This window comes from Hyperoodon ampullatus (assembly GCF_949752795.1).
Source record: "Hyperoodon ampullatus genome assembly, chromosome: 2".
NCBI lineage: Eukaryota > Metazoa > Chordata > Mammalia > Artiodactyla > Ziphiidae > Hyperoodon > Hyperoodon ampullatus.
Genome location: NC_136915.1, coordinates 26,021,431 through 26,140,737, shown reverse-complemented (window position 1 = coordinate 26,140,737; position 119,307 = coordinate 26,021,431). Strand labels below are relative to the sequence as shown.

At 53.9% G+C, this 119,307-nt stretch overlaps 3 protein-coding genes across 3 annotated transcripts; 2 read left to right on the top strand and 1 right to left on the bottom strand.

Annotated features, from left to right (window-relative positions):
- Window positions 1-23,583: 23,583 nt before the first annotated feature.
- COL16A1 (collagen type XVI alpha 1 chain) lies at window positions 23,584-72,431 on the top strand (the record flags this gene model as incomplete). The annotated part of the gene is made up of 70 exons (XM_079698549.1): window positions 23,584-23,656; window positions 25,607-25,681; window positions 25,789-25,906; window positions 26,778-26,901; window positions 27,212-27,478; window positions 28,097-28,177; window positions 28,357-28,482; window positions 29,269-29,322; window positions 29,623-29,649; window positions 30,197-30,232; window positions 31,257-31,283; window positions 32,379-32,441; window positions 32,711-32,752; window positions 32,878-32,922; window positions 33,019-33,054; window positions 33,430-33,492; window positions 33,872-33,916; window positions 34,002-34,097; window positions 34,247-34,285; window positions 34,907-34,951; window positions 35,093-35,128; window positions 35,594-35,704; window positions 36,375-36,410; window positions 36,486-36,596; window positions 36,948-36,992; window positions 38,885-38,920; window positions 39,043-39,087; window positions 39,387-39,518; window positions 40,290-40,325; window positions 40,551-40,658; window positions 40,976-41,098; window positions 41,186-41,239; window positions 41,452-41,493; window positions 41,801-41,836; window positions 41,922-41,975; window positions 42,162-42,230; window positions 44,095-44,148; window positions 44,240-44,266; window positions 44,968-45,027; window positions 45,206-45,253; window positions 45,386-45,439; window positions 49,064-49,117; window positions 49,341-49,373; window positions 51,457-51,573; window positions 51,659-51,700; window positions 51,782-51,868; window positions 52,598-52,642; window positions 53,517-53,561; window positions 55,296-55,349; window positions 55,924-55,977; window positions 56,542-56,595; window positions 58,116-58,160; window positions 58,271-58,324; window positions 58,754-58,789; window positions 59,144-59,206; window positions 61,805-61,876; window positions 62,096-62,149; window positions 62,811-62,855; window positions 63,062-63,106; window positions 63,424-63,477; window positions 63,875-63,928; window positions 65,969-66,019; window positions 66,377-66,466; window positions 67,964-67,999; window positions 68,592-68,636; window positions 69,517-69,705; window positions 70,069-70,135; window positions 70,879-71,055; window positions 71,236-71,313; window positions 72,045-72,431. 70 exons carry the CDS (start codon window positions 23,584-23,586, stop codon window positions 72,245-72,247), a joined length of 4,842 nt encoding a protein of 1,613 aa, XP_079554675.1. The 3' UTR covers window positions 72,248-72,431.
- A 7,122-nt stretch (window positions 72,432-79,553) lies between these two features.
- On the top strand, window positions 79,554-96,489 carry PEF1 (penta-EF-hand domain containing 1; the record flags this gene model as incomplete). The annotated part of the gene is made up of 5 exons (XM_079698222.1): window positions 79,554-79,577; window positions 88,231-88,549; window positions 92,985-93,140; window positions 93,623-93,766; window positions 95,479-96,489. 5 exons carry the CDS (start codon window positions 79,554-79,556, stop codon window positions 95,706-95,708), a joined length of 873 nt encoding a protein of 290 aa, XP_079554348.1. The 3' UTR covers window positions 95,709-96,489.
- Window positions 96,490-99,410: 2,921 nt separating this feature from the next.
- Window positions 99,411-107,322, bottom strand: HCRTR1 (hypocretin receptor 1; the record flags this gene model as incomplete). Its single annotated transcript, XM_079726901.1, has 7 exons — window positions 99,411-99,601; window positions 101,322-101,443; window positions 102,524-102,750; window positions 104,842-104,957; window positions 105,331-105,574; window positions 106,756-106,934; window positions 107,124-107,322. 7 exons carry the CDS (start codon window positions 107,320-107,322, stop codon window positions 99,411-99,413), a joined length of 1,278 nt encoding a protein of 425 aa, XP_079583027.1.
- Between the last annotated feature and the right edge of the window lie 11,985 nt (window positions 107,323-119,307).

The following is a 119,307-nucleotide window of genomic DNA, read 5'->3' as shown; positions in this document are numbered from 1 at the left end:
TGAGTGCCTGGCACAGAAGTAGCTCTTTTAGTATTAACTGTTGTCTAAGGCACCTGGTCTCCTGCTGTGCTCTGTGCTAGGAGTTCCACACCCTCGGCCTGGACCCGTCACAGCAACCTTGCAGGAAAGTTTTAGGTGGCCCATTTTGTGGATAAGAAAATGAGACCCGGGGCTTCCCTGGTGGCGCAGTGGTTGAGAGTCCGCCTGCCGATGCAGGGGATGCGGGTTCGTGCCCCGGTCCGGGAGGATCCCACACGCCGCCGAGCGGCTGGGCCCGTGAGCCATGGCCGCTGAGCCTGCGCGTCCGGAGCCTGTGCTCCGCAATGGGAGAGGCCAGAGCAGTGAGAGACCCGCGTACTGCAAAAAAAAAAAAAAAAAAAAAAATGAGACCCACCTTTATCAGTACCCTCCTAGTAGGACTGGAAGCTTGAGCTCAGCTTCCAGGGATCTGACCTTCATGGCTGCAGAGGAGCATCGGAGAGCTCAGGTTCCAGGGCTCAGGGTGGGTGTGGGGTAGAGGGACCAGGCTGGCTTGGTGCCAGAGGGCAGTTTCTAGGGCGTAGTCTTTATAAACCTGAGTGAGTGAACCCTTCTCAGTTCCCAGGAATCCAGGCAAAGAACGGGTAGAATCAGTGTGGAGACATGTTGCCATGGCTCTTCTGTGGTCAGGCAGCCACGGGAGCAGAGGCCACGGGTGCAGCTGCCGGCCTGGTCATTTAGCAGCATGGGCACCTCTGGGCCCCTCCCCAGAGACTCTGAGACACAGATGCAGGCCCTTGGAGAGCTGACTGACTCTGGAGGTGGACATGTCAGAGGGAGCCTGGATGGGGGAGAAGGAAGAAGGGACTGGCTGCTGGGGTGGGGGTGGCTGTCACAGCTAATGGCCTCCTGGAGGGGCTGGAGGAGTGGGTGTCGTGGTGGTACCGGCTCCCTAAGTCTCCTCTGAATCCTGCCAGCTGCGGGCCCGGTCAGTGGAGGGAGCAGACCCCCGCCCTCCCCTTGGGCAGCCCCAGCACTTATGGGTACAAAGCGATCACTCAGTCACCGTCTCACTTGAGTCTTCGAGGTAGGTATTGTGACTCCTCCATTTTACAGATGAGGAAATCAAGGCTCAGAGAGGGACCTGACTTTCCCAAACTCCCACGGCTTGTAAGTGGCTATATTGCAACTTGTGGCCGGAGGTGGCAGAATCCCCAGTACCAGCCAGCTTAGGCAAAAAGGGACTTCGTTCGCTTAGGAGTTGCAAGCTGCAGGAAGGGAGTGGTAGGTGGTGGGCGGGTGGCTAGCCTTGGGCGATGAAGGCCAGGGTCAGGGTGTGGCCAGATCTCTCATCCCTTCCAGCTGCTCTCTATGTCAGCTCCATTCTTTCAGGCAAGCTTCCTCATCCCCCTGGGCCCCCCAGGCTTCCTTCTCGCAGCCCCTATCACTCAACTCTGCCCCCAGAGGGAAAGAAACTTTCTCTTGAATTCCAATCAGAAAACCCCCCAAGGAAGGGCTCTGATTGGCGCCAGCCAGGGTGTGGGGCACTGTGATTGGCAGCCCCCTTGGGAACCTCAGGGGAGGGGGAGAGGGAGTAGGTCTCCAAAAGGGGAGGTCCTATTCCCAGAAGCGGGCAGTAGGCTCACACAAACAAAGCCCCGGTCCCTGACCTTTTGCCAGCAGATCCCACGCCAAATCCTGGGCCAGGCCTTTTTCTAAAAGAGGCATCACCTAAAGCCTTCTGGGTGCCTCTCCTGTGTTTCTGCCTCCCCGCTTCCCAGCCCTGGGCTCCACTGGCCACCACAAGGATCTCTTGGGATGAGCTGCAGTGTGCATTCCCCTCCTTGCTTGTAGTTTCTTGCTTTGCATCGGGTTTGAGGAGGAGGGTGAGTATTCACCCTGTTGATCCTGCTCGACAGCAACCACAGCTGCAGCAGAGGCTCCTGAGGGCTTTGAGATTCACCACTTCCATGGTCAGGGGCAGAGCTTTCCTGTGTCGAGGGCTGTGCTCCTCTCTACCCGTCAGTCCCCACTCCCTAGGCACTGACTTGCTGCGTCTCTTCAGACAGGTCACATGGCCCTGTCTGACTTGGGTTTCCTTATCTGTAGTCCTGATTGTCCTTTCGTTTGGGCTAATATCTAACAACCTGTCATGTCTTTCCTAGACTTGAATTTCTCATCTCATTGTCCTCCTTATTCTCTCTGCCTCCAGTCGCAACCTAGCTCTGGGGTGATCTTTCCAAAATGCACATCTGGCCAGGTCACTGCCCTCCCTGCTCAGAAGGCTTCCAAGGACCCTAGCATTAGCCTAGAATGCAAGGCCCTTAGTGATGTGGCCCTTGCCTACCTCTCCTGGCCCATCTCTCTCACCTCCATGCTTTTGCACGTGCCATTCCTTCTGCCTGGAACTTTCGCCTGCTCACACTGGCAACTTCCCCTTCAGCCTTCCAGATCTAGCCCCAGTGGCCCCCCTCTGTGAAGCTGCCCCTGAGCTCCCAGCCTCAGCAGTCAGCACTCGCTGGGCTTCCACAGCCCCGGCACACACTTTCACTCTCACACTGCTTGCGCAGAATGGCTGTCATCTATGTCGGTCAGCCTGGTTTGGGTTTGTGCACTCAGCCGAGGGCTCCATGTGGAGCAGGCTTCAGTGGCTCTCTACCGAGTGAACAGATGAAATGCACAAATCTCTCGGAACATTGGTTTTCTCATCTGCAAAATGGGGATACCGATAATCCTTACCCAGCCTTCCTCACTGGGTATCCAGAACATGACTTGAGATTATTCCTGGGGAGAGTTTTGCAGGTGGTATCCACCCCTCCCCCAGTTATTCCTTCCTGGGCCTCTGTGCTATATATATTAGGACCCCAGGTGGGAAGCCAGCCCTGGGTGCTGTCCAGGGTGCTGAATTTGACACTGTCCTCCCAAGCAATAAGGAGACAGCCTGAGAAGCTCACCCAAGCTCACCTGCAGCCTTTCCATGCCTTGCAGACTGTGGAAAGGTCATGGGTGAGCAGACCACCCCTACTTTCATAAGACCAGACCCTGGGGAATGTCCAACAAAAATGTAATGCAAACTACATATGTAATTTAAAACTTTCCAGTAGCTATTTTAAAAAATTATTTTATTTATTTATTTTTGGCTGCTTTGTCTTCGTTGCTGCACGCGGGCTTTCTCTAGTTGCAGAGAGCAGGGGCTACTCTTCGTTGAGGTGCGCAGGCTTCTCATTGTGGTGGCTTCTCTTGTTGCGGAGTCCAGGCTCTAGGTGCGTGGGCTTCAGTAGTTGTGGCATGTGGGCTCAGTAGTTGTGGCTCCCGGGCTCCAGAGCGCAGGCTCAGTAGTTGTGGCGCACAGGCTTAGTTGCTCCACGGCATGTGGGATCTTCCCAGACGAGGGACCGAACCTGCGTCCCCTGCATTGGTAGGTGGATTCCTAACCACTGTGCCACCAGGGAAGTCCAGTAGCTATTTTTAAAAAGAAAAGATGAAATTCATTTTGATAACATATTCAACCCACTATATCAAAAATACTATCATTTTAACACATAATCAATATAGACGATTATGGATGAGATACTTAACATTCTTGTTCCATACTAAGTCTCTGAAATCCAGTGTGTGCATTACATGTACAGCACATCTCAATTCAGAAGAGCCACATCCTGAGGACTCAGTAACCACATGTGGCTAGTAGCTGTCATATTGGACAGCACAGATCTAGACAGAACAAATGCAGTGACCTTGGGCAAGTCAATTCAGTGACCTCTCAAAAGGAGGTAAGAGTACTACCTGCTTCACTGGGTCATGGGAGCGTTCAGGAGGTGATGTAAGGCAGGTGCCCAGCACAGCACCGGCACCAAGTAGGCCCTAAGTTGGTGTTCCTGGCATCTAGGTATTCAGGGGACAGGAGTGGGTGGGGAGGGGGTGTTGGGGAAGTAGGAGGAAGTGCCGAGGAGACCTGTGCACTGGTGTCAGGTCGACCTCAGCAGGGCTGGGGGAAGGGCGCAACCCCCCCTCCCATCACCCCTACATCACCCCCACAGCCTGGCTTCCTTTTTCCCACCTGCAGCCCTGCCCCTGGGAAAAGGGAGACAGGTTAGGAATGGCACTTGGACAGACACATTAAACTCATTTGGGTTTAATTCACTTCCACTGTGCACCAATTAAAAGGAGATTAGGTGACCTAGGTGGCCTGAGGGAGAACCTGGGTGCAGGATGCTGCCAACTTCTGTCTCTCTGGATTTATTTGCCTTGAGGCTTCCTCTTGCCCACCCCCCGGGCAGCCCTGGGTCCAGTAGTTGGGGCTTTTTAGAGCCAGTCCCCAGTACCCCCCATTATTCCTCCCTGCACTCCTTCAAGAACACCCACCCTAGGAACACACCTACCCTCTCAGGCCCTCAAAACACATGCTAAGTGTCCAGGGCAGAGGAGACTCCAGTAAGGGTTTTGGCATTTCAGACTAGTGGGAAGTCAAGAAGGGTGTTGGGCAGCACGTGGTATGATCAGATTTAATAGGATTGCTCTGGGTGGATGGGCAGTGGATGGGGGCCAGTTACTGAAGAGTGAGATGGATGCGGAGAGACCAGTGAAGAGACCATCCATACAAAGGAAACTTTAACTTAGGGGGATGCTACGGAGGGAGCATGGAATCTCTATGTATGCAACACTGGAATTGTCAGCCCCCGGTATGGACGGTATCAGAAGGAGCCAGGGGTGACTTGTGGGCTTCTGTCTTACACACCTGGATGGTTGACCATGCCATTGAATTTGGAGGCCAGGAAGAGGACCAGCTTTGGTGGGGGACAATCATGACTTTCACCTAGAACATGTTAACCTTGCAAAATACCTCGGAGATAGTCATGGGAGAATTTCAAGTAGGAAGTAGATGGTTAGACATATAGGACTAGAATTCAGGAGAAGGGCGGGACTAGAGTTACTGGCATGGCAGGAAGCCGTATTGGAGCAGGCTGTAGAGTGAGTGGGAGGTGAAGAAATTAAGACAGGATAGACAATTTTTTTTTTTTTTTTTTTTTTTTTTGCGGTACGCGGGCCTCTCACTGCTGTGGTCTTTCCCGTTGCGGAGCACAGGCTCCGGACGCGCAGCCTCAGCGGCCATGTGGGCCCAGCTGCTCTGCGGCATGTGGGATCCTCCCGGACCGGGGCACAAACCCGCGTCCCCTGCATCGGCAGGCGGACTCTCAACCACTGCGCCACCAGGGAAGCCCAGGATAGACAATTCTTGAAGTGGAGCTATGAAAAGAGGGAGAGAAAGGTCAGGGGCCACTGTTGGCTCTGAAGGTGAATTAGCTGGAGAGGATAATGGAATGTTTCCAAGAATGGAGAGGCCATCCTTACCCCCTCCCCAAGATCCTACATAATGACAGACCAAAAATAACCAGCCCTACCATCCTGGGAGGCAGGGTCCTGAGACCTGGTAATGGATATCACCACAGAGATTGATTCTGCTCATTTGTTGGGCTGCAGGCCAGCCACAGTTCCTGAAGGAGGGTCGGGAGGATAGGGGTGGGCATTCAGCAAAACCGTGGCTCTAAGAGCTTCTGGGAGGAGGGAACTTTAGACTCCATAGGGAGCTCCCAGGCACAAGATGGAGGTATAGATCCGGTGCCCTGGGCTCTTTGCAGCCCTTGTCCCTGCTCCTTCTGACCAGGCAGGAGCAGGGGTGAGCCATCCCCACAGTCTCAGCTCCCCACGGGGCCTGCTTCAGGCTGGTATGTCCCCATCCCCTGCCGAGGCATGGCACAGCCCCAGCCATCGATCCGGTCATCCCCAGAGTCAACCAAGAAAGTCAATATTTAATTTGGGCACCATGTTAATGCCATCGATTGCCACCTCCCCTCCCCCACTTCCTCAGGCTCATTTGTCTCTTCCCACCCATGGAGGGGAGGGGGGCAGTACTGGAACCCAGTGGAGGCAGAGCTCAGCCTGGGTCGGATTGGGAAAACTGGCCTGCATGTGGGGATGCTGCCCTTAGCCACCCAGATTCCCATTCTCCCTGAGAATCACCGACCTGCTTTGTCTGAGTTTCCTGAGTCCTGTCTCCAGTGAGGAGGAGGCCGGGAGGTCCACATTCCTCCCAGGCGGGGACTGAGCCTAACTCCTTGCAGGGTCCATACACAGAGCAGGTGTGGTTGCGGGTTGAGCCATGGAGGGAAGGATAGAAACCATGAAGTATACCACCGTGGGAGAAAAGTGAGGGCAAATCCTAAGACCCAGAACCCGAGGGCTGTGCCGGCTCAGGCTTCTAGACCCCCTCCTGGGTGCCCACTGCTGTACCCGTGTGATGCTGTGGAACCCACACAAGGACCTTAGATGAGGGTCCATCTCTAGACTTCAGAGAAGGGCTTGGGGGAGAGTTGAGCTTAAAGGCCTAGAGCCCAGCTGGGCAGCGAAAGAGGCTGAGGGGAGGGCAGGTCTGGGCCCACCTTAAGGCTGGGCTGGGTCCAGCTCCACTGTTTGTTCTTGCCAGCTCTGTGGGTCCAGATATGGGCAGGTAGGCTGTGCCCTTTGGCGTTCTTTCCCAGCCCAGCCCACCCACCCCCAGGAAGGGAATGGAGTCTGCTTTGGGGGCCAGGCTTGTGCTCAGACCACAACTCCATCCCCAACTTGCTGAGAGGCCTTGGGAACGTTAAATAACCTCTCTGAGCCTTAGATTCCTCTTCTGAGAAGTTTCTTAGGGCTTGGATCACTTTTTACAGTTTCAGAGGGTCAGGGATGGGCAGGGGCAAGCCTTGGTGGCCCGAGGGGGTATTACCAGAGTTCTCACACTGAGCAGGTGCACACTGGTACAGCCTTGAGAAGCTGCCAGCAGCGCTGCTATGAGGCTGCTCGCTATCAGGCCTGGGCCACCGTGGCACCCTTGGTGCTCCTTGTTATCCTGAGCTCGAGCCAAGACCATGTCACCAAGGGGACAGTCAGTCCAGGCCTGCCATCTAGCACCTGGGTGACCCACCAGGCAGTCCAGCTTGGAGCACCAGCAAGGTGGCAGCAAAAAACACACACACACACACACACACACACACACACACACACACACACACACACACACACACACACACACACACACACACACACACACACACACACACACACACACACACACACACACACACACACACAGAAATACTGCTTCAATGAACTTATCTACAGTTTTGCGATTGAAAAATCCCAAAAGAAGTTGTTTTCATTTCAGCATACACGTAAGTATTATGCTTCATGGGTTACTATCATTTCTATTATGAATCATGTATGGAGAGTACTAGGACATCTAAATGTCTTAGTCTGGCCCAGGTGACTCCCATCCTGAGCTGCCCAGAGATTCCTCAGCAGCCCAGCTGACCCACTTGGAGCCACTCAGTCAAGCCTTGAGCCAGAAGAGGCTGGTTTGGTCATTCATTTATTCAGTAAACATTGTCCAATGCCAAATTGTGCCAGGCCCTGAGCTGGGCACTGACAATCTAAAGATGAGGAAGACATACTTTCTAAGAAGGATACCAAGGAGGAAGGAAGCAGGGGGAAGGGATGGATTTTGTTTTTTCTGCCCAAAACCTTGCAGGGACCTCTCGTTGCTCTTAGAATAAAGTTAAGTTTCCTCACAGTGGCCCAAGAGGCAGGGCCTGATGTCCCTGCCTATCACTCTGACAGAGCTCCAGCCACATGGCCTCCTTTGTGCTCCTCGAACACATTTCATGGTTTCTCCCACCCCAGGGCCTTTGCATATTCTATACCTACCACTTGAAAGACTCTTCCCTGGTTATCTGCTTTGCTGGCTCCTCATCTTTTGATTGAAGCTCTGATGCCACCTCCTGCATACCCCTTGCCCTTCTGGACCATTTTCTATCACATCACCCTAATCCTTCCATAGTACCACTTCTCCCAATCTGAAATTATAGCACCTATTTCCTATTTATTGTCTGTTTCCCCCACTAGACTGTAAGCCTCTGAGGGTGAAAAAGGGTGATAGTCACTGACATTCATACCATTGCCTGGCATATGATATGAACTTCATAGCTAATGTTGAATGGATGAATGAATGAATGTGGAATTTAAGGTTCCCAGGTATCCAGGAAGCAGGTAGAGCTAAAGCTCTGGCCCTTGGCACCCCACCACAGACTGACCATATCTGCGTCTAGACCTGGGGGTGGAGGGAGGGTGTTGCATATGCAGGCCTGGGAAGGGGAGAGCCCCAGTGGTGTCCAGCCTCAGGGCATGCATATTGCAGGAGGCTCCCTCCTTGCATATCAGCTTGCTGCTAGACTGGCAGCTCCAGCTGCTGCTGAGTTTTTCACTGTCAGGGCCAGTGGTTGATTGGAGATGAAGGCCACGTCTACTTGAGTGTGAGAGTGTCACGTACAGCTATTTAGGCAGGGGTTGGCTTCCATGTGGGCCCTGGGTGCTACCATGTGCAGCTGCATGTCTGAGCAGGCTCTGCCCTTAGCTGGCAGGCAGTGCACACAGGTGATTTATGTTTTACACACCATCACTTCCAAGCCCAACTGAGGGAAGGAAGGGCCATTAGAGACCATTGAGTTTCACTCCCCACGTTGTTCAGAGAGAAAAACTGAGGCCCGTAGAGGGGAGAGGTTGCAAAGTTACATCAGGAGACCATGCGGGGTCAGGTCTAACGCTCAGTGGACAGGGAGGATTTATGGAGAACCTATGGTGTACCTGGCACTGCTCTGGGCACTGGGGACTCATCACGCTAGAGCAGCCCACAGTCCAGGAAACGGGGCTTGGGGAAGAGGGAGCCAGACCTGGACATGAGCAATAGGCCCCAGAGCAGGAGGGGTCTCCTCTGTCTTTGTGGGGAGGGTGTCAGGGAAGGCCACTTAAAGAAGGCAACACTTGCACTGAGCTTTGAAGACTGAAAGCTCAGCAGGCAGAGAAAGGGGAAAGGGCACTCCCAGCAGAGGGTGCCATGTAAGCAAAGGCGCAGAGGCATGAAACAACCTGGCAAGTTTGGAAAATTGCAAATCATATGGTTTGGGTGGAGAGGGGAGTGCGAGGAGGATGGGCTGCAGAGATGAGGCGGCGAGGGAGGCAGGTTCTGATCACAGTGGGCCTTGTGGGCTGCGGTAGGGGTTTGGATTTTATCCTGAGAGCTGCCGGCAAATCACTGGAACAGACTTGGGTTTTAGAAAGATTTCTGTAGCAACCGAGGATAAATGATTCGACAAATACATTCTTTTTTTAAAGATTTCTTTTTAATGTGGACCCTTTTTGAAGTCTTTATTGAATTTGTTATAAGATCGCTCCTGTTTTATGTTTTGGTTTATTGGCCCTGAGGCATGTGGGATCTTAGCTCCCCGACCAGGGATCGAACCTGCACCCCCTGCATTGGAAGGCGAAGTCTTAACCACTGGACTGCCAGGGAAGTCCCGCAAATACACTTTGAATGCATACTTACTATGTGCCAGGCACCATGCTGGGTCCTAAGGATTCAATTCTGAATGAGGCACACCTAGTCTCAGTCCTGCAGTGAGATGCACAGACAGGTGGAGCAGGTGGGACTATTGGCACACAGACTCAAGAAACACACTATTTCTGTATTCTCATTAAATCAGCTCCAATCTGACTCTCATTCTAGCCCTTGCCTAGGAGTTGGCAGAAGATTCAATCTCAACCATCCCCGGGGCCGTCTGCCACTTTCTCGATAGGCTCGTGCAAGGACCTGCTGTCCCACCAGGGTCTAAGCATGGAGTCCTGATTCCGGGTACACTGGTTACAGAGAGATAGATGCCCATTGTACTAGTCCACGTGATCCCTTGAGGTTCGGCAACTCAGCTGTTCCTCTGCCACCCGGAAGCGTTGAGGCTAGTACCTCAGTGCTTGGGATCCAGCCTCCCAAGGTGCTCCACCTGCCCCCCAGCTCCCATCATCTGTCAGGGGAGGGGCTGCCGGCCACAGATCCCCACCATTCAGATGACCCCCACTTGTGGCTCCTCTGCAGCTAGCTGCGCTCTCTCCTTTCTCTGCCCACATTGGCTGCCCTCTTCTCCCCATCCCCTTGGGAACACCTAGCACAGTCACTTCCAGAAGGTTAGCTTTTTCAAAATCAGGATGCGCCGTCAGACTTCAAGCAGCTTTTGTGTTCAACCCCGCACAAGTTTCCAGAGGCTAGAAAAATCTGAGGGTTCAGATACCAGCTTGGAAGTGGGAAGGGAGCAAAATAATTAACATTTCAATAAATTATCCTGCCACAAAAAGTGGATAGGTGATGAGAGACCCGGGCACTGGGTCCTGTGGGAGCTCAGACAAGGGGCACCTAACTCATGCCAGAAGGGAAAAGCCTCTCAAGGAGGGAAGTTTTTGCCAGATGAGTCCTGAAGACAGCAAGGAAAAGTGTTCCAGGAAGAGGGAACAGCAGGTTTGAAGGCCTCAAGGTAAGAGCCAACAGGGGTGTGTGAGGAACTGACAGTTGCCCTGTGAGAATAGCAGGGACTGAAGGAGGTGGGGCTGGGTGATGAAGAGCCTCCTAAATCCCAAGCGAAGGTTTGGAGTTAATCTGACCATAAGAAGCCACTGAAAATTTTTAATCAAAGAAGAAACCCGAGCAGATTTCTGGTTTAGAAACATTTAATTGGCTATTAGTAGAAAATGAATAGAGAGAGGGTAAAATTTGAGGCACGGAAAGCAGTTGGCAGGAGCTGCAGGGATCCAGGCAAAGGATGGTGGCTGCCTGGACCCCTGGTGGTGGCAGTGATGGACAGAAGCATTATCCATAGATAATTATTAGGAAGAAGGGACAGGACTTGGGGGGAAGGGCGGAGGGCAGATCTTCCAATGACTATCTGGGGCAAATCCCTGAGATGGGGCAGAGCAGGATGGTGCTGTGAAGGTGTCAGCAGAACATCGAGGGAGAAGAAGGAAGGATTCGGGGTGCAATGGGCCCCTCCCCCACCCCAGCTCTGCATCCCGCGATTCCCAAACTCCCCACTAGATGGAGGGCTGGTGCTGGGAGACAGGCTCCGCCTCTCATCCTCTGCCCCTCACCCCCAGTGAGATGGGCCTCCACTTGGGCCTTTCCAAACCCCGAGTCCCTGAACTCGATAGGAGAGCGTCTGTATTTGGGGCCGTCAGCTGCCCCCACTCCCCAGGACTGTGGCCTCAGCCTCTAGGGCCCAGCAGTAGGGCCATCAGGCCAGAGACCTCTGCCCAGGTCCCTCCGCGCGCAGCTCTGTGCCCGCGTATACGGGGGTGTTTCCGTGCTCCGGGCTGCCTCCACCACTTCAGCCTCCAAAACCGCCTGGCTCCCACAGATAGATACGTCCCCAGCCTAGAGGCCTCCCCGTCAATGGCGCCATTGTTGCCCCCCGACGCTCTCCTTCTCCCCGACCCCACGCTGGGGGAGGGAGAGGCCCCCATTCCTTTCACTTCTAACCCGGCCCCCAAAGGCAGGCTCAACTCCAGTCCCAGGCTGTTAGACGCCCAGCATCTAGACCTCCCTGGACCTTTGGGACCGAATACAGGTTGGCTCCCGGCGGAGCCAGATAGGAGGCGGGGCCAAGGGTGGAGTCAGGGAAGCCACTGGGGCCGTGGGTACGGCCCAAGAAGGGATAGGAGCCTGGCCTATGGCGCGGTGGGGTCGGGATCTCCCGAACCTGGAAGCATCCTCCCCTCACCCCAGCACTCCCCACCCCCGCCGCGCCCCGCCCCGCCCCGCCCCATTCACTGCGGTAGCACGGGAGCCCATCCCGCTCTGGCCCTCAGTCCAATAGCCAGACAGACCAGCCGTCGGGAAGCTCCCGGCCTCACTTAACAGAGGTCGTTTCTTGGGAAGCCGCGCCCAGCTCCCTGGAACTGCCAGGCCTTGCGGAGCAGGCGGGGGAAAGGGGGATGCATTTCCTGGGCCTGCACCTTCCCCCACACCCCAAGTGTTTCCGTTCTTTTCTAGATAGAATAGCTGGAGGTCCTGGGGCTTAAATCCCGAGCTGGAGGAGTTGGTCAGGCGCCTGAATCCCACCAGCAACCCCTTCCCTGCCCTCAACGCTCAGGCCTGGAGCCGGCTCTAAAAATAGACTGAGGCGCGGGAACGTGCCTACGCGGGAGGGGGTCTGGGAGGCCTGAGTCACCCTGCCGGCAGGGCCTTCCCCCCATCTCCGGAGCCTAGGCCGCCTTGACGGCCTGGCATCGCTCTGATCCTGTTGGCCCGACTCTGCGCTCTTGGCTATGCCATGTCCCCCTCCCAGGCCCGGGAGCTGGCCAGGCGATGGCGGCCCAGGCTGGGTGAGCGGCAGCAGCCACAGCCGGGAAGGATTAGGAGTTCCCGGTCCTGATTTATTTAGTTGTTTTTGTGTGTCTGACGGCAGCCCCCCATCCCCCACCCGCCCATCTCTCCCGCCCAGGCCCACGGAGATGTTCTAGGCTTCTGGGTGGGGACCTGGGCTCAGAGCAACAAAAAGTCCCAACTTGGATCTTAGAGGTTCCAGAGTTAGCATCCCCATTCAACAGATGAGAAAGCTGAGCCCAGGGGAGAGGAAGGGGCCTATCACACAGCAGATGGCCCTGGATTCAAATCCCAGCTCTTAGCCAGCCACTTCTTAGGGCTCTTTTCCTTACTGTAAAGCGCTCAAGTTGAGGATGACACCCATTCACCTGTGAAATGGGAATAATGATAAATACTTAGGATCGTCCTGATGATTAAAATTATTTTTTTCCGGGAATTACCTGGCGGTCCAGTGGTTAGGACTCGGTGCTCTCACTGCCGGGCAGGGTTCCATTCCTGGTCGGGGAACTAAGATCCCTCAAGCTGGGTGGTGCGCCCTTGCCAAAAAATTAGTTTTTAACAAGCAGCAATGACATGTTGGGTGTTACACGTGGGTTCAGTCCCAGCTCAGGAAGTTAGTTATCATCTCTGGCACCTATTTTTCTCCCCTTCTGCATGTACAGAGGAGGGTTAATGGGTGTGGTGAACTCACCCTGCCCACCCTACCCCTGGGGCTCAGCTAAGGTGGTTGGGGCCTGGTCACATGGGCACTTAGGTGAATGTGGAACACATGGGCCAGGGCTGGGGGAGAGGAGGGGCAGCATCCTGGCTTTGCATGGGTCTGGCTCACCTCACCCTGTTCCCCTTTCTGAGGAGGAGGCATGTTTGGGTCATTACAGGTTTAAGAGCCTCAGACTTGGGGAATGGAAGGGACTCAAGAGTCCCTAAGATCAACTTTTCCTTGCTGGCAAAGGGCAGGGGCCCTCCTAAAGCCAAACGGTGCATCAAGGTTGACCCTGGCCCTGAAGCCAGCTCCCCAGTCCCAGGCTTTTTCTCCCCACCTTCCAACCACCTGTCCTCTGTCTTCCAAACACCAGTATCTAGCCTTTTCTGAATGGTCAAGTGCTGACAATACTCAAGTTGGTTTTATTTCTTTACATATTATTTGTTATTTAGGCCACTTAATGGGGGAAAAAAAAGTCTGATATCTGTTGGAAATGTCATTGACCTTTCAAAGCTACATGAAATCAGCTTTGTAAATAGGAAGGGGATGAGCATGGGTGTGAGGTGCAGGGCAAGAGTCGCTGGTGAATTATATCGCCCCCCCCAATAATAATAATGTTAATAATGCGCATTTTTGAGCATTTACTATGGACTTAGTTTCCTACATTATCGCATTTAATCCTCCAAACAATTCCATGTGGGTGGGTGTTATCATTATCATCCCATTTTACAGATATGGAAACTAAGGGTTCACAGAGATGAAGGAAGAGAACAAAACCAGGAAGCAGCAGAGCCAGGATCAAACCCTCTCTGAGCTTAGATTTTATTTTTTGCCTTGATGAAAAAGTTTGGTTTTCACTCTGAATTTTCCCTTGCCCTGCCCACTCCCTCAGCCACCCTTTCCAGCTAGATTGTCAGGCCTCCCAAGCTCAGCCCCGGGCACTACTGGGAGGAGGTGGGGCTGGGCAGCAGCCAGAGTTTCTCTCTACCAGAGATTCCAGGTTTCAAAGAATTTACGAGTCCAACTGTCTGAGGCTTTCGCATGGAGAGCATGCAAAAAGAGAATCCGGAAGTCCCCGAATGCTCCTCTCCCCACCACGCCTCACCCAGGAGACTCCTTGGCTTGCTCTCCACGGAAGGGAGTTTGTCCTGGGCCCTCTTTCATTCCTGCAGCCAGTATTTATAAAGTGCCTAGTCTCTGTCGTAGGCTCTGGGGATAAAATGGTAGCCAAAACAGCGCTTTCTATGGCTTACAGTCTAGCAGGCTGATAATTGATTACAGGGAGGGCTGTACCCTCCCTCTTCCAAGCTTCTGCTCAGATCTACCCCTCCTGGGAGACTGTTCCCAGCTGCCTTCCCCAGCCCCTATTGGGAAGGAAGGTGAAGATAGTCTCAAAGCTAAACATGTGCGGGACAGGTGGGAAGGGAAGGCAGCCAACAGATTGTGTTTGTAGTGGTGGTAAGGTTACACTCTCTCATCGCATGTGTGAAATACCTGGCGCACACACATACACATACGGGCGTGTGTGTATCTATTAAGCTCCAAGAACTGTGCTCAGCACTTGAAATTTGTCATCTCAGGTAACGCTCACAGCATCCCTGTGAGCCATGGACAATTCCATTTTACCAACAAGGAAACTGAAGCTCTCTCTAAGAGATGAAGAGATTTGCCAAAAGTCACACAGCTAGTAAGTGGCAGGAGTGGGGTTTGAACCCAGTTATTCTGGGGCTGGAGCCGCCACTGTTAGCCACTATGCTGAGTTCTTATTTGACTTTTAGGTAAAGAAACTAAGACCTAGAGAGGCCTAGCAATTGGCTAAAGGTCACACAGCACAACAGGACCGTGAGTTGAGTTGGTTGGTACCCAAAGGGTTGTTTGGGTAAGGGTATACAAACTATCCTACCAGGGCCTTGGGAGGCCAACTCTTGCCCCAAAAGGGATTATTGGGGATGGGGCAGGGCCTGGAGGAAGATTAGGGGCCAGGTCCATCTGGGGGTCTTCAGTGCTGCCTGTGCTCCACCCTCACCCCTCTCCACAGGCCTTGTGCCATGGGGCAAAGGACACTTGGGATGCCTTGGCAGATGTGGGCTACATCCTACTGTCCCTGCTGTGTTTGTTCTGAGATGTCATCTCTGTGTCCTGCTCTGTGCAGACCTGGGGAGGTGGCTGGTAGACAGGAGAAAAGGAAGTTTTAGGCCTTTGCTTAGTCCTTCACCCCTGGGAGCTTCCAGTCTGTCTGGGGAGGAGGGACTTGCCTGTGTTGGGGATTGTTACGCTGGCGAGCATTTATGAGCACATTTACTAGGTGCCAGCAGCATGAGTGCACTTTTCCCTTTGCCGTTCTCTCCCTTAATCCTTTCGGCAAACCCTAAGTGACAGATATTGCTGTATTTCTGATTTTCCGAGGAAGAGGTTAAGTGATACCACCAAGTTACAGAGCCAGGATTTGAACCCAGGTACAGGCGATCTAACACCATGCTCTATTGCAGGGGTTCTCAAATGTGATCCCTGGGCTGGCAGCACCAGCCTTGCTTGGGGACTTATTGGAAAAGCAAACTCTGCTGAATCAGAAATTCTGGGGGTGGGGCCCGACAGTCTGTGTTTAACAAGTCCTCTAAGCTCCAGAGCTTCTGCTCTCCTGCTTTATAGCACCTTGGTTGGGGGGGCAGGCGCAGGGGGCAGGTGTCCTGACTAAGATCATGGGGCCTGGAGTCAGGCAGAGCTGGGTTCAAATCTCTGTCCCACCACTTCCCAGCCCTATGAACGTGAGACTTAAATCATGAATCTTTGCCTTTCTAGCCTGTGAAGTGGTGGTAACAGTGCCTCACCTCCTAGAATTGTTGCCGGGTGAAATGAGAGAGTAGATCTCATTTGACAGATGAAAAAATGGCGGCCTAGAGAGGGAAAAGGACTTGCCCAGGCCCCTGCTGTGTGGACTCCTTTCCAGAGAGGACTCTGCCCTGTGGGTCTGTCCCAAAGTGATCAGCTCATATCTAGCTCCATCCTTGCCAGCTGTGTAACCTTGAGCTGATTCCTCATGTTCTCTCTGCCTGTCTCCTCAGGCTTAGAATGGGGATCGTAACAGTGCCTGGGCCTCCTGCCGTTGTTGTGAGACTAAAATGAGTTTCTCTGTGTATGGTGCCGGCCAGCACTTCAAAAGGGCTCAGTAAATGTTAGCTGCTGTTATTAAAGGCAGAGACAGGATCAATCCCTACTGTCTTCTAACAGCCCCCCACCCCTGGTCAGAGCATGATTAAGAGTTTAGTGCAGGTCAGAGAGCGTGGGAATTCTGAGGAGTGGAATCTTCCCCTCAGGGGAGAGCATTTTGGACCAGATAATTCTGTATTGTGTGAGACTGTTCTGTGTGTTGCAGGACGTTTAGCAGCATCCCTGGCCTCTACCCTCTAGATGCTAGGAGGTGTCCCCCCACCAAGTTGTGATGACCCAGAATGTCCCCAGACATTGCCAGATGTTTCCTGGGGAGCAAAATTGCCCTGGTTGAGAGTTACTGAGGTAATCAGGCAAAGTGGTTTGAGGTGCTTTAACACACCAGGTGGGTTAACACAGGATCCTACGGTTTACCTCTTCGTATGGTGGGGAGGCTGGGGCCCAGGGGCACACAGTGGGTAGAGGTAGGTCTGGAATCCAGGGCTCTTGTGCCTGTCACCTCTCCACAGGTCCCTCAGAACAGGTGGGCAGAGCCCAGGGGACAACCAAGCTGGGACCCAGGATGCCTGGAGCATTCCCCCTTCCTCCCCCAGTGTCTACCTGCCTGACCATTGCCACATCCACTGCAAAGCCCATCAGAGTCTGGGCTTACCTCTCCAGAAGCTCCAAACAGGTGCCTGGTGTCATGTGCTACTGAAGTAAGACACCCTTGTTAGGCATCTAAGAATGCTGTTGCCAGGGCCAAAGTTGCCAGGGCTGGGGGTGTCAGTGTGGAGCTCGCCATGGCCCTGCAGGGGAGGAGGGCATCAGCAGAGTGGAGCACCGCCCCACCTGCTGGGACCATAAAGCTGTCACCAGAGGTGAAAGATGGGTCCCCCTGCCCCGGGGATACAGAGAGCCGTGGAGACATGGTGGCAGGACTGATTTAGAGCAAAGAGAGGGAAGGAGGGAGAACAAGAGACACAGTCAGAGAGTCAGAAATACAGAGCCAGAAACAGAGACACAGCCAGAAACAGAGACACAACCAGAGAGAGACAGAGAGAAAGAGACAGGGTGAAGAGAAACAGAGAACACGGAAGCTCCAAGACAAAGAGAGATAGGAGATGAGGACGTAAAGATGCAGAATGTGCGAGAAACAGACCCAAGACACAGAGGGAGATTCAGAGTTAGAGACGCAGATCCAAAAACAGAGGGCAACAGAAGAGACAGAAACAGAGACAAAGATGAGAGAGAGCTGGAGAGGGGGCCGGAGTCACAGAGAGGAAGGAAAGAGAGCTAGAAAACCAGATGCAGAGAAAGCAGGCCAGATTCAGTGAGAGAGATGTCATGGTCTGAGCGCGGGTTGGAAAAGAATTTCCAGACACGAGGCAGAATGTAAGGAAGATAGAGTTTATTAAAGAGAAAGGTTGCTGCAAGAAGAGCGGGCCAACTTCCTGGTAGCCAGGGAAAGTCGACCCTGAGCATGGGTTGCTTGTCTGTTTTTATAGCCAGGGAAACTGCCTGGCATCTGCTGACTGGGCAGAGTATGTATACTTTCAATGTGCTGAGAATAGAAAAACGGGGCAAATGTCTTTCCTTATATGGGATGGGAAAGGGACAGGGCATGCTTCTTGGGAGGGCTCTGGGACATTGCAATGGTCGCACCATGACAGAGTGATAGGAGTGCTGTAACTCTTTGTTCCGGCAATATTTGCCCTTTGAGTTTATCTTGTTCTTTGTCCTTGGAGCACACCATAAGAGACAAGCCGGAGTCACAAAGAGACGGGACAGAGACACCCAGAGAAACCCAAGGAGGCAGAAGGAGACCTTGGTCCTCTGATCTCAGTCTCTCCTCTGGGACCCAGAAGCTGGGCATGTGTGTGTATCTCTGCCCACAGGAACATTCATGTCTGTGCTCCTGTGGGGGCCATCCATGTCTGAGTGCCCAGATAGTGCTTGTGTGCGTTCATCTGCTAATTCACCACTGGCTGCCTGTGGGGTGCCAGGCTCCTCTGCAGGGCAGTGGGTACCAGCGGACAAGGCCCCTCCTGGAGGTTCTTGCTTATTAGTAAAGAAGGACAGTACACAAACAAATGCTGGAGTTATGCAGAGATTTCAAACAGAGTCACGTGCTAGAGAGTGACTCGGGGCTCCTCTAGACCTGGTGGTCAGGGAAGGCCACTCTGAGGAGGTGACTTATGAGGTGAGACCTGGATGTCGAAAGCCAGCCTGGCAAAGATCAGGGACAAATCCTTCCAGAGGGATGACTTGGTACAAAAGCCCGGAGGAGAAAACCAACTTGGTGAATTCAGGACTGAGAAAGGAGGCCCGTGGGACCACAGCTTCTGGGGGTGAGGTGGCTGGACAGGAAGGCAGAGGCCAGATCATGAAGGACTTGGTAAGGCCAAGGGAAGGATTTGGGGGTTTCTTCTAGGTGAAATGAAAACTGGAAGATTGAAGCAGGAGAGTGAAGCCAGTGGATCCAGGTTTGGAAAGGTCTTGCTGGCTGCTGGGTGGGAAGTAGGGGGTTGGGAAGCTCCTGCAACAGTCCAGGCAAAAGAGGATGGTGGCTTGGGTGAGACCGGGGAGAAGTAGATGGATGCGGGCTGCGTTTTGGGTGTAGAATCAACAGGATAGCAGGGATGGCAGGGGAAAGGAAGGAGCCATGGATGACTCCTAGGTTATTTGCCTGAGCATCTGAATGAATTATGGTGGTGTTCCTCAGAATGAGGAAGACAGGGAGATGCTGCTCTGTGCGGAACAGTCAGGAGGTCTATTTCGGCTAAGTGTGATATGCCCTTGTGTGTATGTGTGTGCACCTATGTGCCCATATGCCGGGGCCCAGGTGTGCACGTGTGCACGTGTGCCTGTGGCGGTTCAGCTCACCTCTGCTTGGCTGGGCGGGAGCTCCTGGGCTTGACCTGGGACCAGGCCCTGTCTTGGCTCTTCACTCTAGCCAGCCCCAGGTGCTGCCCCTGCCAGCTGGGGATTCCCCAGTGGCCAGCAGGAACAATGGGGTGGGTGGACCCTTGGCACTGCCGACATCCGGGCACACAACCCCAGGCCCAGGAGGCCTGGGAGCCCCGCCCGGCAGCGGCAGGCAGTCTCCGGGGCAGCTGGTGACAATTAGCAGCGTTGATTACCTCGTGGCGATGCCATCTGGGGTGAGGGCACTGAGCCCAGCCTCACGGGATACCCTGCTTGCTGGCATGCAGGGCTTTCTGGGGCTGAATGCATGTAAGTGTGTCAGCATCGCTGCCTGCGTGTGTGTGGATGTGCATTGGTGTGTACGTGTCTGAGTCGGCGTTTCTGTGGGAGCTGAGTCTGTGTGGCCACCTGTGTCTGTGTGCACACATGTGTATGTGCTGTAGGTCTGCAGGTTTCTCTGTTTGCATATATGAAGAATTATGCCTGTGGGCACAGGTGTGTGTTTCTATGTGTATGTTTGTACACACACATCTGCATGCATGCATATGTCTCATGTGCGCATATCCAAGTAAAAGCAGTGCCAAGTACATGCATTCTGAAAATTATGCACCTGTGTTTGAGTACATCCAGGGATATATTTCTGTGGCTTCATCTGTGCTCACACATGTGTCTCTGTGTGTCTGTTTACGTGGAGGAGTATCAAGTGTTTGCATGTGTCTGTGTGAACCTAAGTGTCTACATATGCACGTGGAGTCTATACACGTGTCGTGAGAGAACATATCTAACTGCACGCTTCTGGATGGGTGCACATAGGTGTCAGGGGCAGGAAGGGACATAGGCCCATTTCTAGACTGCATCCAGCTGTCCCCTCCTGCCCGGGAGGGTCTGGGATATGAATGGAGGAAGGATATAGGAGTTGCCCAGGATGGCACAGTGGTTAAGAGCGTGTGCTCTGGGTCCAGCCTAGCTGGCATGGGCCCCTGCCCTACCATCCACTAACCATATGATCTTGGGCAAGTTGAGTTGTTCCTGGGCTCCAGGTTTCCCCATCTGTAAAATGGGGGTAAGCATAAAATTCTCCTTCTGGGTTTGTTGTGAGGATGAAAGGAGCTAGCCTATGTGAAGTTCTCAGCACAGAGCCTGACCTATGGGTGTTGTCTATTCATTCCCAAGTGCCCGCCACTGGTGCAGCACCGTATGGGCAGGCGAGCCGGTGCCTGCCCACTCCTCAGCCCAAAGCTCCCAGAAAGCCCCACCCCTCCACTTCCCGCCTGCTGAGCTCAGCGCTTCCCAGGCCCCACCACTGTCGTACCCACATCTTGGCCAGTTCTTCGCAGGGACCACAGTGGCGCGTCTCCGTGGCCGTGGTTGCGGGTTTCTGCTGACTCAGCGCCTCGGGCTCCAGAGGCGGGAAACCCCAGGCCTGCCGCCCCTCTGGTTAGATGGGGCCACAGGGCTAAGGTTCCACCATGTTGCTTCTCCAGGTGCCCCACCCCATCAGGGCACTCCAGGTGCTCCCACCACACCCATTCCTACCACTCAAGGGCCTCTTGAACCTACGTCTCCATAGTTCCTCATCCTTGGGGCCCAGAAATTTGTTTGCTGCCTCCAGGGGAGACCCTTGGGAAGGTCACCTTGATCATCCTCCTGCCTCTGGACAGAACTGGACACATCACCTGCTTCCTTCTCCTCAGAAGTCCAATCTCTCATCCAATCTCAATTCCTCTCGGTTCCTTGGATCCTGAGTATAAAGCAAACCCTCTCCATCGCTGGGCTGGTCCGGTCTCACCCCTCACCCCATCCTTGGCCCTCACTTCCTGCCAGCGTTCACAATAATAATGAGAATAACAGTGAATATTTATTGAGCTCCTCTTTTGTGCCCTTAGTAAGCACTTTTACAGACTAACTTGTCTCCTGCTCACAACCCTGTGAGGTATATGCAGTCATTGTCCCATCTTACAGATGAGAAAGTGGAGTCATAGTTAAATAGTAAGTTCAAAACCACAAAGCTAGAGCAGAGGACAGGGATTTGAGCCCTTCTAACTTCACGGAGTCAGTAGGAATAAGGGGACCCGCTGGGTTCCACTTGTCTGGAATTGAGTCCAGAGCAGAAGGGGTTAATTTAGCTCACGCACGCGCACCCATCCAGGCGCGCACACACACCCCAACTCCTGGAGGGGGCCCCCTCCCCCCAGTTCAGACGGTCAGAGAACAGACTAACTGCGAATGTTAGGCTCAGAAACTGGAAAAAACTGACCAAGGAGGCTTGGGCAGCAGCCACGTCACGGGTGCTGCGGAACTGGGGAGGAGGGTCTCCATCCTCCCCTCCCCCCAGCCCCGCCACCCTTCTGGAGGCCCAACGAGGGAAGGGGAAGGGGGTGGCACAGGGGAGGCCCTTCAAGCTCCAGGCCTGGCTCTTAAAGGGCCGGGCTCCCCGCCCACCCGCCTGCCGCCAGAGCCCCTTGCAGGGCAACTCCGGGCACGCAGGGTCCCGCCTTGCTGGCTCGCTCACCTGGCGGAGCAAGTGAGAGGGATGGGCTTGGGAGCGCAGCCAGGCCAGGAGTGGGCCTTGCATCCCGCCGCCTCTGCCACCGCTGGAGCCCCCTCCCGGTTCTCCCTCCCTCCTCCTGCCTGGCGGGCGGGTCCAGCTGTGTTCCATTAGCGGCCCTGGCAAGTCCCCAGCCCCCTGGAGCCTCCCCCTCTTCCCCCATCCGATGTGGCCGGCAGTCCCCGGCAGGCGAGCGGGCATGCGAGCGGGGCAGCATTCAGCCCCCAAAGCTCAGGACAGGGGAAACTGGGGACCCGAGGCCGGCCAGAAGTAATCGAGGACCCTCCAGCGGGTCTGAAGAACCCAGGCCCTGCTTCCCGCAGTTGGCTGCGTTGGGCTGCCTGGATTACACAGTGAGGTGGCGGGGATCCCCAGCCACGGTAAGTGGGGGTGGAGCGGGTTGCCTCGGGGCTCTGGACTGAAGGGCCCCTTCTGCCCCTGACTTGCTGTGTGACCTGGGGCAAGAGGCATCCCCTCTCTGGACCTCAGTCCCCTTCTTTAAAGCAGGATGAGCTCTACCTCCATTGCAGTTCTGACTCTCCCTGCCCCCAGATCTGTGCCTTCGTATATGGATGGGGTCATCTCCTTAGAAGCTTCTCTCTTATCCCTGGAGCCCCCTGCTCTGGATGGGGCTAGAGGAGTGAAGACGAGAGGTCAGGAGCAGGAAGGGGACAGGGAACACACTGAAGTTCACATGCATTCACATGCCTCTCACAGTTGGCAGTCCTTCCAACTGACTGGCAGGAGGGGGATGTCAGGATAGGGTTTGAGAGATAGGATGTGCGTGCCACCAGAATGGGGGATGAATAGGGTGGATAGGATGTGCGTGCCACCAGAATGGGGGATGATTAGGGTGGGGGACCAGTTCTGCCCCAGGAAGAAGGAGATTGGGGTCCTATCTCCAAATATATTGAGGCTAGGGGTCCTTCCTGCTCTCATTCTCTGTCCGGAACAGAGGGAGGGGAAACAGAATTCCTTTACAGCTGGAGGGAATGAGGTCAGACTTGCATAAGAACTTCCCGACAGGAGGGCCTATGGAGGGGTAGTCATAGGCTGGCTGCGTGCACGTGTATATGTATTAGCTGGTGTGTCTAGGTGTACTGTGAACATGTGTCCCCGTGACCATGCCTGTGTGCAGGTAGGACTGTATGCACACACGGGCACAAATATGTCTCTGTGTATATGTGCCTGTGTATCTGTGTGTGTCATGCTGACACATGCATGACTGTGCGCGTGAGCGAGCTGCCTGTCTCGGGGGAGGCTGGATGATGTATGGCTCTGCTGGCTGCTTGCTGAGCCCGCATGGATTTATCTGGGCCCATCCATCGGGGTTTAATAAAACTAAAAGACGAGCATCCATCAGCAGGGGAGGTTGGCAACAAGGTCCTGAGCCCGTTGACCTGTTCTCCCGCCCACTGCACCCATGGGGGAGGCTTCCGTGGCTCACACTCAACCCTGTGATGCCTTCCAGGAGACTCAGCCCAGCTGTCAGCCCCTGACCTTGTGGGTGCCAGACAGGGCCGCCTGGCTGAGCTGGATGCGGCTAGCCAGGTACCAGGCTAGCATATACCAATACAGTGCACAGGTTGATAAAATATTGAAATACTTCCAAGTGTCTTGGCAAATAGCCTCTGCCTCAAGCTTCCTCGCTATCCCGAGTGACCTGGCCTTCTAGGACCCTCTAGATCTCTCCTCAATCCAGCAACTGTCCACTGGCACAGCCAGGTGCTGCCTGGACCTGGTTTCAGTGCTCCAGCCAGCATTCTGCTCTGGCTGCTCGGTGTCCATGCCATACCGGTGGTTAAATATTTTGAATATCACCTCAGCCCAAATCCTAGCCCAAGGCCCGTGGTTGGGCCTCTGAGGGGGACTGACGCCTGGCTAGACCTCCTGCAACCCCAGTACCAGCGCCTGGGCCCCATGGGCTGGTTGCTGCTTGCCCACGTGTGGAATTGTGCTCTGTGAGCTCAGGAATCCACCTTCCTGCTCTCTATGGTTTTCAGGTGCTGTGGCTGCAGCCGACTTCTCTGGACCAGGATGTGGGCATCTTGGGCTCCTGGCTTGTGGCTGCTCAGTCTCTGTGTTATCTGCAGCCATGAGGCAGATACAGGTGAGATGACGTGAGGATCAGAGTGTCATAGGCCTGCCACTGGCTCTCTGAGGTGTGGGGTCCTGTGCACGTATGTGACCACGGGCCTGGGTCACGTGGGCATTTATAGGAGAGTCCAGAGGCTGGGCTCAGGGTGGCCTGAGGTGTTTGCACACACGAGCCAATGTGAGGTGAGCTAGAGAGGATGTGTGTTTCTGTCTACATATTTGTGTGTCTCTGGGCCTCTCTGTGTTTACATCTCAGAGTTGCTGTGTGCATCTGTACATACTCCTGTGTCTCTGTGTGTGAGAAGAACCACCCACCCTAATACATAAACCCAACCTGTGCCCCAAGTGCTGGTGGGGCCAGCGTGGTGGGCAGGAGCCGGCAGCAAGCTCTCCCTGCAGAGGCAAGCTGCATCCCCAAACAGGCCAGGCCTCTCCAGTCCTTGCCCTGGTGGAGAATCCATCTTTCAGCCCACGTGCTCCTCCTCCTCCACAGCGATCTTGGATAAAGGGCCCGCCTCAAGGCTCAGACGCTGGATGGGACAAAGCGTGTAGCTTTCCAGGGCCCAAAGCCAGAGGAAGTTGACCAGGCAACTTGCCCTGCCCTGCTAGGTGCCCTCTGGCTGTGTGGCTGAGCAGAAATAGAACTCCTAGAACCCCAAATCCAGCCAAAAGAGGCAGAAAAACCAAGATGCAGATGTGAATGGGGTACATGTGACTGTCTGTGGGGTGTGTGTGTACATATGTGTTTTTGCATGTTTGCATATATGCCTTACTCTCCTCCCTCACCGGGTCCCCTGGGGATTGGGGTAGATAATTTCAACATCTGTAAGGAATTTGGGCTTGTTGCCAAGGGGTGAGTCACCCATTGCTGCTACCGATGCTAAAGACAGTGATAGTTTTTCTGGACATACCTGGGGGAGGAAGATTCCAGGGGGGTCACTGGCCCTAGGAATCCAGGATTCCTTCTTCCCGCCAGGCATCCAGGGAGTCCAATGCCCAGCTTCTAGGAGCTGTATCCACCGGCTTGTCCCAGCTACCCCAGCTGCATTGATGAAAAGGTTTTTTTGTTTTTTGTTTTTGATTCTAGCCTCCATCTCTCCCGTTGTAGCACTCTCTCATTACTTCTGCTCAATCAGCCCTAGAGAAGAGGCAGGCCCATGGCTGCCTACCTGTCCCTTAAGGGTTTTGGAGACCTGACTAAGCTATCGCCTTCTGCATGAGCCTTTACCCCCTTAATATACCCTGTCTGGAGCCCCAAGGTTCTGGTGGGTCCCTTGAGCTTGTGGTCCACTCAGACCCTCAGTCTTTTCTCACAGTTTCATAAGGTAGTTATCCAGGTGAAAAGTCAATCTGTTGACTCAGACTTGTGTCTGGCCTGCTTGTCTGTTTTGGCTGTGGGAAGTGGAACCCCACCCATTGCTGAGAACATGTGTACCAGCAGCACATGGCATCCCTGGTGGCACAGGCATCTACAACTCACACACGTGCAGACATGCGCATGCACTGGTATATAACACAGTGTGCATGGACCTGACATTTCCTTGCCCCTGAAGTGCTCCTCTGTCTCCCACTTGGGTGTATGTTGTGGAGGGAGCACATGTATATACACAGCTCCCCACCTCATGTGAGCTGTAGGGCTGCCCAGAGTTTCTTTCATTCTCTTGCTGGCCTGGCCCCTGACTTGGGGGTCCTAGGGAGATTTGGGTTCTAGGAGTTCTGATCTTGCTCTGCTATGAACTTACTTCGTAGCCTTGGGCCAGGCCTCAGTCTTCCCATCTGTGCATTGGCTCCCAGGGCAGCCAGGGTCAGAAGGCAAAAGGTGAAAGCAGCCCCAAGGCAGAGCCTGGGTAAAGGTGCAGTGTGGGGAACATGAACTTGCTCCATCCCAGGTTCCCCAGGAGCCCGGCTGTGCAGTCACCTCAGCCTGAGCCCACCAGATGCCCCACTGCCAATTCTTTTCCAGGGGAGCGGTGCCCACCTTCACAGCAAGAAGGACTCAAGTTGGAACACAGAAGCGACTTATCGACCAACGTGACTGGTGAGTGCTCATCTCATCCTGTCGTCCCCCCTCCACCATCTTCCTGGAGTGGCCGGTACCCCACTCACCTGCCCAGCTGAGCTTGTCACCTGGTGTCTCCCCTAAAGGCTTCAATCTCATCCGCCGACTCAACCTCATGAAGGCATCTGCCATCAAGAAGATCCGAAACCCCAAGGGACCTCTCATCCTGCGACTGGGAGCGGTCTCAGTCACCCAGCCCATGCGGTAAAGGCCCCAGTGTGACCACTGGGAATCAGTACTGACCTCAGCCACACTCCCAGCAACTCTGCATGTGGGGCCTAAGCTCAGGGGCACCCGTGGGTCATTGTATCCTGCTTCCTGTCAGGAGTCAGCCTGGTCTCCACTCCTGGGCCTTGCAGGGCGTGCAGAGAGAAGGGGACGGGCAGGCCCACCCTGTGTCCTTTCCCCATCTCTGGCTAGCCGTGGGTGAGGACAAGTCTGCATCCTGTGGACACCATGAGGACTCCAGGATGGAGGCGGGAACCTTCAAGAATTGTGTGTGTGTGTGTGTGTGTGTGTGTGTGTGTGTGTGCCCACACATGTGAAGTCCAAACTCCCACAGTCCCTGGGTGGTCTGGCCCCTGTTTACCTCTCCAGCCTCATCTTCCAAAATGTTCCCTTTCTTTCTTGCTGTTCCAGTCGTGCTGAAACTGTTCATCTTTTTTCAGTATTTCTTCCCCTCCCCCAGGCCCAGTTATTCTCCCCGAGGCATCCTGGATTCCTTGGAAGTGCTTACCACAATCCTAATGGAATAATGCAACAGTCATTCTGAGGATCCTTTGTTTATGGCCTTACCTCCCGCATCACCCCGTCAGACTTGAAGGCTCCCTGAGGACAGGCCTCTTCTCTGTGTTTTCACCCCTGTTACCCCCAGCAGCCAGATCCACCACTGGCACATAGTAGGCCCTCAATAAACATCTGTAGAATGAATGGATGTGTATATGTATGTGTGTGGCAGTTTGGAGGTGTGTGCCTGTGCGTGTCTCGTGTAGGTTCAACAGTCCTGAGGGCCCAGGGTGGGCAGCAGGTGGTCTCTTACCTGAGCCTCAAGGCACCCTCCCTGCTCTACCCCCAGACGTGTATTCCCTCGGGGCCTCCCCAGTGAGTTTGCCCTGGTGCTGACACTACTGCTGAAGAAACACACCCACCAGAATACGTGGTATTTATTTCAAGTGACCGATGGAAGTGGGTACCCGCAGGTGAGCCCGACCCCCCGCTCCACCCCCATTGCTCTTGGCCATTGAGCAGTACCAGTCCATCCCAGCTTCTGTCCCAGCTTGTGATTTCTGGGGCCTCCCTGCTCCATCCCAGTGCCCACCCTCAAGGCCACCCCCACCCCACCTATCCCATTCTCTTAGGAGGTATTGCTCTGTGACCCCAGCCAGCTTTCATCCCTTTCTGGGCCTCAGTTTCCCCTCTTGTGAAATGAGCTTGAGAGCCCTTACCTTTGTCATGCTGTGGCTTGGGAGGCTCTGATTCTCTGTCCTTGCCTTTCCCAATTCCACACAGATTTCCCTGGAAGTCAACAGCCAAGAGCGGAGCCTGGAGTTCCGGGCCCGGGGCCAAGATGGCGACTTTGTGTCCTGCATCTTCTCAGTGCCCCAGCTCTTTGACCTGCGTTGGCACAAGCTGGTGCTGAGCGTGGCTGAACGCGTAGCCTCTGTGCATGTGGACTGCACATCAGTCTCCTCCCGGCCTCTGGGGCCCTGGCGACCCATGCGGCCTGTGGGCCATGTTTTTCTGGGCTTGGATGCTGAGCAGGGCAAACCTGTCTCGGTGAGTGCTAGGTCAGGCTTGGACTCTGCTCCTACTTTCTGGGAGCCTGAGTGAGCTCCCGGGAACCTATATCTGACCAGGGCTTTCCCTTGCTCAGAATCCTCTCATGGTTCCCCATTGACCTCCAGATGCAGCCTGAACATATTAACCTGGCATTCAAGGTCTTTCATGATCTGGTCCTTATAAATGACTGCAGCAGCATCTTCTGTTCCATCTTTCCATGCAGCTTTTGCTCTGGTTGATTCCATCCCAGACATCCATCTCACCTAATACTTTCACACCACCAGCCTTTGCCTATGCTGTCACCTCTGCCTGGGATGCTTTTCCCTGCATACCTACCTGCTGAATATCGACGGGTCCTCAAGGCCCAGCGTGAATGAAATCTCCTCTTCCCCTCTTCCTCTGGGCCACAGTAAACACTTCTGCCCCCTCTCCCTCGTTCTTTCATGTACAGTTTTGTTTTGCTTTTTGTGACAGCTGTATTCTTGATGGTCTCCTAGGCCAGACTGGAAACCTTCTGAGGGCAAACTCTGGGATGGAGCCATCTCTGTGCCTCATTAGGGGCCAGGACTCAGAGCTATTTGCTAAAATGAAGTGACACTTGTGTGTCCCCTGCAGTTTGACCTTCAGCAGGCACACATCTACTGTGACCCGGATCTTGTGCTGGAGGAGGGCTGCTGTGAGATTTTACCGGGAGGGGTGAGTGGCCTGGCCCCAGCACAGCTGGGAGGGGTTGGGGCACTGCCCAGGGACACAGTGTGCTGGAGACGGAGGACCAGGAAGGGGATGCCTAGAGATCTTAGGATGATGAGTGGGTGAAGTGGGGGGGCGGTGTCTGCCTTCTGTACTGACCCCAGCCTTTCCCCCACACTGGGCAGTGTCCCCCAGAGACCTCCAAGGCCCGCCGGGACACCCAGAGCAATGAGCTCATCGAGATCAATCCACAGACTGAGGGCAAGGTCTACACCCGCTGCTTCTGCCTGGAGGAGCCGCAAAACAGCCAGGTGGGTAGGCAGGGCAGGCAGACATGGGCATAGGCAGGCACGAGTGGGCCTGCCCCTCCCCTGACCTGACTGGGGCCTGCCCCCAGGGTCAGTTGACCATGTGCCCCGGGGCAGGGAGGGCACTGGAAGCCCTGCATCTTTGCTTCCCACCCCTATTGGATTCTGGTAGGCAGAGAGACAGCCCACTGTATGACCCTGTGCCCGCCTGCCTGCTGGCATTGACAGTTGTGCCCATCTAGCTCTGGTACTACCCAGACCCTCACTGGTACCGTCCCAGACCCTGGTGAGGGAAGGACCAGGCTGGCACCCAAAGGCAGTTTCTCCAGGACAGGGATATCTGGGGTCAGAGGCCAGGTGCTACACTGCTTGCCTTGGGGCTCACTCATTCTCCTGGTCTCAGCCCGGGCAAGTGCCAAGCTGGTTCCATGCCCAGCACCATGGCCAGCTGCCCTGCCCGCTTTAGGTTCTTTAGGGATGGCAGGGAAGCCCAGTTCCTCCCATAGCCCCACACCGTGGCAGGGCAGCCTCCCTGCCCACCAGGCATCTTGCCCAGCCTTTGGCTGCAGGAACACAGGATCCCATTGATTCATGGTCTTGTTTTCTCCGACATCACGTGGGTGGGGTGAAAAGGAAGGGGGGGCCTGTTGGGGTGCCAGGGGCCTGAGCAGGCTCTTGATGACCTGGGAGCTGCCAGATGTCAGACTGAGGCATCCCAGGGGTCCATGCCTAGTGTGGGCCCCAGAACTGCCCCCTCCTCAAGATTTCCCCCTTATTCTGTCTGCTCAGGTGGATGCCCAGCTGACGGGAAGAATCAGCCAGAAGGCAGAAAGGGGAACAAAGGTAGAGACAGTGCGTGCGCGGAGGAGCCCACAGTGTCCTGAGTCTGCCCTCCCTGTCCTCCGTAAACCCCTTGAGTAAGAGACTCTCCGCCCATGCTCTTCCCACCTGCCCCCACTCTCCTGGACAGAGCTTAGGATTTGTAGGTGCCAGCTCTGAGAAAGAAGGATGAACGGGAGCGAGACAGACAGTACCTGGCGCTATCTAGGGCACCCGCTCCTGGTGGTTCTTGGGTAGGGGTGTTGGAAGCAGTGCTTTGTCCCCTCCATTCCCCACCCATTCTCATGCCCTCCCTCTTCCCAGGGCCACCAGGAGACAGCAGTGGATGAGGTAAGCCTCCCATCTAGACTGGCAAAAAGAGCTTGGTTGGAAAGGTGCCAGCATGAGCCCTTCGGACAAGGCTTTGGCGCCCTGGATCCTGGGCATGGGGGTGTGGGATGACCACACAGCTCCCAGCATTCCTTGGGGACCTGATGCTGGACCCTGTCTGCATGCTGCTTCTCGTTAGGAGCGGGGTGTTCAGCCCTGGACACTCCTGCTGAGTTGGCAGCAAATGGCCACGGGTATCTTGGAGAGAGCCCAGGCCTTGGCCATGGGACCCTGGATTCTGGGCCTCACTCTGCTCCAGCATGCTGTGTGACCCAGGGCCCACTGCTATTCCTCTCTGGGCTTCAGTCTCCTCATCTGAGAAATGGCTTGGCTCTGGGTCGGTGGCAGTTGAGGGGCGAGGCCTATTTGGTAGGATTTCCATCTTTACGTTCCTCAGCTCCACCCAGACACCTGTGATGTTCTTGGTGTATGTATGGGGGCCAGTGGGGTGGAGAGGGCTGGTCCTGGGCTCTCAGACCTGACCTCCAGGCCCATTCTTCCCTTTCAGTGCCCACCCTGTGTCCATGGTGCCCGGGAGAGCAACGTGAGTGAAGAGAGAATGTGCTGGGTGGGGTGGACGGGGCCTGGGAGTGGGCGTTGCCTAGAGGTTGGCTTGGCGGCTTCCTGGTTCAGGACAAGGGGGTCTTTGTGCACTTTCACACTCTCTGCCTGCCCACCCCCCAGAGCTGGGTTTGTCCCACACTCGCAGTCCCACCAAGCCAGGGCCCCAGGGAAGGAAGTCTCATGCAATGTATTGGGCTCCCGGGTGGAATGGGGACGGGGTGGCTGCTGGCAGAATCAGAGCCTTGGTTGCTGATCCCAGCTTGGCTCGCCCCACAAGGACTCAGGCCTGCTCTGCTTGGAAGGCTTCCCACGTCATCTTAGAGGCAGAGAAGGAGAAGGGCTGGCTCAGGGTGATACAGCCCAGCATGGCCCCCCAAACCACGTGTTGGCTCAGGGCCTCCCCTCCTATCCCTCTCTAGCTGGTCCTGGCCCATCCTCCCTCTGGGGTCCAGAAGGACAAGGGAAAGGGGCTCAGTGCGAGCCCAGCTGGTACCCAACTGTGTCTCTTCCGTGGGCAGTATGAGTCACCACTTTCCCACAGCCTGACATTCTGAGTTGACATTCTGCATTGATCCACGAAGGGCACAACCCCCGCTCCCCTCGGCTCTAAGCCCCTGGCCTTGGGGGACATCAGGAAGTATCCCCTCTGCTGCCCTCCCCTGTTTCTGTCCAGTCCTCCACCAAATCCAGTAAGGCTGATGGTCCCCACTTATGCAGGGGTTACCATGGCAACCGAGCAGCCATGTTATCCTAGCAACTGTGGGGTGGAGCTAGCCAAAGCCAGGCAGGTTAGAGAAGGTAGGTCAAACCCCTCCGTAAGTTTGACAGCTTTGGGAAATAAAATCAGCATGCTGGTTGGCCTGGGAGACAGAGCAGGGGCTAGGGTTTGGGCTGTTGGTTCAGCCACCCCTGTGTGACCCTGGCTAAGTTGCTTGCCCTCTCTGGGCCTCTGTTTTCCTCTCCCTCCCTGAGATGATTGCATCCTCTCTCCTCTGTCCCCTCAGGTCACAATTGGTCCCTCTGGCCCCCAGGTGAGTCCCAGATGGAGAACAGGACACCCCTGACCTCTTCAGTGGTGCTAGTCCATCTCACGGCATGTGGCCCCTGGCTGTGTGTATATATCAGGGCTACCCAAGCCTGCATATATGTGGGGTGATTAGATGTGTGTGTGTGTGTGTGTGTGTGTGTGTGTGTGTGTGTTGGAGAGAGTAGGGGGTTGTGTGTATGTGAGGATGTTAAGAACTGCCCTTTTTTGAGGGCCTACTGTGCACCAGGCACTGGGCCACCCACTGGCACCATGACCTTCCTGAACCCCCTCAGGCATCTTGCCGCGTGGGTACTATCATTTTATTTCAGGGAAAACCGAGGCCCAGCTGTGCCCACGTGGGTGACTGGTGTGATTTTGTGTGTGTGTGACTACGTGCATTTCTGGACACGTTTGTACATGTGCAGGGGGGTGAACCCATATACCTGTGGGCCTGACAGGATCACAGAGCTTGTGGGTGATGTGCAAATGTGAGATTGCACACTTCTGTGTGCCTGTGAGTATATAATGTCATTCTTGGAGCCACCTCCACGTGCGTGCTAAGTGGTGCACACTTTACCTACAGTGTCACATTTCTTCCTCACCTCAGCCCCTTGAGGTAGGTACTGACATGAATCCCATTTTACTGATGAAGAAACTGAGGTTCAGACAGTTCACATAACTTGCCCTGAGACACATGCTTGTAAGCGGTGGAGGTAGGATTTGAACTCGGGCAGCCTGACACTCATCATCATGGGTGTCTGCCACTGCACATGTGTGTGTCCACGCACATGTGTCCCTGTGCCCCTGGGTGTGCTGTGTGTGAGCTAGCATGCTTGGGTTAGAGTGTGGGAGAAGAGGTACCTTCTGCCTGAAACTACGGATTTGCCAAATATGGTCTTTTGGGGTGGGAGGCACAGGCGGATGAATGCACGTGGAATCCATATGCTGTGTGAGTGGGGGCGAGAGGGTTGGGGCAGGGCTGTGCTCACTTATACACCCGTGTGTGGTGGATGCGTGGAGAAGACCAGGATGGGGAGAGCTTCTTCAAGGCTCTCATGTGCTCCTCTGGTCCCAGCCCTTGTTTTGGTCTCATCCACAGAGAGGGAATGGTGAGCTGGGCCTGCCTGGTCCATCAGGACCCAAGGGAGAGAAGGGAGCCCGGGTAAGTGCCCCGGCCATGCCCACGGCAGGACGTTCCCACCTGTACCCTGGGGTTGGGCCGGAATGTGAGCCATCATCCTGTCATCTCAGATGGAAAACTGCAGCCTGGTCCAAACAGGGGATGAGGGCCAGGGTCTCTCTAGGGGTTAGTGTGTGGAAACCTGTATCTTCTAGGGGCACCTGCGACTATGGGATTCTTGGGCCCATCCTCCTCAAAACAGGTCTAGGATGGCTCCCCTAGGAGGCTGATCCCTTGCTCCCTACCTCTAGGGCAATGACTGTGTTCGAATCTCCCCGGACGCCCCGCTTCAGGTAAGGCCTGGAGGAGAGGCCTGCTTTAGGGCCAATATGGGGTCAGCCCCTGAGGAAGGGGCTGTGCCCTCAGAGCCCATGGGGGTGACCCTGGGCCCCTCTCAACACCTTATCTCCCTGTTCAGTGTACAGAAGGCCCAAAGGGAGAGAAGGGGGAGTCGGGAGCCTTGGTGAGTGTGGGACCAGAGACAGGGCAGGGCAGCGGGGTCCTGGCCAGCCTCCCCTTCCTCTCCTCACCTCTCTTTTGTGTCCCCTCCTTATCTCAGGGACCCTCAGGACTCCCCGGCTCCACAGGCCAGAAGGTAATGGGCCAGGATGTTGAGGGGTGGGTGCCAGGGAGGTCTGCGAACCCTACAGACAGGAGGAGGGAGGTGTCCAAAGTCATCCTAGGGGATGGTGTCACTGGGCCCAGAGTTGGTAGTACTCCCGAAGCCTCCCAGTCCTCCTGCCTTGTCCAGATTCCTGCCAGACCTGGAGAGAAAAGCCACAGACTCCCTGAGCGAGTGGCCTGGCTGGTGGCAGTTCTTCCTGTTGTCTCCCCTCCTGTGAAGCCATTTAATCTCTAGGAAGGCTGAGACCACGGATCTAGAAAGCAGTTTTCCCTCCCCAGATGGAGCTGTCCTGGCTCTTCCAGCCCCTTCTCTCAGCCCCAGTCACTTTGCCTCTTCCTTCCTCAGGGCCAGAAAGGCGAGAAGGGAGACGGAGGCATCAAGGGCTCGTCAGGAAAGCCAGGCCGAGATGTACGGTTCTTGGGACCCTTCCTCAGCATGATCCCCACACCCCTCAGCACGTGATCCTGAAATGCTGGAGCATAAGCTTCCTAATCTAACCCACTATTCTGCTCAGACAGAACAGAGACCCAGGGAGGGGAGAACTGTGCCCCAGGAGGGGGCAGAAAAGGGCCTGACCCTGGGCATCCTGACTCCCAGCCTAGGAGCCCCTGACCTCCAATGTCCTGACGTTGACATCTAGTGACCTCGGGGCACTGGGTGAAGTCAGGCTTTGGGACAGGACAGGGCAGGGAGGGTGGGCAGCTGGGTATTTACACGTCCCAGTGGGGCTGCTGTCCCCGGGAGGTGCCAGGCCTCAGCCATTCTTAGACCCTCTCCCTGCCCACAGGGCCGGCCAGGAGAGATCTGTGTAATGGGGCCCAAAGGGCAGAAGGTGAGTTGTGGGCGTCTGAGGGGTGAAGAGTGGGTGATGGGGCTGAGGCGGTGGCTCTCTCATACCCACCTTATGTCTGTGCCAGGGAGACCCTGGCTTTGTTGGGCCTGAGGGGCTGGCGGGAGAGCCTGGACCCCCTGGCCTCCCTGGGCCCACTGGGGTAGGACTTCCTGGGACCCCGGTGAGTACCCCTTGCCCCTCCTGCCCTCCTTTCCTCAGAGACCCTTCTCCCTCCTGGCCAGGGGTGGGGAGGTAAGGCTTGGTCCCAGGGGGGCCTGGTTGGGGGAAGGGCCCTGGGAAGCCCCTGCCTGACCCTGTTTCTGCCTTCAGGGGGACCCAGGTGGCCCTCCAGGCCCCAAGGGAGACAAGGTAAGCACAAGCAGAAGCAGGGACACATGCGGCAGGCCCCCTGCTTAGCGGGAGGAGAGAGGAGAGTGGGGCCGGGGTGGCCGGGGCAGCAGGGCCAGCAGCGGGGAGGAGGGAGGTGGCCGGCATGTTGGGGAAGGGGCTAGGGGGCTGGGCCCCGCAGTGGGCAGTGTCCCCATCCCAGTGCTTGCCGACTTCGGAGCCTCGGCGTGGGTTGCAGGCACAGGGACGGGGAGGCCTAAGTCTGGTAATGACCGGAGTGGCCTAATTGGAGGGCCCAAGCTCATTTTAGGGCCTTACGCCTTGACAAGCAGAAAACCCTGGAAATGTCTTTCTGCTGTGGTTCCTCTGGGATCACCCGTGTCACCTCCAAACGTGCTGCACCGGGGAAGGGGCACATAGAGGCCTCATGTTCTCCCTTCCTTTGCAACCAGAAGGACTCAGGTTAGACATGGAGAAGGACAGGCAACAGGAAGGGAGTGTTTGTTGACAAAACCGACCGAGAGGAGATGGGAGATTTGGCGAGATTGTCCTGCCGTCCAGAGAGGGAACTGGATGGCAAAGGGGTGCATGGGCTGAGGTCACAGCCAGAAGCCTCCCCCTTAACCCTTCTTCTGACCACAGGGCAGCTCCGGAGTGCCGGGAAAGGAAGGTCCTGGTGGGAAACCTGTGAGTGACCCCAATCTGGTGGGGGAGGGGAGCCACTGCCCACCACACCCAGGCCTCATCTACCAAGGCCTCCAGAGAGAGAGGGGCTAGGTCCTCGGTCCCTCTCTGCTGTGGCACTAACGCTCACTGCTTCTCCAACAGGGGAAGCCAGGGGTTCCAGGGCTGAGGGGAGAGAAGGTGAGTCCCAGGCTTGGTTACCCCACGTTGGGATGGGGGGCAAGCCTTTCTCTGAAGGTGACACTGAGCATCAAGGGCGCTGGGCCTGGGACCCTCCTCGGGGGACCCCCACCCCTTCTTTGGTCCCATGGTGTGAGTGTGATTACTAAAGGGCCTGGCTTTGGAGTTACACAGACAGGTTCAAATCCCACCTCGACCACGCACATGAACACAGCAAGTCAATGAGCTTTTCCCTTTGCCCAAGTTGCCACACCTCTAAATGGGACACAGTGATTTTTTATGCCTTGTTTGAGGATGTAGTTTTGTTTTTTTGTTTTTTTGTTTTTTGAGGATGTAGTTGAACGGAAAGCCCCCTCAGTGTTCCTGCTGTCCACTTTGCCCTGGCCCACCCCATGCCTAGAGCTCCTTGCCTTCCCCAGGGTCTTAGCCCCAACTTGTCCACTCATGCTCTCTCCCTTCTGCTAGGGTGACCCCTGCGAAGTGTGTCCAACGCTGCCTGAAGGGTTCCAGAACTTTGTGGGGCTCCCTGGAAAGCCAGGGCCCAAGGGAGAACCGGGTGATCCTGCACCAGCCAGGGTGAGTGCCCAGGGTGGCCCTTGTGGGACTCCACCAAAAAACCAGGGGGCATAATCATGGAGAGGAGTTGGGCAGAGGGGCTGGAAACTTCTCATGGCCATAGAGACACCGTGGGCAGAGAGTCTAGGCTCTTAGCTCCATGGGGGTGGGGGCTGAACCATAGAGTTTAGGGCTAGGCTAGAAGGCCACCCCAGGTCTCCATGGTAACCAACCAGGGTTCTCCCAGCCAAGGCTTAAGATGCCTTTTGGGCAAGCTGGGGTGGAGCCAACCCTTATAGTGAGTGAGATTGTGCCCTCCTCCTGGGATTGGGTATTGGTTGGAGATGGAGGAAAGGAGCGGGCAGGGCTGGGTTATGGTCCTGGGCTGGACTCTGTACCCCACTCCCTCACAGACCCTTTTTTTCAGGAGGGCCTGGGAGCTGTTGGACAAAAGGGTGATCGGGTATGTACCGGCACTTCTGGCGGGGTAGCTTAGCCTGGCCTCATTTCTTCCATCTGTCGCATGGGTTGATGAGCCCCAGCTCTGGGGTGCTGACCTTGAATCCCCTGGGACCCCTGGGTGTTTGAAGGGTTTGTGGTGTGTGACATTGCTGTCCTCATATATGGCTAGGAAATTTGGGGTGCCCCAACATACCCAGTCTCTCAGCCCATAAACCTTTTCTCCCTGCAGGGTGACCCTGGCATCCAAGGCCTCAAAGGAGAAAAGGTGAGGGACGCTGTTCTCTGGCTGACCCCTTCTGACTACTGGGAGCCTTTCTGATCCCTTCTCTTCCTTCCCCAGGGGGAGTCCTGCTTGTCCTGCAGCTCAGCCATAGCAGCCCAACATCTTGGGCCCTCTATAGGGCCCAAAGGAGATGTGGGCCCTCCTGGCCTCGGTTTGCCTGGCCTTCCGGTGAGTGACTGCTGCCTCCTAGCCAGGCCAGCCCATCTTTGCCACACTGGTGGCCTCCCTGGCTCCTTAGGCTCTGGGTCTCAAGGCAGAGACCAGGAGGGAGGCCCTGAGGCAGGTTCTCCAGACCTGTAGCCCGGTGTCTCCCTCCACCCTTGCACTGCCCTGGTACTCCCTCTTAGAACCTCTGAGTGCCCATCTGTATAACAGAGGTAGTTGTCCAGCTACCTGCAGGGTTGTGGGATTTGTAATTCTGAGCTGGCCTTTCTCCTTCTGGGTGGACACTGGGACCCATGGAGTCTTGGAGGGATGGGAGTGGGGAGATGCAGTGACTGTGACTTGATTGTTTTTCAGGGGAAAGTTGGGGCTCCAGGGCCAACAGGGCTGAAAGGAGAGAAGGTGAGACCTGGTTAGATGTCAGGAACACCGGGGTCTTCTTGGCCAGGAGGCAGGGGAGGGGGCCCCTGGACGGGGAATAGGGACAACATAGACAAGAGATCAAACTGTAAATCCACAGAGAAAGAAATTCATCAGTGTTTTGGAGACTGGAGTCAAAGAATTGATTTCTGAGAGCCCGCATGTTCTCCAAGAAAGTTCCTTAGTGTTGTATTTTTAATTTACTGATAATCCAAGACAATTAAGTACATTCAAGGCTACCTTATAATAAAATAATAATAACCCTTCTTTACCACTTACTTTGTGCCGAGCAGCATTCCAAGGGCTTATAGGTGTATTGACTTGTTTCCTCCTCCCAAAACCTCATGGGTTAGGTACTCCATTATTCCCATTTTATGGATGAGGAAACGGAAATCCAGAAAGGCCAAGTAAATTGCTCAAAGTCACATGGGTGTTTGGGTGCAGACCTGGGATTTGAGCCCAGGGAATGTGGCTCCAGAGTTGGTCATCTTCCCTACTCAGCTGGGTTACTCAATTTCAATGCCATGTGAACATTTGTATTTGTGGTTGCATTGGAGACAAATGACAGCATGGAACTAATAATGCAATGTCACTCAAATGAGGGGTCCTGTGGGTATACGAGTGTTCAAGTGTGAGAAACACTGGAATATACATTCAGACTCCGCTCTACCAAGCAAACCGCGCCTGTCATTTCTCAAATGCAGCTTTGTGCCCCCGCCCCACACTTGTTTCCTCTTATGGTCCCCCCATCTCTGTAAATGGCATATACCCAGTTCCTCAAACCTCCTCAAACCCCAAACGGTGCAGCATCCTTGATTCCTCCCATCTCCACATCATCTCCATTTGACAGTTCTGCCACAGCACCTCTCTCAACTCCACCTGCTTTGCTCACCTCCACGACCACCACTTCGTCTGGGTCCCATCATCTCTCACTGGGATGATGGCGGCAGCCCCTTAGCTGGGCTGCCTGTGGCCACTGCAGCTCTTAAACTTTTTCATCCAGTAGCTAATGGGGCTTTGTTAAAAAAGAAAAGAAAAGAACAAAACAAAACAAATAAAAACCTCAGGTTACATTATTTCCTTGCTTAAAATCCTTCTATGACTCGACTTTGTACTGAAGGCCTTCTATGCCTAACAAGACCCTGGACACCTGGCCCTGCCTGCCTTGAAGGTTCATCTGGTTTTCCTCTCCCCACTTCCTGTGCCTTAGATGTGCTGCCCTCCTTACTTTCTGGAATATGTCAAGAATGTTCCCACCTCTTAGATTTTGTACTTATGACTCCCACTGTCTAGAAGGTTTTTCCTCTCTACCTCCCCCTATTCTTTCATTGGCTGGCCTTTGTCTCGTCTTTCTGATAATAATTGTGGCTAACATTCCTCTGACCATCCTGCCTAAAACGGCCTCCCCCGCCTACTTTGTTTCATCACCCTGTTTATTTCCTTCACAGCACTCATCGCTATTCAGTTAAAATTACTTAAAAGTTCTTGGTGTCCCTACAAGGGTGTAAGCTCCACAAGTGTGTTTGTCTGTGCTGTTCACTGCTACCTACCGGCACCTCGCTGAGTGCACATTGTGTACAGGCATCCAGCGAGTGACTGTTGGATAAATGAACTCGTGATCTTTGTGTGCTGGGCCAGAGCTGAGGGTGGGGCTGGGAATCTGCAGAGTGAGGCTGGGGACAGAAACAGGCTTGCCACAGACTCCCATGGGGACCTTGGGGAAATCCCTTTCCCTCTCTGGGTCTCAGTTTCCCTAGCCAGGAAATGAGGGGGGTAGTTGGGGGTCCCAAGGGGTTATTTGTGTAGTTTGGGGTTTGGGAATGACCTAGAGTGGCCTCCTCACTTTGACCCTGTGTTCTCTGCTTTGTTCTCAGGGTAATTTCGGGGAGGCAGGGCCAGCCGGCAGTCTGGTAAGTGAGCTTTGGATGGCAACAACTCTGGGGAGAAGGACAAGGTGGGACGCGGGGAGATGAGAGGCCCCAGCACGGCCCAGGCAGATGCTGGGCCTCACACATGGCTTCTTATCACACAGGGACCTCCAGGGCCAGTGGGACCCACAGGCATCAAGGGGGAGAAGGTGAGTTGAAGACGTTCCCTGCGCCGCAGCCAGTGCCCGCTTCCCAAACACACGCTTATCCTGCTCTACTTCAAACCCTCCGAGGCTCCCCACTGCCCGAGGGTAACATCTGATTCCTTAGCATGAGGTCAGGACCCCTGAGGCCTTGGCCCCCACCTTCGTTTCTTACCTGTTTTCCCACAATGTCTCCTGAGATATCCCTTGGCAAGCACAGGTGCTATGTCAGGCCAGGCTACATTCCCCAGCCCCAGATTCCAAATCTGCCTGGGGTCCCCCAACTCTGTGTCCTTGCTTGGCAGGGGGAGCCTTGTGAGTCATGCACAGCCCTGTCCAAGCACCAGGATGGGGACAGCCACGTGGTGGCCTTGCCTGGGCCTCCCGGAGAGAAGGGGGAGCCTGGGCATCCAGGCTTTGGCCTGCCAGGAAAACAGGTGAGTTCTGGGGCCTGTGGAGGTGGGATACAGGCAGGGCTTGAGGGGGACAGGGGCTGCCTGGGTCTCTAGGCTCCCTGTGCAGTGGGGAGTAGGTGAGAGTGTGTGGAGGGGTCAGTACCTCTGTCCCCAGAGGGAGCTGGCCTCACAGGCCTCCACCCTTCGTCCTGGGACACAGCATGGCCGGCTGTGCAGAAAGACCACCAACCTGGAACCAGACGGACCTGGGTTCGAAGTCCAGATCTGCCTTTTACTAGCCCTTTGGCTTGAGCCAGTTACTTCCCCTCTCTGTGCCTCTGTTTCCTATGCATGGTGTTGTTGTAAAGCCTGGGAACGATGTGTGTGAAGAACTTAACAGCACACAATAGGCATTCAAGAAATGATAATTACCACTGTGGCGATTATTATTGTTACTGCCTTACTAATAGCAGTGAATGCTGACATAGTGTACATCGTGAGCCATGCACTGTTTCATGTATATCAGCTTGTCTCATCTCACAGGAACCCTACGAGGGAGAAGCCTGTGCTCTTTTTATTGTCCCCATTTGACGGATAAAGAAACCGAGGCACAAAGAGGTTAAGTAACTTGCCCAGGATCACCCAGGCAGGGAGCCTGGCTCAAGTCTCTTCTCTTGAATATCGCTTCACTAGAATGAGAGCAGAGATTTTGACCTGTCTTGTATATTGTATATTCCCGGAGTCTAACACACTGCCAGACACTTAAGGGTGTCTAGTATGAGTGAATGGGTGCTGGAAGTGCTTTCTCCTCAGGGCAAAGCTGGAGAGCATGGATTGAAAGGGCAGAAGGTAAGATAACTTGGCGGGCACGGGTGGGCACCACCTCCTCTCAGATGCCCTCCCCGCCTCCTATTCCTGATTGCCCTGTGCCCACTCTCCACTCCCTGCCCAGCCCCCAGCCCCAGTGAAGGGCTCTGAGTGCCTGCAGGTCCCAAGAGGGCACCGTGCCCTGCCCTCCTTGAGCCCTACTCCAGCTGGATCACCCCTGCCCTCTTTGAACCCTACTCCTTACAGGGCGATGCTGGGAATCCTGGAGATCCTGGAACACCGGGCACCATGGGGCGGCCGGGACTGTCAGGAGATCCTGGGGTTCGGGGCCCTGCAGGGCCAAAAGGAGAAAAGGTCAGTCAGGCAGGGGGCAGTTTTTTGCATGAGCAGAAAAGAGATTAGGCTGAGAGCTAGTGAGGGGAAGGACTTGGGGTCAGGCTGTGAGCCTCAGGGGATGCCAGAATCATTGGGTGGAGGCGCCTTGGCTATTCTCCGAGGCAGGAAGGAGAGCTAGGCGTGTCAGGGGCCGATTTTGATATCCCAGGCTGAGGAGGGGTCAGTGGAGGGGCAGAGCTTTCAGAAGGGCACAAGGATCCCCTTTCCGACGTCTCCTCCCGGCTTGGCTGCCAGGCCTGGCTCACGAGCTCCTGGCTGTGCCCCTCTCTGACCAGGGTGATGGCTGCACTGCCTGCCCCAGCCTGCAGGGGGCGTTGACCGACAGGGCAGGACTTCCTGGGAAGCCAGGTCTGAAAGGAGATCCTGGGCCGGAAGGCGTGGGCCGGCCTGGTAAACCGGTGAGTTCTGGCTACCTGCCCTCTTGTCCTTCTCTCCCTCCTGCCCCCTTTCCCCTGAGGGACCCATGGCTCACCTGTGTCTTTTAGGGCCAGCCTGGTCTACCAGGAGTTCAAGGACCCCCAGGACTGAAGGGCATACAGGTGTGTGTGAGTGTGAGGGCCTGGGCTGCAGCTCTGTGTGGGTGAGGGTGCGGATGCGGAGATGCGTGGGGACGGTGGGCCTGGAGGGGGGAATGGAGATCAGCTGCAGAGCAGGGAGGGGGCGGAGGTGGAGGAGGTCCAGGAGGAGGGGCTGGGACAGGGGAGAAGGGTGAGTGGGGAATCTCAAGCGCAAGCTTGTCCTGCCTCTTCAGGGAGAGCCAGGGCCTCCAGGAGTGGGAGTCCAGGGGCCTCAGGTGAGTCTCCAGCCTTACGTTTGCCTGCTTGCCTCCCAGCACTTCCCTTACCCAGCTGCTCACTCCCACCTGCCCCCCAAACCTCAGAGCTCTGCCTGCCCCCAGATGCTCAAGGGCACAGCCCTGGCCCGCGGTTGTTTCTGTTGGGGACTTTGGTTTTGACCCCCTGCCCCTCTCTGACCCTCAGAGTCTCCTTGGGGAGCTCTCCTGAGTTTGGGCTGGGAGACACCCCACCCCAGACCAGGTCTGCCGGCGGGGCAGGTTGGCTTGGGCAGCTGTGGCCCAGTCTGCCTTTTCTGACTTGCAGGGGGAGCCTGGAGCCCAGGGTTTGCCTGGCATTCAGGTACGTCTGCCTCGGGCCTGGAGGAGACGGGCAGGCGAAGGGGCCACTCTAGGATAGAGATAACTAAGTGTACTTCCATCTGCAGGGGCTTCTGGGACCTCGGGGGCCACCTGGCCCTGCTGGAGAGAAGGGTGCCAAGGTGAGCCTCTGCCTGCTTGGGCTCTAGACTTATAACACTTCGGAATGTCCTGGCAGTGGGCACGGGGGACATGGGAGCTGAGGGATGTTCGTCAGAGGGCTGCCCAAGGAAGGCCTGGTCTCACCTGCTGGATTGTAGCTAGCTTCAAACTCTGGCCTTGCAACCTTTGTACCCTCTCTTCTACAGGGATCTCCAGGGGTGAAAGGAGCCACTGGGCCTGTGGGACCTGCTGGTGCCAGTGTCTTTGGGCCTCCGGTAAGGCCCCCCCCACCCCGCGCTCCACACTGGGGATGTTGCTTGGACCAAGGGCGTTGCCTCCAGGAAGAGGGCACGGGGCTGACCCTGCCCTTCCCAGCAGCATGGGGGATGGGAGGAGAGAGGCCTCAGCCTGTCCCGGCCTGGGAGAAGGAAGACCGCCCTGTTTGCGGGGAGCCCCTGAAGAATGATAGTTTTGAACACCACTAGTTTTTGAGCAGTGACGGTGCTGAGGCCCTGTGCTAAGCTCTAAACAAACAGAGATTCACTTAATCCTCACAACAGCCCCGTAAGGGAACGGCTATGATTATCCCCATTTCACAGATGAGGAAACTGAAGGCCAGAGAGTGAGGAGACAGAGCCGGGACTTGAACCCAGGTCTGTCTGACTCAAAGCCCATATGTTCTGCCTGCCACCCTCCACTTCAAACCTTGGAGTCATTCGGGATCATCTAAAACAGTGCTGCCCAATAGAACTCTCTGCCCTGCCTGAGATGTGGCCAGCAGCCCCACGTGGCTGTTGAGCACTCAGAATGTAGCTAGTGTGACTGAAGAACTAAACTTTAGATTTAATTTTAATTATTTTAAATTTAAGTAGCCGCATGTGGCTATTGGCTACCGTACTAGCCCACACAGATCTATCTAGACCAGCAACACTTTCAACCTTGTTACCCTCAAGGACCTCCCTTTATTGCTGTCCCACCAGTGATTCCCATGTTCTGAAACATGTGTCTGTTGAACAAATTGCATAGATTAGGTAATAATATACGCATTTCCTCATTTTTATTCATCAAAGACCTGTATAATAGCTAGCTTCGACTCCACATGAACCCACTAGAATTTTTTAAGATGATATAATTCTAGCCTAAATCAAAGAAATGCTACCTTTCAGCCAGCCTGTGCCATGCCAGGTTGTGGGCAGATGTATAATTTTTCCTAGGCCTTTTGGTAATGTTGAAAATAGCCCGTGAACTGTATCTTTTCTGTCTTTATGGATCCCTAGAGAAATTCCAGACCCAGTTTGGGAATCACAGATGGATTCCTCCTGAGGGTGCGCTGAAGCCCAGAGGGGCCACGGCCTTGCCCAAGTCCCCACCGTCCGTGTGGTTGCCTAGCACAGCTGGGTAGTCAGGGTCCCCGCCTGTCCCAGGGAGCTCCCGGTAAAGGCAGAGGTGAAGGTGAAGGCGACCCTGGTCCTCAGGGAGCTTTGAGTCCCACGTGCGAAGGTGGCCTGTCCCACAGGACAGCAGCCGTCAGAAAGCCCTGCTGACTTCTCCAGACCGTCTTCCCTCAAGTTGAATCCCATCCGGGAGGTTTCCCAATTCTGGCGCCGCACTCACTAGTTGTGTGACCTTAGGCCAGTGACAGCCTCTCAGGGCCTTCAGTTCCTTGTTGACAAATCGGGGCTGAAATTCCTGTCTCCTCAAATCAACTGAGAGAACTTTTATGATGGAGAGAATTGTGTCAAACACTAAAGGGTAAGAGGACAGAGCAGGGACTTTGGGCCGCACAGACCTGGGTGCAGCCATGCTGTTGGGTCTATTACAAAATGTCTTTAAGCCTCTGTTTTGTCACCTGTATAATGGAACAATACCATCCTGCAGGGCTGGGAGTGGGGATTCCATCCAGTGTTCCCTGACAGGTGCTTGGCTCAGTGTCTGACACCCAGAAAGTGCTCGGGAAATGCCAGTGTTCTTCCTCCTTCCTCCTCGCCTTGTCTCTTGGGCCTCAGTCTCCTATTCTAGGACATGGGCACCGGGGTGTGGGTTTCAGGGGAGCCTGGCGCTGCTTCTGTTTGTCCTATCACCCTCCCCTGCTGGCTGCTGTCCAGCCTCGCCCACTGACCCTGGGCTCTCTCCCTTCAGGGCCCTGAAGGACAGCAAGGACAGACTGGACTTCCAGGAGCCAGAGGGATGCTGGTGAGTACCGTGTCGTGGGGCAGCAGGAAGCCACATCTGGCCCTTTCTCCACACCCCTATCTACTCATCTCCCTGTGTTTCTTCCCTGCAGGGTGAAAAGGGAGCGCAGGGAGAAAAGGTAAGTCCCAGGAACCTGTGACCAATACTCTGGGGAAATTAGCAGCCCCTGGAGCTCCACCACCCAGGGGACCCTCTGCACTTGGCTGTAGCCCTGGACTGAAGGATGGGTGCTGAGGAGTCATCCTGGTCTCCTTGCCACCCACTAGCTCCCTTGTTGCTGGCCCAGGGCTCAACCAGGATCCCAGGAGACCCAGAGAGCTCTAAGACCCCCATCGGGGGAAGCTGCATTTTCAGATGGACGCTGAGTTACAAGACAGGGGAAGGAGCTGAGTTCAGAAGGACTAGTGAGAGGACAGGGATATGAGGGGCCAGGAGAGAAGGGCATGGAAGCCAGGCTGGGCCAAGGGGAATGGGGCTGAATACTTATGCAGCAGCAGACAATGATGAAGCTAAAAATTCAGTAACACCAAGAGCTGTTGATGGCTGAGTGCTTGGCACATGGCAGGAACTCTATATACATTCATGCATTCCATCCTCATGACAGTCTATGCATTTGGTATTATTATCCCCATTTTATAGATGAGGAGACTGAGTTTCAGAGAGGTTAAGCAGATTACCCAAGGGTACAGTCGAAAGAGGCCGATCCTGGATTTAAATCCTGCCCTCTCCATCTCTAGAGCCTGCCCTGCCTCCCAGCTGTTGATTAACAGAGGGTCCTCCATCCTCGCCCCCTGCTGACAAAGGCTCTTTTCTTTTCAGGGTGAGCCAGGGGAGTGCTCCTGCCCCTCCCGAGGGGACCCCATCTTCTCTGGCATGCCGGTAAGTGGTGCTGAGAGCCTTCCCCCCCGACCTGGGGGTGAGGCCTGGCTTCCGGCCTTGTGCCCAAGACGCACAGGCCCCTGCTCCCCAGCCAACTGCGTCCCCACGCAGCCCTGTGCTTGGGGTGGACGTTGCCTATAACCTCTCCCCTTCTTTTGCGATCCCCACTCCCACCCAGGGTGCTCCGGGACTTTGGATGGGCAGCTCCTGGCAGCCGGGCCCGCAGGTGTGTGTCGCTTGTCTCCTCTGTCTCTCCTCTTGTCTGCCAGCGCCCCGAGGCTTGCCCATCCTAACGCCAGCGCCCCCAGCGATGGGGCAGAACTTTCTTCTGGGTCTGATGGTTTCTTCTCTCCTTCAGGGTCCTCCGGGTATTCCTGGACCACCAGGCCCCCCTGGAATGCCTGGGCTTCAGGTAAAGAGGGAGAAGAGAAGAGGGGTCAAGGCAACAGGGCGCATGCTCTGTGCTGGACCCCAAGTGTGCCGCTCCCCTGCCCCAACGCTTGTATGTGTCATTTCTCACTCCTTGTGCTCCCGCTTCCCAGAGTGGTACGGAGGGCGCGCTGGTCCCTGAGGGCAGGCTGTGTGTACTCCCAGACCTTTTTTGAGGAATGCCGTGTTGTTGTAGCCCAGGTACCCCACTGACACCTGTGTCAAGCTCGGGCCTTGGTCAGCTGTCAGGAACCCAGAACCTGGGTCGGCTAACAATCCTTGACACTGGTGCAGAGCTCACCATTTTGGAGCAGCGTTCAACATTCATTCATGCAACGAAATTTTTTCACACCTAGTATTTTCCAGGCACTGTTTTAGGTGCTGGCAATACAGCAGTGGACAGAATGAAATCTCTGCCCTCTGGGAGCTTGTATTTCTAGTAAGAGAAACAGGCGATAAGCAAGAGAAATAAATATAGTATGTTAGAAAGTGGTATGTCCTGATAAGAAGGTTAAAGCAGGGAGTGAGGATAGAAAATGGGAGGAGCCCAGGGAGGATATTTGAGAAAAGTGTTGAAAAGAAGGGGATGTTTAAATCAAGACTTAAAGGAAAAAAAGGGAAAAAGAAAAAATAAAAAGACTTGAAGAAAATGAGGAGAGAGCCTGCAGAGGAGAGTATTCCTGACAGATAGACAAGGGAGCAGGTACGAAGGCCCCAGGGGTGGGAACGTGCCTGCCGTGTTTGGAGAACAGGAAGGAGGCCAGGGAGTTAGGGGAGAGCAGTAGGAGTTGAGATCCTTGTGGCATCATGATTAGAGTGTGTGTTCCAGGACCAGGCAGCCTGACTTTGAATCACAGCTCTGCTACGTGTTAGCTTTGTGATGCTGGGTAAGTTACTTACCCTCTCTGTGTCTCAGTTCCTTCATCTGTTAAGTGGAGATATTGTAATTACAGAACCTACCTCATGGGGCTTTTGTGAGTATTCAACAAGTTAATGCATGCTAAATGTGTAGAACCTTGCCTGGCATATAGTGAATGCTCAGAAGGCATTAGCCCTCATTATGACAACAACCACTGTTATGATTTTACATCCATTCTCTCGCATTTGTTTGAGCCTTACATCAACTCCAATAGGAAGGCGGTGGATCCCTAAGTCACAGCTGGGCACACTGAGGTTCTGGGAGGTGAAATATCTTGTCTGAAGTCATCAGCTACAAATTGGCAGTGCTGGGCTGGGGCTTTCCCGTGCAGGGCACTTTCTTCTGCCCTCCACTGCCCTGCAGGGTGGCTCCCCAAGGTTTGCATGCCAGGCCACACTTCCCAGAGGCCCTATAGGAGGCATAGACAGTAGCTTCTGTGTGTCTGGCTCCCAGCTCCTGGAAGAGTGAGTCTCACCTGAAAAGGCAGAGCAGAACTGCATGGAAGCTTTTTACAAACTACTCCCCCCTGCCCTGATGATTTTATATATAGCCCCCTTCACCCTGGGCTGAGAATCTGCTCTGGTGGGCCCCCTTTGCTGATGGGAGCCTCTGTCAGTATTCCAATTCTCTGTCTCATTGAGAGCTCAGAATTAGAGCCATCTCTGTGTCCCCCACAGGCCAGCCACACCTTTAATAAGTGTCCGGGCTTCCTGCTGCACTGCCAGGAAACAGGAATCAGGCTGCAGGGGGCTTGCAGTTTGCCTGGAGAAGCGTGAGAGTCATTTCAAAGTGACCCATTAACAAGCGCACGCAGATGTCATGTGAACCCTGCCAAGACATGTTGGGGGAACGAGGCAGAAAAGAGTGACTGCCACCGAGTTTGGTCCCAGGCACCAGAGTCCTCTTCTGGCACCAGTGCTGGAGACCAAGCCGAGGCTGCTGCTTGCAGGCACCTGCCCTGTGCCAGGCAGGGTGCAGGTCCCCTTCCCTGGTCGTCTCCTGCAGTCCTTTCAAGGAAGGGAGGGCCCAGCAGCTCCTCTCTTCAGGTGCAGGAACAGGCTCAGAGATAGACAGCATCCAGAGCTCCAGTAATCCCCATCCATTCCTATAGATGTTAAGAAGTGTGCGGCTCTATAGCTAGTAGACAGTGCATAGGTAGCTCTTCACTCCTACAGTAGAACAAGTGGGAGGTATAGTTCTGGGCGCGCAGGAAAAGAAAATCACAAAGTATCAGGCTTGAACTAACACAGACAACCGAGAGTGGGGCAGGGGGTGAATGATAATTTAGGGGCATAATTAGAATTAACCCGGTCACGGTGTTTCCCCTGTGCCAGGGGCTATTCTAAGCACTTGGCCTTCTTAACTCATTGAGGACTCGGAATGAGCAGGGCTGGGGGACGGCACGTGGAGGTGCAGGAGGGGCCGGGGGAGACGGACTCCAGGTCTGACTCAGGCAGGCCTGGTGGAGCCTGGCCTGAAATCAGGTGGGCTGCCAGGGAGGTTGGCATGTTCTATTGCTGGGAGCTGGGACTTGAAGGGAGGCCGGCTCTCAGAGCAGGCCAAGGAAATCCCGTGTCGGGGGAGCAGAGTGAGCAGCAGTGCGTTCACTCAGCATGTATGTGATGCGTGCCTCCTCCAGGTCGGGCGCTGGGCATTTAAAAGCGAGCATGCTCCCTGCCTCCGTGGAGTATTTAATATGCAGATGTGCACTGTGAGTCTGTAAGGGGAACAGAGTCTGGGTGGTAAACGTGAGCATCCCTTGTGCCATGCTCTGTACTAAGCTTATAGCCATGATCTCCTTTAAGCCTCACCACGAACTACCACTGTTCTACAGAAAAGGAAACTGAGGCACAGAGATTCCCCCCCACCTCCCCACAAGTAACCTGGCAAAAGTTGTACAGGTAGTTAGTTAGAATTTGCACCTAGGTGGGTATGACTCCCAGGCCTCTACGCTGTGTGTGCATGAGTGTTCTGGGGAATGTCTTTTGAGGAATGATGCAGAAATGGTGGTTAAGACAGGGGTTGAAGCCAGTGGTCCTCAATCTGAATCTCACCTCTGTGCCTTGCTCGTCCTGTGACCTTTAGCAAGTTGCTTGCCTCTCTGAGTTCTTCGTCTTGTTTTTAAGATGGAGATAACACTCACCTCACCAAAACAACTGTGGTGATTAAATGAGAAAATATAGGAAAAGTACTTAGCGCAGAAAGAAATAATAGTTATTTACTATATAGAAGACCCACTGCCCTAACATGTAGGGGAAGAAATCATTTGGACTGGTCACCCCACTGGGCCTCCTCAGCTCCCCCTACAAACAGTCTGGAGACTTTTTGTTTTCTTTTTTTTTTTTGCGGTACGCGGGCCTCTCACTGTTGTGGCCTCTCCCGTTGCGGAGCACAGGCTCCGGGCGCGCAGGCTCAGCGGCCATGGCTCACGGGCCTAGCAGCTCCGCGGCATGTGGGATCTTCCCGGACCGGGGCACGAACCCGTGTCCCCTGCATCGGCAGGCAGACTGTCAACCACTGCGCCACCAGGGAAGCCCCTGGAGACTTTTGAGCTGAGAATAGATGTCAGCCAGGGCTCTCAGCTCTTCAGGATGAGGGGGAGGGGCAGTGGCGATGGTGAGAAAGAATCTGGGTGACCTGCAGGCTAGAGAGAGGTGTCCACTCACCCGTGTCTCTTCTTGGCTGCAGGGAGTGCCTGGGAACAACGGTTTGCCAGGACAGCCTGGGCTGACTGCAGAGCTGGTAGGTAGCGGTCTGGACTCACTGTCCAGCGCCTCCCCTGCTCTTCCCAGGGCTGAGCTTGCCATGCTAGCGCCCTTAACTGCTGTGGCGGTCCCTCTTCCCTCCGTCTTCTGAGGCTGGGAGAAACCTGGATGCCACGTGGCTCCCCAAGGCTCCACCTGGTGCCATAAATCTCCGTCCCCCTTCCGCTCGCCCTCTGAGCCCTCGTGTCTGTCTCTTGCAGGGATCCTTGCCCATTGAGCAGCACGTCCTTAAGGTAAGGGAGTCAGAGGGAGGGCGTAGGAACTGGCAGGGGTTCCCCTAAGGGGATCGTTGTAGTAAGCGCTCAGCTGCGTGGCCCCACACACAGAGAGCTGCAGATGGAGCTGTTTGTGGGGACCGTGCATGCCAGGCATCTGGCTGAGGGGGCCTAGTCAGGGGCCGGTGTTTGCTGAGCGAGTGTTTGAAGGAATTCTGTGAAGGCACCCAGGTGGCCATGGGTGCTCTGGGCAGTGGTAACTCAGAGGCCTGCCCTCAGCAGTTGCCAGTGAGGTCACACGGGGGCAGGGCAGGGAAGGTGAACGTGCACTTGGAGGGCAGTCAGGCAGGGATTTGCGAAGTCTATGATAGGACTGGTTAGGGGCCTGGAAGAAGGCTCTGGCTGTCCTCTGCTCAATCCAGAAAGAATCCAGGGAGGAGAAGGGATTTGAGAGGTGATTCTAGTGGGGCAAGAAAGGGGACTTGGGGCCTGAAGGGAGAGTCGGCCTGTGCCAGGGTCTGTCAGTAGCATTAAGACCATGCGCGAGGGCTGTGGCCTGGTCTGATCTCCCACGCTGGGCACCACGGGTGACACAGCCCTTCCTTGCTCAATTACCTCTAGAGACCAGATCAGGACTCTTCCCTCCTCCAGCTCAGCATCCTTTGGGGTCCCTCCCACGCCTTGGCCTCCAGAGCCCCTGTCCTGGTCACCCCCCTCTAGCACTGGCTGGTCAGTGCCCTGGAGTTCCCACGACCCCAGTGGTCCTGGTCAGGACAGAGCACGGGGACTGCCTGCCCCGCCCCTGCTCTGGACAGCAGTCATCTCCAGAAGCAGCCTGTGGTCGGGTTATCCTTCTGGCAGCAGTTACAGGTTGGATCACGGCAGGGTTGTGGCAGTGAACCCCCGCTCTTCTGCCCTAGGCCTCTGGCAAGCCAGGGTTCCCCAAGTCCTGCCCCTGGGCAAGTGATTATGTGACTCCAAATGCAGGATTCGACATTTCTCTGTGTAACGTGTCATCTGATGGCTTCTTGATCAAGTGCTCCACAGAGGGCCCCCAACAGGAACTGAGTGTGGTCTGGAGAAGGGGTCAGATGGGCACCGACAGCCCAGAGGAAGCCTGGGCCTGTGGACAGAGCGCTTCCTTGGCCCTCAGACAGGCCAAGGTCCAATCCAGGGTCCCACTTCCCTTAGACAAGTCATGCTGTCTCTTTGAGCCTCGGCTTTCTCGTCTCCAGCGTGCTTATAAGGTGACCTGCCTCATTGCACTGTCAGGGTTGAATGTGATACTGTGCAAGGCCTGCCACCATTGCTGGCATCATGGGTGCTGAGTAAATGACAACCATTATCATGGAGCTTTGCAGCAAACTGTGGAGGTGGAGCAGCGTCTCCTCTAGGGGCCCATGGACATCCCGCCAGGCCGTGGATAGATGCCAGGCTCCCGAGTCCTCTGAAATTGTAGTCTAGCTTTCCCTAGTAGGTTTCGTTTTGAGGGGGAGCGGACTCACAGCTTCCATCAAACTCTCAGAGAGGTCTGTGACCCAAAGAGGTTAAAGCCTCCAGGTAGGAGGAGGACTTTCTTGTCAGGAAGACTTCAGGCCCGGCCCACTGGGGAGCCTGTAACAGCCGGGATCGACTGGGAAGTGCAGGGCAGGCCGCATCCCAGAGGCTGTCTGCGAAGGGCCTGACTCCTCCTGCAGCTGTTTCCTTTGCTCCCTTGGGCAGAGAAGCTGGTGTTTGGAGATGCCCTTTTCAGTCTAAATCCTGGTGGCGTGTCCTCACACTGGGTGCAGGTTGCAGGAACAGCCGGGACAGATGGTCCCTCCGCGGGCCCCTGCGCCTCCTCCCACACGCCTGTCTGGAAAGTGGCGTTGGCTTGGCCCTACCGGAGCTTCTTCCTGGAGGAAACTCAAAGCCAGTGTTGGGATCGGGTCCCTTGAGGATACAGCAAAGCTGCCGCAGACATGTGGCTGGGGAGAAAGAGAGTGGGTGGGTGCCGGCCAGCAGGATGCCACTGGCTGAGTTCGGAGTGGGTTTCCCCCATGCGGCCCACCCTGGCCTTCTCCGACCCGGGCCCCATGCCACCCCCGCTTTTTCTCATCAGAGCATCTGCGGGGACTGTGTCCAGAGGCAGACGGCCCACCCAGTGGCCCTCCTGGAAAGTGGAGAAAAGGGAGACCAGGGCATCCCCGGCGTGCCAGGCCTCGACAGCTGCGCCCGGGTAGGAGGCTGGGCTCGGGGTGGCCTTGGTGCAGGGCGAGCTCCCGGCTGCCCCCGCTGACCGGGCCCCTGACTGTCGTCCGCAGTGCTTCACAGAGCGGGAGCGGCCGAGGGCTGAGGAGGCCCAGGTGAGTGGGCCTCCGTCTTCTCTTCACTCCCAGCCCCGAGCCCCATGGGGCTGCTCACACTCACCGTCCATCCCGCTCCAGGGAGACAACAGCGAGGGAGATCTGGGCTGTGCAGGGAGCCCCGGCCTGCCCGGTGCTCCAGGACTGCCCGGCCAGAGAGGAGAAGAGGTAAGAGCAGGGCCCTTGCCTGGGCTGGACCCCGAGGCAGATGCAGTCTCCACTTAGATGGCTCTCAGTTCCCAAGGGCAGTTTCCTTCCTGCCAAAAGCCTTCTCAGGCCCTCCGAGGCCTTAGGTCACCGGCGCCCCTCGCTGCTCTGGGCCCTGGGCCACTCCTTCTCCCCTGGCCTTGCTGCTTCCTTAGCCTGCAGCTCTCCTCCAAGGCCCGCTCCTTTACCCCTTCAGCCCTTTGCTCACATATCACCTTCTCAGTGAGACACTCCCTGACCACCCTCTCTAAAATAGAACTCCCACACCTGTGCTCGAAGCCCAGTCCCTCTCTCTGCCCCACACTCCTCACTGTCTGGCATCTTGTGTATTCCCTTCATTTGGGAACACGCCTGTGTGTTCTGAGCACCGCCTGTGTGCCAGCCTCTGTTCTATGCATTACTGTCCACCTCTCCCTAGATTGTAAGCGCCACAAGGTGGGGATTTTAATGTTCCATTTGTCATTGTGTCCTCAGCCCCTGGACCAGTGCCCAGTACATAATAGCTGCTCAATAAATGTTTGTTGGATGATTGAATGAACCGAATGAAAGGTTTAACGTCAGCTTTAACATCCTGCTCTGACAGCACTGCCTGTTGACTCGGTCTGTGGCAGGCTAGGAGGAGGGCTGCAGAGACCTCAGGGCACTGTGGGCCTGAGCCTCTTCATCCATATTTCCTGGCTTCCTTTGCAGGGTCCGCCCGGCATGAGGGGCTCCCCGGGTCCTCCAGGCCCTATTGTAAGTATGTGTGGGTTTCCTGGCCTGCTTGAGAGGCTCTCAGAGGGGTTGTAAAGCCAGACACCGTTCTGCTGCCTTGTCTCCGGGAAGCTGGGCAGGACAGAAAGAGGGAACTTCCTTTCCCTCTCCTTTCCCTCGTCAGAGCATCTGCGGGGACTGTGGCCTCCCACCACCGAATCCCCAGAACTGACCTGCTCCACCCCGCTCTGCCTGTGGTCCTGCTTAGAGGAGGCCCTCAGGGCGCATCCTTGTTTCTGCAGCCCCGTCCCTGCTGTGTTTTGCACCCATGGCTCATGGTCTGGGCAGCCAGGAAAGCGTGTGGCAACCTTCAGACAGGGGCCAGGGGCTAAGATGGAGCGGCCCTCTATCATTCTGTAGGGCCATATCTAAGACAAGCCTACAAAGGCTAGACTAGGAGCATCTACCCTGGAGTCCTCTGTGGTGTTGATATGGCAGGAACATAGAAGTGACTAGGAAAGCCTGGAAGAACTGAAAATGCTTTCTTTGGAGGAAAAAAAAAATAGCTGGTGGGAGCCTCTTAGAACCAGGGAGCCCCCACCTGGGGGCTCATGGAAGTCAGGTAACAGGCATGACGGGCTTCCACTCTGGCACCAGGATTCACTCGGACGCGGGAAGACTTGGGCAGGTGGTTTGACTCTGGGGGCTGTTGCGCATCTCTGCTGATGGCAGAGCCATTCTTCCTGGAGCCGAGGCGAGGAGCAGATGTCTTCTGGGCCAAGACTTGGGATGAGTCTCTTTTCCAGCTGCCTTGAAAATATTCCCGTGACTTCCTCTCCCCGTGACCTCTCAGCCCCAGACTGTGACCCAGGGTTACTGTGCTTGTGAGTTGTGACCTGCCTGTTTCTCCCACCAGGGCCCCCCAGGTTTTCCTGGTGCTGTTGGCTCCCCCGGATTGCCTGTAAGAACCTAGCGCTGCTCGACCTCCCCTTCCCCTGCCAGCCAGGTCTCTGTGGCTTTTGCTTGTCTCCCTTCCTGTCGTGCCCTGGCCTCCCCCCTCCATGTTTGTCGTTGTCCCCCTTCAGGCTCGGTAGCTAACGACACAGGTTCCCTGAGGTCCCAGCAGCTTGGACGGCCTCCCAGTCTCTGACTTCTTTTCGTTTCTCCCTTCTCCCTCTTCTCCTGCTTTCTCGCTCTCATCTTCTCTCTTCTCCCCCCTTCCGTTTCCCTTTTTCTCTCCCACAATCACACATCACTCCCCCTAAATCCTCCAGAGCTATTTTACCTTCTTATTTTAAGCTGGTGCCTCTAGGGGCCTCTTTATCCCTGCCTTCTCACTCTGCCTCCTGCTTCTCCCACCTTTGGTGTCGACTGAAGATTTGCTGAAAGTAGTTCTTGGGGCCCTGCCAGGCACCTGGCCCAGAGCCCGGCAGAGATGCCAAAGCTTTAGGGCTTCACACTGCAGGCTGGCACAGGTTTGCTGCCCTGCTGCTTGGCAGGGCTGTCCAGAGGAACCCCAGGGATTTCAAGGCGGCCATGCTTGCAACTTTTCCCATCATCCTAGAGGAAACTTCCTCCTCTTCCTTCCCTCTTCTTTGGCTCTGGTCCCAGTCTGCTCTGAGGCTGGGCACGTGATGCCAGCAGTAGGGCTTCTGGGTGTCGTGGGGCCCTGCCCCTCTGTGCCCAGTGTCTTGGCCACCTCCTTCTGCCAGGTGTCGTTAATTGCTCTGCCTTCGTCATCGTCACAAGTATGTTTGAGTCATCCTTATCCTCACTGTTGCTCCCTCCTGGGTCATGGAAACTAACCTCCTGTTTGTCAGATTTCGTGTTTCTGGGGGCCTAACTCCTCTCCTCCCAGGCCTGGTGATGGAGGCTCAGGGAGCAAGGCCTCTCCTTGTCACAGTTCCATCTGTCCCCACGTCCTCATCCTGGCCGGACCTTGTCTGTTTCTGCTTGCTTGGGTGAAGGGGCCATCTGTCCGTCTAGCCATCTGTCTTGTGTTGTGGAAAGGTTTGGGTGCCGTTTCTTGAGGGCACGAGGGAGAAGGGGCAGACACGGCCCCTTAATGGTGCGGTGCACCCACGAAGGCCAGGGCGAGGAGTGAGGAGGGATGGGGGCTCTGGCTTTGATTGAAATGGATATCCCTTTCCACCTAGAAAGTGACAGGGACTGCTCTGGAGGGAGCCTTCCCATGTCCCCCCCCAGCATCCCTAAAAGCATGTGATTTTTGGCTGGGGCGGGGGGCTTGGAGAGGTAAGTGTTGGGAGTCTGGTGATACATTTTGGTGGGGAGCATCTCTCTAGGGACACCTCTCTGGACAGTTGCCCCTCAGGGGGAGCACGTGTCACCCTCCTAAAGGTGCACCCCAGACAGTGGTCACAGTAGGGCACACCAGTGACAGCCACCTGAGAAGTACCACCTGAGAGTCACCCGGCTGGGCGGGCATATCTCTGTGGTGACCTGTCTTGGGGGGCATGCTTCTGAGAGGCACCCTTACGTGGGGATTTACACCTCTGATAGTTACCCTTCTGGGCACGCCCCCTATGGTCACTTTGCTGGGGACACTATGGGGCGCACCAGCAGCCCGCCACCTTTGCCTAGAATGGGGACAGAGGGCTGGGGGGCTGTAGGGAGGAGTCGGGGGCTGGGTGGAGGCTGCCCTCCCCTGCAGTTTCTCATGATTTTTCTCTCCAAGGGTCTTCAAGGAGAGCGAGGCCTCAGGGGCCTGACAGGAGAGAAGGGGGAACCGGTAAGCGGAGGCAGCAGGGGGTGGAGGTAGATGAAGAGCCCTGGGGAGACGGAGGTTGGGCCCCCTGGGATGGCTGCTGGGTGGAAGATGGGAGGTGGACTCCTTCTTCTGAAACTCTTTGCCCCTCAGCCCTGATTCCCTCAGTATTGGGGGATCCCTCAGGATAAAAGGAAGTTGATCTCCATGTGCCCTGACTCCCTATAAGGGGCAAACACCTCCATCCCTGGGGACTTTCTCCCTCCCTCTTCCTGCAGCGTTCAGCATGTCCCTTCCACTGCCCCCACCTGGGTCCTCATCATTCCCTGTCCTGGGCCTTCTCCTCTGGCTCAGCTCCGCTAGAAAGTGACAGGGACTGCTCTGGAGGGAGCAGTCTCAAGCAGTCAGCATCCAGGACTGTGGTGGCGATCACAGCCGAGGGGAGCTGGGTCTGGGGGAAATGGCCCAAGGTGGTGGCTGTAACCGGGGCACCTGCTGAGGGGCAGCTCCAGACTGTCGGGCCTTGGCCGCCCTCATAGCCAGGGATGGGGACAGAAATGTTGGGGGGCTGGTCCATCATGTCTCCCTTTCTCTGCAGGGTCCTCCAGGGCAACCTGGCTACCCAGGTGCCATGGGCCCCCCGGGACTGCCTGTGAGTAAGGGGAGCCGGGTCTGGGGGTCCCCGAGCCGTGGGGTGGTGATCAGGACCGGCCCAGGCTTGGGCATCCTCAGCGGGCTCCCTCCTTTCCGAGCATTTCAGCTGGTGTCTCTGCCAGGCTGTCCGTCCAGAGCAGCCCCCACCCCATAAGCCCCCTTGGTGGTGGAGCTTGGCCTCCCTCTCCGCTTTGGGGGGCCCACCACAGTCGCTGCACATCAAGGGCCAGACTCTCAGAACACCCGGAGCCTCCCAGACTGGGAGAGGACAGAGGTCTGCCTCCCCGGGGGCGGGGGAGAGTTGGGGAGATCCCGCGGAGGCGCCTGTTAGGTGGACGTGCCCCCCCCCCCGTTCCACTGAGTGGCGGTGGGAGGCTGCAGAGGCGCCCCCGCTCCGCTCTGCTCCGGGAGCAGCCCACCCCTCTGGCCCCCCAGCCTCGCCCGGGGCCCCTTCTGCGTCTAAGTGCCAGTCTGTGTGCCAGCTGCAGTCTCCACCCCTCGCATCGGCGCCCGTCGCGGGCGGACCACGGAGCTAATTCCCTCTCTCTTTGCTGCCTGTCAGGGCATCAAGGGGGAGCGCGGCTACGGGGGCTCCCCGGGAGAGAAGGGAGAATCGGTGAGTGCGGGAGGGCGGCTCCCTCCGCGGGGGCGGGAGGAAGGGCTTCAAATGGCTGGTCCCTGTCTGCCGCCTGGAGAGCTTCCCAGCCGCCCCTGAACGGGAGACGTGACCCCGGCCCCCCTGCCCCGTGAGTCGCTCCAGCTGCGTCTCAAGCAGTCAGCGCTGCTCGCTGGTTGCTGCAGGGGCGGAAGCTGCGAGGAGGAGAATCCCGGCAGGTTTCGTGGAGACTGGCCGAGGGGCTGCCTGGGGGGAGGGGGCCAGAGTCAGCGGGCAGGGGACCTCCTCCCACCCCCCCAACGCCTACAGGCTGGAGAGCCAGGCCCCAGACTCTGGACCCCACTCTGCCGCCCGACCTGTCCCCAGCCCCACACTGAGCACTGGAGCAGGGGCGGTCATCAGATGGGGACACGGAGGCTCACAAAGTGACGTGGCTCACCCAGGGTCCTGCAGCTAGTTAGTGAACTAGGGCCGAGCCTGGACTTGAACCCAAGTCTGTGACAAACCTCTCAAGGCTTTGTCTTACCTTCCCCCTCACACATGCTGGTGAGGCCCCGATGGGATGCAGCAAACCCCACTGTGCATTTATTCAATAACGAATCTTTCTCGTGGGCCTTCTGGGTGCCAGGCTCTGTTCTGGGGATGCCTTGGTGGATAAAACAGGCAGTTGAGCCCCTGGTCCTCAGGGAGCTCACGTTCCAGTGGGCCAGGTAGAGAACAGATGAGTAAACAGCTACATATAAATTATGAGAGATAGGACCGGTGGAGAAAATCAAGCCGGGTAAGGAGCTGGAGCCATGAACGGGAAGCATTAGACAGAGGGTCAGGGAGGCCTCTCTGAGGGGGTGGCATTTGAGCTGAGCCCTGAATGGAGCTGCGGGGGTGTGTGGGAGCACAGACGACCAGCACATGGTTGTCTGTGCTGGGGAATCCCAGAGGGAGAAGCCACGGGTGAGGGTACCTCAGGGACAGATTCGAGCCATCGAATGATTTGGTAAGGTTTCAAGAGACCTAGAAATGGTGGGGGATGGTGGGCATTCTAGGTAGAGGGGACAGTTGTGCAAATGCTCAGTGGTATGATTGTATAGTGTTCAGGGAACAGCAGTCTGACCAAGCCAGGCAGAAGATAAGGAAAGGGGAGGGAAGTGAAGCAGGGAAGGGTGGTTGGTATCAGATCACAGGATGCCTCAAAACCCAGCATTCAGTTGGCAGAGGGGAGCCATGGAGGGTGTTGGAACAAGAGAGTATTATAATCAGAGCTGTGTTGAAGCAGAGGAGATGGCAGCCTCTTGCTGGCTGGGTTAGAGCAAACCAAGAGATGGCAGAACTAGTTAAGAGGCTGGTTCAGTAGCTCAGGCAAGGGAAGGGAAGCCTGAACAGAGCAGGGGGAGGAATCCTGCAGCTTAGAGGGGCGTCCCACCACATCCCTGCCTCTGCTCTGTGCCCCGTCCCCTGCCCCATCCTCTGATCTCCCACCTCCCCCAGTCAGAGTGACTGATTCTGCTCCTTTGTGTCACCAGGGCCCACCAGGATCTGAAGGCCTCCCAGGTCCCCCAGGCCCAGCAGTGAGTGGGGAAGGGGACAGGGAGATGTGGACATGGGGATCCCTGATCCTGCCCTGGGGTCTGGGGACCGGAAGGTTGGGTTCTAGATGCATTGTTCTCTGTGGTGACAGGGTCCCCGAGGAGAGCGAGGACCCCAAGGGAACTTGGGTGAGAAAGGTGACCAGGTGAGTGGTGGCAGGGCCCTATCTAGCTGTCCTCCCCCTGATGGTCACCCTCATGTACGGGGTGGGGGAGGGGGCACAGTGACCAGCCTTGCCTCCCATCCCCCACCATCCTTGAGTTGTAACCTCTCACGGGGTGGGGGAGGGGGCACAGTGACCAGCCTAGCCTCCCATCCCCCACCATCCTTGAGTTGTAACCTCTCACGGGGTGGGGGAGGGGGCACAGTGACCAGCCTAGCCTCCCATCCCCCACCATCCTTGAGTTGTAACCTCTCACCTCGTGCCCAGAGCCTCACCTGCTGGCCATCTGGGGCAGAGCGGAGGACAAGGCCCATGACCTGAGGCAGCCTCACGCTGTCATTCTTCCCACCTGGGTAGCCAGGCAGGAGAGAGAGGTGGCACAGCCAACTGTCCTTTTCTTTCTTCCCCTAGGGATTTCAAGGCCAGCCAGGCTTTCCAGGCCCACCGGTGAGTGCACACACAAAGCCAGCTCTGTCCGATGTGATCCCATCTGCGAGGGGCAGGCCTGGCCAGGCCAGGCTGGGTGAGGGTGGGCCTAGGGAGGGGAGGGAAGAGGCACGGGAAGAACGGAGGCATGGCCTGGGGTGCCAGGCCTGATTCCAGGAGCCAGGACCTGGGGAGCAGGGCCTCCTGGGTGGGCCCCAGCCCAGCCGCCCAGCCAGACGTAATGCTCCTGGGTGGTGTTTCTGGGAAGTCAAAACGCATCACATTAACAGTGGTGAAACACACCCAGGAGGAAGAAGGGAGGGGAGCTGCTTTCCAGCCCCGCTTGCATTCCTGCCTGCTTCTTTGTTGATTTAGGGTCCCCCTGGATTCCCAGGCAAAGCTGGAGCACCTGGCCCACCTGGCCCCCAAGCGGAGAAGGTGAGCAGGACCCCACGTTGGCCACAGTCACAGCTCTGAGCCGTCAGAAATTCAAGGACTAATTCAGTTACATCAAGGGTGGGCAAAGAGACCTCCAGGATGAGCCCAGCAACTGCTGTAGGGCAACAGGGCCGAGGCAGACCAGTGGGCCCCTAGGGCTGACAGCTGGGCCCAGGATGCCCACTGGCCTCTGTGCCGCCGAGGTTCCCACCCAATGGGAGAGTGTGGGTGGGGAGGAGGCAGAGGGGTGTAGTGAGAGGTGGGCCACTAGATGCGACAGGCCAGCCCCGGCCAGATGCAGCTCCTCCAGGGGAGGGCGAGGAGTTGAGGGAAGGAGGGAAGCACATCCAAGACTGGGCTCCCTGGGCCCTTCAGCAGGAGGAGGTCTGGGCACTTGCCTTCTGGGTCTGACAACAGCAGGAAAGAAGAGTGGGCCTCCTGGGAAGCCATGCTCAGGGTGTCCCCAAGGGCCAGAGAGGGCAGGCGTGGCCTGTGACCTGGTGACAGGGTAGGAAGGAGCAGCAGCTGGGGAGCCCCCGCACTGGCCGCTCCTGGGTTTGCCTAGATAAACTTTGGGACTAGCTCCGCCTTGCTCTGGAGGCTGACATCCTTGTCTCAGCCCATCCTCTGGGCTCTCTAGATGTGACAGGTGGGCAGTGTAATGAGGCCCCAAATTGACTTCTAAGCTTGGGGTAGGGGGATCATAGCCCACAGGGAGGGGCAGGAGATCTTCAGCTTCTTGGGGAGCCCCTTTCCTCTGAAAGCTGGAAAGGACTTCTAGAAGGGCCACCTTGGTCTAGGTTCTCACTGTTCGGGTGAGGAAATGAAGCCCAGAGAGGCTGGGGGCATCCGTCAAGCCCCTGGCTGTGTCCCCCCACCCCAGAGCCAGCACCTATCAGCTATGGTTGAAGCAGTGGTGGGTGCCACCTCCCTTCTCTTCTCTGTGGGGCACCTGAGTGGTGGCCCCTGCCAGAGTCTTCCGTGCTGCCTCTGTGCCCGGGTGCTGCTTGCTCTCCTTAGGCCGGTCATTGCAGACACTCCCAAACCTCTGGCCAGCGGTTCTCCATCCTGACTCCCTGTGGGGCTGCCATTTCCTGGGGCTGTGCTGACCCCTCCTGGTAGCTGGTGGCATGGCAATGCCACCCAGAGCCCTTTCCCGCCCCCCACTCTGTGGGGTCTCTAGCTGGATCCCTTCCCCTTGGTGACCCCCACAGCCACTGCTCCAGGGCAGCCACCCTCTCCCCACTGGGGAAATGCTGCCGCCTCCCCACTTAGCTACCTGCCTCCCCCTCTCTTCTCCGATAAACATTCGAATTCACACGTTCACTCTCATCATTCCCCTGCTTTGAACCATCAGTGGCTCCCCAGTGCCCATAGTGGTGTTTTCAGACTTTATTTTGTAGTCCCCAAGGCTTTTTGTCACACAAAATCTCATATGAACGCTCAATCTATAAAACAGATGCAAGTGGAGCTGCTCTGGCTAAGGCAAGGGTAGGGGTCCTGGAGTCCCACCCCCTTGGCCTCTGCTTTGTGCCCCCAGCCTCTCCAGGCTCCTCTAGGAACCCCCAGGCCCCGAGAAGTACAGTTTGAAAACTAACAGTCTGTTTAATAAAATCTAGTACAGGGTTTCAGGGCCCTCCTCCGGTCTCCTCTCCGCACACCCCCTCCCATCACACGGGCTCCCCAGACACCCCAGCTAGACCTCCATGTGAACACCTCCAAATCTTTTTTTTTTTTTTTTGTGGTATGCGGGCCTCTCACTGTTGTGGCCTCTCCCGTTGCGGAGCACAGGCTCCGGACACGCAGGCTCAGTGGCCATGGCTCACGGGCGCAGCCGCTCTGCGGCATGTGGGATCTTCCCGGACCGGGGCACGAACCCGTGTCCCCTGCATCGGCAGGCAGACTCTCAACCACTGTGCCACCAGGGAAGCCCACCTCCAAATCTTTATCCTTCTCTGAAGTCCTCTGTGGCATGCCCTTTTCTCCTAAACCTACCCAAATCCCAGCCGTCCTTCAGAGCCCAGCACCTGCTAACTCTTCTGTGACACTTTCCCTGCCCCCGGCCAGAGTGAGCTGCTCTCTGTCCCCAGCTCCCAGGGCCCCTTACTCACACAAGGCAAACAGACTGTTGCAATGCCCTTGATGGTCCTGGGCCTGTGACTCTGGCTGGACTGTGAGCTCCTCGAGGGCAGGGCCCACCCTTTTTCCATCTGGGGGAATCAGAGGCCACATAGTGCTTGGCACCTTGCTGGGATCAATGTGAATTGAATGTGTGCCCTCACTTCAGCCCACATTACTGAGCACCCACCAGGCCAGTCCTTGGTCAACCCTGAGGAAGGCGCTGGACCCAATAGGCTCTGTTTCTTCCTCGTGGAGCAGTGCAGAAAGGGGGATGCTTGGCAGATGAAGACAGATTTTCATGGGGGAGTGGTGTGTGGGATACAGTTAGGCCAGAACCGAGCTGGGGTTCGAAGCCAGCTGTCCTGACTTCCAGTAGTCACCAGCCCCTGTGGCCGGGGTCTCTTGTCCTGCTGGTGTGTGTCAGGGGGAGGGAGGGGGGCAAGGCCCCCCTGACTTTGCTGGGGGGCTCATTTCCAGGGCAGTGAAGGGATTCGAGGTCCATCAGGCCTGCCTGGTCCCCCTGGACCACCAGGATCTCCCGGGATTCAGGTGAGCATGTGCCCACTTAGCCTGACAGGTGTGTGTGTGTATGTGTGTGTGCTCATGCACGCATGTGTGTGTGTCTGTGTTTTAGGGGCAGGAGTTGGGTGAGGAGTGGAGGGGGTGAAGGGAGTGGAGGGGGTAAAGAGGGTGGAGGGGCTGGGTTAGGCCTCCCACCTCCTAGGGCTCCAGCACAGGCGTGCAGGAATGCCTTTTTCCCATTTCCAGGGCCCTGCCGGTCTGGATGGTCTGGATGGCAAGGACGGCAAGCCTGGCGTGAGGGTGAGATGGTGGGCCCAGGAGGGCACCCCCTTCCTTCTCCTTCCTTCTCCAAGAGCCAAAGTCAAGGCAACCCTGATGAAGGGAGTTGAATTCCACTGCCCCACACCTCTTTCAGGAGGTGCCCCACCTTTCCTCGGTCTGCCTCTCACCACACCCCACTTCTCTGATGGCACCAGAGCCCCCTGGCTTCTCTGTTCTCCCAGTTGCCTTAACCAGGTTGGATGAGCTGCGTCTCACCAAAGGCAGGCAGTGAAGGGAGTAAAGTTATACCCAGAAACTCAATCAGCTGCAGAAACTAGGCTGAGTGTCAGAAAGAATAGGCTGCAGACAGGGAAGGACTTGAGTGGCCCTGGCTCCTTGGATCTGATTTTGCTGGGGCATCTGAAAAGGATGGGGCCATGGCAAAGGGCAGAGCATCAAGGTCAACCCCCTTCTGACCCAAAAGAAGGAAAACTGAGGTTCAGAAAGGGACCAGGATTCACTCAGATTGCACAGCCAGTCAGAGGCTGAGCCTGGCTTGGAATCTTCCCTGTGCCCCACGTGACAATCCCTCCATCCTGGGAGAGCTGGGGGAGGGGCTGGAGAAAGGGGGAGACTGGCGAATGAGTGGGTACAAGCTGGACAAAGCTCTTGTCTCAGTGCCCCTGGTCTCTTTCCCTAGGGGGAACCTGGTCCTGCTGGCCCCCCCGGACTCATGGGACCCCCGGTAAGTTGTGCTTCAGGAAGGAGCTGGGAGCTGGGAGGTTCCTAAGCTGGGCGGGTGCCCTGATGGGTGGGGCAGCTCAAATCCACATCCCCTGTGGACATGTTATGACTTTGGGTGGATTTGACTTGTTTAACCTGAGGAAAGAGGAGTGGCAAGTGGCCTCTGCTTGAGGTGAGGGACGTGGCAACTCCTGCTTTTTCTTCCAGGGCTTCAAGGGAAAACCGGGCCATCCCGGCCTCCCAGGACTGAAGGTAAGGGCCTGGTGACTTCTGCCAACCGGGTTTTCTCGGCTTTTCTCAAGGTCTGACCCCGGGCAGATGCGGCAGTCTAGCCGGAGTGGAGTGCCACCTGATCCTTGGCTAAGATGCCATCCCAGCATCCAGGCCTTCTGAGGCCACCGGTGCCTGGCAGACTGGGTTGGAGCTTTGCCATCTGCCAGCCCGAGGGCATCAGAGAGCCCCTGGCCGAAGCCGGGGCATGTGGCAGGACTCCTCTGATGTGGGGTCAGCTTGGGGTGTGGGAGCCAAATGGAGGTCTGGTGAGCCTCAGCTGCCCCTCTCTCCTCCAGGGTGACTGTGGAAAGCCTGGTCCCCCGGGCAGCAGTGGCCGCCCCGGAGCAGAGGTAAGGGCCCGGGGTCTGTGCATGCTGCCTTTAGATAGCCCTTGGGTTCTGCTGAGTCCAGGACACAGCCACTTCCTCCCCCTTCGCTGGCAAAGTTGCAGCCTCCTTTCCTTGCTTTCTGGGGGGAGGTTTTGCCCAACACTGCACATCTTGACCCTCCTTCCCTTAAGTTTATAACCGGTTTCCTCTCCCTACGGGCTCTACCTTCCCCCTCCAACCATACTCATGGGCAGGGCTGGTCCCCTTTGCCCGGAAGGCTTAGGCCTAGAGGCCAGGGCTCAATGCAGCTCTTCTGGCCATTGGTGTTCCACCTGCTGTGCTCAGCGTTCTCCTACCTCACAGCCTGTGTGCGTAAGTCTGTTTCTGTGTTGTTTCTTCCTCTTTCTTCCTCCTGTAGGGTGAGCCTGGTGCCATGGGACCCCAGGGAAGACCCGGCCCCCCTGGCCACGTTGTGAGTTAATCTGTTTTCGTCTCTGTCTCTGTGAGAGTTCAGACTGTGTTGGGCTGGGTGGTGGTGGGCAAGCTGGTGATGACCCGAAAGAACTGACCGCAGCAGCAGTGCCAGCCATGTAGAGCAGTAAGGGGCTCTGGGCTCACCCATCCAGTGGTTCCCCGGCTTTTCGCCATTTTCTGATTTTCTGGGCACATTCGAGTTTGCTTATCAAACAAAGATCATTCAGTTATTCAACAAGTAATTATTGAGCACCTGCTCCACACCAGGCACTGTTTCAAGCCCTGGGCTATGGTGATGAGTGAGATAGACAAGGTCCCCTGATCCCAGAGCTTCCACACAGGCACAGCAAACAGATTAACATGGAAGGATCAGGCGGTGATGTGCTGTCATAGGGAGGGCCTGGGGGGCGACTTTACGGGAGAAGTGGCCTTTGAGCAGAGGCCCAAATGACAAGAAGGAGCCAGCTGTCGAGCAGTCTGGTGGAAGAGCATCCTGGCAGGGGTGCATCTGCTGCAAAGGGCCTGAGGCAGGGAGGGCTTGGGGAGCCCCAGAGTCAGCGTGGCGGGAGTGGAGGTCCGAGGAGGGTGTGAGCGGGAACGGGAAAGCTGAGCTGGGAGAGGACGTGTTGCAGATGGTGGAGGACCTCGGGGGCATGGGCAGGAGGGGGAGGGTGCGCAAACGACAGCAGGGGTATCAGCGGAGGGATGATGGCGGTGGAGCTGGTGGCAGTGGACAGATCCCGCAAGTGTCTGGAGGTAGATAGAGGACTTGCTCGTGACCTGGATGGGGAGGGGGCAGGAGGCGGTAGAAGGAGAGGAATCAGGGATGACTCCTGTTCGGTTCGGCTCGGGCAGCTGTGTGAGTGGGTGGTGTATTTACTGAGAAAGGGTGACTTGGAGAGGATGTTTATTAAGCAATGATGGCTTTCCCGTCCACTTTGCTCATCTGTAACACAGATGACTGCCAGTGGGCGCCTTTGATCAGTGTGACCATGCCGAGCTGGTGGGGTTCCAGAGAGCCCTGTTGAGCCTGGCTGTACACTTTCCAGAAGGCTTTTGGAAATGTTAAGAATATTGAAGAACCCCCAAAAAGGAATTCTCGGGTCCTCATTACTATTTTTATGGATCTCAAGGTGTCCAGAGACCTTGGATTGGGGACCCCAGGTCTAGTCCCATCCCCTCCACGTTACAGATGAAAGAAGGAGTCACACACTCTGAATTGTGTCCACATCGGAGACCTCCTGGGCGGTTGGGGGTGTGTCCTCTTCCCACCTCTGTCCATCCAGCCCAGCCCCCTGCTGTATGCCAGTCTCAGTGCTGGACATTCCTGCCTTAGGAGGCTTGAGATGAGTAGAACAGAGCCTGTGCCTCTGGAACTTTCCATCTGGGAGCATGGAGGGAAGTGCTCTGAGAGAGACCTGTGTGCCCTGGGGTTCAGAGAAAGTGTAGCTCCGACCACCAGGGCGGTGACGTTTGAGCTGAGCCTCAGGGGCAGGATGTGGAGAGATGGGGCAGGCCGGAGCCCTCCTGCGTGTTTCAGGTTCATCGCCCTCCAGCGGTAGGTGAGCGGCAGGAGACCAGGGAGCTTGGGGCTTCTCTGCGAGGACGTTGGAGTTGGTGCTGAGCCCTTGCCCCTCAGCCCCCGGCTGCGCAGAGGAAAGCTCCTGGTCTCTGCTCTTCCCAGAGAACAGAAGGAAGGCGGCAGGGGGTGGGGGGCGGTACTCAGAAGACCCCCAGGCCCACGTACCATGTACCTTACTCCCTCTGCACTTGGCTCTGGCTCCCAGATCATCCCCTCTGTGCGGGCCGCAGAGGTACCACTCGACCTGCGGCAGGCATGAGGGTCTTGTGTGTTCAGGGCCCCCCAGACCTCAGCTCTGGCACAGGTCAAGTGCAAGAGCAGAAGGAAGGAGGGTTTGGGGAAGAGAATGGAGCAGTCACAACAAGGTTAGGGCGTGTTCTTGCTGTTGGTCCTTCGCTGCCTCCGGGGCCTTATTACTGGAGCCTCTTTCCATCCCACTGACGTGGCTCTCTTTAGGGGCCCCCGGGTTCTCCAGGCCAGCCAGGCCCAGCTGGGATCTCTGCAGTGGTGAGTGGTGTGCTCCCCTTGTCCCTCCCTCCCCGGAGTTTGGCCCTGCTCTGCTGCAGGCTCCTTGAAGAGGGAGCCGGGTGGGGTGGGGAGTGAGGGCTGGAGAGCAACGTGTCCCCAGCCCCCCTCCTTCCCTGGCATCGGCCTCTCCTGCGTCCAGACATCTCCCTCACTGGCCTGTGGTGAAGACCTTTGGAGAAGCCTGGAGGCCATCCCAGGGTCCTTCTCCAAGTTCAGGCAGCGCCACCTCCCCGTGTGCGGCCTTAGGGTGGGGGCTGTGGTCCCTGGCGCACAATGTCTGCCTCTGGCTGCAAGGGGTTCACTCTTCCCTCTCACCATCCCCGTCTTTTTCCCTAGGGCCCAAAAGGAGACCGAGGATCCACTGGAGAAAGGGGCCTTTCAGGTCTTCCAGGCCAGCCTGGTTCCCCTGGACACCCTGGCCCCCCGGTAAGACCCTACATCTTGCAGCACAGCCCGGGGGAAAGGGCCAGTGGGCTTTGTCAGTTGCGCGCAGCCCTGCACTTCCAGGGTCTCCAGGGAAGGGGAGGCATTTAGCACGGACGATGGCAGCTCGGAGATTGTGCCTGAGGATCACGTCCTATTTGGAAGGAAGGACAAGCTGTACGAGCCAGCACTGGGCCGACCACACAGCAGACCGCTGCTTCCAGCCGTGCTCCGCTGTACAGATCCTCCCACTAGGTGTCGGACAGGGGAGACTGGCCCCTGTTCCACCCCCGCCCCCTCCCCAGGGGAGCTTGTTGGCAACCACAGAAAACCTGTAAATGTCAGGCACCAGAAACGCTGTGCTACTGCTGGAGCTCTTGCAACAGCTCAGAAACCACTCCTTAGTTTCAGCTAGAGTTTATACTAAGAGCTGTGATATATTGGTCACTGACAATGTGCTGAATGATGACCTACGTGCTTGACATTTTGTCATTTAATCTGTACCGCAACCCTATTTAGTAGGTCTGATTGTCCCCATTTTACAGATGAGGAAACCAGGGCTCAGCAAGGTTAAGTAGGTTGTCCAGAGTCACACAGCTAGTGAGTAGAAGAGGCTGCCTGACTCCAGAACTTGCATCCGGAGCCACTCTGCGATACTTTATCTTTCAAAGGTTCCAGACAGGTGGCCACATCAGGTGGAACTGACTGCCAGTCTCAGGGATGAAAAATCTCCCCGAGGACTGAGGCAGGGACCCAGGTCTCCTAGCCCCCAGGTCAGGGTGTTTTCCACCCAAGCAGACTTCCTTCTGGGGAGCAGTAGCAATGCCCCTGGGGCTGGTGCCCTGGAATGGGGTGGATGACTCTAGCCCATGCAGGAGTAATCGGTCGGCCCATCTGCCAAGAGGGCCGAGTCTTGCCTCCCACTCATCTGATTCCTGCTGCGGACCCTGGGCAGGCAGGTCCCGCCAACCCTCCATCCCTCCTGCCTACAGGCTCAGGAGCCTCCAGGGTCCCCGGATGAATCTGTCAGTTGCCTTGCAGTCACAGAGTCCTCTTCCCCAGCCTCCCACTAGAAATGGGCAGGGCCCTGAAGGCAGCCTCTCCTGTTTTGGGGAGGGAGCGGACACTGAGGCTGCCCTGGCCGATCTCTGGGACCTCATCAAGGCCAGAGATTCAGAGTTCACACCTTCATTCAGCAAACATTGAACATATACACAGAGCCAGGGAATGTGCGAGATGCCAGGATTTCAAGCAAAGAGCAGGGCAGGCGCAGTCTGCTCTTCCCCCATAGAGCTCAGTCAGTGGGGCGGCTGGGAGCAGGCTGGAGGGTGGGATGGGGTCTAAGTTTCCACAGCCTGTGCCTGGAGTGTCGGGGGGAGGTGGGGAGGATCATGACTCCTCGGTGGAACTGGGGCTGGCCATGCCTGGTGGGCGAGGTGAGGCATGAAATGCCCACCTGGGTTGGCACTCACCACAGCTCCATTGCTCTCTACTCCCCAGGGTGAACCTGGTGCAGATGGTGCAGCTGGCAAAGAGGTACCGTTGTGCTGGGCTTCTCCTTTTCTCTTCGGGATGCTTCTTCTTGCTTTTAGCTTTGCCCTGACCCCTCTTCATTCATTCAGTAAATGCTCCCTGTACGCACAGACTATTTCTGGACAGATATACAGGAAACCGGTGCCTTTGTTCTTCTGGGGAGAGGGATTGGGGACTAGGGGAAAAGGATGAGAGTGAGCCTTGTTTTTCACTCTTTTTTTTTTTTTTTTTTTTTTTTTTTTACCATATACTTGGTCAAAAAGAGCCAATAATAATAATAAGACTCCAAATAAACATTTCTTGGGCACCGGCTCTAGCCGGGCCCTCCCTTTCATTCTGACTTCTCACCTCTTTTTGTCTGTGACGAGAGACCCAACCAACATGATCATACACGGCCACACCCCAGGAACATGAGTCTCCCTTCCAGATGTCCCCGCTCTTGTTGGCAGGGAGGTTGGCATCCTTTCTCACACAGAGCCCAGTGGACACGGCCTGGGGACCTAACACTGTGGGAGGTCCTTTCACGGCACCTGTCTTTCCTGGACAGCTTGGAGATGCTGCCCAGACTTGATCCCTGACTTTTGCTTTCTTCTAGGGACCCCCTGGAAAACAAGGAATCTACGGACCCCCTGGTCCAAAGGTGAGTAGGCACTGGCCGGGTTTGAGAGGAGAAGCTCATGAGTTGATTAAGCCCAACTCTAAGCTCTGACTTTAGCCATGGAGAGGAGACACAGGAAGGCCAGTGGGCAGGGGAAAAAGTGGGCAGAACTTGGAGCAGCCTCATCTCTGACAGCTTCTCACGTGGGGCTGTTCCAAGGTTCATTGACTCCTGATTGATTGATTGATTCATTCATTCATTCTGCGAGCATCTGCTTGGCCTTGCTTACCCGCCAGGCCCTCTGTCCTAGCCTTGGGCAAACAGAGGTCCCTGAACAATAGGTGCCCACTTAGTCCAGTCACACTTACACTGGAGCGTGGCAGGTTTTACCGAAGAAGATTAGACGTAGCACCGTGGGATCAGAGGGAGGGAGCAATCAGCTCAGCCTAGGGCGTCAGGGAGGCTGCACAGAGAACAGGGACATTTCAGCTGAGTAGGAGGAGTGCACCGTGGAGAGAGGAGGGGAAGGCAGTCCAGGCAGGGAGGACTAAGACACATGGCCGAGTCAGAATTATAACCAGTGAGGTGTGGCTGGAGGTGCAACGAGGCTGGAGAAGATGTGGTCAGGACCGCATCATGCATGGCCTTGAATGCCTGGCCAAGGAACTAGACCTTTGTCCTGAGGGCAGTTGGGAGCCATCAGAATTTCTAAGTAAGAAGTAACAACATGAAAACTGTCCTTTAGAAGGACTGCTTTGGGGGCAGCGACATGGGGCAACCTGTCAAGATCCTGTGGCCACAGTCCAGAGGGAGACGCTGGGGGCCAGGTAGGGGGCTGAAGACAGGAGCAGATTGCTGAGACATCGTGAGGTAGACTTGACAGCACTCTGCAATGCTGGACTGTGACTCCCTGTCCTTGTAGGGTGACCCGGGACCTTCAGGGCAGAAGGGCCAGGCAGGGGAGAAGGGACGAGCTGGCATGCCTGGCGGGCCTGGCAAGAGTGGCTCCATGGGACCTTCTGGGCCGCCGGGCCCTGCAGGAGAGAGAGGCCACCCTGGATCTCCGGGACCTGCAGGGAGCCCTGGCCTGCCCGGGGTGCCTGGCACCATGGTAAGATGGGGAGGCTGGCAGCCATGGGCACTGGCCCACAGAGCAGGCATGCGGGGTAGAGCGTGGACCATTTTAGAAGCTCTTGCTGACACTCTACAGGAAAGAGCATGACCCCCTTATGGGTGGTTCTTAACTGTGTGGGCGAGTTGAGGGGATTGGGGACCCTTTCCCCAGAAAAATGCACTGACTCTCGGAATGTTTTGTACCACTTTAGGGGGTTAGGACAGTGGGTTAAGTATCTGTGGGAGGCTCCTGGGACCCTTGCCTCCCTCCCCATCCTTTACTTCCATGAAGTCCATCCCCAGGGGAGATGAGCCCCAGGCTTGGAAGTATAATTGAGGCAGGTTTCTTCTCTTTCCTCAGGGAGACATGGTAAATTATGATGAAATCAAGAGGTTCATCAGACAAGAGATCATTAAAATGTTTGATGGTAATTGGCAGCTGGCTGGGTGGCAGTGGGTGCTGCTCGCCCTTCCCAGCTGCTTCTCCTCCCTGCCCCGGCCTCCTTTTCCTTAAAGCTCAATATCCACCTCCCCCCCACACCTGCTACTTACCTTGCTCTCCCACTTACAGGCATATGTTCAATTAGGCTTCAGCCTTTCCTGCCACCTGCTCTGTTCAGAGACAGAATGATTCCCTCCTGCCCTCCCCAAGCCCCCGCTGGAGCAGACGAGAAAATTGATATCAAATGAGTCTGCATAGAGTGAGCTCTAAATAAAGGGGCAAGCAGCAGCTCTAAGAAGGCTGCTGTGGTTTCATTTTAAGCTTTTTTTCCTGTTCATTTTTTTGTCCAACATTGACAGGCTAGGGACTGGGGAAAACATGGACCTTTCCGGAAGGGACTAGACATCCTGCTTGGGAAGCAGACCTTGAATGCCAAGCAAGGAGTCTAGACTTTATTCTGAAGCCAGTGGTGAACTCAGGAAGGCCATTGGAGAAGAGAGATGCTGTAATCAGATCTGTGCTTCAGGAAGCTCACGGTGGAGAGCGAGGAGTGAGGTGGGGCTAGGGCACAGGAGACCACTTAAGAGATCCACCCACACATTCCTTGCTCTGACATCCCTCTGAAGAAAGGCTGTCTTGGATTCCATGCTGGGGGCCTGTCTGTAGCATCTGCAGTCGTTCTGAGTCCCTGGGGGGCACCCTGTGACCTGTCCCTGACCTTTCTTACAGAGAGAATGGCTTACTACACCTCCAGGATGCAGTTTCCCATGGAGATAGCAGCAGCTCCAGGACGACCAGGGCCCCCAGGGAAGGAGGGTCCCCCAGGCCGGCCAGGTGCCCCGGGGTCACCTGGGCTCCCTGGTCAGATTGGCAGAGAAGGTCGGCAGGGCTTGCCCGGGTTGAGAGGTAGGTCTGCCGTCCGGTTACTGAGGTGCATACCTAGCTCTTGGGGGCAAACATGAGCATCGCATGAGGTCTGTTGTGAATATGGCATTTGCGTGTATACGTGTGTTTCAAATAATCCTACTGGGTGTGTCATTGTTCTACTCAGGGATGGGACCTCTTATTTTATTTCTTTTGTTCCAGGATTGCCTGGTACCAAAGGTGAAAAGGGAGACATTGGTGTTGGCATTGCAGGAGAAGCTGGTCTCCCCGGCCCCCCAGGTAGGAAAAGCCAGGCTTTGAGACCATGAACCTGGAGCAGTTGAGATGGCCTTTCTTTATGTTCCTTCTATAACATAGTTGTGTAGAACCTGAAGTAACCACAGGCCTATCAACCATCATTTAGAGTAATGCCACTGCGTGTAAAATACTCTACGAGGGCGTGTGTATGAGTGTGCATGGGGAGGGGGGCGGGTGTTGGGGATGCGGTGGAAGACCCAGTGCCTGCCCTCAAGTCCTAACCTGGGCTAGCACCACGCAGTGGAAGAGAGCTGGATGTGGTGGGGCCAGGGAATGCAAGTCCAGGTCCTGCTCATCCTCTTACTGGCTCTGTGACCTTGACGAGCCTAAGAGAGAAATGGCTAAAGCTTGATAGCCTGGCTCTGAGCTGTAGCTTCACCACTGACCAGGCGGGTGACATCTTTGAGCCTGCATCCTCGTCTCCAGAATGAGATAGTAGTTTCTTTCTCATGGAATTGTTGTGAAGATTCAATGAATAATGCAGAAAAAGCACTTGCCTTGTGCCTGGCACGTGGAAACTCTGAATAAAACTAGCCAGTAGTGTTATTGTTATCGCTAAACTAATGTAAGGATCAGATCAGGTCTTCATGAAAATATGGTGTAACCGGAGAAATATTTATCAAATGTAAGGTATTATTTACCATGACTATTATCTTTTCTTTTCTTGTGATCTGGGTTTCCTGATTTTCCTTCTCTGACTCCTTCCTCCCTAGGTCCTCAAGGTCCTCCAGGATACGGCAAGATGGGTGCAACTGGGCCGATGGGCCAGCAAGGCATTCCTGGCATCCCTGGCCCCCCAGGCTCCATGGGCCCGCCGGGCAAGGCCGGCCACTGTAACCCCTCTGACTGCTTTGGGGCCATGCCAATGGAGCAAGAGTACCCACCCATGAAAAACATGAAGGGACCTTTTGGCTGAAATCACCATTTCCATCAGATGAAGGACTCCATTGGGAACAAATGGCTAAAACTTATAGGATTCTGGATGGGTTGTGAATGTTTTGAGTTTTTAATTGCTATTAATATTTTTTTATCAATAAACAAAGAAACAAAACTATCTGAAATCTCACTTCCAGTGGGGTTTCTCTGGGGCTGCAGCTGCATCTCCCTGTCATCCTCCTCTTGTCACTTGGTCCCAGGGTCAAAAGAGGGCATTTCCTTCATCGTCTGTGGTCAACCAGTCAAGCTGTGGGATGCTGCTGTATAGGGGGCCCCCAGGTCAGCTCTACTCTCCAGATACTTCTGAGTCAACCTTTGGGCCTCTGGACCTTGTGTCCTATCCTTCATGGCACACTTCTCCAAGTCAGAGACGGGGCATCGCTCAGCCTCTTCCCATGGGTGAGCCAAAGGTGGGTTTGAAGACCCTGCTTGCAGCTGATAAAGGCCCCTCCCTATTTGCTTCCCTAAAGAAACCAGTGTTTGGTACCCCACCCACCTCTTCTTGGGTGTGACCCAAAGCCAATCCAGGTGCACCTTGGGAACTGCCACTTGCTGCTGAGGTGCATTCATGTGCCTGGCAGCACCTCCAAGCACGCACGGTCTCTTCTTGCTGCTCCAGTAATTCCATGATTAGAAAGCCTGTGCAAACAGGAGGAACGATAGGTCGCAGCCCCTGGCCCAGGCAACGAGGGACTGCTGCTTCTCCAGGAAATGACATGGAAACTCCTGCTTGTACCAGTGCGTGGCCCTGTCACCAGCTCTCCTGGACGGCGCATGACATCTTTTGTTATTCTTTGTTAATCTAGCTCGTGTGGTGCTTTTCCTGTACCTCTTAGTCTAGGCCTTCAGAAACAGATTGCATCAGTGCAAAGGGGTCATGGGCAAGCCACGATCAGATCTGAATTCAGTGTCCTCAAAGTCCACTGGGACTTTGGTGATCTATCTGCAGCCTCCTACTCCATATGTAAAAAGGCTAGGAAGAAAAAGAAAAAAAAGCAAGTTGAATATTACAGAAACGTTCTATCTCAAGCTTCTTCCTTTTCTGCTTTTCAGATCTCTTGTCCTGATGGGCTGGTTGCTCTGTGAGAAATCAACAGGGCACATCCAGAGGGACTTCCAAAGAAAGCCTTTATACTGGCCCCAGCTTTCTGGAAGGTTTATTCAAGTTGGATAAACTTCAAAGGGATCACAGAGCAGGCTGAGAAATGTACCCAGAGTCCAGATGCTTATCGAAACTGCCTGAAGCCTTCAAACTGGCCGTAAAATCTCTCCTGAGCTGGCATTTCCAGCACAGTTTTGAAAATTCCCTTCTCCCATTGAGCCCCAAATACTGAGAGCTTTTCAGAACCTTTGCCCTATTTTTTTTTCCTGCCAGGAGCAGAGGTGTGCCGATGGCCAGGGAAATGAAATCAGGCAGACTCCTGAGCATGCCAAGTGCCTCACGTGATGTTTCTAGATAAAGGAGCCAATTCTTATTTTACCTCTCACCAGCAATTCTCAGTTAACCCTGATTCTAACATAAAACATTAAAAAGAAAACTCATCCTCTTTGCACTGAAGTAGCAGCCGGTTTTGGACAGCGGATGAGGACAGATGTTAAAGTGCTCCCATTGGAAGGCCAGCTTCCTTTCCACCCAGTTAGTGAAGCACTAACCGATGATGGGCCTCATGATAAGGAGCACGTTGGTGTGAGTAGAAAGAAAGGGAAGCAAGGACCAGCTGTTGCATTGAGCAGGTTGGCTTTGAAGGCCAGAGGGGGAAAATCGCTATGAGGAAACATCAAACTCAAACCCTCTGAGGACCACCAGGGAACCAATCCTTACAGAGTAAATGATGTTTTCTTCACTTTTCTTCTTGAGTCAAATTCATACTACTCTTAGGGGGTTCTGCGACAGGCTAGGTTTAAGCTTTCATGATTTGAGTGTTTGTCTCCCTGGAGTTTGAAATTGCTGTATTCTCTTGGACCATGAAGAACCAGATGGAAAGCTGAATTTTATAGTCTCTGTTACAGTGGTCAGCAAAAAAAAAAAAAAAAAAAAAAAAAATCCATGGATTTTGCTGGTAAGTTCAGGAGCTGGGTAAACTTTTAGAGAAAGGAAGGAGGGGTGCACCCCTTCCCCTCCTTTCAGGCAGCTCTCTCACTTTCCCGCCTGTCTTCATTTCTTAGTGTAGTTATTCCAGGCTTTGAAGGCAACACACGGATCATTCAGATTGGCAATATCTAACTTGATGAGTCCATTTCCTCTTTCTACTTTGTGCTTGGAACTGTACCAGGCTCTGGGGATTCAGAGGCAAACTAGACAGACAGGATCCCTGCCTCCACAGTGTCTAGGGGGAGAGCAGAGAGTTAAACAAGCAGTTACAATAACGTGGGATGATGGGGCAGTACCAGGCGCCAGGGGAACACAGAGCTGAGAGACCTAAACTTGTCTAGACAGAGATCTATGTAGGCAGAGGGAACAGCACACGTCAAGGTCCAGAGATGACTGAGGACAGCACGCTGAGTGATGAGAGACAGTGCACGTGGTTGGAACGTGGAGTGCGAGTGGGAGAGACAGTGGGAAGCAAGGGTTTCACGTGAGGCTGTGTCGAGCCAGGTTTGCCTAACAGGGAATTCTTAATTTGAGAAACCCTCTGCTCTGTAAGATGGAGAAAAGGCTGCTGCATGTTTATTCTGCAGAGAAAAATCCCTGAATTTGATGCCTTCTGGAATTTGTCTTCTTTTCTGTCATAATATTTTTTCCCTGTCACCAGAACTCAACAGAATCTATTTAGACTCTTCACATGTGGTCCGTTAACCCCCCTATGAGACTAGATCATTTTGTTGTTGTCCTGAATAGTTTATGGGAATAGAACGTATCAATGCAGCCTCCATATTATCCTATAATGTTAGGGGAGTGTGGCCAATTGTCTGCTGTTCTCATTTTCCTGTTGGTTCTGTGGAAAGCTACAAATCACCCTCTGATCCAAGGCATGCAAATGGAATTTAAATTTTGGAACTGGATCTAGTCAGAATCAAAGAGAATTAATTCCATAATAATTAAGTGGGTATTGGTATTCCTTCTCAGTAAGCAATACTGGAGCTTGGTGCTGAGACAGGAGGCCTAGAGGGAATGATGTGTCTCCAGGGGTGGCCATAGTTTCCAGTGGATGGTCCTTCCATTACCAAGCTATGCCTCACCTCTAATGGGTCAACCATGGGGCTTCCATGAACTCAGGGAAGTACTCTGTGCTCTAAAAAGGGCTGGAATCCAAGTTTCCCCCCTTGGGTAAAGCTGAAACAAAAACAGGAACTTCTCCACCCACCTCTGTCTGCCTCAGGTAGCTGAGGTTTTGGAAATGAGTTAATTGTTTTTCAGTCTTTGGAAGATCCTGATCTCCATTTTACCCAGCCCTCTCCAAAATAAACACACCTGGTCCTGCTGCAGGTCTTCCGAGGCACAGCCCTGGACTTGGCTTTGGTTGGTCTCTGACTGCCTGAGAGATGACTTGGATACCCTTGCCCCCAAATAGCACAGACATCCAATAGAATGTCCTCGTATGAGCCCTGTGATGGGCAGAGCCCAGGGCTGGGGCGTGAAATTCTCATAGCTTAATCCTCAGCACCTAGAACAGAGCCTGGCAAATGGTGGGAACTCAACAGGTTAATATGTTTGTGGAGTAAAATGAGCGTGCCTCACACAGCTCCAGTTTGCAAGCCAGGTGTCACTCTTCTCTCTCCCTTGACCTTCAACCCAGACTGCAGGGCTTCTTCCTTTCTGAGATTTTGCAGTTCGATTCCACCAGTTTTTTGAACTGTCTATGTGGGTGGGGTGGGGGGAGGCTAGTTTACAAAGGTAAAGAAGATAAGACCTACCAGCTACTAAGTACTGAGTAGTTAAAAGGTTGTGGACCTTGCTTCAAATCCTGCCTTCTCCATTTCCTTCTGATAGTTGGAAGTCACTTAGCTTCTCTCAGCCTCAGCTCATTATAAATGGGTAATAGTATCTATGTCAAAGGACTGTGGTGAAAATGAAACAACACACTGTACTTAGCACAATGTTTGGCCCCTAGTAAGCATTCAATACAGGATACTACTACTACTAATAACTATAATAGTCATTGAACTCATGCCAGGCACTATTCTAGGCACGGAGGATAGAGGAGTGAATAAGAAACGGACAATCCTACAACATACATAAACTTTAAAGAGGACAATTCAAGTAATGACAAGTGTTATGAAAGAATGAGACGTAGTGATACCATAGATGACTAGAATGCGTGTAGGGGCAATGCTACTGTATTTGTGGTGTCAAAGAATGTCCCCCTCCCCCACCCAAGGAGGGAATATTTGAACTGAGACCTGGATGGCAAGAAGCTAGCCAGTGAAGAGCCAAGGGAAGGGCATTCCAGACAGAAGGAAGAGCTAATCCAAAATCTAGAGGTGGGAATGAGCTTGGTACGTTCCAGGGGTGGAGACCAGGCCAGCATGGTTGGAGTGACCTGAGGACTGCTGTGGCAGGAAGTGGGGCTGCAGACGCAGGCAGGGTCTTGGTTATGTAGGGCCATGAAGGTCATAAGGATGAGTTTAGATGTTCTTATGAGTTATTGGAAGCCTCTGAAGGAGTTTAAGCCCAGGAGTGACATTATCTGATTTATATTTGAGACAATCATTCTGGCTGTCCTGTGAAAAATAGAATGTGGGGGAAAGAGTGAAAGCAGGGACGTGGATCAGGAAGCTATGGTCATGATCCAGGCCACAGATAATGGTGTCTTGGACTAGGGTGACAGTGCAAACCTGGAGACAAGAGCAGATGTGGGTCTATTTTTGAACTAGAGCACAGGGAAGTGGGAGAGTATGTAGAGAAACAGAGGCCACACAAGAAAGATCCTAGGTTTCTGGCCTGAGAGGCTGGGTGGATTTTTGGAGATGAAGGAGAGGAACAGGTTTTGGGAAACATAACAAAGAGAACTCTTGTACAGGCAGGCTAGAATATAGCACAGTGACAGTACCAAGTGCACAGGGAGGCAGGCGAGAGCATGGCTAACTCTGGAGCTGCGGGGAATGTGGGACGGCTAGGTGCAGGATGGGATTGGAACTGAGCTTTGAAGGACTGGACTTGGGAGGGCTGCTGTTCAGGGAAAGGAGTGGTTTGAGCGTAAGTCTGGGCATGAACAGGTGCCATAAGCTCATTTTCTCAGATCTCTTTACATATTGGTTTCTGACAGCTGAGGAAACTGAGACTCAGAAGTTAAATCACTTGCCCAAGGTCATAGAGTTAGCAAGTGGTAAAATCAAGATCCCCATTCCAAAGAAAGGGGGCTGAATGGTGGAACTGAACACAGGAGAACAGAGCAGCAGACAGACAGGGACTGTAAGACAGGATTGAAAAAGTGAAGGTTGGGCCAAATTGTGAAGGGCCTGGGGTGACAATGCAGAGGCTGGGCCTTATTTTGCAGGTGTAGATGAAGAGGAGCCATTGTAGGCTCTCCCGTGGGCAAGCAGCATGATCAGCACTGATTCTGGAAAGTGCCTGGTGTTGACTGAAAAAAGTGCACAACATGAGAGTTGTGAGTTAAGTTTTATTCGGGGCAAAATGAGGACTACAGCCCAGGAGAGAGCATTTCAGATAGATCTGAAAAACTGCTCCAAAGAGACTGGGGGGAAGATCAGTATATATGCGATTTTGGTGAAGGGGGCGTACACATAGTCAAGCACATTTTTTTTTTTTAGAAGATGTTGGGGGTAGGAGTTAATTAATTAATTAATTAATTAATTTTGCTGTGTTGGGTCTTCGTTTCTGTGCGAAGGCTTTCTCTAGTTGTGGCAAGCGGGGGCCACTCTTCATCGCGGTGGGCGGGCCTCTCACTATCGCGGCCTCTTTTGTTGCGGAGCACAGGCTCCAGATGCGCAGGCTCAGTAGTTGTGGCTCACGGGCCTAGTTGCTCCACGGCATGTGGGATCTTCCCAGACCAGGGCTCGAACCCGTGTCCCCTGCATTAGCAGGCAGATTCTCAACCACTGCACCACCAGGGAAGCCCTCAAGCACATATTTTTTGCAGAAGGTTACTGCTAGTCAGGAGGGGAAGATGCCACCATGGAGGATTTTACTGCTTTTCTAGATACGAGGAGATGAAGAATTGGGCTCATAAAATCGTCTCCTGAAAATATCTATCTGAAAACCTGTTCTGCCAGTTTTTTCCCAGAGCACAGACTGCCTCATTCCTGATCTCCACTCTGAACTCCTTTCAGGGGGTGTTGAAGGTCAGCAGCTACAGCAGCTCTTAATTTGGTCCTTGTAGAGATAGATGGCAAGTGCCAATCTGTAGGTGACACTGGCGAGATGGTTAGATGGGCCAGAATGGAAAGCACCTCATAACACTATTAATTAATTTATTTAAAAAAATACAGGTCCTGGAGATATAATGACAAGCAAAACCTGACACAATCTGTGCCCGCATGTAAGAACTAACAAATTAAATAAGCATGCAAACAAGTGGAGAGCCTGAACCACGAACAGGCAAGTACATGACTATGAGGTCACTTAGTAACCAGGATTTTACTTACTTTGGCACCAGTCCTCAAGACTTCCCTGATGAGAACTGGGACATTCACTGACCCCAGTTCTAGGTTACACTCTGCCCCTAACCCATAGTGAACTAGGGCAAGTCACTGCTTCTCTGGACCTCAGTTTCCCCATTTATGAAAGAAGGGGCCCTAGATGATCTAATTTCCCTCCCATTCTGACGGTTTGGAATTTTCCTGTCCAAACACCATAGATCCCACTCCAAAGCTACTAACTGACACGTGGTGCCTTGACATTAGAACGCAGTAACTTCTCGCCCTTGCCTCTAGCCTTCCCCGGAGGCCTCCGTCTGTTCCCCGTCGTCACGGTAACCTCCTGGGCTTTCCTCTGCTGGAAACTGAGTGACGACAGCAACTACGCCACTATCATGCGTCCCATTTGCCAGGTTAAAACATGGCCACCGCTGCAACACACCACCCAAGCTTCGCCCTAAATACCCGGGACCGACCAGCCCTGGAGCCTACTCTAGGGCAGGAAAGAGAGGAACAGGTGCTCCAGTACAGCGAAGAAGATTTCTGGGAACGTCTCCGGATCCTTAGCTTCTCTGGCGTCTCTGGGAGGCACCAGATCGCCGCCCTATAGCGTCACTTCCGTCGACCCATGCGCCTAGGATTGATAGTTGCGAACATCCAATCAGAATAGGGCACGCCCCCACGCCCAGGAGGAGGCGGGTTTGAGACGAAAGTCCCGCCCCACGGCGACGTGAGACGTCAGAGTCGCCATGGCCAGCTACCCCTACGGGCAGGTGAGTGTGTGAGGGGCGGGCGAATCCAAGTGGGTGCCTCGCCAAGTCCAGGCCCGGGATCCCCTGCTTCTCTTTCTCCCCGCCTCCTCCGCGCCTTTCCCACTCTGAGGTTGGCTTCAACGAGGTTTCGCGCAGGAGAGAAGGGAAAAGGGAGGGTCGGTCGCGCCTGGCTCACGTCACGCAGGACCGCACGTCTGGGAGGTCGTGTCGCGCCCCCTTTGACGTCGTTCACGGGAAGATTTGGGGTTCTTGGACCCCACAGAGTCAGACTGGGCTTGGCCTGGGCCCCATATCTTCCCAGGATCCCGCTGGGGCCCCAGGCAGGGTCATCAACACCAACAGAACGTTTAGAGCACTGGTTCTGTCGGTATCTTTTGGGGAGTTGATAAAAATACACTCTTGACGTACTGCATCTGAATAATCAGGAGAACCTGTGGTTTTAGCAGGCTGCACAAACGAGCTTGTTCGACTACTGACTGAGTCCAACACTTCCATTTCACACACAGGAAAAGTGAAACTCAAGGAGACAGAGAATTTATTTGAAATCACCAGGCAGTTAGGCAGCAGAACCCGGAGCTGTCAGCAAATGCCTTTTCCCCACTTGCCAGCCCATCTTGATCCAGGCAAGAACACCACAGCAAGGCGATTCTGTGGCCAGAATCCGCTGTTGGATAACAAGAACGTTAGAGTAGTCAAGTGCAGTCTGGAGTCAGAGGAAGGTTCACACCTTGGCTTCATCACTTAAATAGTTTTGAGCCATTGAGCCCTTTCTGAGCTGAAGTTTCCTCCTCTGTAAAATAGGGCCAAATAATAGGATCTACTTCATAGAGCTGTTATGAAGAGTAATGAAGTGATGCTTGTAAAGCATTTGGTGCTATGAAGAGTGTGACAGGTGTTACCTTTTAGTATTTTGATTTTTACTAGATTTCTTGAAGGCCAGTGCTGGAAGGGCCCTCAGAAGAATCCCTTCATTTTAGCTCAGAGAGGCTCCTAAGTTGCCTAAGATTACACTAATTTAGGAGATAAAACCCATGCAGGAAAAATTGGAAAACAAAGTCACATGGGATATTGCTAAGCACTGGGCTGAGTGTAATCACATATCAGAAGATGTGGCAAGAGCCCTCGTAGGGAGTGCAGCCCTGTACAGTTTTTGCACACAGTATTTGGACATCCATTATCTCAATCATGAAGGCTCTGTAAGCAGGCTAGCAGGGATTATTCCCCCAATTTATAGCTGAGGAATGAACCCAAAGAGGTTAAGTGGCTTGCCCAAGGTCACACATAGCAAGTGAGGGAGTGCCCGTGCTAGAACTTAAGAGTTTCTATCATTGCATACTTAGCAGAGGTAGGAAGGAGAGAGGTCAGCCTGGGCTGGGGTTAGGAGGAAGTATAACCTAGCAGTGTTTCCCAAGCTCAGTTGCATTTGCTGAGGCTTGTGAAATGTTAATAAATATTGCTAATAAAGGAGTATTCTGTGGTTAAATAAGTTTGGGAAATACACTGTTAAATACAGCTTAATGAGTTTTGTTAACCTGTTAACCACAGGCCAACTCAGAATTCTTAATTTGTTAATAGACATTGTAAATTTGCCAGAGAGGCAAAATTTGCCAGACAGGGATAGAATATGAAGTGTTTCTTAAACTTACTTAACTATAGAACCCCCCACCCCACTTACATGACATAAGTCTGGTCATATGTTGGTGACACTGGTATTCTTGAGGAACACAGTTTGGGAAAACATTGCCATAGTACATTGTTTCTCAGTGGATGGTCTACATCAGAATCACCTAGGAGCTTGTTAAAAAAGCACATTTTGGGGTTCCACCTCAGACCTGTTCTGTACCCATGAAAGGCCCAAGCATCTACATTTTAATAAGCTTTTGGAGACAATTTGTATGCATCCTAGAAGCAGTGACTTAGAAATTAAGAGCCTGAACTTCCAGGTTAGACAGAACTGGGCTAGAATCCTAATTCTGCTATTTAATAGTTATACACTTGGACAAATCATCTAAGGGCTCTGAGCCTGGGTTTCTTCACTTGTAAAGAGGGAGAAATAGTACTTCATAGGGCTGAAAAGAGGATGAAGTATGATAAAGCCTGTGGGGAGCTTGGCGCATTGCTGATACCTAGTGTGTGCCAGAGCGTGGTGGCATAGCTCTTGCTGCTGGGGTCACTGTTATCATGCTGTGCTGCCTGGGCTTATGCTCAGTGAAATATTGCAAAGGAGCACAGAGAGGAATATGTCTCGAGTAGAGGAAGAAATGCTTGTCTCCCATCATACCTTCTTCGTTCCTCCTATCCAGCTCCTGGTCCACAGTGTTCCAAGAAAGGAAGTGGGTTGTCTGAAAACATCCAAAGGCTTAGTCAGTGCTGCCTTCCCTCCACCCAGTACATAGCTCTGGAGGATTCCAGCCTCTTGTTAGGAGTCAAAACTCCTGTAATTTTCTGCTGCGTCCTGCCCCAGGGTCCTCAAGCATGGACTGGGTGTTGGAGGAGTAAAACTCAAGTACCCTTTGGTCCTGTGGGGGAGCCAGCCTGATGGATTTCAGTGCTTAAGAGCTTGGTCTCTGAGGCCAGAGAGATTTGGCTTCAAATCCTTGCTCTGCCATTTCCTTGCAGAAATTTCTTGCAGAAGTCTGAGGCTCGGTTTCCCCCTTTTTAAAAATGGGGTCATAAGAGTACCTACCTCAAGGGTAACTGCAAAGATTAAATGAGATAATCCACATAAAGTGCTTGATATGGTGTTTTGGCATATAGTAAATACTCCAAGGGGAAGAGTGATACAGACACGTAAATTGTAGAATCTGTGCGATGAGTATTAAATGGGAATGTCAGGCTAGCACAGGAGGGGCACCTAACTTAGTCTTGAGGGAAGCAGGTCTTCTTAAAGGAGGTGACATTTAAGCCAAAAACCACATCTCCAGTAGGAGTTAGCTGTGTGAAGAAAGGCATGGTATTCCAGTGGAGGGAATAGTTAGCTGTGTGAAGAAAGGCATGGTATTCCAGTGGAGGGAATAGTATTCACAAAGGCCAGGAAGCAAGTAAGAGAGCCCAGTATTTTGGAAGAATTTAAGGAGATCAGTCTAGTTGTAGTGAAGCGGAGGGGGGGAGAGGGTAACAAATAAGACCAGAAAGGCAAGCAAGGACCAGATCCTAAAGGGCATTATGTGCCTTTTTGAGGAGTGTGGACTTCATCCTGAGAGTTGTTGGGGAGCTCCTGAAGAGTTTTCTCCCATTCGCGCTTTGAGCTTTGACCGTGGGGCACTGTCGGGGGGGGGGGGGGCGTTGAAGCAGGAGAGACAAGGCAGGGAGACCAGTTTCAAAGCTGTTGAAGTAATCTAGGTGAGAGAACAGTGACCTGGTGAACATGGAGCTGGGAGGTAGAAGTGAGAAAACTTGGTGCCTAACTGAGGTGACGGAGGAAAGGAAAGAGGAGGTGTCCAGGAGGGCATCAGGGTTTCCCTTCACTGCAGTGAGAACACAGAGGGAGGAATAGATTTGGACGGAAGGTCCAGGAGGTTGTTGGATATGAGGTCTGCAGCTCATGAGAGATGAAGCTGGAGAGAAAGGTTTTGGAGTGTCAGCACAGAGGTGGTAATTGAAGTCTTGGGACAGTTCTTGGCTCACTGTTTATTGGCTGCAGATTTCTGGCCTTTCAGTATTTTAGGAGGTTCTGCTGGTGAATGCCCAAACCACTCCTTCTGTAGTCTTGTGATTGTTTAACCCCTTAGAATGGGCTCTAACTTCCTCCAGCGGGCTGGGGGCTAGCTCCAGAGCACAGGCTTGTGTTTGCAACACAGCCTTGTGTTTGAAACACAGGCTTGTGTTTCCCCCTCAGTACTCAGCATGGACCAAACTTTGACACCTCTGGGCTTCACAAGGGTCTTGTGGTAGAAGAATGAGCCCTCAGAGCCAAAAGAAAATGTAAGACTTTCTGAGTGGGTTATTTGGGAGGGGGTGAACTCCCCACCACTTGCGGGAATGTAAACAGAGATTCCAGATGGTGCTACAGAGATTCCATCATCGACTGAGAGGTTGGACTGGGAGGACTTTGGGGTCTCTTACAATACTGTGGCTCTCGAATTGGGTCTAGGTGCGGGGGTGAAAACAACATGATTCTTCCGAGTCTCCCTGATTTCTGGGCTTGAAGCCTCTGAAAGATGACCTAATCCAACCCTTTCCCCTTCAACTCCTTCCACTGTAGAAATCCATCATATCTGACACATATATTTAGGACAGTCTCTGGCACTGGCACGTAGTAGACACTCACTCATTTATTGTGAACACCCAGAAGAGGGTAGAGTGGTGGAGTCATGCAGACCCTGTTTTGAAGCTTACCAGTTCTAGCTGCGTCATCACAGGCACATGATTAAACTCTCCACCTTAATTTTCTCATCTGTAAAGTGGGGATCATAGCACTTACCTCATAGGACTGAAGATCAGTGAGAGCCTTGATAAAATGTTAATTGCCCCTTCCCCCCACCCAAATTTATCAAATGTAGTTTATTTGCAATCAGTAAAGACCTAGGGTTAGTTTTCTGTAATGGTTTGGAAACCATGGTTGCTGAACTCTTCATCTTTTTTTGTTTGTTTTTTGGACAATCTTGTGTTTATCAGCATGAAATGCTCTTGGAAAAACTCTTCAAAGGGTTGGCAGATGGCATGGAGTAGTATAAAAGAACATGGAATCAGGAACTCTGGTTTTCATTTCTGGTTCAGACGTTTACTAACAACTCAGTGGCCCTGGGAACCCTCTTCCCCAGCCTGGATTCTTGTGGTTTTACTTTCTTCATCCTCTGGTGCAAGCTAGAAACCTGAGTCATTCTAAACACTTCCCTTTCCTCACTGCCCCCTCCATCGCTTCTCTAACCTAATTAGTTGCCAAGTCATGTCTAGTCTATCTCTGAAATAGCTTCGGAATCCATCCCGTTCTCTCTGAGTCTGCTGTCTGGTTCAAGCCCTGCCTGTCCAGCACCTGGGCTGCCGCCTCCCCCACTAGTTCATCCTTCACACCCGACGCTGCTTAGTTCTCTAAACAAGGCCCGATCACGTTTCTTCCCTGTTGGAAACCCTTCTGTAGCGCTCTGTTTCCTCCGGCATAAAGCTCCAAATCTTTTGAGTGGTATTCATTTGTTCACATTTTTACGGCGGCTTGCCGGTGCCAGGCTCTGTGCTGGACCCTGGGCTACCGTGATGAATGAGGCCCACTGTCTGCCCCTGGGGAGCTCACTGTTGCGTGACAGAGAGAAACTGCTCTAAGATGCACCAGCTAACTGAAATGCAGCAGGACAGGTGATAAGACAAGGAGCATGTAAAGAGCTTGCCTTTCTGAGTCCACTCTGCGTTCTGCCCCCTGCCCCCTGCTTTTTAGCCCACTCCCTGACTACTCCATGCTCGCTCATAGGTCTGTGCGTTTGTCTTTCTTCTTCCGTCTGGAATGTCCTTTGCTGCCTGCCTTTTGGAGAATGCATGTGCATCCTTCAGTGCCAGTTCCAGTATTACTCCTGCCTCTTCCAGGAAGTCTTCCTTGACCCACTGCCTATATGTGTTCATTTGATGCTCATTTATCATTCGACAAACAGAACCAATTCCTCTGCCCATGCCTTCTTAATAGCATTTAAGTAGATTTTTCTGATGACACTGATCAGACTGTATCATAATTATCTGGGGCTCCTCAAGGCCAAGCCCTGTTTAGTTTTGTGCCTCCCGGCCTAGCACAGAGCCTAACACAACATTGTTGCTCTGTAAATGCTTGCTGAATGAATGAAGTCTTTTAACAGTTGTGCACCTCAGTTTCTTCATCTGAAAATAGGCCTACTAATACCTTCCTTTTTTCTGTTAGAGGATTGTTGGCAGAATTTTGCCAGTAGCATTTGTGTGCATGTGAAAGTGCTTTGTAAACTGTACACGTAAGGGCTTTAATGCAGGGCAGAAAGGAAAGGTTTAGTTGCGGCCAGGCTGCACCAGACCCCTGGATTGTGATAGGACCAAGGTCAGAAGACCGGCCGGCAGCACTAGCTTGGTTGTCGTGGGGTCGTTTCCTGGGGGAAGGGCTGTGCCTCAGGTGTCCTAAGCCAGGAACAGTTGATGGCTTTGCTCACACGACTTCTTATGGAGCAGCAACTTCCTGGCTTGGTGTCCAGCCTGTTCTTTAGGTGTGCCCAGGCTCTGCAGAGTCCCCATCCCCTTTTCTAGCCTACACTGGAATCCTGTGCCCTATTGCTTAAGGAAAGAGCACCGTGGCAGGAGGTGGTGGGAGTCAATGGACTGGGATGTGGACGGGGAGTGATCTGCCTCTGCCTTCAGCTCACAGTGTTTCTTAAGCCAGTCTCTTCCCCTCACCTGGCCTTAGTTTCCCGTCTGTAAACTGAAGGGGTTAGGTTGAAGAGGTCTTCTGGGCACCTCTCCCATCACACCTCTCCAGCTCCCTTGGGAATCTTTATTATTCTTTAAGTCCTAATCCAAATGCTGCTTCCTCCTGGAAACCCTCCCTGATTTCACTCTCCTTTGTGGTCCCATGGCACATGGCTTATGTGTCCATTTAAACACCTGTTTCCTTATGCTGTTTTGTTAAATGTTACAGAGTGTGTTTCAGTGCCTCTCCTATTAACTGAGCTTCTTCGAACATTTCACTCTCCTTTATACACACCCCCGCCCCAAGAGTTTACCTGGCCCAGGGCTTTGCTGATAGTAATAATAATAATTAATATAACAGTAGAGCTATGATTTATGCCAGACACTGTTGTAAGAACTATTTCTTGTATTAATGGTTTTCAAACTGCCTTTTGAATCACTGGGGGGGTTCTGCAGGGCTCACTCATAGCCTAGCAAGGGAGGGGCCTACGTGGTCAGGGCTCTGGGACCCCCACCTCCAACCAGAGCAACTTTCTCTCGCCAGTTTTTAAATATTTTTATTCATCAAAAGGTTCTTTAGGGAATTCCCTGGTGGTCCAGTGGTTAGGATTCGGCACTTTCACTGCCATAGCCCAGGTTCAGTCCCTGGTTGGGGAACTAACATCCTGCAAGCCGCGTGGCCAAAAAAAAAGGGGGATGGGGTGGGGTTCTTTAGCTAAAAATTTAACTAACAAAATTCTTCTGTATACATTTCTTGTAATCTGCAGAACAATTCAGTGAGGAAGGGATTATTATATTTTACTTGTGAGGAAACAGGCCACTGACCCATGGTCATGAGCTCAGCTGATGAGAGCAGAGTTTTGAATTGAGATTTGCCTGTGACTTCATTATCTGTGAAGGAGTCTTGCTACGAGCTGTGGCAGCTTCCAGGGCAGAAGAGCGTCCACGGTGCTGAGTGGGGAAGGTGGAAGGGCGTGCTTCCTGCCCTCCCTCAAGAAGCCTCTCCTCCCCGAGCAAGCAGACTCTCTTGAGATGAAGTGTGACTTTGGCCTTAGCCTTGAGGGTGACTGTCCTGGAAGCTATCAAACGCAATTAAAAGAGGAAATCCAGGCTCGTACTGGCTAGGCCACTGGTGTGCCTTACAGGTTGATCTAAAACGTGTCCAGATGGTACCATCCTCACAATGCTCGGAGCCGGGTGCGGTTGCTCTCTGTGCCCTTGAGCTCAGCCTGTCTGCAGATGTGTTGAGGCTGTGCTCCACTAGGCCATTTAGGGAGCTGGAGCCAAACACTCTGAGCCTCAGGGGTCCCTGGCTAGTGGCGTGGGGACAGGGACAAGAGAGGGAGGAGTGCTCCCATGTATGCTCTACTGTTTACATGGCCTGGGCTTAGCAGCCAGGAGACCTGGATTCTGGCCCCAGCCCCTCCACACGGTTGTTGTGTGATTTTTCTGGACTTGAGTTTCCTCCTCCATAGAAGAGTCCTACTATTAATAGTTACTGTGTATTGAGTGCTTACTTTGTGCGAGGGCCTGTGTCAGAGCCCTTCACGTGACCGGCCTCATTTCATTCACATACTAACCTGGAGGTAGGCAGGCACTCTTAGAGCCAAGGATATTTAGGCTTAGAGAGGGTTAGACCAGTTAGTAAGTGGCAGATCGCAAGCTTGAACTGGTCTTTTTCACTCTTAATCATGGGCCTATATTGCCTTAGGAATAGGGTCTTGCCTACCTGTTCACAGAGCCATGAATGAGGCTGGGGAAATGGTTTTGCATCATGAGCTAGAGTAGGGTAAGGAAGACATGCTGTGGATGAATCCGTGCTATAGATACATCATTTGTGACTCAAGAGGGTCAGGGGCATGGGCTGGAGATCACATTTGCACTGTGAATTCTGTGGATAGAGATGGGGGTACCACAGGGTGTGGATTTGGAATTCAGTTTGATTAATTTGCCCGCTCATTCATACAATAAATATTTATTGAGCATCTGTTCTGCACTGGGGGCTGGGGATAAAGGGATAAAGTGGCAAACCAGACCTGATCCCAGCCCTTGTGGAGCCCCTTGGTGTGCAGGGAAGGGCAGCCAGGAGGGCAGGGTTCCAGCCCTACCTCTGCAGGTCAGTGGCAGTGTGACCTTGGGTAAGTTGTATCTCCTCCAGAAGCCTCAGGTTCCCCATCTGAGCAGTGGGGTCATGATTCCAGTCCAGTTCAGCAGTGGCAGTGCCTTACAACTGTAAAGTTCCATACTGTGGCTGGTTTCTGGCCTTGTCATTCTGACTGATATCTTGCTCTTCTTGCAGGGCTGCCCAGGAGCTGGAGGACAAGCACCCGGAGCCCCTCCGGGTAGCTACTACCCCGGACTCCCCCATGCTGGAGGGCAATATGCTAGCGGGGTACCCCCTGGTGGCGGATATGGAGGAGGTCCTGCCCCTGGAGGGCCTTATGGACCACCAGCTGGTGGAGGGCCCTATGCACACCCCAACTCTGGGGGGCTCCCTTCTGGAACTCCGGGAGGACCATATGGTGGCGCGGCCCCAGGGGGCCCCTATGGACCACCACCTCCAAATTCCTATGGTGCCCAGCATCCCGGGCCTTATGGACAGGGAACACCTCCTCCAGGTAAGTAGGGATCTTGGACTCCAGGTGCCTCTGACCTTGTTCTGAGTTATCCAGGGCCCTTCCTTGCCCTCCTTGTGGATGTGTAGGCAGCCTGGTCTCTGGCACCTTAGCATCTTGTCTCTAGCTTAGCTTGCATTAGCAGAATGAGAAGTCTGTTAATTAGCTTTGCTGTGGTAACAACTCCTAAATCTCTGGCTTACAATGGCAAATGTTTATTTCTGTTCCTTGCTCACACTTATTTACTCTTGGTTACATTTTGGCAGCTGCAGGCTTGGCTGCTGAGGTTCTGCTCCACGTGTCTTTTCTTTCCCGGATCCAGGCTGGAGGAGCAGCCCCTGTTTGGGATATACTGTTCTTGTGGCAGACAAAAAGAGCAGGAGAGCTAGCAGGGATGCACGATGCCTCCTAAAGCTTCTGCTTTGAAGTACTTTATATTTCTTGCACTCACGTTTATTGGCCAAACCACATCCTCTGGTCAAGCCTGACATCAATAGGATGGGAATGGATACTCCTCTCACTGGAGGGGCTCTGCAGGCCACCAGGCAGTGGAGAGGATGTACCGTGCTCTTGCAGGGAATCAGGGGAGGGAGTGGATTAGCAAATGATTGGAGATAATGCTACAGTCTACGGTGGGGAGAAACCCCGTTTCTGTGTAAGAGAGACTGACTACTATATGTAGAAAGGTAAGATAGCATAGTTGTTGAAAGCTTGGGCTTTTGAGATCAGATCACTTACTGACCTGACCAAATTACTTCATCTCTTTAAGCCTCAGTGTCCACATCTGTAAAATGTGTAAATGTCACTACCTCACAAATTTGTTAATAAAGATTAAATGAGAAGTTGCAGGTAAACACTGGGCACAGGGTATGACAAATGGGAGGGGCTTAGTAAACTGTTCTGTGAGAAGACTTGTTCTGGAGCATTCTCAGCAACGAGGTATTTGGCATTTAATGTGATAGCAGATGTGGCAAGGGCCGTACCACTGAAAGATGACGAGGCAGGCAGGAGAGTGATGGGGTGAGATAGGGGAAGGATAAAGAGCAGAGACTGTAAAGCTGAGGTACTGGACAAAGCGGGGCTGGGGAGGGGGCTTGGCAACTCAGTGGAGGCAGAGAATCTTAGGTGCGGCTTCAAGCTCAGTGAAGATTTCTGAATGATTTCAGACGGGGTTGGGGAAGGTGAGATCCCAGACCCTGTGTCCTCCCAAGCTCATGCAGTCAGCCTCTTCGCAGTGCTTGTTCCCAGGAGACCACACCAGCAGCGAGGCAGCCTGGAACCACTCTGGTGCACCTGAAGGGCCTCCAGGGAATGGTACTGCTGGGAAGCTGTAGCATCTTAGCATATATACCCAGCAGGTGGCTGAGGGAGAGGCTCAGACCTTGGGGGTTCTAAACACTGTGAGCCAGTGGCATTTATCTTATCAGAGCCAGAGCTGCTGGCTGTTTGCTTTCAGCTCAGAAGCTTCCTGGTGGATTTCCTCCTCCTTTTAAAATTTTGTTTCCGAGCCTACATGAGGTCACTGCAGGGAAAGAAACCCCTGGCTGTGAGGCTTATCCCACCAGGGCCTGAGGCCAGAGATAATGGGGCTGCAGCAGAGAGGAGAAATGTGCTTCAGACTCTTAACTGCTCACCCTCCACAGCTTCCTCTCTCCTCTCCAGTGCTACCCATGAGCCCCTGGAGCAGTGCTTCTTTTTTCTTTAATATTTATTTATTTGGCTGCGCTGGGTCTTAGTCGCGGCACAGGGGATCTTCGTCGCAGCGTGCAGGATCTTTTTTTTCAGTTGTCACATGCGTGCGGGATCTAGTTCCCTGACCAGGGATCAAACCTGGGCCCCCTGCATTGGGAGCGCGGAGTCTTAGCCATTGGACCACCAGGGAAGTCCCTGGAGCAGTGCTTCTTAAAGTATGGTCCGTATATCACCTGCAGTGGAGTCACCTGGAGGCCCCATCTTAACCCCGCTGAATACAGGGTCTAAATGTTGAACACCATGCTCTGCAAGAGAGGTTTGACCCTTAAAGGTGCCTCATTGCCCACAGGGAAGATCCTAAGGGCACTCGACTCCCAACGGGCCTTTCCAGACCCTCTCTTCCATCAACCCCAGACCCCTTGGAGTACTCTGAACACACTCTGTGCCTTTGCCACATGCTTTTTCTTTTCCCCATCGTAACTCTTAATTGTCCTTTCAGACCCAGTTTAAATAGGCCTTCCTCTGCAAAAATGTGACTGCACACATTCCAGGCCCTTTGTGAAAACTTTATTTTGCTGTTATCTCATTTAATCATCACAGCAACCCTGGGAAGTAGGTCCATTTTAGAAATGGGGGAATCAGTACTCAGAGAATGAAACAATTCCTCTAAACCACACAGGCTAGTAAGGATCTTTGCTCTCTTTGCTTCCAGAGCCTGAGCTGTTCTATGCTGACTGCGCAGACCACATGTTACAGAGACTCTCCTGCCTGTGGCTGTGACCTCCTCTCCCCCATGGCACAGCAGCTGTTTTAGGAAAGAGGGTGGGGCCTATCTGGATTTCCCATCCGAGGAGGTCAGACTAGTCCCTCAGTCAGGCAAACCTTTATCCTTCTGGCCTTACTTTGGGGACTGGGCAGTGGTTTCTGTGCTGTCTCTGATACTGCCTTGTGTGAAGGAGCCCTCAGTCAACTCAGCAGGTTTACCAATACGGTGTAACTCTGGCTTTTTCCCAAGACAGTCTTCTGTGCTTCTCTGCTTTCATCTGCCACCTTCTCCCCTCACCCCCAGCCCACCCTGCATGTCTTTCCAAATGAATGATCCTTTCTTCCATCTGACGTACACACAAAGCTCCCAGACACACAAAGCCGTTTGAACCACAACAGCAACACTAATAATCAGCAGGTATATAGTGCTTGGATGGTGCCAGGTGTTGATCTAAGGGTTTTCATTTATTAATTATATCTTTATAATAACCTTATGAAGTAGATGCTGTTGTGCTTATCATTTCACAGATAAAAAAACTGAAACACAGAGAACTTCAATAACTTAACCAAAGCCGCACATGGGAGAGCTGGGACTTGAACCAGGAGGCCAATTCTAGCATGAATTGAGCACCTCCCCTTTCTGTGTCCGGCTCTGTGCCAGCCCCTGGGGATTCAGAGATGAGTTAGGCTGGGATCTTGCCCACAAGTTGCTCCAAGTGTAACCTGGAAAGAGTAGGAAAAAACATGTACGCAGTGGAGTGATCAGGGCCATAGAGAGGAGTACAAAGGAGAGAGGAAGGAGGCCTGTCCAGGGATGGAAGAAGAGGAAAGGCTTTATAGAAGGAGCAGCATTTTATTTGGGTTTTGAAGGGTGGGTGGGAAATGGATGCAAAGAGATGAGGGAGAAGAGGGTATGAGACAGAGAGAACCTGGTGAGGTGAGTAAAGGCTTCATAGGGAGCTGTGAAGGTCTGGGTAGGACCAGGTGTCTTACTTACTGCATGTAGCCTGGAACAGAGGTGGAGGGGGACAGAGTGGGGATAGAGTGACAGGTAGATGGGGGTAGACCACATTGTGGGGAAACTGGAATGCTGTTTTAGGGATGCTGGACTTTATTTTGTAGACAGTGGGGAGCCTTTGAAGAGTTTTGAGTTGAGGTGGGGGGAAATTGGTGAGAACAGAGTGGAATTTTACAAAGATTACTCGGCAACAAGTGCTAAGTGGTGGAGAGTTGCTGTCGTGAGGATTTGGTTAGGACTTTGGGTTAGTTCCACAGTCAGGCGAGAGGTGTCTGAATCAGGGCAGGTGCAGTAGGGACAGGGAGGAGTTGATACCTGTGTATGGACCTGGCAGCTCTGGGCAGCTCTTTGGGCATGTGAGGTGAGGAGGTGTCACAGATGTCCACAGGGAGGTTTGGAGGTGGGGATAGGCATCGGAGGTGATGCAGAGGGAAGAGACATGGAGCTCTGTGGCCACCCACATTCGGGTAGCCCTTGATAGAATATGCCAGCTCTCCTGGTGCCAGAGATGGACCAGACCTGCTTCCCACCCCAGAGAGCTCCCTGCTGCCTTACTCTCAAAATGCTTGTCTCTGGGCTGTGCATGTTAGGTGCTCAGCAAACATTTTGGGGGAAGAGATGATCCCCCTTTTCAGAGAATTCTTAATCTGCCGGACAAGTCCCTGTTCCTTAGAAACTTAAAATCAAATAGAGAAGTGGCTGGAGCACTGTAGGAAAAACCTGAAGGATTTGTGGAGTAGAAATCAACCGCAAATACTTGTGAGTTTACACAGAAGGTCCTCTTCCATTAGAGTAAAGGTGTTGTCTTGATGGAAGCCAGGGAGTGGGTAGGCAGATCTGTGAGACTTTTGAGGTAGGGAAAACCTGTAGCTGGGGGACACTGAGGCTGACCCTTCCCGGCATTTCTGAGGATTGGTCTTGAGGCCTGCGTCTGACTCCCCTGGTTGGCACCCCTTCCTGCAGGTGGCACCCCTCCCAATGTGGATCCCGAGGCTTACTCCTGGTTCCAGTCAGTGGACTCCGATCACAGTGGCTATATCTCCATCAAGGAGCTGAAGCAGGCCCTGGTCAACTCCAACTGGTCCTCGTTCAACGACGAGACATGCCTCATGATGATAAGTGAGTCCTAGCCCTTCCTCGTGGGCTCCGGCTGGGGCAGAGCCACCTCCTGTCTGACGGTAGGTGGGTAGGAGGCCATTCTGAGGAGAAATCTTTTGGCCAGGGAGGATTTCTCACAGGAAACTGGGTTCAAGGTGCGATCCCTTAGAGAGCTCTTTTCCTTAGACCTGTTCTCAGGTTCTAAGCCTTGCTGAATCATAGGCCAGCTCAGTTTCTCATTCTGCAGAATGGGACTCCCTGTCCTGGTGGCAGATGGCAGGGAGGGGGTCAGCTGCCAAGCCTGTGGAGAAGATGCAGTTCTGGCAGGGGTGGGGGCTGGGATAGTACTTGATGAGGGTGCATCTTGGGTACCGGCATCTGGGCCTCAGGCCTGTGGTTCTGTGGAGTGTCCTACTCCAGCCTGGGGAGAAGGGAGCCTCAGTCGTATCTGAGGACCCTTGGCCCCTGGTCTTGAAGCCTTCTTTCCCTCCCCCCCCACCAAGACATGTTTGACAAGACCAAGTCAGGCCACATTGATGTCTACGGTTTCTCAGCCCTGTGGAAGTGCATCCAGCAGTGGAAGAACCTCTTCCAGCAGTATGACCGGGACTGCTCGGGCTCCATTAGCTACACAGAGCTGCAGCAAGGTGAGGGCCTGGCAGGGGCTCAGCGCACAGGCACAGCCGGATGTTTCTCTTTACCCCCTAAGACAGAGCAAGGGGTTCTCTCTAGCCTCTGGCTACCACGTGTCCAACTGCACTGCAAAACGCTGCCCTCAGCACAGGCCCTCTCCCCACCCCTTCTGTGACCTGGCTGGGCCGTGAGCCCAGTCCAGGGCAGGGAAACCATCAGGGCTGGACTCTCTGACGATGGGATTCCTGGCAGCACTAGGTGAGACAGGCCCAGCTGGCAGGGAGCCTTGGGGATGGAAACTCAGCAGCCCAGGGCACTTTGAGACTGGTACATGTGGCTCGTGTGGCTCTTTCCTCTCTAGTTTCTAGCATGCAGAATGGAAAGAGCCCTGTAGAGGGGCTCAGAAAGGTGGCTTCTGTTGCTAGCCCTACTAGAAGGCAATTTCATTCCCAGCTTTGGGACCCAGACCACTCTAAAAGTTGCAGTTGGGTAAGGTGACCTGAGGCCACAGCTCCAGGTCTGGTTCCAATTCTGACTCCAGAGGATGGTTGGTTAGTGCGGAGATGAGAACTGGACAGGGAGCTTTGCCACCTGAGAGGGAGAAAGTGCTCCCCACAGAACCCAGCCCCTCACTCTGGCCATGGATTTCAATCAGACTAAGGAGCGTGGGGGCGGGAGCTGGGGGAGGGGCGGCTCCCTGGTGGAAGGGAAAGGAGGTGACCTCTTCTGAGCACCTACTCTGTTGTCAGGTAATGGTCCGGTGATGGATATTTGTAAGGGTGATATTATCACAGGAAAGCTAATATTTATTGAATGCTTGCTATGGGCCAGGTACTGTAATAAGTTTTTTTCATATATTACATCATTCTTTCTCCCCATGTGATAAGTACTGTTTCTTATTCCCCACCCTTAGATGAAGGATCTCTTATTATTACCCTTTTACAGGTGAGAAAACTGAGGCTTAGTCTAGGTGACTTGCCCAAGGGCCACATAGCAAAAGGGGAGCTGAGACTTTAGCCTGAGCTGGTAGATGATACAGAGAGGAAGAAGGAAGCATCCCAGGTGGAGAGGCAGGAGGAGCAGCATGGAGGCTGTGACCTTGGAACTGCCCAGCAGCCTCGCCTGGGGAGATGGTGATGATTTTATTACTTTTAGCAAATAACACTTACTGGGTGCTTATTATGTGCCAGGCACTACACCAAATCCTTTGCATGATCACCTCCTTTAATCCTTACTAGAACCTACAAGGTAAGTAAGTATTATCCCAGTTTTAGAGATGATAAGACAGAGGATTAGCAAGGGTTAATAAGCAACTTGCAGAGGGGCTATCTCGACTCCAGAGCAGGCCCTCATAGCCTCCTGCTGAGCCGCCTCTGATGTGTGTCTGCTCGGGGCAGGGTGACCCGAGGGGGCTCAGGCTTCTGTCTGTAATAGAGACGAGTCAGAGATGAGCATGGACAGACTGGTGTCATTCTGGGACCCTGTGGGCCCCTCATTGAACAGACAACAGAGATTTTGAGAAAGAGGAATGGGGGCCTTCCAGCCCAGGGGGGCATCCAGAGCCCCTGTTGTGCTCCTGCCATTTTGGACAGCCCCTCGGGACATCTGTCCTGTTTCTGCTTTGGTGCCAGTCCCCTCGAGGTTCCTGAACTGCTGTACTCCGTGGAGCTGGCGGCGGTGCTCACGGCAGGTTTTTGTGTCTGCTCTGTGTGCCCCTCCTCTCCAGCTCTGTCCCAGATGGGCTACAATCTGAGCCCCCAGTTCACCCAGCTCCTGATCTCCCGCTACTGCCCGCGCTCCGCCAGTCCTGCCATGCAGCTAGATCGCTTCATCCATGTGTGCACCCAGCTGCAGGTGCTGACTGAGGCCTTCCGGGAGAAGGACACAGCTGTGCAGGGCAACATTCGGCTCAGCTTCGAGGACTTCGTCACCATGACAGCTTCTCGGATGCTATGACCAGCCCATCTGTAAAGCAGGGAGTGCACCAAGGGACTTTTCCTGGCTCCTAGGGTGGGAGAAGCATGTGGGCCTCTCTTCATTTCCTGCCCTTCCTAGAAAAAGAATTCTCCCTTGCCTGATTCAGCATTGTTCCCAAAGAGGGCTGGGAGTCTGCGTCATAGCCACCAAGTAGTGGGGACCTGGGCTGAGGCCACACAGGTAGGGGCCTGACCTAGGAGAGGACTGGAAATTGAATGTCCTTTTACATCCCTGAGTATTTAAATGGCACAGCCTTGCGCCAGGTGCAAGAGATGCTGGTCATTGCAATGGAGTTAGTGTCCAGTCAGCTGACTCCAGCCTCTAGCTTTTCCTTCTATGCCCTGACGCCAGTGGTAAGTGTTCATCAGCCTCTTACCATTAGCACCTGCGTTCCCTCACCCACGCTGTCTTGTCAGATGAACCCAGTTTCTCCAAAATGGAATCTGACCAGGGTGAGAGATTTGCCCATGGGACCAGTGGCTTGGATTCCACCCCCCACAAGTCCGTGTGTGTTGACTTCCAGCTGCCTGCTCGGGGAGCTTGGGCAGTCTGCTCTCTGGGCGTCTCTGGCCAGGCCACCCCTCTGCAGCTTGGACCCCTCACACTTGCCTGCCATCCTCTGCTTGGCTTCAGTCCCCAGCGGACAAGTTGCTACCTCCCACTGCCAATGCTTTTTTTTTTTTTTAATTTGTGGTTTTTTTCATTTGGGGCCAAAAGTTTGGTGCAACTGTAAGCTTCAATAAAAGAATAAAACTCTGGAGTTCCACATTTTCCACCACACCTTCCCAGTTACAGGTTCATATGCTTATCCATTCAGTCACTCATTTATTCTTTCATTCAACGAATATTTAAGTACATAGTATATACCACGCCATGCAGAAAGAAACAGCTCAGGGGGACATGCCTCCACAGGGCTGCTCTCACTTCCTGGGGTGAAGTTAAGTGTAACTTAACTTCAGGTTAAGTCTAACCTTGCCAGGTTCAGTCCAAGAAGCTGACCGTGTGTTTTATAACAGTTTTAGGGCTGGCATTCTGGGCTAGAAACAGCCACCCCAGACGTTTCACAGCCTGGCCTTTTTATTATCTCAAACCCGAGTTTTAATCTTCCAGACAAACTGCATTTATGAAGTCATAACTTTCTCCCCATTTTTATTAAGTGCAGACATCTGTACTTGCCAGCTGGATCTTCAGATCAGCTTGATAATCAGTCTATACCAAATGTCTACAGTGATCTGACAAAATTTCAATCCGAAGCCAAGACACCAGACGTTTTGGTTTGATTGGGGGACCTTAGGATGGGTAATGATGAGCTAATCCTTTTGTTTTGGGGGATGAAGATAAGAAAACAGGCTCTCCTCCCTGCTTGGTTGGGGAAGCAGCTCAGTGAGGCCTGGCAGGTATGTCAGGCTTAGCCAGTTCAGCCCCGGTTCTCCTCTGGGCTGCTGTCGTGCTAGAATCCTAGAGTTTGGTGGAATCCAGTTCCCAGAGGCCAGCCCCCATGCAGAGCTAGAATCCCCTCCATCATCCCACTTTGAGTCTGGCCTCTGCTTGCCAACCTCCAGTGACAACTCAGTGCCTTTCCAGGCAGCCCATTTCCTCCTAGACTAGTAGGGACTTCTTCCTGATGTGGATTCCAAGTCCCACCACCTTGAAAACACTACCCATTGGCTATGGTTTTCTCTCTTGGGCCACCCAGAACATACTTCACCCCTTCCTGCATGCCAGTCCTCTAGATATCTGGAACCTGCCACCACATTCCCCCAGGTCCTCCCTTCCCTAGGCCAGATAGTCCCGGGCTCTCCAGAAGCTGTTCACTGAGCTTCATTCCATGGCATCCTGGCCAGCTCTGAGTTCATGTGAGTCCCCCAAAATGGAGGCCTGAGGCCCACCATGGTGCTGGGTTCAACCCGCAGAGAATAGAGTAGAACTGCAGCCATTAGGGGAAGCTTCTGTTGTTTCTTTGCTCCCACTGAGCTAAGTGTTTACTGAAACCTGTGTCTAGAACAGTGTCAATCATGCTCTGTCACCTTTGTGATCAGCTGGGGCTGAGGAACCCAGGACCTGGGTTCTTCCTTGTGGGCATGGTTGGTTCTGGGCTTGGGTGTCAGCCCTCACACCTCATTCCACACACTGCCCCTCCAAGCCTGGCTACAGACTTGACAAACAGCTTTGGATCCTAAGGCTAGTGGGAGGGGAGTGGAGAATGTGCGGGACAGACACCCTGTACCCTCTGGCAACAGCTGCACATCTGAGGCAGTGTTCACGTGAGCTGGGCTGGCGAGTCATCTGGAGAGCAGGATGACGTGCTCAGACCACTCCCTCTACCTGCTCTGCCTACGAGGAGGGATGCTGAAGCATTCCTGGGCTGGGCCCCTGGCAGGAGCCGCAGTTTGCCCCACTTCTTGACGGGTGAGGTCATTAATCAGGTTAAGCAGACCCAGCGGTGCGCATGGCCGAGCTGGCCTCTGCCAGATGTCTCCCACTCGTCTCAGGAGAGAGTCCTTCAGACTGCTTCCCACCTCCTGCTCTGGCAGCAAGGACCAGGGCCTCTGGCAGCCCTCTAATCATCTTGGTGGCAGATGGAGCACGTCTAGCCCAGTCTCTGGCTTTCTCTTTTTAATCTGTGAGTTCATAGAAAATAAATGCAAGCCCTGATTTCCAAGAAGGTGAAGATAACAGTAAATCGGTCTGTCAACCCTGCTGCCTGCCCACCCTAGCCCCCTTACCTTCCATAGACTGCTGGACTCGTGAGCAGACAGGTGTGGCCAGGATCGAGGTCCTGGCATCAGAGGATCGGAGCCACGTGAGGGGGCAGGAGCACGTGTGCTCTGAGGCCTGCCCAGGAGCACGTGTGCTCTGAGGCCTGCCCAGGAGCCATCTGGGATCCCGTGTGTGAGGGGACGAGAGGTGGGAGGGGTCAGCAGATAGCTGCCTTCCAGCACTGTCTTCTCTCCTCCCCCAGCCTCCCCACCTTCTCACTCCTAACCTAAAAAGCACAGATTTTGTGCAATGACAAGGAAAGGGAACATTCAGTGCCAGGCTTTTAATTACAGTTGCTTCAGGCTGCTGGCCTCCATACCAAATGGCCTCGTGGAGAGTGTTCTATCACTGCACAACCAACGGGGTCCAGGCTGTGGTGTGTGCACTTGGCACCTGGTGAGGGTGGAGCTCTGTTAGGGCTGGGCTCAGATTAGTTCACGTGGGCCTCAAGGAGCACTGCCAAGTGCAGCCTGGGCTTTAGAGCCCCTGGACCAGATGGAAATGCCTGCTGGGACCCTTATAGCAGACTCCAGGGAAGACCTATGATGGGGCAGGAGAGGGGTCTCCGGGAGGAGGGCCAAGCTCTGGAAGGATGATAGTGATGGATGGTACCGGGCGGTATAGCCAAGTGAGGGGAACACAACGTTAGTCTTGTCCATGACACTTTACAGTTTACAGAGAGCTTTCCACTGTCCTGAGCGTGCTTAATCCTCACATCAATCCGCTTAGGGGACGCGGCTCAGAGAAGGGAAGTGACACTGCCCAGAGTTAAACAGGCAGAAAACCAGGCGAGGAGCCCCGGCCTCGCACTGCAACCAGCAGTCTTTCCACGAGGAGTGGGGGCAGGTCCCCCAGTAGCCAGAGGAGCAGCCCAGGCAGGGGATAGGTTGCACCCCCTTTTGCCACCAGGATGGCCCTCGCTCAGGGCAGCACCGTGGTGACACTGGTGAGCACCACGTGCTCCGAGACTTTGGAGACGGAGCACCGGCTCTGCAAGGACAAGGACTTGTGGCTGGCAGAGGAGCGAGGGCTGGGGGCCTTCAGAGAGCCGCAGGGACCCAGACCAGGCAGGCAGCAGGAGAAGGCGGCCTTAAACTGCTCCCGGAATTTGCCTTGGTTGAGAGACAGAAGACAGAGCCATAAGGAGACAGAAACAGCAGGAAGGGGCCTTGGGCCCAGGGACACCCACGCAGCTCCAGCCAAGCTGCCTGTGAGGGGGTGGGAGGGAAGGGTAGAGCTGGGCAGGAGGGAGCCCCAAGGCGACCTCGTCACTGCCAGGGAGAGTGAGGACAGAGGCCCTGGAGCAGGTTCCCAAGGAGAAATGCAATTTTCATCTGATTCCTTGACTGCGCTCTGGCTCTGAGCCTGGCTGAAAACGTTTTGTCTGGCTCAGGGAGCTCAGGTCACCTCTGCCCTCGTTGGTGGGTAGGAGGAGGGGCTCAGGGCTCACCATCTGTGGCTAGGCTTTCCCCATCTCTGCCCCATGGTGATGAAAATGACAGCGGCAGCAGCCCTTGCACAAGGCACTGTGCTGGGCACCTGAGTTTGTCGCCCAGCTCACCCCAGCACCCTGGAGGCCTGGAGTCCTTTAGCCTCACTCCACAGAGGCACACAGAGGTGCAGTGGCTTGCCCAAGGTCACCAGCCAGAATTTGGGCCCCGTTCTAATTCCAAAGCCTTCGCTTAAAGGGTAGGGGACAGTGGGGAAGGAGGGACCACCACAGCCACCTGTACAGTCAGAGGACACCAGGCAACAGATTGTGCTGGAACTGAACAACCATGTTTCAATCACCCCGCAAGCCTGGCTGGTGCCCAGCAGAGGGCTGAGCACACAGTAGGCGCTCCGTAAATGTAGACCAAACGAAGAAATGCAGGTCAGGAAGTCTGCCTGATGTGTCCTCTGCCACTTGCTCATCTCTTCTGTTCTCTCCTCTGAGCTGGAAACCACCCGGCTAGCCTTTGTTGAGTAATTCTTTAGTCTCAGTGAGGGTTACAGCATTGACCCCAGCCCCTTCTTTAACCTTTCAACATTTTCTCAAAGATTGTCTGTCCAGGCTTGAGCAGTCATCTGGTCAGTTCTCTAGGCCTGGTCCAAGTCAGAGGTCTGGTAAGTCACACTCTGCTGAGCCCAGGCGGGGGCCCAGGGTGGGGCCTTTCCACCCTGAGACCAGGAGCTAGTGGAAGGGGGTGGGGGCTATGGGACAGTGGAGAGAGGAGGCCTGGGCTGGGGGGCAGGGGACCAGGGATGCCTGGACTTGCAGAGGGGAGAGTGGGAGGGCTGGTGCTGGAGGCAGGTGGATTCAGGGGTAGCCCCCCCAAATTCGGGCCACTCTGCCAGCACATGTCTAGCTGGGCATGGGGAACCTGTTTCCTGGCCCTGGGCTGCCTCGCTGGTGGCCCTCCCTTCCCCCTGATGCCTCGATTATGCAGTCATCTTCTCAGGCAGGGGCTCCATCTGGAGCCTGTGTTGACCAGACTGGCTGATTGGCAGTCCTGCTGTGCATGCATCAAGCAAGGGTGGAGGTGAACTGGCCCAGCCCCTGCGCTCCCACCCACTCAGTGGTCTGCATAATCTGCAAAACTGGATCCTGGTGCTGGTCACCTTCTTTGGCCACTCTTGGGAGTGTGGCCTGTCTCCCACTCAGACCAGGGCTCTTGGGCGGGGACAAGTCTTCCCCCTGAGTGGGAGTCCCCAGAGCAGGGTCATGATCCCCAGGAGGCAGCAGGTGTATCCTTCCCCGCATGCTTTATTCAGCCTGGGTTGAAGATGGGGAGACTATTGTCCTGGGGACTGTTGCCACCCTCAGTCACTCTGCGTCCCCAGCCCACTCACCACTGAGGAAGTTGTAGATGATGGGGTTGGCGGCGCTGTTGGCGTACACCAGCCAGTGGGAGAAGGTGAAGCAGGCATAGACGGCTTCTCGGTCGCTGGCTTGGTGGAACATCCCAAACACCCTAGGACCGGGGGCAGGACACTCAGAAATGGGATAGAGTGTGTGTGTGTGTGTGTGTTTATGTTGAGCAGGAGTCACCGTCCTCATCTACCAGACAGGAAAACTCAGAAAAGGAAGGCGAGTTGACCAAGGTCACACAGCTCATGAATGGCTGTAAAGTACAAGAGTCCCACTGCCCCTTCCATCCACCAGGTAGCCCTTTCCTGGGCCTCTGAGTCTGGGGTCCTGACAACAGTTTGGGGTTCTTGGGCACAGAAAGTATGACAAGAGTGGGCCTAGGAACAGGGGCCAGGGTACCTCTGCTCAGTCACCAACTGTGTGACCCCCTGGGGCTCCCCCTCCACTTTATCATCCATGCCCGTAGCAGCATGATGAGTCATAGACATCATCCATTTTTCAAATAAGGAAACTGAGGTTCAGAGAAGCAAAGTGTCCACGATCACACAGCCAGGAAGTGACCAAGCACAAACACACTGAGATTGTCTCATGGCAAAGAGCCCAGGGTCTTGCCCTGCTCCCCTCCCCACCCCCACCCCACAGCCTCTCACTTGCTATTCTTCCAGACACCTGTGGGTGTGGTTCCTCCCTTCCTTCAAGTCTCTGCCAAATGTCACTTCCTCAGAGAGGCTTTTTTTTTTTTTTAACCATTACATCTAAAAAACATTTTTTTTAACCCCACCAACCTCTGTCACTGTCATTCTCTATCCCCTTTCCCTATTTTTTCTTCAAAGCAGTTATCACTGGCTGACATTGTAATACATGTCCATTCTCTCTCCCGTCAGATGTCGCCTCCACGAATGCAGGACATTGTCCCGTGCACTCGTTCACTCCGTTCCCAGCCCTAACAACCTGATGACTGAGTGCCCAGACGAGAGAATTTTCACCATAGCCCTAGGAGGCAGGCCGGTTATTATTCACATCCTACAGATGAGGAGATTGAGGCTCAAAGAAGAGAAATGACTCCCCCAAGGTCACACAGTGGATGAGCAGTGGAGCCACGTCTTTCTCCGAAGCAGAGAGAGCTCCTTCCTCTGACCCCACCACCTCTCCCCACCCTCAACCACTCCCCACGTGCTCTCACCTCTTGAGGACATTGAGGACACTGATGGGCAGGTAGCAGAGGGCAAAGACCAGCAGGACCACCATCAGCATCTTGGCCGTCTTCCTCCGAGCTCGCATTTGCTTTACCTCGGCCAGGAAGGCACGGGCCCGAGGCGGGGGCTCTGCGCCCACGCCCTGCCCCTGGTCCTCCAGCTGGTCTGAGGGCCTCTTCCAGTTCCTCACCAGGGCCGATGTGGTGCCGGGGATCTGTCCAGCACACACAGACAGCAGCGGTGGGTACAGCTCCTTGGGAGGGTCGTTCTGCTTCTCTGGGCCTGCTCCAGGCTGGACCCTGGGGCAGGGGGAGGTGGGCAAGGGAACAAACCCTTGCAGCAGGAAGGAGCCTAATATTCATGATAAAGGCCAACACTCTGGACTGGAGTGTACTTCCGTTTTCCATTAGCTCATCATGAGACCACCCACAATACGCCTCTTGGGACGGTATTATTCACCCTTAGTTGTAGATGAGGTAGGGGATCCTTGACAAGTCCCCAGGTCACAGCCTGGGGCCTGAACATCCTTCCAGCTACCCATCCATCTTCCTTAAATCACCACCTCCGGGCTTCCCTGGTGGCGCAGTGGTTGAGAGTCCGCCTGCCGATGCAGGGGACACGGGTTCGTGCCCCGGTCCGGGAAGATGCCACATGCCGCGGAGCGGCTGGGCCCGTGAGCCATGGCCGCTGAGCCTGCGCGTCCGGAGCCTGTGCTCCACAACGGGAGAGGCCACAACAGTGAGAGGCCCGCGTACCAAAAAAAAAAAAAAAATCACCACCTCCATCTGTGGCGACAGGGGTGGTTGGATGACTCGTGCCTCCCCCGGTCTGTGCCTGACTCTGGGAGGCCTGAGCAAGGGGCGTGCAGGTGGACAGCGTGGAATGGCCTGGGCCTCAGAGCACAGGTCCCAGCCTAGGTCAGTGCCGATAGGCCTATGGTGGTTCTAGGCTCCTGGAGCAGCCACAGATATTCTCAAAGCCTTTCCCACACTGGACACCTGAATCACCCCACAACAGAAGGGCATGGGGCTAGAGTTCAGGAAACTTGGGATCTAGGGCCAGCTCAGCCATTCACGAGCTATGTGACCTTGGTAAACTCACTTTTCTTTCCTGAGCCTTGCTTTTCCTGTTGGATAAGGATAGTGACTCCTGCCGTCTGGACCGGGGCATTGTGAGGAGCAGATGGCGAGCGCTGGTGGAGCGCGAGGCTGCTCGTGTTCCGGCCAGCCTCCTCTCCCTGCCCAGGCGCTGATCCAGGACTCACCCCGCTAGTGCCAAGGGCCTCTGAGCACCCCTTCCCATGGCAAACCCCACCCCCCCAAAAAAAAAACCTGCTGTTGGTCAGTTTGTAATAGAGGAAAGAAGGAAGGCCCTGGAACCAGAAAGGCTCTGCCACTCATCGGCCGTGGCAGATTGGTTGCCCTTACTCAGCATTTGTAAAGTGGGTAATATTGCTTCTTTGGTTAGATAGTTGTGAAGACATTGCAAGCAAAGTGCCCAATTTGGACAGCAACACGGAGGTGTTACTGTTGTCGTGGCAACTGAACCGAGCACTGGAGCCCCACAGACCTGGGTTTTAGTCCCTGATCGTCCACTCGCTGGTGAGGGACTTGGGAGAAGTTGCTTTGCCTCTCTGGGTCTCAGTTTTCTCATATATTAAGGTGGGGATAGGGACTTCCCTGGTGGCGCAGTGGTTAAGAATCCGCCTGCCAATGCAGGGGACACGGGTTCGAGCCCTGGTCCGGGAAGACCCCACGTGCCACGGAGCAACTAAGGCCGTGCGCCACAACTACTGAGCGTGCGCTCTAGAGCCCTCAAGGCACAACTACTGAGCCCACGTGCTGCAACTACTGAAGCCCGCGCGCCTAGACCCCATGCTCTGCAGCAAGAGAAGCCACCGCAACGAGAAGCCCGCGCACCGCAACAAAGAGTAGCCCCCTCTCGCCACAACTAGAGAAAGCCCGCGTGCACCAACAAAGACCCAACGCAGCCAAAAAAAATAAAATAAATAAATTTATTTTAAAAAAAAAGGTGGGGATAACGTATGGTGGTGAAGAGGATGCAAGACTAGCTGGGAGTGCCTGGTGCAATAACTGGCAGCTACTGATATTAGAAGGATGTCAGTTACTGTTCGGTTCCAGGGCTGGCACTAGCACTTTTGGCCTTGAGTTTGACTCATGCCTAGGCCTTGCCTCTCTGGTTGCAGCCAGGATGGCATGTTCTGAAGGCAGAGGGCTGTCTACTCCCTCAGACCAGTACCTCTGTCCCCTCCCAGCCCAGACAGTGACACCAGAGTGGGCCTCACCTGGCGGCCCCAGAGCTTGCGGAAGATCTGGAAATAGGCCATGGCCATGAGGCCTAGCGGGGCCAGGTAGGTGACAATGAAGAAGCAACTGTGGTAGATCTTGGGATAGAGATCATCTGCAGGGGCCAAGAGATGCACGGGTTGGGCTCAGTCTGGGAACCCCCAGCCTGCCCTGCTTAGCAATACCACCCTGCCCTGACTAGGACCAAAGTAAGCAGCTGGGCCCCATACAGGTGCCATGGCAGAGAGACCCTGGAGTTACCCAGCCCAGTGGTCTCCATCCTGGAGGGACCCCTGGCAGATGTCTACACTAGAGGAGGTACCCACCCCAGAGGTATCCCTGGTAGATGCCTGCTCTAGGGTGTCCTCCCAGGAGATACCCACCCCTGGGTGCCCACCCCAAAAGTGCCCTGATAGATGTCTGCTCTGGGGGTGTGTGCCCCGGAGGTGCCCACTTCAGGGACACCTGCCCAAGGCTCCCGCCATTACCTGCCCAGCGTTCATCACAGACAGAGAAGAGCCGGGTGCGGTTGGCTAGTTCGGGCAGCACACTGCTGCATTCCATGACAGCAGCCTGGGGCACCATGACAGCCAGCGACACGGCCCAGATGCCCAGGATGGAGCCACGGGCACGCCGGGCAGTGCTCTTGAACAGCAGGGGGTGGCAGATGGCATACCAGCGGTCCAGGGCGATGAAGCTGAGAGTCAGCACTGCCACTGACACAGACACGGCCTGCCCCATGGGGACACAATGTCAGTCCTTTTGGGGGCCTCCCAGAGACATGGGGTGAGTGATGGAGCTCACAGCCCAGAAATACCAGGCAGCCAGGTGCAGTGCAAATCCTGACTCCGCCACTTACCGCCTGTGTAGATTTGGGCAAATCACTCACCCTCTCTGAGGCTCGTATGCAGAATGGGAATGTATCATCCACCTGGAAGGATTCTTGTGAGAATAAATGAAATTATGGATGGAGAAGGTCCAGCTTGAGACCTGGCACATAGTAGGTGCTCCCCTACTATGAATAATAATTTACACTTTAGGAAATGACTTCGTGCCGGCCACTGTTCTCGTTATCCTCACAACAACCCTTGAGGTGTGTCCTCTTACCCCCAAGGTACAGGTAAGGAAACTGAAGCAAGAAAGATTAAATAACTTGCCTAAGGTGGATTTCCTCACCTGCCTGTCTTTATTCTCAGGGTTGCCAGAGTTAATGGGTTGAGTGGGAAACCTCCAAATAATGGGAAATCCAAGAGGCATTTCTCTCTGCCCTGGAATCCCATCCCTTCCCCAGGCTGTGAGGAAAAAGAGTCCTCATTCTGGGAGGCAGAGATGAACCTAGGCCAGGGGCGCAGGGGCACTGGCTCCAGGAGTGCCCCCTGCCCTCTGGGGTACAGGGAGAGGGTCGAGGGATGCAACCCTCTGGCCAGCTCTCCTTCCGGCCCAACAACCCTACGGGACAGCCTGATGCCCACCACTGGGAGAGGGAAGGCCCTGGCCAGGAGCGGAAGGGCCGGGGAGGAGACTCTTGCCAGCCAGCCACCTCAAAGCTGCCCCCTTGGGATCAGGGAACAGGCCCATTCTTGGTCACGGTGGGCTTGCGCCTCCCTCCTCCACTGTGTGCCCGTGTACCTGGAAGTGACTGTACACGTGTCCGAACATGCCTCTGTGTATGTCTATGGGTGTGACCTGGAGGGGATCTCTGTATGAGTATACGGGGCTGTGTCTGTGTCTGTGTCCTTGAGTGTCGTGCCTGGCGGCCTGCCCTTGCTAACAATAGAGCATGACACTGCCAAGGTACTGAGCCATGTCCTGTCTAAAAGGCAAGTTTGAGGGTCACCGAGACCTACGCAAGGCCATGGTTTTTGTACTTGGTATGACAGGGGGGTCCTGAGGGGCACCCAGGCAAAGCTCACCTGTAGATAGGGGATGACCTTGCAGAGGGCATGGCCGAAGAGCCAGGATTCAGTAATGTCTACCAGCAAGCTAGCCGGCAGGCAGATGGCCGTCACCAGCACGTCGGCCAGGGACAGGTTGACGATGAAGTAGTTGGTGACTGTCCTCATGTGGTGGTTCCGCCACACGGCCAGGCAGACTGCAGGGTGGGAGCGGGATGAGATGAGGCCATTGGCAGAGCCACACCCAGTCTAGCCGGGTCCCATCAGTGAGACCCTTCCCCCACAGTACCCAGTAGGGATTGGGGGGAGGGGGAGAGAAGCAAGGCCCAGGACCCCTCCCAGTCCCCAGGGGAAGCCCGAAGCACCACAGGGACCTAGAGACCTACCCAGCGTGTTGCCCACCAGGGCCACGAGGAACACAGCCACGTAGGCGGCGATGAGGACCCACTCGTACTGCTTCGGGTACAGATAGTCACGCCACAGATAGCGGAGAAACTCGTCTTCATAGTCTGGAGGCACCGGGGACGGTTCCCCGCTGTCAGTGGGGACCCCCATCTGGGGCCCTGGGGTGGCCGAGGGCTCCATGAGCTCAGGAGCCACTACAGCTGATGGATGTCCCAGGCTCCCCCAAGGGAGGGGCTCCCCTGGGCCAGGCCTTAGCCCACTTCCCTCAGGGGACCCAGAGTCTTGCACTCAGGTGTTTGTGGTCCCAGCCTGAAACCTTCTGAAGGAAGGAAAAGGGAATGTGAGGGAGAGTGCCAGGCAACTTGCAGAGAAGCTTCCTCTTAATTCTCCCAGTCATGTGGGTTATGGAGAGCCTGAAATCGATGGAGAAAGACAGATCTGCCTTGCATCCCAATTTCATACCAGTTGGGTAACTTACCTCACCCCTCTCAGCCTTGGTTTCCCCATCTATCCCGTGGAGTAATAACTGAACTGGCCTCACAGGGCCCTGCTGAGGAGTAATGAGCTCTAATGAATGCCGAGTGCTTCACCCAGAAACTGGCACCGGAAGCCGGCTTCACGGTCATTGCCGGTTACCACTATTAAGAGCCCTGCTTTGCAGAGGGTGAGATAGAAGCTCAGAGAGGTTGAGCCCCTTGCTCAAGGTCACAAAGCTGCTATTCCAGGTCTGTCTGAGTCCACCAAACACCACAGATTGGAGAGGGGAAGCCATCCTGATTTAAATGTTCTCTCCTGAGTCAGTTCACAGGCCTGAATTTTTGGTTGAAAAACTGGTCAAGGGAGGCTTTTAAAGACCCAGGCCCTGCCCACAAGACCTGCCAGACCCTCCCTGGTGGGGACACACACACACACACACGCACACGCACACGCACACGCGCGCACACGCACACACACACACACAGTGTGGGTAGAGGTGCAGGGAGGAGCAGCAACCTCTCAGAAAGCGAGGGGAGAGCCCCAGGCACAGGGGCTGGGCCCGTCAGCCCCCAACCCCCGCTAGTCCCCCCTTGAATCCCGTGGCCGCGATGCGCCCCGGCGGCCGCCAGGGGTAGCTGGACCGGCGCGCGGGCCTCCCTCTTCATTCATAAATCCGGCCTCGCACCCCGCCCCTCCTCGCTCGCTCAGACCTGTCTTTTCCCCGGCTGAGAAGGGAGGACCCCGGACGTATGTAGGAGGGTTGCCGATCCCTGGAGACCCCCCGGGGAGCATGAGGGGTCTCCTTCACACCCCCAGCGGGCGCCGGCGGACCCGCTTCCTCAGCGGGACCTCCCTGCATCTCTGGGGCTGTGGGGGCTGCGGTGGGGGGAGCGAGGGCGCGAAGCGTTCTTAAGGAGGGTCCTCCTGCCTGCCGGGAGGAGGGCAGATCATGCCGGGGACCCAGCCTCCCAGCACCCAGGTTATCTCCCGAGACTCTTGGCTCCCGCTGAGGGTCCTCTGGAACCCCCCACCCCGAGACCGGGGGTCCCCCAAGCCCCGCACCTGTTGGCTCCGGTACCCCGGCGTCCTCGGCTGCTGGTCCCCCAATCTTGCACCGGGACTTTGCCTCCCCGCCCCGAAGGCCGATCTCCGGGGACTGGGGTTGGAGGGGAGGGGGCCGGGGCAACCCCCTCCCAAGGATGCGCTGCCTGGGCTCGCTCGGCTGGGCGCAAGCGCTGGCTCCGACGCGGGCTGTGGCTGGGCGCGGGCTCCGCCAGGCTGCGCGCCGCGGAGGGGGGGAGGCCGGGGCGGGAGGGGCAGGGAGGGGAGGGAGCCCCGGACCGGTCTCGGCTGCAGGTCTCCCAACCCAGAGACCGGGAGGGAGATGCTCGTTCCTCCTTGCCCCAGACTTCAAGCGTCCATCCCACCTCCATTCATGTTTCCATCCGTTCATTCATACCTTTCGTATTCATTCAACATTTCTGCCTCCGGCTACTCTGCTTTCAGAGCGCACCTACTGTGTGCCGGCGGGCCCCGGGCAGCTTCGAAGAGCCACAGTGCAGAGGTGGATCCCAGCTCCACCTCTCCCCGCTGCCTCACCTAGCTGATGAGGATGAGGGCACAGGTGGGTCACTGCACCGCCTCCAGCCAGGCTCCGGCTGTTGCTGGAGTAGCTAGCTCCCAGCGATGCCAGAAGGTCCTGCTCGCCCTTCTCCCAGCCTCCGATTCCATCTGCCCTCCAATCCTTTCTGTTCATACCTACTTTCCCCCCTCCCAAGACAGGGACGGTATGTAGGGGCAGGAAGGGGGGTGCCAGAAGGACTGATGAATTCAACTAACATTTTCTAAGCTGTGTGCCAGGCAATGAGCTAGAATAATACAGCTGCCATTTGTAAAGTCCCCACCATGTGCATGATCTCATTTAATCTTCACATCAACCCAGTGAGGCAGCTGTTACCAGCCCCATTTCACAGATAAGGACCCTGGACTCAACATGGTTCAGTGACTTGCCCAAGGCCACACAGCAGAGGCCTAGATGGGATTCAAACCTGCACTCTTCTCCAGGTCTACCTTCCTCCCACGCCAGACGGAGGCTGGCTGGAGCCAGGTGGGCTCACAGCCAGGCAAGTCCTCTATAGAGCGAGGAGAGCTGCCAGGGGGCCCAGGAGCTGGGGGGCACAGAAGGACAGATTGATCCAACCAGGGCGTCAGGACAGGCCTCCTACAGCAGGAACACACCAGAGACCTAAAGAATGAGAAGGAAGCCCTGCAGCGGGTGATTCAAGGCAGAGGAAACAACAGGGGCAAAGGTGAGGAGGTTGGACCTTCCAGGAGTCACAAGTGGGTGAAGGGCGACCTTCTGAGCATCAAGCCATCACCTTGGCTATTATCTCTCAGGACGGGACCTTCCTAAAACATCAGATTCGCCCTCCCCTCTGACCCTCGGAGAGTCACACCCCTTCCCTCCTGGGAGATGACTCCTGAGATGGAACTTCCATCTTCCCTGTTGCAGCCAAAGCCTTTTTTCAAAGGAGCTAGACATGTACCATTAGGCACAGAGTGTGTGGGAGGGAAGTTGGGGCAGCCCAGGGGACGGGTCAGGGACCTCCTTCACCTGTCCAGGGCAGGAGGAAGGACTGAGGCTGGCCCTAGGGCATAACCCTGTCCCTGGATGGCATCCGCACAGTGTGTGATGGGTCAGAGCATCCTTGCAGTAACAACGCTCTGTCCTGCCTGCCCTAGGTGCTGGCAGAGGTAGGGGAATGGATCAGGGGACGTGTGTGCGTGTGTGTGTGTGTGTGTGTGTGTGTGTGTGTGTGTGTGAGAGAGAGAGAGAGAGAGATGGAGTCAGTGTCCGTATTTAGAAGTAAGGGCTGTGACTGTGTGTCTGGGGAATCCAGTGTGTTGCTGTGTGTGTGTTTGTGTCTCTGAGCCTGCATGTGGGTAGCGGACAGGCTCTGGGCTGATGACTGGGGGGCATCCTGGGTGGGATATGTCTGTATGGGTCTTGATTTGTCTCTGTGTGTACTGGTGTTTGTGTCTATGAGGGATGTGTGTGTGTGTGTGTGTGTGTGTGTGTGTGTGTGTGTGTGTGTGTGTGTTGGGGGGTGTCTGTCTCTTGGTATGTCTGGGTGTGTGATTGTGGCTTTGACTAGCATTGGCCTCCCAGTGTGTTCTCTTGTGAGTGTGGGAATGTGAGTGTGGTGTGCCTTTGCATCCATGGCTCTGCGAGCGAGCGTGCGTGCGTGGAACTCAGTATGTCTGCCCCCACGGGGATGACTCATCTAATCCCCCACGTGAACCACCCCCCATCTAGAGCTGTGACTGTTTGCTAGGGGCTAGGGACGGGGCCGCGGCACACGCGGGGAGGGGAGGCACATAGCACGGGACCGTCAAATGACAGCTGCAGCCGGCGATGTGAAAGGTACAAACCCCTCTGTGCCTGTGTGGGTGGCGGGCACCAGCTGAGCCCAGCACAGACCAGGCTTAGAACCCAGCCCAGAGCTCAGAGTGCCATGATTCAAGGCCTCCCAGACACCCTGGGTTGGAGTGATCAAGCGGTTTCCCAGGTGCCCCCAAGTCATTATAATGGGGGTGCACGTGTCTGTGTAGGGACGGAGTCAAGCGGAGAATCCACCCCCACCCCCGCAAAGCCCAATGTCACAGAGCCAGTCCCATCTCCCCTTAAGAGGGCTCCCACTCGCCAAACCCTCTCTTCATCCCTTGGTACCCCAGAGATGGCTGCTCCCCAGGACAAAGGATCCTGAGTGATTCCTTGTACCCCGAAGCAGCAGATACTCTTTCCTCCCCTATCAGACTCTGGCCAGGGAGGAGGCTCTGGGTCCCCAGGTCCTGAGTCTGGCTCACTTAGCCACGGCCTGAGAGTAGGAGAAGCCAGTTATTTGTCCTCCACGGGCATGGGGTAGAGACCCTGGTATGCCTGCTCAGAGAAAATCCTGGGGTCCCAAGGGTGCCAGTGATGCTCCATGAGACACACAAGAAGCTGCAGTTGTTTGATTTGGGAGCTCAACAGCACTGGACTCTGGGAGCTTCTGGCAAAGCATCTGTGCCCAGGAGAGGGACCCCAGTGACCTCATATCCTCCATCTCCAGGCTGGGCCCTCAGCCTGGCATCTCCTTCTCCCAGGGAGGGCCAACCTGAAGCCTTTGCTTTGCCTGAGCTGAGAGTCAACCGAGACCACACGACCTCTTTCCTGGAACCAGCCAGCTCCAGCCTTGTTGATCTAATCCTGAGCCTCTGAGCTACAGGTCCCTGTCACATCCATCTTCAAGTGTCAGCCCAGGCACTGGCCCCAGGTGCTGCCTCCCCCCCCGACCTTCCAATTCCATTGTGACTTACAGTAACCTCTGTCTGGCCAGCACTAGAATAATCGAAATGTAATTGCGTTTTCAACTTGCTAACGCCACCACAGGCCCAGGATGGGGAAGGGAACACTCTAGGCGGGGAGAGGTGCTTCTTAGAAGAACAGAGATCAGAAAACAAGCAGAAGTGTGGGGTGGGGCGAGGCGTGGGCCAGCAGTGACTGGGCTGTGAGCCCAGAAAGGGGGATTCCTAGGGCTGAGTCCAGGCAAGCCACTTAGGCAGCTGGGATGTTTTGGTCCTCAGGCCCAACAGTACTGGCCTCTGGAAGTTTCTGACAAAGTGCCATGCCCACGGGATGGACTGAGGGACCTCATGTCCTCCATCTCCAGACCAGGCACTCAGCTTTTGTGCCCCTTGTCTTGGGGAGGGCCGGCCCTCCTTCAGGGTTTGAGTGGCTGGAAGGGAACCAACAACCACCAGGAGAATGAGGGGCCCAGGTCCCGAGGTCAGGCATCCTCGGTGGCTTCACAAGCTAGGGAGCATCTTCAAGCCAGAGGCAGGAGCTAGAGGGAAGGTGCTGGAGACAGCAGTCTTCTGTCTGCTCACTCACTCATACACCCACTCAACAAACACTGGTGGCAGGTAGGTTGCAGAGCTGGGGTCCCTCCTGGTTAGGCTGGGGAGACCCCATGTAAACATGGGTGGGGGTGGGTATCAAATGCATTAGTGTGGGAGCCTGTGGAGTCAGGGCCGGGGGTAGGATGGATCTGGGACCAACAACGGATAGTGCATGTGGACCCAAAGGAAAAACAAACAAACCCCTCAGCCTTTTAAGCCTAGTGTTGAAAGAAGATTTGGAGCACAGGCTTTGGAGCCAGAATGAGTTAGAGTGGATTAGAGTCCTGGCTCTGTTGCTTACTACTGTGTGATCTTGGACTAGTCACTTCACCTCTCTGGTGGGCTGGGTCATGGCCCTCAAAGGTATCCATGTCCTAATCCCCAGAATCTATAAATAAGTTACAAGGCAAAAGAGGCTTTGCAGATGGGACTAAGTTAAAGATCTTGAGTTGGAGAGAGTATCCTGAGTTAACCAGGTGGGCCCAATATAATCACAAGGTCCTTATAAGAAGGAGGCAAGAGAGCAAGGAAGAGAAGATGTGATGACAGGAGCAGAGGTTAGAGTGATGCCAATGCTGGAAGGGTCCACGAGCCTCTAGAAGCTGGAAAAGGCGAGGAACAGATTCTTTCCTAGAGCCTCCAGAAGGAATGCAGCCCTTCCAATTCCTTGACTTTAGCCTCATAAGACTCATTTTGGACTTCTAAGCTCCAGAAGCATAAGAGAAAAAAATTTGTGTTGTCTTAAGCCACTGAGTTTGTGGTAATCTGTTACAGCAGCAATAGGAAATAATACAACCTCTCTGTGTCTCATTTCACTGGTTATGAGACCAACAGGAACCTTTACCATATAGAGTTGTGTAAGGATTCACTGTGAACAGGCAGGTGTGCAGAGTAGCAAGTGCTGGGCACCAACAAGACAGACAACCACACGTTCATTCATATGATATTTTAAAAATAATTTAATATTTTTAAAAATCAGAGGGGTCTTCATGGGAAGAATCAGGACTTTGCCAGATATCCTTATGCTTATCCCATTATTTGTTATTGTTTTTATTTTGAGTCATGTATTGCTGCTGGAGGCTGTTAAAGATCCAATTCCTAAAATAATAAGTAATATTAGTAATAAACAATGATCATAGGAAATACGTGCTGGTGTGGTTATTTCAACACAGGAACATAACAAGGAGAAGCAAAAAAGGAGATGCCTGATCTTCCTGGGAGGGGTGTGAGTGAGTGAGTGTGTGTGTGTGTGTGTGTGTGTGTGTGCAGACTGGGGGTGGGGACCAAGTTAACTATGACCTGGATCACCAGACATTTGAGGAAAATCTTAAACATGACACAGAAAAACCAAGATAAGCAAAAACGTTCCAGAGGCAACTAGGGGCTAGGTCTTGAAGGATGAATAGGAGTTCACAGGTGGGTTTTGAGTGAGACATGCTGGGCAGGAGTGAGAGAGGAAAAAGGCAGGATTCCAGGCAGAGGGGACAGCATGAGGGGTGGGCATGGCCAAAGGTCTGTTCTGGGGTCACAGTAAACGCTAGTTTGGCCTGAGGGTGATCCCAGGAAGAGAACCAACAAGAAACAGAAAGATGAGTGAAGGGCTCGCTTTCAGTCTAGGCTGAGGAGCTTGGACTCCATCCCAGAGGCAGTGGAGTCCCTGAAAGGTGCGAGTGAGGGTATGATGTGGGCTGATTGGCAGTCATACCCTCCAACTGAAACACATTTGAAATGAATAAAGAGTACGTTTTCCTTGTAAAAGATTCAAACCACTCAGAATAAAATAAAATCATTATTTTTAATTATGTAGAGTAGCTATCGATTCCTGTATAAGAATATAGCTACTAGTACAAAGATTCCCCAGATGACAGTGCCTTAGAAAGATGGACATCGACTTTTCTCTGCAGGCTATCCAGGGCCGGCAAGGTGACCCTACAATCATCAGAAACCCAGAATTCTGCCAGGACAGAAAAGTATCCCAGTTTTGAGCACAGGTTCTGGTGCCAGACTGTCTGGGTTTAAATCATGGGTCTGCTGCTTATGAGCTGTGTGACCGTGGACATACTACTTAACTTTGTGCTTGAATTTCTTCGTCTGTTAAATGGGGATAATATCGTTCCAGTCTAAGGTAGGGAGAATAATGTTCCCCCAAAGATGTCTACGTCCTAACCCGAAGAAACTGTGAGTGTTACCTTATATGGCAAAAAAGGGCTTTGCAGAACTGATTATGTTAAGAATCTTGAGATATTATCCTGAGTTGCCCGGATTGGCCCAATGTAATCACAAGGGTCCTTCTAAGAGGGAGGCAGGAAATCAAAGTAGTAATAGGAGATGCAATGATGGAAGCAAGAGACTGTAGTGATATGATGAAGGGATCACGAACCAAGGAATTGCAGGTGGCCACTCGGAGCTGAAAAGGCAAGGAAATGGATTCCTCCCTAAGTCTCCAGATGGAAGGACCCCAACTGACACATTGCTTTTAGACTTCTGACCTCCAGAACTATAAGAGTTCTGTTTTAAATCACTGCTGTAATTTTTTTTAATGCTTGTTTTTTTGTTTGTTTTTAAATTTTTTAAAAATTTGTTTTTGGCTGCATCGGGTCTTTTTTGTTGCACGCGGGCTTTCTCTAGTTGCAGCGAGTGGGGGCTACTCTTCATTGCGATGTGCGGGCTTCTCATTGCAGTGGCTTCTCTTGTTGCAGAGCATGAGCTCTAGGAGCGCAGGCTTCAGTAGTTGTGGTGTGTGGGCTCAGTAGTTGTGGCTTGTGGGCTCTAGAGCAACACTGCTGTAATTTTTACAGCAGCAAAAGGAAATACACATCCTCATTAGGTTAAATGAGTTAATACATTCAAAGCACTTAGAAAAGTGCCTGACACGAAGCCTACACATAAGTGTTAGCTAGTATTATTAATGGAAAAACTCTTGGCTTGGGTCAGAGATGGCCAGTCCCATCCGTATTCCAGCTAGTAGAGAGGACTATCACTTCTGTTACATCCAGTTGGCCTGAATTTGGTCACCTGGTCACATGTAGCTGCAAGGGAAGCTGAGGGATATAATTTTTCTCTGAGTAGCCATGTGTCTGGCTGAAATGTAGGGGTTCTAGGACTAAAGGAAGGAGGGAAGGTGGCTACTGAGAAGTTAACAGTGTCCTACTTTGAAAGACGAGAAGTTTAGCAAAGGTACTTTCCCCCCAGAGTTTGGATAGCTACTCATTTTCCAGCTCCTCTTTTTTGTGTTCTTAATTTTATGCAATATCTCTTGACTCTTGGCTGTGTAAGATGAGATGTCCTTGATTACTCTTTTCCTCTCTCTTCTTGCTAAACCATTACATTTTCATCTGGTCCTGTACCCATAATTAAAATGCTCTGTTTTTGTGTGTTGTCTATCTCTGAGCTTCAAAAATTGAAAAATCAATAAGGTATTTTTTTTTTATTTTTATTTTTTTATTTTTTATTTTTTTGCGGTATGCAGGCCTCTCACTGTTGCGGTCTCTCCCGTTGCGGAGCACAGGCTCCGGACGTGCAGGCCCAGCGACCATGGCTCACGGGCCCAGCCGCTCCGCGGCACGTGGGATCCTCCCGGACCGGGGCACGAACCCGTGTCCCCTGCATCAGCAGGCGGACTCCCAACCACTGCGCCACCAGGGAAGCCCCAATAAGGTATTTTTAAAAAAATATTATGACTATGTAAACATTATTCTCTGCAGAGCTAACTAGCATCCTGGGACCTATACAGAAGGAGCTATAATCTTATGGTTTAAATGCTCTTGAAGAAGAAATGCTCCAGGCTCCAAGTTCAAATGTATTTTTCTACATTCCTTCAGATACTCAAGATCATGTTATATTTTAATTTGCTTCACGTTTGGGCCATGACTTTCTTACACAACTTTTTGTTCTCCCGGAGTTTTTTTTTTTTTGCAGTACGTGGGCCTCTCACTGTTGTGGCCTCTCCCGTTGCGGAGCACAGGCTCCAGATGCGCAGGCTCAGCGGCCATGGCTCACGGGCCCAGCCGCTCCGCGACGTGTGGGATCTTCCCAGACCGGGGCACGAACCTGTGTCCCCCGCATCGGCAGGCGGACTCTCAACCACTGCACCACCAGGGAAGCCCTCTCCCGGAGTTTTTAACTGCTTTTCTCTTCTCTTCTTGTGAAAAGAAACATATGCCTTTTTAATCAGGTCATTAAAATCTTCCAGCTTCTTAATTACATTATTTGTTGAATGAAGCCCATTTTCTTCTTAAGGACATTCTTCTCCAAACCCTCTGACTTCCTGTTCTAATTTTGACTGATGGTTTTATGGACCTCTGGTATTTCTATTCACTGCACTCCTGGGTTAATTCCACTTTTTCATGAATCTATTAGCTCTCTCTTTCTTGGGTTTTGTCTCTGTTTTGCTGGAGTATACCTTCAAATAACATTTTAAAAAGGGGTACCTGGGAGAAAAGCTATCTGAATCTTTGTGTGTCTGAAAATGTCTTTAATTTGTTCTATGCTTACTGAACGGGGAGGTCAACCAGCAGGCTTGACTTTAGAGCTTGTGGAAGGGGGGCAGATAGGAAATTAGACACTGGGTTCCCACCCTGGGCCTAATAAGAAGGGATTTACTCTAAACTGTGATACTCTGAATAGGAGCCCTGGTCATTTTTTCCTTTTTAAAAATGTTTTTACTTAATAAAAACTGAGATATAGTCAATGTACAGTATTAAAAGTTATAGGTGTACAGCATAGTGATTCACAATTTGTAAAGGTTATATTCCATTTATAGTTATTATAAACTATTGGCTATGTTCCCTCTGTTGTACAATATATCTTTGTAGCTTATTTATTTTATACACAGTAGTTTGTACCTCTTAACCCCCTACCCCTATCTTGCCCCTCTCCCCACTGATAACCACTAGTCTGTCCTTTATATATGTGAGTCTGTTTCTTTTTTGTTATATTCACTAGTTTGTTTTATTTTTTAGATTCCACATATAAGTGATATTGTACAGTTTTTGTCTTACTCTGACTTATTTCACTAAGCATAATACCCTTCAAATCCATCCATGTTGTTGCAAATGGAAAAATTTCATTCTTTTTTATGGCTGAGTAATATTCCACTGTATATATACCACATCTTCTTTATCCATTCATCTGTTGATGGACACTTAGGTTGCTTCCGTATCTTGGCAATTATAAATAATGCTGCTATGAACATTGGGGTGCATGTATCTTTTCAAATCAGTGTTTTCATTATTTTCAGATCTCTACCCAGGAGTGGAATTGCTGGAGCACATGGTAGTTCTATTTTTAGTTTTTCGAGAAATCACCATACTGTCTTCCACAGTGACTGCACCCATTTACATTCCCACCAACAGTGTACAAGGGTTCTGTTTTCTCCACATCCTCACCAACATTTGTTATTTGTGGTCTTTTTGATGATAGCCATTCTAAAAGGTGTGAGGTAATATCTCATTGTGGTTTTAATTTGCATTTCTTTGATGATTAACAATGTTGAGCATCTTTTCATGTGCCTGTTGGCCATCTGTATGTCTTCTTTCTCTCTCGCTTTTTAATCTGTCACTCTCCTTGTATGTTCCTGATGTGAGTGCATTTGCAGGGGAGAGCTGGTGGCTGACACTGGCTCGTTATTTACTAAACAGGCCTTTACTTGAATATTTTCCAAACTTTGGTTATTTGCATACCACCATCTCATTTTTTGCCATAGCTTCTTACTATCTGCATTATTATTTACTTATGGTATTATTTTTCTTTAAATTGACTGTGCTAGTTCTACACTATGCCTGTAAAATTGCAAGTGTGATGTTATAGTTATATCTCTTATTGTTTGTAATTATACAGTTATATCTTCTAATCTATATGAAAATAAACATATAACTCTTAAGATAACAGAGGTTTACATAGTGGAAAAGAATATATATATATATATACACACATATACATATATATGTATATATATAAACTGAATCACTTTGCTGCATACCAGAAACTAACACAACGTTGTAAATCAACTATACTTCAATGAATAAAAATTAAAAAAAAGATAACAGAGGTTTATTTATTTACCACTAAATATCATCCACAGCAGTGGTGCACGTACCATACTTTAGGAAATATTTCTTTAATTACCATGTTGATTACCTTCTAATCAATTGCCTGAGCCTTCTCTGTGTACCTGCCAGTTTGGGTCTCCAAGTGGGGCTCCTTTAAAGAGTTCCTCTCCTCCTTGGCCTGATTCTGACATGCTGGGGAATAAAGTAAAAGAGTAATTATGGGAGACAAAAGATCACTTTTATTGTTGATGATGTAAAATGGGAAGCCTCAGCTTAGGGTGTGAGTTGAGGGATCTGCTAACTGAACCCCCATCACAGCCGTCATTGCCTGGTGAATAAATGGTTTGACCCCAATTTCCCATGTCATGGGTTCAGAGTCTCAGTTCTTTCTCTCCCTTTTACTCTTAGTGGCATGTGACTATGACAGTCAAGTATCTTGGGCTCAGGTACATATTCAAAGAGCAGAGAGTCCATAATATATACCAATTGCTTCAAAAAATTTTTAAAAAGAGAGAAAAAACAACCCACTATGTTTTATGTGTCTAGAAGAACCATGATACTCAACCCAGGCAAGGACAGTTTGAGACAGGAAGGCCTTAGGTCAGTCTCAATGATGGATATAGATGCAAATACCCTAAGCACAATATTATCAAACTAAATACAGCAATATATTTTAAAAAACATAATGACCAAGTTG